This window comes from Lissotriton helveticus, chromosome 7 (genome assembly GCF_964261635.1).
Source record: "Lissotriton helveticus chromosome 7, aLisHel1.1, whole genome shotgun sequence".
NCBI classification, from domain to species: domain Eukaryota; kingdom Metazoa; phylum Chordata; class Amphibia; order Caudata; family Salamandridae; genus Lissotriton; species Lissotriton helveticus.
The window spans coordinates 1,650,238,245-1,650,360,311 of NC_136068.1; the positions used below are offsets into that span (position 1 = coordinate 1,650,238,245).

The following is a 122,067-nucleotide window of genomic DNA, read 5'->3' on the forward strand; positions in this document are numbered from 1 at the left end:
GCACCTTGGTCCTTGGTCCAAATTTCTATAAGGGCCTTGGGCCTCAGCAACTGAACACACACTCGCTGCATTTCCAAGGAATTAAGGTGGCCGCAAGATAGCAGGCAGCGCAAACCGGAAAAGGGGAGAATAGCACACTGGTCACCCCCTCCTGCTCGGCCACCATCTTGCCTAGACACCACTGATACCGGGCAGAGTTTGTGGCCTGAGAGTGCGCGCAAAAATGTTGTGCAAATGCAAAGCATTATCTTCCGATTTTAAAGTTGATTTTGCAAAGAAAACTCATCGCTTGACATACATTCAGTGATGTCGGCTTGTCTGAGTCACAGACATATGAGCTTCACAGTAAATCAGCAGGATTGCGTGCCGAGAGGTCGCCTGCGTTATCAAGCTGCCCAGATGTGAGAAGGTAGGGAATGCGAAAAGGGGGGACGTGGGGCGGGGCAGAAGCAGGTAAACTTGGACAACACGAGGGGGGAAAAACTGTTCAGTACATATGCCATATCTTGGGATGAATGAGTGCGGTGGACGTAAAGCATGGAAAAACATAAAGAAGAAAAGTAGTCCCAAACGGAGAAATAAACCTGTATAGCGCAATGACGTAGTACTTGGTCAGTGCTTCACGGACAAAAACCGGAAATGAGAAGGAGGGACAAAGAAGGCAGATTGTCCGATGGAAAGAAAGTATTTTTAAAGGACACCAACCAAGACAAATAAATGCAATCGGCAAGGAATGGGTGGAGTTCAACTCCCAAAGCATACACAATAGGTCGCTAAGCTACAGCGCAAGCGCTGTACGCTCGACCTAAAAAGGAGTAAGCCTCACAAGCAAGTATTCAGCCTCAGAGAGAGTGTGCACACTGCAGTTAACAAATGCTTATTTGTGCAATCACAATATGCTACATCCATTCTGAAACACACTCTTATGGCAGGAAAGCAAAGTGTCAAACTGGCAATTCGAAAACTCCTAGTGCAATGCTTTCGACGGGGCTGAAGTACTGACACCTTGAGTGAGTAATCCGAACCAAAGTAGGAACGTCCCGCTTCCCTTGTGTAATGGTGCACAAATTGTTGGGCACTAGGACCAGCGCGGTAGAGCAAATGGGACGGGGGCGGGATAAGGGGAAGAGGAGGAGTTACGCCCGGTAGTGGGCAGTAGTAGCCAGAGGCGAGAGAAGGCAGACATCAAACCTCACTCCTGAGTCTGTGTCCTCTGTGGCCCACAGGATACAACAGCTGGCGATGAGGGTGTGCATGACTCATGCGATGCGTGTGCATTGAGTGGAGCTGCCCCGTTTGGTGTCCGGCGAGTCGGGAGCTGCCGTATGTGTGCGCGTGGAGTGACGGCTGGGCATCTGCATAACTCGGTTCGGGAGCCTACCCCGGCCGTGTTCATATCAGCATATCGCGGTCCGGGTACCTGCCGCGTCTGCCTTGCTGAAGAAGTGTGGGGTTTGAGAGCCGACGTCGGAGAGCATGGAGGACCTGCGTCTTGCTGTGCGTTGCCGCGAGCTGGGAGCCCACCCCAGTCGCGTGTGCACAGGACTTCATTACCTGCGAGTGAGCGCCGTTCTTATTCCTGGCTGCTGGGGAGGTCCCGGTGCTTGAGAAGCATCTGCAACTGTGTGGCGGGCCAAGTCTCGCGAGAGTCCGTGGCAGCCATCTTAAGGTCAGGCCCCTACACCAATCCCCTGTGAGGAAGTCCCGGCTGCCATTTTGGAGTCAGGGGAAGTGCCTCAAATACATCAAGCATTGGGAAAGTCAACTGAAAAGCCTGAAATTCATCAAGCACTGGTAAATTTAACTGGAACAGTCGGTAATACATCAAGCATTGGCAAAGTCAATTGGAACTGCCTGTAATACATCAAGCATTGGTAAATTCAACTGAAATACATTTCCAAATGCAGTTGGAGTGTGTTTTCCTTTGCAGTGGTTAAATCAAGCCCTGGCAAATTCAAGTCATTTACGTCCAGTGGTGATTTGGAGTGTGCTTCGTCCAGATCAACAGAGTGAACTGTCTTCTCTGTCGGTGGTCATATTTGGCAGAAGGCCGCCTCATCAGCATGTCCACTACGCCACATCCTCAAGCGGGTCTGGCGCAAGCCAATGCCGGACATATGGGGGTGCTTGGTGTATAGTTTCTGGGTCCACCTGAGCCTTTGATCCTCAAAACAGGAGGAGGTATGGGTCTTCGATGGAAAGAGTGGCTTGAAGAGATTGAAGACTTCATGAAGGGTTCAAATGTGACGGAAGCAGGTCAACAGCCGATAGCGTTAATTAATAGGAAAAGACGTTGGCCAAATCATAAAGTAATTACCCGCGGCAGACGTGTCATCATATGCCGATTGTGTGTGAGGCACTGAACTGGAAATTCCTGCACAAAAGGAACATTGATTATAAACGTTATACGTTTAACCTGGCGGCTCAAGAAAAGGATGAGCCCATGTGCAGTTTCATCACATGCCTTAGACGGTTGGCTCGGTACTGCGATTTTGACTCGTTCTCGACAGAAGATGCTCTTCATCTGAGAGTTAATGAAGGCTGTCAGTCCGAGTCACTGCAGCGGAAGATATTGAAGAAAAGTTATTCTCTGGACAAAATCCAAGAAATGACACGGATGCATGATCAGGCTGAAGAACATGCCAAAAAGATGGAAGCTGGGAGAAGTGAAAAGCGTGAACAAGCCTTCAGGCTTCAATCTCGGAACACACGCAGATATTCTCCGGTGAAGCCAAGGTCATCCCGGTCCAAAATGCAACAGCAACCTGCAAGCCGAAGACGTCGCAGCTCCAGGCGAAACAGACTGCGTGAACGTCGTCTTAAATGTTATCGTTGTGGCTATGATTTCCGCCACACGGATGGGTGCCAGACGCTGGGTCAAAAATGCAGAAGTGTGGGGGGGGGGGAGAATCACTTCGAGAATGTTTGTTTGTGGAACTTCCAGGAAAGATAAACGGATAGATCGGGAAAGGCCATCTCGACCGTCGAGCACGCGCCATCATGCTAAGGCGGTACGGGATCACAGAGACTCATCGACGGGATCGTCCCTCTCCAGCTGCCAGTCTCACTGAAGCTACCGATCACGACGCTCGTCGTCACAAGAATCAAGGTCACGGTCACCCATCTCGTCGGACAGTGATGAATACATATGTATGGCCGCTGACCCCGACAGACTAAAGAAAAATCCTCGGCTCAATATCCGAATCGGCACGCACTGGACTAAATTTGTGATGGACAGTGGAGCCTCTCTCAACTATATACCAGTGGCAGAATATCAGAGGAAGTCAACACCTCGACTAAGTCCCGCTCACTTCATGTATCAAGATTGCACAATACCTACCTACATCCATGTCATTTAAGGACCAGAGGCTGACTGCCTTCTGAGTCTTCCGACTGCTGAGCGGCTGAGACTAGTGGATATCTTGTACAAGGTTGATGACTAACTTGATGTGGTCCAGAAATTTCGGAAATTATTCGCTGGCCTGGGAAAGATGACGCATTATCAGATTCGGCTACACATCAATGAACAAATAGCTCCAGTAGCGCAACACCACAGACAAATCCCTTTTCACCTCCAACAAGCCGTAGAACAGGAACTACAGGATCTGCTCAAAGCTGACATCATAGAAAGGACAGATGGACCTACACGCTGGGTTTCTCCAGGAGTCGTCGTGCCGAAGAAAGGTGAACCTGACAAAGTCCGTCTGTGTGTTGATATGAGGGCGCCCAACACCGCCATTGAAAGAGAAAGACACCCCTTATCAGTGATATGATTGTGTCACTCAACGGAGCAAAGATATTCTCCAAACTGGATCTCAATAAAGGTTACCATCAACTAGAATTACATGAGCAGTCACGTTCCATTACAACTTTCTCAACCCACATCGGTCTCTGCAGGTATAAAAGACTCAGTTTCGGAGTGTCTTCTTCTGCTGAAATCTTTCAAGAAGCCATTAGGAAAACCCTTCATCACATCCCCAATGCCCTGAACTACAGTGATACAAAAGGGGGTGGGAGTGATGGACTGAGCATCTGAACCAATCAAACACTCACACCCAGTCAACAGATCTGGGTTTAATCCATCACCGTTCTTTAGCCCACTCTGCCACCCCAGTTCAGACATGGCCATATGCAAATAAGTCTGACCCTGTGCCTTATGGGAACAGTCCAGCCCGAACTGCCAATCCATGCCTTCCCTGGACCAGACTCCAGCTTCCTAGGACCGGTTTCTGGCGTTACAGTAGTCTTCAGCCAGTCCATCATCCCCTTTTGTATCGCTGAACTACAGTGATAACATCCTAGGTTATGGGTCTACGACACAAGAACACGCCACCGTCTTCGAACGAGTTTGCCATGCACTAATGGAAGCCAACCTCACGTTTAACAAAGCAAAGTGTGAGTTTCAGGAATCCGCATTGAAGTTCTTTGGCCATATCTTATCCAACGCGGGAATGAGACCAGATCCAGACAAAGTTGCTGCCCTAAATGACACTCCTAGCCCTCGTGATGCTGGAGATGTTCACTCCTTTTTAGGGATGGCCAGCTACTGTGCCCGATATATCCAGGACTATGCAACCATCAGCTATCCTCTGAGAACTCACAAAACAAGGGCACCCTTTCCAGTGGTCTGTGGAATGCGAGCAAGCATTTAAAGAAATTAAAGCGGCCGTGGAATCGGCAGACAACATGGCTTATTTTGATCCGAAGAAAGACAGAAATCACCGTTGATGCCAGTCCCGTGGGGTTGGGAGCCATTTTTGCTCAATATGACACGGAGAGTGACCAATTATATATAATTGCAGGAGCCTGACTGATACGGAGAAAGCATATTCACAGCTGGAGAAAGAAAGCTTGGCTGCCGTCTGGGCCTGTGAACATTTCCACATCTTCATATATGGAAAACATTTCACACTGATCACCGATCAGTAAGCATGAGCGCAAAATCCGCTCCGCTCGCGGATTTTGCGGATTTTCGGTAAATCCGCGAACTCTCGCGAATTTACCGAAAATTCGCAATTCGCGAGCGGCGGATTCCTCGGTCAAAAGTTCAAGCCTTGCTGGTCTGTAACTAATTTACGATGGCGCCGGCAAACTGCCAGCGCCATCCTAAAGTTACTTAATTAGCTTCAACAGGAAGCTCTAATAGATAAGATAAAGCAGGGGCTCGAGCGCCTGCTTTATTTTACCAATTAGAGCTTCCTGTTGAAGCTAATTTAGTAACTATTTTAGGATGGCGCTGGCAGCTTGCCGGCGCCATCATAAATTAGTTACAACAGGCACAAAACGGTGGTGTCTTCTTGAATAAATATGAAGGGCAGGGTTCATTCTGGCACGACGGTCCTGGCACAAAAATTAAACCTCATCCGCAAGCACTTACAGATATCAGTTAAGCATGTGCCCTAGTTGAAGCTTAAATTCAGTGACTCATTCATCGGCCCCAAAAACAATCGTGAGCGTTGTCAAGGCTGGGCAGATGTGCCTTCTTCCCAGATATACCATCGAAAATCAGCTGTGATGCTGGACATAGGCCTTTGCATCCTTGACTTTCACGAGCGCAATCCTCGTGCTGTTCCTGTGGCCAGGAGCTTCTGTATCTGTATCTGCTGCTCTGATCGGTCTCTGACCTTTTATACACACAAGAGGCATGTGCACTCGCATGGAAGCCCCGTCCGTTTGGCCCCGCCCACACACTCGAGGTGTGCACCGTCTTCCCGCCATTTACCCACTATGATAGCTCACTCACGGGACCCCTGCGCCCTTCGGCGCGATTGCATAGTAACACACACCTGGTCGCTGTAGACAACTCTCTGGCACTTTAGGCAGCTGTAGTCTAGTAAAAGCACTATACATTTACCCAACGAGGTAGCAGCACTTACTGATTATCCAGTAGAGAGTACTCCAGTTGAGTAGAGGTATGGCACAAAACGGTGGCGTCTTCTTGAATAAATATGAAGGGCAGGGTTCAATCTGGCACGATGGTCCTGGCATGGAAGCCCCGCCCCCAAATCCGCCGATGCACAAATCCGCCGATCCGCGGATTTTGCGGATCCACGATCCGTGAATACGCAAATTCGTGAATCGTGGATCCGCAAAATCCGCCCATGCCTACCGATCAGGCCCTCATGACCATCTTTGGCAATCCTCGAACTAAGAGGCCACCGAGAATAGAACGCTGGGGTCTTCGCGGGCAAGAATACACTTCTACAATTGTGCACAAGCCAGGAAAAGCAGCAAACCCTGCTGACTATATGTCAAGGCACCCGAAAGAGACAACCAAGTGCAGACAGTCAGTGGCCGAGGAATATGTATGCTTTGTGGTAGATCAGGCCAGACCACCGGCCGTCCCACTAGAAGCAATCCGTGATGCCACGTATGCAGATGTTACTCTGCAAGACGTAAAGCGTTGCATACAAAACAATGACTGGAGACGCCTAGATGACAACAATCCAAATAGCCCAATCGACACACATGAACTTGCCGCTTTCAAGCATGTGAAGGAGGAGCTGTCAGTAGCCACCAATGGCCTACTCTTACGAGACAATAGAATAGTTATCCTGAAACACTTATGGCAAGGTGTCATCAATCTAGCGCATGAAGGCCATCGAGGCATTGTGGCCACCAAGAGAGCACTGAGGGAACAAGTCTGGTTCCCATTGCTGGACCAAATGGTAGAACTCACGCTGAAGGACTGTCCCCAATGCCAACTGGTCAGTCGACCTGATCCTCCTGCACCACTGCAAATGTCCCAGCTGCTGGAGGGTGTCTGGCAACATGTTTCCGTAGACTTCTTTGGGCCATTTAAATCTGGACAATATATCCTGGTCATTATGGATGAGTACTCACGTTTTCCCATCGCACAACTTGTCGCATCAACGAAAGCATCCAGCACAATACCTGTGCTGGATGAAGTGTTCGCTGCGTGGGGTACTTCTAAAATAGTGAAAACTGATAATGGGCCTCCATGCAACAGTCAAGACTTCACGGAATTCGCCAAGCATCTCAACTTCAATCATCGCAAAATTACACCATTGTTGCCACAGGCCAATGGAATGGTTGAAAGATTTATGTCTACGTTAAAGAAAGCCATTCAACAAGCTGAACTGTCTAGGAAGGACACTCAGATGGCTTTAAATGAAGTCTTGCAAGCTTATAGAAACACGCCTCATTCTACCACCGGCAAGTGCCCCGTGACTCTAATGTTGGGCCGGCCGGTGGGCACCAGAATACCCATGATTGATTGGAATGATGGAACAGTATCTCAAGATTATGAACAAGATGACATTGCTGCCACTGATTAACTCAAGAAGGAGAAAATGAAAACTTACTCGGATCACCGTCGGAGAGCTGCACCCTCTTTGTTTCAGGAAGGCCATTGGGTGCTAGTTAAACAGGAACAGCACAAGAAAACAGACTGTCGGTATCATGAAACTCCGCTGGTATTTACCAGACAAAAGAGAACTATGATAACTGCTAATTCGGATGATAAGAGAATTACTAGGAATGTGGCACACTTTCAAAAATGCAGCCCCAAGGTCAAAGAACTGTTAACTGATCCTGTCAATGGAGAAACAGGACCTGTTGGGATAGAAACCAGTGACCAGCTGTCAAGGGGGATCCCCTGATAGAAGAGAACCTGACTGTCAAGACGTCCATCTACGTCCCCGCCGAACCATTAAAAGACTGAGTCGTCTGAAGAACTTTAACTATGTGACAATTTTCTTTGTGGTTATATGTTGAAGGGTAATTAAACTAGCTCAGTTTGTTAAGAAAAGGGAAATGTAATGTAGCACAAATTGTTGGGCTGTAGGACCAGCGTGGTAGAGGAAATGGGACGGGGGCAGGATAAGGGAAGGAGGGGGAGTAACGCCCGGTAGTGGCCAGTGGTAGCCAGGAGGCGAGAGAAGGCAGACGTGAAATAAAGAAGAGTCAAACCTCACTCCTGAGTCCGTGTCCTCTGTGGCCCACAGGACACTACACCTTGAGTTGTTTTTCCTTTCCTCTGGGAAGTGCGCAGTCTGGGATTGACTGACCGCCTACTGCAACGCCCCCATTGCTTCTATTGAGAAATGTGACCGGCTTCAAACCCACCCATCGCTTCCCTCGATCTGCCACCATCTAAGAAATTGCTAGTGTGCAGAACATTTTCAGTTCTATTTTTTTCTACAGTTTATTTCTTGTATTAAGTATTGTCTTCCCCTGTGAATCGTAAACAAACTGAGTTTTGCGGGTTCATTTTGAGTAAATAGGAGCAGAGTGATCCTGCCGGAGGACAGTGTGCTGAGAGGAGGAGTGGGCAGCAGCGGTGCGTCCATTGGGGCGTAGGGGCGTAGCCCCACTAAGCCCTGGACGCACCTCGCAAGTCACAAGAGCAGCAGCATTTAATATAATTGTATATGCAGCCCTTCAATCCGGGTTGCGGGACGCACCCGATTGAATAGGGAGTGCGCAGGGGGTGGGGCTGGCTGGCTGGTCTGCTGAGTGACAGTCTGCACTCTGCAGACGTCCGCACAGCAGCAGGCCTGGAAGGAATTTCGGGCTGCACCTAGCCCGAGCATGCGCGTCAGGGTAGATGCTCAGAGGGAATGAAGGGGCTGGGGAGGGGTGCTGCTGTAGCCGGGCCCCGTGGAATAGAAAGGCGCCAGGGTGAGGAGTCAGTGGGCCCCCCCAGCCAATCCTGGCCCTGCATGCAGCGCCAGGATTGGCTGGTCAACCCACGCAGCAGGGCAGGCAATCCATTATTGGATGCCGCCCGTGGGTGGTGCGACACACTGCCACAGCCGCACTGCAATGGCCAATCACTGTGTGACTTCATGTGAAGCCATGCAGTGATTGGCCATGGCGCTGTGAGCCTGCCTGTAGTGACTCGCCTCGTGCGCAGATCGTGACTCCTGCAGCTGCCTGAGGCGCCACGACTTCCTGAAAGTTTCTGTGCTGAGTGTGCCTGCCTGCTGCCTGTCACTGTTATCGTGACTCGTCACGTGCTCTGTCTGCGACTGCGCCTACTACTACACTACCAGGTAAGGCCACAGCACAGATCACAAATTTTTACAGTTTTTTTGTTAAGATTTTCAATTCTTCCTGATTTGCTATTGTATAATGTGTATTCAGATCGACTGTATTTGTATAACTATAAAAAGGAATGAAATAAATTAAGAAAATCGCTTCTACCAATGAGTTGATGTCTTAATGTCTTTTTTGTCTCAGTGAGCCCAACACTGCGTATTTAAATAAAGGACTCTGGTTGAGCCTTGAGATATATTAGAAAGGGGCAGACTGTTTTTTCTGTTCTATTTAGGTTCACATACCTTGTGCATCTGCCCATTCATATTATAGTGCTCTGATGCCCACAGGGGCCTCTTTTACGCTACATAAAACTACTTTAAAAATACATTCAAAATATGTACAGTTGCATATTATACTCTCCGTCTGTATGCAGACCCACCACTTCCTCCAGCACTTTCTCACGCTGCAGCCAAATATCTTAAATAAAAATGTCATTTGCCACCAGCTGATAGCCAAGGCTGCCGTATAGCTTGAAGTTTCAAGAGTGCAACGCTCCATTCCTCGGTGCTTTGGTAACAAACCATAGTTTTTAAGTGTCCAAGTTTTAATTAAACAAATGAATAAAGTTCAACAGACCAATACACAATAATCATATCACTGCTAAGGATATACTGTTCGAAATCTCCTCGCCAAAATAGGGTTTGAGTTCCATTGGATCAACTGCAGGGTACCAGGACTGCATCTCCAGCAGAATGCACTGGGATGTGAAATAAAAACCAAGAACGACTAGAGCGCAGCATCCTCGTGAAAGACTGGCCAGGTAACCTGATTACAGGCCATGTACTAGAGGCTAGTAAGACCTCTCTGCAGTTTGCATATTGTATTGTAATTGCATTTATATAGCGCTTACTACCCTTGACGAGGTGTCAAAGCGCTTTTTTGGCAAGTAGCATGCTACTCTGGAACCCATAAAGAATTAGTGTTGAATTAGTATAGTGAAATAGGAAAGAAATTTGAGTTGTGGATAGGTTAGTCAGTAATTTGGATTCAGAAGGATAGCGGTGAGATAGATAGAAGAGGGAAAAAGGTTTGCATTTATATAGTGCTTGTTACCCCTGATGGGGTGTTAAAGCGCTTTTTTCGGCGAGTAGCACGCTACTCCGGGACCCATAGAGGATTAGTTGTAAATTAGTATAGTGAAACATGAAAGTAATTTGAGTGCTGGATATTATGCATATGGTTCAACGCTGAGCACAGAGGCAGGTTTTGAAGTATAAAACTGCGTGGGAGGATTTTGAATCGGTTATATCTGTGGCTCTGACTCCTATCAGTGCATTTAAAAACATCATCAGTCTTTGTAGGCGGCGGCCCGGGCCTACTATTACATACAAGGTTCTGCACAATGGTTTGCGCTTGTTAGTCACAAAATGTATAAAAAGTCTCCACCATGTCTCTTCAGCAGTTCTTACCGTGTCGTTCTTAACACTGACTTACTACAAGAACTATGAATTTGTCAGTCATTTTTATTTCCACGTTTTAAATGTTTGGTTGGGTGTGGTGTGTGGGTTTATTAAAATGTTCGTGTGTGTGTGTGTTTTTAAACTTTCTGTCATGGCCATTTTCTCCACGACCTACTTGCATCTCATTTTAGTAAACTTGGAAACTGGTGAGTTTGTACCTCTCTGCCACAAGTTTCACCAATTAAGCACAACTCCATTCCCACCTCCCGTAAGGAGAGGATGTTGCCACCTCACCCGCATATACTGTCACATGCTATGGTAGGTTCACCTTAATAATGCAGGAGTTATTTTAGTGGGAATATAAAGTGACTTTACTACTAATGGAATGTAGAATGAGGTACACTATCAAAGAGACATACATTCCTGGGACACACTGCGCCTAACTTTCACATTAAAGATAAAGTGAATAAATCACAGAAGTGGGCTAAAATTACATTTTGGTAGGATTGGTTATTATGTATTGGGGTGTTCTGGTGGTGAACTAAAACATTTGGGGAGTCTTTTAACTTCACTGGTGATAGACACGTTTCAGCCTTCTACGTGAAACACCTACTGAGGATCCATGACACTTGTTGGTCATAGAGGATCAACCCACCTCTTGTGGGCCCCTTCCATGAGTGCGGGCTCACCACCACGACTACAGGGTCTTCATCATCCAGAGTGCGGAGGCTCTACGAATTGGGCACTCAGTTTTTAGTACCAGTGCAGTCCAGGTTAAGCTAATTTACCAAGAATCTAGCATCTTTCATAGAGAAGACTGATCAGGGAGTCTCCTTACTCTTGACAAAGGGGCATCGAAAAGGCAAAGAAAGGGTGCAGTGCTTCTGTCTATGATGGCTTACAGTGGACACATAGGGATCCTCGGCTTAAAGGATTTATCTTTGACTGTACAGAGATTAACTAGACGAGTTACATATTTAGATGATTGTTCCGCAATTATTTCATACTATGAACGGCTACTACTGCCCTGGCTTGTACCATTGATTTAGCTCTCTGGCTCCTTCATAGCCCGGCCTCATTTCAGTGTAGATCTGGGTTGCCGTCATCTGCTGCGCCTGCTGTGCCTGCTCAGCCGAGGTTGTTTCAACTGCTAGGAATGAGCATGTAGGTTGATGTGCGGGTGTTGTGTGTGTACCCCCTTACTTTGCATTTCCCGTTGTGCAGCGTGACAGCGGGGGGCGTACGAGAGGCGCGTTCAGATGCTATAGCTACTTTAACATGTGTATTTGTAAAGAGCACACTTACCCAAGGGTATCTTGGCGCTGGATAACAGATGTTTTTTGCTACCCAATTCAATTATACATGTTTTATCGACCTCTGAAGAATGAAAGGCTCAGTGGACCTGCCGGGATTTTAAACAGTGGTCTAACACATACCTCTACAGTGGGCGAATTAGTCATTTAAGCCACCAGACCTGGCAAAAGAAAACGCATGCCACCAGTGCCAGATACGCACACATAGTGCTGTTTACCCTGGAAGTTGGTCTGGCACAGGCTGACCCGCCACTGCAGAAAAACTGTGAAAAGTGCTATTCGTATTTATAACACGTTACACTTGGTTTAAAGAGTGAAGGGCAACAAAAACATGCTCAAAACCAAAAATGTTTTAACACCCCTCTAGAAAGATAATAGATCCAGGAGGGCTCGGTTCACAAAATGTATTAAAATGATGGACGGGGTGTTTCGCCTCCAACTTAATGTACATTTCCAGACATGTGCTTGGAAGGCCGCCCCAGGCATACTCCTGGGAAGGTCATGGGACTTTTCCTGCGAGACCCTATTTCTGTTGCGTGGAGTTCTACAGAGCTGAGAGAGGCCCACAGAGGGGGGGAGAGACTTTCTCTGTACAACTACATACTGGCATTTCTCTGTGTGGGAAATAGTGTTAACTGTGCAGAAATGTCTTCTCAAACCCACCCACCGAATCTGAGGGTGATCCCTTCTCTTACCACTCCGTAAGGGAAGTTACTCCTGCCCTGTGCTGAAGTAAATTTACAACCCTTGTGGATATGTTGTTCTGTAGAAATGCAATGACATTCAATACATACTTGTGAGGGTTGATTTTTATGTTACTTCAGAAAAATTCAGGATGATAGGGCGGGTCTCCTTTATTTGGATAATTGGGTCACTAAGGTAGTTCGTAATATCACGAGAAGCGCAGGAGGGGGTATTCTGGGATGTGTAGGACATATTTAAGTCCGTTGTTCAGTAGAATCTTGCAATCAAAACTCGTGACACACCATCTGGCTGTAGGAAGGGAGGAGTAACCCAAAGGTTAAATAGCATGGGACAGTTGTTTAAAGGGTTTACAAGTAACCATATGCAAGCTGCGGCCATGAGAACATTTTGACGTGCCAGAAAGAATGGGTGCTTGTGAAAAACGAGTCAGCACGTTAAAAGCTCGGGTTGTGTAAGAATGGATACAGATTACATGTCACGGTAAGGGGATACGATAGATTACGCATTCCACAGGATTTCAGAGGAACGTTTAAATGAAGCAGGGAACAGGGTGGTATTGTAAAGTGATGTGCGCGTTTCGTAGAGTGGATTACGATTGTTCATGAAATGCATAATTAGTGTTTAAGAGACTATTGGCAATAATAGCAACATGGCTAACTCTTGCATGGTAAATACTTTGCGTCTTCATAAATGGTGCTAATTTTTATTGAATTGCACACTTAAAGAGTAAACAACTGTGATGATGGTCTCATACATGGATTGTTTTATTTGTATTATAGACACCCCCGAGGAAGGGTCAATCCCGAAATGCATCGGGTGTTTTTCAAATAAAAGACGTGACCTGTGGAAACCTTCGTGTCTCCTGTGTTTGCATGAAACATCTTTACGTTGGATTCGAATGGATAAAATGAATTGAAATAATTAAAATGAAAGAGATGAAGAGTATATTGAAATAATTAACAAACTGAAAGTTTAACAAAGGTTTTGATTGATTGGATTCATTCAAGAAAAGTTGGCTGTGCTGCTCGAAGGGGAACCGATCCTCAGTTCCCCTAGTGTTTTTGTCATATTGTAAAAATGAGCGCGATGGGACGGAGCGCGTAGCGGGCATGCACGCCTTACAGTTCAAAAATAAGTTTAAAACTAATTAAATTTCAGGAGAAGAGTGGGATTACTTCGGTGTGCATCTCACCCCCTTTTGATGTACTGTAGAAGGGCCAGAATTGTGAGGATACTGCTACCCCAGCAGAACATTAGGTGAGTTTATTTAGCTTACTTTCTTCACCTACACCGGCTACCATGCGTGGGCTTAGTCTGCCACTTTCGCCAAGTCACATAAACATTCTTTCTGTGACTGAGCTACTCACCCTTTTTTTCGTGGTACCTATTGTACTGGCATGGCCAAAGCAGCGCCTGATGGGCTCCTGACCATCATGTGGTTCCATTGTAGTAGAAGGTGGCTCCATGGTCTTGTTGTCTGCCAGTGTTTCCTTTGATGGTCAGCCTACTTCTCCGTCCTAGTCACTTTAGTTCAATCTATGAACACATGACATTGCTCGTCTTACCCCCCCCCCCCCCCCACCAAGTCACCAACTCTGGATCTGTGGTTAATATTAGTTACTGCTTCTAGACTCCAGTGTCCACTTTTCCTAAGGTGGTGCAGTGTCCCAAAATGCCATGATTATTCTATTTTCACACACTAAACCGACAGCAATTTAACACCCACCTCAGTACTATAACCCCCAGTAGGTGCTAATGACCACATAAACGGAGAAGGTGGTTCCAAAGTAGTGTCCCTCTATGCCCAGATCTCTCTATGATCCCTCTCTGACATTTGGGCAAGTGACGTCTTACATTAATGTGGTAGCAGTACCCCTCTGAGACTGTCAATACTTGCATCCCTACCTTCTGCTCTCTGATGGGCTTTCAGTATTCTACAGCGACAACCTATTCTAAGGCGGACACACTGTCCCTCATAGACTCATCGCATCCCTTGCCTCTCAGAAAGCCACACCACCTGATATAAGTCAGATTTGTCTGTGTGTTTCTATGATATGTGATTTGTCCTGGTGTCCCACACTTTCTATGCACTTTGTCACCAGGGAGGCTGCAATTATCCAGTTCTCGTCAATCAGGATGTATGTAGGGCTAGAATAGAATGACTTGGAGCTAGAAATGTTCTTATGGTTGTGAGAAACGGTGCATAGTAGAGACAGAGCCCATTGGTAGAGTGTAGAGGCACTTACCTCAGATACCCACACTGTCTATATTGAACAGCCATAATACTGGGAGAGAGACTGCATAATGAGGGCAAGGTGACTGGGTGTGCAAGACAATCTTCAAAGTGCTTAGTAACCAATCCTTGGCATTAGGTTAAAATTGTCTGGTTACAGATGACTCTCTTAATCCCCTCTGATCCTGTATATCAGCACCACACACTGTTTTGATTTATGGGCACACTATATGACTATTAAGCAACCAGTGGTAGAAAATAGAACTTTCCATTAGCACTACCAGCACTTTTCAGTTTTTGTTCCAGAAGAAGCCATCTGTTCACAGATACCCCTTGTTTACCATGTCGGAATGGTTACTTGTGACTTTATGCCCATGGTAAAGCCATTCTGAATCACGATCAGAGTAGCAGAATGCGAGGTGGCTAGTGTTCACTTGGTCAAAGGCTTTGGAGGTTACAATCTGGAATGTGAGTCCACCCCCACCCGTACCTACTCGGGAAAGATACAGGAAGAAACGTACACTCAAACCACACCACATTTGTTTACTGTGCAGGGAAACCTAGAGGATTTTAGCAGCGAATAGTTACCACAGAGAAGTAACCTCACCCCTTTCAAAAGTTATGTTCATCAGCCAGACATAAGACCGAGCTTGTAATATAGACCAGGATCCTCCAAAGTCAGTCCTGGGAGGTCGGATCCATGCCAGATTTTGTAGCATATCCCCATTTAGATAAATGTAGTTATCTTTCAAATCTGGCATGGATCCAGCCCTCAAGGACCAACTTTGAAGAACCTTGGTATAGACCGCTGACTTCAAACTGGTGGCCGAGTTAACAAAATTTACTATCTGCATATTATCGTTATCATGAGGATCTCTTTACCTACCGCCCAGAAGCCAGGATCACGGAGCTGTTTGCACACCAGATGTGCGTAAATGACATGTTTTACTAGTGGGAATTTGTGAATCACAAACCACACATTTGCACTGGTAAATGTTTTCACACATGTGCACAGTAAATATCAGTATAATGTTCTCAATGTAAGTGAATTTCTTCACAGGGTTGAGTAGTGAACGGTTTTACAGGGGTGGAGGTCCTTGCAAAATGAGGTAAATTACTAAACACAAGTTTGCGGCCATTCAGAACCCATTTGCAGGTAGTTTCCCACCTTGATAATAGAATCAGATGCACTCCTGTCAAGGAGTGCAGTAAATTGGAGTAAAAACGTTTTCTGGGTGAGAAAGGGGAGGAACATGTTGAAATTGCTAGAAGTGGTATTAAATAAATGGTTTTCATGTGGGCTAGATGTAAAATAAAATAGCAATTACATTGATGCAATTTATCGTAAGCATTTAGACAAATGCATGTTATATTACGGAATGTGTAAATATTTATGCATGTGAGTACTCCGCTTCTGGGCCTTACACCTGGAATTCTTTGTGAGTTCCAAGAAAGTCAGGAATATGTCACAAACTTAAGAGTAACGTTGCAGGGGTGATACTTTGTGAATCAGCAAAAACCTCTATGGTCAGCAATAGCAATCTGCTTTAATATATGTCACACAACATTATAGATGATTAACTGGTAATAATGGGGATACAGCATGCAGCAGAATTTGTGGAACAATTGAATCACAGCTATTTCTTATAAGGTGGAAAACATTGAAAAAGCCGGTCCTTCAGGGGTAATGTTATAAGTCCAAAGATGCATGCCAGCATTTTTCATACCTTCCTGTTCTGACGTTGCATCAATATTGACCAACCGGCAGAAATGTTGTTTTTGCACTGGTCGGTCTGTGGAAATGGTGGTTTTCACGTTCCGGACAATGTTGGGGCAAATTACCCCAGCATGGATTTTAAGGTTTATTCTAAGGTTTATTTAGGCATTAATGGTAATGTAACGAAACTGGTGCTCAAGTAAAGCGCTCTGATACCCGATGTCTCGGGTCAAGTTCGCTATATAAAACAAAAAATAGAAACATCAGTTGTTGGCCTATATATGTAGGTGCGTTGGCAGTCTGGCAGAGCTAGCCTATGTTTGTGGTCCCAGTAGTGAAATAGCAGCAGGCGGCAGCACAGAAGGTTAATGTGTCTGCTGCAAAAAACATGTACCTGATGCAACTTCTTCTACTCTTAGAGCTGAGATTTTCATGAAAGTCTTACAGTCTGAATTCAGCACCTGAGCGTAATAGGACGGAATGCATGAAGCTCTGTGGTTATACTGAATAAGCAGCTACCTATGTTATGCCATCTATTAATGTAATAACTGCACTTTCACAATTGATTTATTAACCTTCCTGCTTTCTCAAATTTGCTTGAAAATGCACGATTTTTCTTCTTTTTTTTCAAAATTTTCTTGGGGGGAGGGTTATCCCCCCAAACCCCCCTTTTGGTTTTCGGGATCGCTCGCGGCGCTCGCTTGCTACGGTGCTGTATGCAAATCACTTTGCGCCCCACCACTTTCAAATGTCACCCACCGCCCCTGGGAGTGGGTGAGACTTTTGGCAGCTGCTGTCCTCACACTGGAGATTGGAGATCGGAAATCAGCTTGGGTGTAAGCTTGTGTCCTATTGTTTCATATAAAAATATAATTTAATAAACAAAAAAACATGCATCCAGAAAAGGGAGAGGAGGAAGTAGGTCGGAGGTTGTGGACACGGACAACCGGAGGGGGCAGGAGCACTGGCGCATGAGCAACGTGTAGTGCTCGGTGATGGGAACATATCATAAATATGCATAATAGGAACGAGTGCGGCCGCAGGCAACTAAGAAGTAGTGCAGTGCCATTCAAAGCAAAAAAAAATGCACCATACAAATGATACATTAAATTGTAAAGGCACTTGTGACGGGGGCAGTCGCCACTAAAGAGCAAAAACACACAAAGGTGGGACAGAGTAGCGTTTCACCAATAGAAAGAAACAAATTTGGCAAAGGCACAGGAAGCAACAAATGGGAAGCGTGGGCAAGGATTACAGCATGCCTCGCAGAGCAACGCATGCTCGCTGCCTTTAACTTCGACTTAACCCCTTGCACGCTGATGACGAGCTGGGCTCGTCATGAGGTAGCCTCCTGCTACGCTGATGACGAGCCCAGCTCGTCACGTAACATGCGGTTTCGCAAAAGTCAGCGTACGAGCGGAATTCCGCCCGCACGCATGCGGTTAAAGAGGCTCCGTAAAACAAAATATTTGCCTGGAATAACACAATTTACTCAAATGAGTAAGCTGTGATTGTTTCCAGTTTTACTGGTTTCGCTTTGCCGAATTCAGCCATTAGATCGCTATCATTTTCTCGCCTTTTCATCATCAACAGTTTATGCTTTATTTGAATTTTTTTGTAGTTCTGGGCAAAATTGTAAATATGCCGGAGTAATTTGAGTACTCTCAGTAATTATACCTTACTCATGTGATTTGGCATTATGCCAGTTTGAGTATTTTGATGCACACATCCTATTACAGCAACAAATATTTAGGAGAGACCGAGCAGCTGCTGGCTACTGCTGTTTGTGTCCTGTAGCATTTAGTACTTTTTTCGTAAAACAAAGACCACCTTCTGGAGGTCTTTGACACACAGGTGCATTTTGCACTAAGAAAATTGCACTAAATGCTAGATTACATGTCTCACTTAATTACGCATAATTATTTTGCAGAAATTTTGAGTAATTGCGCTAGAGAGAATTACGCCAGGTACACCTGCCACTAATTATTAGTGCATGATTTTAGAGGTTGTTGGCAGGCACAAGCTACAAGCCACATGTGAGTTCAGCTTGTGTTGGGCTGGAGGGTACAAAAGGACCTCGAGGTGAGCCAGAGTCGGTCCATTGTTTCAAGCCTACAGTGGGTTGCCCACATCTAGTCATAGGGGCACACTTTATTGGACTGTGCAGGCCTGAAGGGTTTATGCACTGAAAAATGGCTAAAGGTCCTCCAGAGATGTTATGCTTTGACATAGCATAAAAAGAGTTGGCTTTGAGCATAACTCTGTTAATGATGCAATCCACCTTGCACAGCATTTTAGACCTGAGTAACTATTAAACACTTGTAACGTTTGCTCCTGGTAACCATACGGAAAACTGGCTGTGAGGTGCACGTTTGCAAGACATTTAGGAGTGAAGTACCATAATTAAGCCTTAACAGAACAATGTTTAATGTCTTCCTCCAGCATGAACTTCCCGATTCCTCACAATAGATTCAATGGGAAGCAAGCAGTCCTAGCAATGGCCTTAGCCTGATACTGGAGCATGTGTCTGTTGACGCAAATTAAACCTAATGAGTTTGTGCCTGGATTACAATCAAGGATGTTGCATGTCTGATCCTCGAGCACATAGATAAGCTAGACTCAGTGGGAGATATTAATAGAAACTCGTATGCGCTGAGTTTCATGTTGTCGTTTGCTCTTGCTCTTTCCAAAGGCCTTGTAAGAGGTGAACAGTAACATTCAATGATATTATTAGGTAAAGCTGTGTATCATCAGAATGTTAATAGTTTAAGGTCCATGAATTGTTATGGATGATCTTAAAAGATTGTAGATAAAGACTAGAGTTGGGGCCAAATTGGCATCTTGCGGTACTCTTGCAGTACTCCTAGCTGAAGGAACTCCATGTGAGCCAGCTGTGAAAGATTAGTCCAATGAAATGTAAACCAATGGTGGGCTTTTTGATTCAAAGTGGGGCAATTTTAGTGTGATCTGGATTAGAAGGAAATGTTCTGATCTTCAGGAGCTCGAGCCTAGTCGGGTTGTGGAATTGAGGGCTGTTTTCAAAGTAGCTAAGTTAACTCTGGAAATGCCAGTCAATAAGGCCTTCAGAGGACTCGCGATTGCGGAACTATTCTGTAGTTGGGATAAGAGGCCTGATTCTTCTGAGAAATCTAAGCTGGTATTGAGGTCCCTTCACTACAGCCTCCTTGTGGGCTTGGAGTACATTTAGGTGGTTTTCTAGAGTAAATGCTATTGTTGTGCTGCTGTCTCCAAAGATGTTTTGCAATTGAGCATGTTTCAGGCATCCACCCAAGCTTGCACCAGAGTGGTGACAGCTGAAGAAACTCAGTGGATGTCCGGGCTCGTGTAGTCTGGTTTACAGCAGTGCTCACTTGGACAGCACTGAGCAAGGAATCGCTTTCTCTACTTTTTTTGGTTAAAATAAATAATTTGAGAAGTAGTTTCACTAGTTGGCAGAGGGTAAAGTTGCTGTTGACTATTAGGACTTGTGTGTGTATACGTATGTAAATATGTATATGTCTGTGTATATATATTTGTGTGTATGTATATGTGTGCGTGTGTGTATGTGTATATCTATATTTATTTATTTTTTCACTGAAAAAAACAGGTTTCAGGGACGTTATAGTTGGGCATTTCACTCGTACAAAAACCAGAGAAATTCGTCCGTTATAGTTAGTTCAGCTAACTACAACTTGCGCCCCCGCAATGCACTGCTGATTACGTCACATATTACATCATTCATGACTTGGTCAGTGACATCACTCATGCCATCATTCATGTGATAATCTGATGCACCTCCTCATACCCTAATGAAACATTTGATACACCCACTCTAAAATACAGACTACCATTTTTGAAACCATAGACACACCAATACCAGTTAGTACATACCCATGCACTAATTCCTAGGTCTATACACACATCCACTCATTCGCCCATACAGTCACTCATACATGCAGTCAACCATCAATACGGCATTATCATATGCAGTCACATATCTATACAGACTCACACACCGCTACTCATCCATAGTTACTCGCACACCTAGTCACTCATGCAAACAATCAATCACACTCCCATTTACTCACATAGACAGTTATATACACCCACCACCTCACGTATTCAATCAATCAAATTATCTTTATTTCGATTGTTAAAAGCAATCATAAAAGTACAGATAAGAAATACATTGATTACATTATTAAAAATACATAATTATAATACAGAAATTCATCAATAAGTTCGAAGAATTGAGGCTCAGAAATAAAAGTTTAAAATGTAAAGTGTTTTTACAGTGCATTTAAATGTCCATGCTTTTCCTGGTGCGCATCACATCTTTTAAGTATAATGTTATTGTTGCTACACATAGGTGGTTGTCAAGACATTGAATATTAAGCATCGCCAAACGACACTGTCGGTGTCCTAATTCTCTTAATAATGGGAGTAAAAAATGTTTCCTTATTGCATCATAAAATTTACAAAACAGGAGGACATGGATAGTACTCTGAGGTGAAATATAATCACAGGGGCAGGGAGGTAGATCATGCGTCCAATTATTAATCATAGGAAAACTAACCAGCCTGTGGAAAATACCAAATCTAAAGTGTGAAAGGAAAAAACGCTCATATTTATTCGAGACATAGATTAAATAGGGCTGAATATTAAATGTTGTTAAAATCATTTGATGCTGCAAGACAGAAGGTTTTAAGACCTCCGTTGCAATTCTATTTGAGTCCAGAAAAGCTAGACCCTCCCTCTTCAAATCTTTCCGTGAGATAGCTGAGATACTAGTAAGGTACAAGAAATAATCTTCTCTACCAATATCCTTTAATTCACCCATGGTATTTTTGTAGCTCCCTCTAATTTTAAAATGTCTGTCAGAACATCTCCATTTAACTGCGTTGCATCTTGTGTCCAGAGCCTGTGCCATAGTAGTACAGGCTCTAGTGGAGAAGCGTGGCTCAGTGGTTAGAGGCGGCAGACCCGGAAGCTGAGATCGGCCGTGGACCAGGGTTCGATTTCCCGCCTCGGCGGGTCTGGGGCTCAAAAAATTCCACGAACTCGACAATTCTCGCTCCGGTGCCTACTCGACTCACGGGGTCACACTCTGCGACTCTGGGCAATAGCTTGCTTAATCTCCACTACGGCCCCTCGCGGCGGGATGCCTGGCTTTCACCTTGTGGATACCCTGCCGGGGTATCTCACAGGGGAATACCAGGACGGGTTCCCTAAGCAAGCGCTTAGATACCGGGTCGGTGATTTGCGCTACATAAATGCATGTACATTTACAGTATAATTATGTCTGATATAAAAGAGAGACCCAGTTTTGAGTGACAGTTATAGTTAGGAGAGCTTTTGGGAAGTGCCAAAATATATTTTAAAAATGAGTTGTCAGCCATCTGAATAGGTGCGGGGTTTGCAAATCCCCAGACCCCACTACCATAGGTAGCGCCAGCCACACACTTAGCTTTATAAATTTTAATTAGTTCTACAGGTGGTCTGGTCCCTAGTTTATTCGAAAAGATTTTAAGTGCAGCGGTCGAGCGTAACAGTTCAAGTTGTTCTGCAGACACAGCTTAGGTCCACGCCTCATTTTGAGCGAAGAGTATCCCAAGGTATGAGAACTGCTTGGCAAAGTCCAGTTTCTGTCCTGCTATAAAAATAGGCCTCTTGGGTTTGCTTTGCCTACCACAGTACATAGTGAAAGTTTTTGTTGTATTGACTTTCAGGCCCAGCTCATTCATAAAACGGGAAAAACTATTGACCACACGTTGTAGGCCCACTTGAGTATGTGACATAAGTACAGCATCGTCAGCGTAAAGTAGTGCTGATATTGGGTGGCCACCTACATATGGAGGATCCGAGCTATCATTGCACAGAACTTCTTCCAATCCATTTATATACAAGTTAAAAAGGAAGGGGCCAGGACACAGCCCTGTCTGACCTTACTCCTGAGTGGAATTTTATTAGTGCGTTCTCCCTAGAGGGCCAAAGCGAACGCGGGCTGAAGCGTCGCTATAAAAACGCTTAAGATAATAAATAATATTCGATTCAACCCCAAGTTGTTCTAGTAGTAACCACAGCTTAGCGTGGATCACACAATCAAAGGCGGCCGAGAGATCAACGAAGGCCAAAAACAGGTTACCCTGTTTTGCCCTCGTATACTTCCCGACCAACATTAAAATGTTCAAACCCTGCTCTACTGTCCCCAGCCCGGAACGAAAGCCATACTGGAGATCAGACAGAACAGATTTTTCCTCTGCCCATTCCAAGAGCCGGTCCAGAATGATTCTCCCTGCTATTTTTGTAAAGGAATCCAGAAGGGAAATGGGCCTGTAACAGGCCGGATCATGTCTATTCCCCTTCTTATATATCGGAACTATTACGGATTCCACCCAGGTGGGCAGGAAATCAGCAACACAACTGGCATTCAGCACCTGGACCAGAAGGGGCGCCCACAGAAAATAAGTGGTCTTCAATATATCTATGGGGACCCCGTCTGGGCCAGACGCTTTAGCGCCCTTGCTTTTACTCAGAGCTTTTTCAACCTCCTCGAGAGTAAAATGCAAACTTCTATTGGGAGTTTAGTCAAGAGCAAGATTCAAAAACCCTACTTGTACTTGTTCCTCTCCCTCATATACTCTCGAGAAGTGACTAACCCAGTCTGAATCAGGGATTGCTATTTCTATTGTAGGGCCGACCTCTTCTCTAAGAAAGGGAGTTCTCACGAGTTTCCAAAAACTCGCACTATCATTCCTTGTAGAAGCGGAATGGAGAGCCTCCCAAGCTTCAGTCCTCAAAGTGTTCTTCCGGTCTTTAATTGCCATGTTATACTCTTTCCTACGTCTGCTAACCTCCTCATTAGATCTGGGTTTTTTATGCAACGCCTTCTTCAGGAGCGCATAGGCCCTAGTGCACCTAGAGTCAAACCAACTGCCCCTTTTTTTTTTTTGATTCTTAAATTGCCCAGTAAGGGAGCTTTTAATTTCATTTGATATTGAAAGGAAGGATGTGAGGCAGACTTCAGGTGGTGAATCTACCCCTAGACACGTCATTATTTCCAAGAAGCATTTGTCAACTACTCGTTTCATTATCTCTGCCTCATTTACCATAGCCCATTTTAGAGTATACCCATTGACGCTACCAATGGCTAGATTTGCGTCCAAACTGTTGCTTTCTTCCTCATTAATCCGCGTGGATACAGTAGGTAACCGCATGGTCATACAAAGTGGGAACTGGTTGCTCAATACTCTATCAGAGACACCAAAAGAGTGAATTCTATTACCACATTTGTTGGAGATAATATCATAGTCTATGGTTGTAGAGCAGCCCCTACCAATAAATGTTGGAGCTGGTACAGAGGGTAAGTTACATAATTAGTTTGCAGACCCTAGGTCAAAGTCAGCTAACAGACTGTTAAACTGTTCCTCTGGAGAGGTATGTTTAAAATGCAAACGACCCTCACCATCATCCTGTGCTAAACCACACCTATTGTCCTGTGTCAATTCACACAAATTACAATTAAAATCCCCTAACAAAATTATGATCAATTTATGCTTTAAGATTTTTTCCTGTGTAGGGCGAGGCTTTATTCAATTTCCTTAAAACGATCATTACATCACCAGAGGGAATATTATTATATAAGTTAACAATGACAATTGAGGTGTCACAAACCAAAACAAGTACCAGGATTTGAAAGTAAGTGTCTTTAACAGGTTCAATAACTTTTGCAAGCACCAATGTATTAGACAAATAGACACTCAAACCACCCTTTGGTCTTCCATAGAGAGCAACAAGGGCCGGTGTATGGAAAGTCCTATAACCATTCAAATGTACTGGTTCAAGGCTCCATGTTTCCTGAAGACAGAGCAGATCCTGCGCTTGGATAAAGTCCCGCCAAATTGGGTTTTCAATTTTTGTTCTAATTCCCGCTATATTCCAAGATTAGATTTTAAACACTGATGTATCTGTCAGGGGAATAGGCAGGACAGCAGGAGTCATAATGATCGAGCCAGTATGTAAGAAGGGGGCTACTTGTTCAGTCCCCCCCCAGTGCCCTCATGTGGTATCACCCCCCATAAATTCATCCCCCTCCAATAGTGCTGGGACTACACATAATACATTTTCCCCACTTGCACCTGTATATTTTCTTGTGTGGGAATCGGGAATAAGATCTGCCTCTATGCCAGATAAAATCGAGCTAATGATATCTGGCTGTAGTCAATCATTTTCCAGACCGCTAAGAGTATCGTAATAATTAAATGTTGGAACACCATATCTTCTACCCCATGGTTCTTTCGGGTTCAAAGGCGGACAGAGAAGGGGAGGGCACCTAGGTCGAGGCGGGGAAAAAAGTAACCAAGGGGGAAAATGTTAACAAAATGTGGATCATGTGTCCCCATGCCTGCTCTCTCCAACACTGTGTTAACTAGTTGTGGAGACCGAAATGATAAAACTACACAATCACCCCTCATCGTTTTATTGGAGGTGCCTACCCATCTCACTCTTCTAGCCATTTTGAACTCCGAAAAGAGGTGATTTTTAAGACCAATCCTGGAGGATAGGAAATAAAGAGATTTATTTCTCAAGGTCGACCAATTTTCGAAGGTATTAGGGGGAAGTGGAGGAACATTTGTTAAAACCACAGTATGTGGTGTTGCTTCTGGCGGTAGATTTAAATTAACCAGGTTAGATGTTACCCCTGTCTCAAAATCATCCTCTGCTCTTCCATGATGAGGTGGTACATAGGAAGGTGCATTCAGAGCTGCTGTAACTGGGGCAGCTGGTCCATTACCATTAGTTAGTGTCTCTTCTTAAATCTTTAAACTTGGGTCGATCAGTAGGCTTTGGGTTTGGATTTTTATGTTTAGCTGATGCTTTAACTGGGGCTGGTACTTTAGCTGGGATTGGCACTTTGGCTGAAGCTGGGGTAACAGTTTTAGAGCAAGTGGCAGTATGCTGAGGTAATCTAAGAGAGAGATTACCCTCACTTGAGCTCAGTTTCTTGTCTATCTTTCCCTCGATGATAGTCAGCCTTAATTCTATGTTCTTGACTTGTAAAGTATGAGGTTCTAAAAAAGTAATTAAAAGTTTCCATTCTTTCCCAGAATAAATCATCTTTTGTAGGGTCCTCAATAATAGTTAGTGCGGGGACAGTTTCAATTTGAACATTCTCCTCACTCACTCTACTCCCATTTGACTTTTCAACTCCAAGGTTTTGTTTGTTTACTATTCCTTTTGGTATTTTTAGTAATTTTTATTGGTTGCCTTTCCCTAGAAATGTTTCTGCTTACATCTAGCCTTCTGCCCTCTAGTCCTCACACAGGGGCTATCGCTAATATTTAGGCCTGGAATTGGGCTCCCCGAGGTATTTGACTCCATCTTTATCTGAGACATCCTCGTTTAGAGGAGGGATGGGGTCACTCATTTGATTACCATTAGTTAATAAAGGGGTCATAGATAACCTTGTGGTCGGGGGCAATAACTCACTTATATCAGGTGTTGCCCTAAACAATGTCTCGTTTGTCGGGGTAGTAGCATTTGACCTAGGCAAAGCTACAAAAGAGGGGGCTAACATAGAATCCTGTGAGTTAGTAGTTAACAATGAAATATTTATATTAGGTAGAGGCGGGATGGTGCCCGGTGGGAGTGAAAAACGTCTTTCTGTACTTTCAATTGCAGAAGCGACCACGTCTATCGTTTTCTGCAGCATTCGGTCTATTGCTGTCAAACTGGGTAAGGGGGTGTTAGTAACTGCCCTTTTTTCCCGATTATTGGCTGATTGATTGGGAGTATTCTTCCCCATTTTTAACACTAAGTGTAAATATAATTAGGTGATACTACTATAAGACAATAAACAATAAAAATATACACCTCCAAATAGGCAAGATAATACTTCACCGTATCTAAAAACTACTATGCATATGTTAAAATATAATGATTGCTTCACAAATAAAAACTACAATACATATAGTACATCTATGTCTATGTAGTACTGTGCAATATTTACTAAAAGGCAGACCTCAACTTGAAAGAAAATGCCAAGAGCGATGGCCCAGCCCGTCCTCCTTCGGCCACTGAGGGCCCCCCCTTTGTCCGGGCTTAGTCCGCGCGCGATCCCGCGATGCGGGTGGGTATCTGGAATTTAAAGCGCCTCCTGGCGCGGGTGAAGGCGGCTTCCGGCCGCGAAGCAAGCTGGGACTAGTATTCCCTGTGTTCCCAGGCAGGCAGGTCTTTCCCCCCCCCCCCCCCCCCCCCCCCCACTGCGGCCGCGCTCGGATGTTGTAGAGCTGCGGTGGCGGGAGGAGACCTCAGACAGCAATGCGGGCAGCGGTGGCGATGCGGGCGCAGGGTACGGGCTCCAGACAATGCCCCAACAACAAGCAGGGCGCGAGTTCACAAAAGGTAATGTCCCCCGCTCCACCGGGGGTATCCGGAATTTAAAGCGCCTCCTGGCGCGGGTGAAGGCGGCTTCCGGCCGTGAAGCAAGCTGGGACTGATAGTCCCTGTGTCCCCAGGCAGGCAGGTCTTCCCACCCCTCCCCCCCCCCCTACTGCGGCTGCGCTCGGATGTTGTAGAGCTGCGGCGGGAGGAGACCTCAGACAGCAATGCGGGCAGTGGTGGCGATGCGGGCGCAGGGTACGGCTCCAGACAATGCCCCAACAACAAGCAGGGCGCGAGTTCACAAAAGGTAATGTCCCCCGCTCCACCGGGGGTATCCGGAATTTAAAGCGCCTCCTGGCGCGGGTGAAGGCGGCTTCCGGCCGTGAAGCAAGCTGGGACTGGTAGTCCCTGTGTCCCCAGGCAGGCTGGTCTCTTTCCCCCCCCCCCCCCTACTGCGGCTGCGCTCGGATGTTGTAGAGCTGCTGCGGGAGGAGACCTCAGACAGCAATGCGGGCAGTGGTGGCGATGCGGGCGCAGGGTACGGCTCCAGACAATGCCCCAACAACAAGCAGGGCGCGAGTTCACAAAAGGTAATGTCACGTATTCAAACATATACTAACGCATACATTCCCATCTTTTACAATAACACACTGATCCATACAGCCACTCTCACAATCGCTCACTCGCATATAGTCATTTATACACTACAACACTCGGATACTACCTTTCACATATGCAGTTACTCACACATGTACCACTGAGGAATCCATCCCCCCACCAACACACCCATACACACACTCACCCACCCATGCAGCCCTTCACAGATGCACTCTTGAACCCATATACCCAGTGAATCGTCCACTCACACATCTATGCACAGTCACACACACCACACCCACACAGATTCTCAGGCACTCTTACAGATACTCAGACAACCAATCAACAACCCATATAGATCCTCATTTAGCTACTCGCCAACCCATGCAACCGTTTACATACCAACTGCCAAACTAAACTGTGTATCTGTTACGGTCACTAACCCATACATTCAATAAGACCCGTTTAATCACTCACTTATACAGTCAGTCACGCACCTACTAAATCATCCATCCAGACACTTCTACACCCACTCATTTTTCAATACACCTTGGCATATATATAAAACGTATTTCAACTTTATAGAAATACAGTCACTGGATGATGTCATCAGTGACATCAATGACCATGTAATCCGTGATGTCATCAGCAGTGGATTTTGGGGTGCGAGTTATAGTTAGCTGAACTAACTATATCGGCCACATTTTTCTGGCTTTGTACAAGTGCAATGTCCAACTAACTATAACATCCCTGAAACCTGTGGTTTTTTTCAGTGACGTTCTAAGGTTTTTTTAAATGCTAGTTTCGAACTATAAAGTCCCTGAAACCTATGTTTTATTCAGTGAATATATGTGTGTATATACACACACACACACACACACAAATACCTTTATGTAGTCCTCTGGGTACTAATGAAGCTACAAGATATGGAACATTGGATTCAAGCAAATATGGCCTAATGCACAGGTAGGTGGATTCCTCAAAGCTCCGATTGGTAGATTGGTGACACAAGTGTTTGGTTTTCCCACTTTCCATATTCCTTCCTGCTATTCAATCTATACTGTACCTTCACTTATACAGTGGATGTCTGCGGTCTGAGAAGCCAACATCAAGTCTCTCTGACACCAATATCCATGCTTGCCTGCACCTTTGCTCAAATACAACCCTCTGCTTCTACTAAATCTGCTACCTGTTTCTTAATCTTTAACACAGTGACGTGGTACTTGCTAGGCTGTACTACAGGATTGATCACACACACTGATATATAAAAATGTGTCCTTCATTGGTCTTCTGCAAGTCAGGGGATGTGTGTGTATTTCTGAGGTCAGAGGTGAATTATACCAAACTGGCCATTTGAAAATATGCTGTATGTAATAGGTCATTGGAGTTTAAGTCTGCACAAACATCAAGTTGCTGATTCTTGTTATGTAAAATGACCATAGCCCACTGGAGTGGATTCTAGGGTGAAGAACCGGGTTATTTAGAACCCAGCGGCGCCAGGGGCACGCCCAAAGTCTTCGGGTTCACCTGTCTTAGACTACAGAGACACAGGACTCTTCGTGGTGACGTCAAAGATCGATTTTATTGACTGCAGCTAGTAACAGAAGTCCTAGAAATCATCACGGTATGCGTTCTCAGGAGACTGCTCAATTTTACAAAGCAAGTCATCCCCTTTTTAGGCCAAAAATCACATTCCAGACAAACACCTAACATTTACGAACTGTCCAACCACATGTATTCACATCAAAGGTATCGCATGACAGTAAAACCCACTTTTCAATTGTCCAGCCCATGATCAATCATCGGACAAACCCAACATTCTTCTTTAGACAGGTCGAACGAACCCATAATAAAAGAGCCACGACCCATATCATAAATAGACCATAAAGAAGGAAACAGAAACAGGTAAGAGTAGGATAAGGCATATTTGTGTGTAGTAAAACTTTACGATGTCCTGCGCTCTGATCTTAGTCTTGATCAGCTAGCGGCCAAGAACTGGCTCATCAAGGTCGGCTTCAGGCAACGAGGTCAGTTCACTTTGGGTCATGTAAAAGTCAGCGCAAACCCCAGCAAAAGGGCACGGGTCTTAAAGACTCATTCAGCCGCAGTCATCGGCCTATGTGAGGGCAACCACAAAATGGCTGTCTTGCACAAAATGGAAACTATGGTTCAGAACGGAATCTTCAAATACACTGTGAATCCTTGTGTGTAACAAGGCGAAAACACTCGTACTTGCCGAACTCATTAGTTACGGTTCATTGTTACCAAAATCGTAACGGAACCATAACATTTAAAACACGGGTTCAGAATTCACGGAACCTCAAGGGTTACACCCATGGGACTATTCCAGGCACTGGAATATTAAGTAATGTCTTGTTTACTATAATCTTTGCTCTAGGATTTGTTTCATATATTTTAAAATCCATGGTCTTATCTGTTGCTGTGGTTACTGTCTATTTGTAGAGTATTAATTCTCATATTTTCACAAAAGGAATGATGGTGGAGCCTTAGGACTCAGTGAGGTGTGACGCTAGTTTTTCAAGTGACAGAAAAGTCCCAGACAGTCATGGAGTTCACATCAAATGTAACTTTAAAGGCTGCTCTTGAACTTTAGGATATCGTCGTCGTGCAATAGCCTCCCCTAGCCACCAGCAATATGATATTTGGAGTGACTGACAGGGGTTCACAGCTACATAACCACATCCACAAAGTTCAGGATCTCAAGTTACCAGTTTCCTGAAATGCATTTGGAGTTTGATCAAATCAGAATTTAAAACCTCAGCCTACTGTGGGCATGACCATGAGGCCCCTGGTGTTAGGCTCTGGCACCCCTATGTGCCACGCTGAGGTACACCTCTGTACCCATCTGCTTCCAGATCGCCCTGTAACTCCGCCACAGCCCAGGCGGCGGCCCCCCACTACCCTGCTCTTGTCCTTTACCTGCAACCCCTCAGCTGTACAGCTCCTGCAAGTCTAACGGGAACAAGTCCATCCCTACCAGCGAGAGGTGAACCCCATCAGCTTCAAAGTAACCTTTAACCCTTTCCTGGATCATCTTGTGCTCAATGAACCCCAGGCCCCTCTGTTCCGTGAATTTGTGCCTGGAGCTTTTGGCGCGTCTCCTGGAGCGCTCGACCGCCTCACAGGAATTCGCCCCATGCCTCACCCTATGCGGCACTATCTCTGACCACCAGACCTCGCATTGCCCCATCCGCTTGCTGACCTCCCCCGAATCACATTTCATCATGTGCACCAGGAGAGTCCTTCCGGAAGTAGTGAGGTCGTTGCCCCACAGCTGTATAACCAAGCAATTTGGGGGGGGCACCCGGCGAAGCTAGCGCGTGTTCGAGTCTGTTCGTGAGGCTGTTCCAACGCATTCCGGGGTAACCCACCCACTCAAACTATGTTTGTGAGAATTCCCGTATCCAGTTCCTGGTCGATGCCCAATGACCCACACTCTGGACCCTGATAAAACAAGGACACGTTTCGAGACTGCTTTTATTAACCTTCATTATGCATCTTGTACAACACTGCCAACACATAGCAAACACTGCAAAGCCTTGTGTCATAGCACTCCACTGCAAAACGCCACACCATATTAGCACGCCCCACTGCAAAGCTACTGTCTACCCCACAGCCGCCTTCACTGGCGAAATAACGTTATGGCCAGCCCTGGGCAAGAGTGGGCAAATGCTGGGGGGAGGGGGTGGAGGGGAACGGGGTACTGATAAAACATGCATGAGAGGATCCCCTGGGTGGAGCCCATCCTGCCTGTGTATTCACCTGGGGGTCCCATCTCTGCTGGGCCCGAGCCCCCGTGTGGTCCTTCCATAGCTGGACCTCTTTTTGGTCCCAACCCATCCCCGGACACTGTGACATCATCCTCCTGTACTCCCTATCATAGTTCTGCCAACCATCTCCCCCCGACTTCATGGCCTCATTGAGTATAGACATAGAATACTGCATTAGCCCAGGGCCCTGTTCTGGAAATTTTCCATTGTTACCGAAGCTAAGCTGGAAAAAGCCTCGAGCCAATTTGCGATGTTCCTAGCTGGCCACTGCTGGTGTATTGCTTCCCCATCGTATGCTCCTATCGTACTGGCGTCCAGGCCCTCATGGCCCAACGTGAGCAGGCTGAAAATGTCTATGAAATCCCTCCTCCAAATACCCTCTTTGACTGGTTGGGGCACCTGCCAGGCCAGGGACCTTAGTTGGACCAAGGAGGGTGGGGGGCGGGTACCGTTGTAGGCATTGCTGAAGTGACCCCCGCACTACTGTTCATGTGGGATGGGTCTTGCGGGGATGGACGGGGGGGGAGCGAGACGGGTGTGTACACAATGATTTTCCCCCCTGAAGTAGTAGTTGCCGGGATACCCCCAGCCGCAGTAGCCCCCAACTGTCCCACTGCCTTTCCAGCGGCCCCTACCTTCTCTGCTGATAACATGGCCCCTCCTATTCCCTTTATGCCGTCGCCCAACTGCTCTGGGCTGGGGCCAACCATGCCCGCTTGTAACTGACATGGAATTGTTCATAGCGTCTAAAAGTTTAACCAGATAGTCCACTGTGGCGTGGTTGCCTAGGGCAGCAAGACCATCGGTAGGGGGGGTGGTCCCTTGGGCGCGGGACCCACAGACGGTACCGTGACCTCCTTGGGGATCAGCACTGTTGGTCCGTTTGTTGTTGTCCGCCGTGGGTCATGCGAGAAATCCCTGAACGTGGGCTTGCTGACCCGCCTGGGCGTAGAGGGGCCCCCCTCTGCGCTGGGCTGCAGTTCTGGGGTGGATGAACCGCTGGTGGTCCCGGAGTCATCCTGTTCAGGGGCGTTCATGATACTGCTAGCCAAATCCAGGTTTCGAACGTTGGCAATTGCAAGAAAATTTGCCCATTGCGCCCTTTGTGAAGTGGCCGGCATAGAGTCCTCCACCTGAGGCGTCTCTGGGAAGAGGGAGGGGGTGCACTGGCCGTCCATGCTGACGTCTGCCATCACACGTAACACCAATCTGTGGAGAAAATGTTTGTATCAGCATGATGGATTCACCGTGTTGTTCAGCTGGGGACAACCTCTAAGTCTCCTGCTGTTGCGGCAGCTCAGCGTCCCCCCCCCCCTTCCCTTATACTTACAAAACACGTGGGACCGAGAGTGGACGTAGAGTGCAACGTGTGCGAAAGTTGGTGCGGTTGATCCTCTGCGCGCAAGGCAAATGCGTGGGAAGTCAAGCCGGGGCCTGTGGGAGCGCCGGGATGGGCCACTGCGCCAGGCAGATGGCGGCCCACTCCCTTAGGCGAAGGTGCCTGAGAGCATTGGAGATTGTGAATTTGGATGAATTGGGGTGCCATGTGTTTTTTCTGAAGAGTAACCACTAAAAGATAACACTCTCACATTCTTAAGCTGTCTTTTAGTGACATGACGACGTGATATGACGTTGCTAGCTCCCAAATAACTTACCACCTGTTTCAAAGCATTTAAAGAACAGGGGCTGATGAATAAAATGCATAGGCTTAAATAGAAAACAAAGTGCATAACCCTCATGATACACTCTTCGGCCTGGTACATAGAGATGTCTGTGATGGGACAACCCAACGGAAATGTGTGCGCTCCTGGGTAAATGGATGTACATCCATTTCCTCCACGTGCCCTAGCTATGAATGTGTATATTGCACATGTGTGGAAACAAGCTAGATGGTGTGGAGTGTCCCCTGCAAGCCCCAGTCCCCAGTTGCATGGAGTAAAAGTTCTGCCTCACCCAACCCATGCAAGCCACACTATTCTAAGTGCAGCACTTTATGTTGAGGTGCTTCTGCTGCAATAAAAATACCTGTGATATCGGTAATGTAGTGTGAATTTATATAGCGCTTACTACCCTGATGAGACATTAAGGTGCAGATTTTAAAAAAATACTTGCAAATCAGTGCAGCACCCAAAATAGGGTGTGCTGCGTGGCACAACAGGGAGGGAGCAGGAGAGCCCCATATTCAGAGGTATGGCTCTCTCATCATCATCATCATGTCCATTTATAAAGCGCAATGGTTACACTAATGCCAGTGTGTCCCCGCTCTGCGGTAAAGTTGACCGGAGAGCAAAACCCAAGCCATAAGCCACCTATCCTCGAGGAAAGAGGAATGTTTTTAGTTTTTTTCTAAAACATCTCTCCTGGGACTCCATCCAGAGTTCCATCGGGAGGGCATTCCATTGTTTAGCCACCAGTAGTCGGAAGGACCGTCCGCCCATCCTGGCCTTTTTAGTAGTGGGAACACATACCAGGCCTACTCCCCCTGACCTCAGCTGGCGTGCAGGAATGTACGGAGTCACAAGATAAGCTAGGTACAGAGGGGCTTTTCTCAGTAAAATCCTGTGACAGATACAGAGTGCTTTAAAGGTGACTCTTTCTCTAATCGGGAGCCAGTGAAGCACTGCTCGTGCTGCTCTAGCAGAAGACCGTCTCGGACGCCTCAAAATGAGGCAGACGGCTGCGTTCTGCACTCCCTGCAAACGTGTCCGGCATCTGGCTGGTGCGCCTAGATACAGGATGTTGCAATAGTCTAGGCGCGATGTCACCAGCACATGGACCAACGTCTGGCTAGCTGCCATAGGTAGTAGGTCCAAGGTTTTCCGCAGGACCCTCAGAATCCCGAAGCAAGTCCCTGCCACCCGCCTAGTTTGGTAGTCGAAAGAGAGGCTAGAGTCTAACCAGACTCCCAGGTTTTTTGCCTGAGCACATGGTGTAGGTGTCACCCCCAGATCTTGAGGCCACCATGTCGACGACCACACACCTGGGGCCCGCACCAGCACCTCCGTCTTATCGCCATTCAGCCTCAGGCAGTAGTCAGCCATCCATGCCGCCAATTCTTGCATGCATGTCCTGAAGCTGATGGCAGCCGACTCCGGCACCTGGGTTAGGGAGACCACCAGCTGTGTGTCATCTGCATAGGATACGACCCTGATCCCAAACCCCTCAGCAATTTCTGCCATGGGAGCAACATAGATATTAAACAGGGTAGGGCTCAGGGTCGATCCCTGCGGCACTCCCTGGTTCAATTTGATGACCCTGGAGTAGTGTTCGCCATGTCTCACCTGAAAGCAACGCCCTGACAGAAAAGATTTTAACCAGTCCTCCTCCCTAGCAACCGAGCTGATTTCAGCTGCTGAGCACCATGCACCCACCATAGCACTAGGGTGTGAGCGTGAGTCTAGCATAGATTTTGTACTATAAAATATTATGCCTATACATGTTTAAAAGCTTTTCCCACTATATGTGTTGCACAGTGCAGCACGCATGAAAATTAAGAAAAGAATGGAGAAATAAAGATTTCTCCCGTTAGCGCCTCCTTTGAAGTGGCATTAACTTTTGGCGCTAAACTCGGTCTAAAATTAGGGTTTTACGCCAAAAGGCATAGGTGGTTTTATGGGAACGCCCATGCAATGCCCCCTTGGCCCAAAGTAAGGCAAGGCAAGGACGATGCTTGGAAATCCGGGATGCGTCGGCGACCGTTGCAGCGAGCGGCGCTGTGCCAACCTTTTCAGCCGCGATCCCTTGCGGTGTCGATCCTTGGTGCAGCGACAATCGCTGCGTTGATTTCGGCAGCGGCGTGACGATGCTGGGAGATTCTGCTCACACCACGGCATTGCACTGGAAAAACTGTTGCAATAAGAGCGATGAGTTTATTTCCTTGTTGTTGCATTGCTTTTCCAGCTCTCCACAGCAGACACAACCTCCAGAGGCCCAAGACAGTCACAGGCACTTCTTGGCAGGTCAGAACTCCCAGCAAGGAAGTTCAGGGGAGCTGGGAGTGAAGTCTATGAGTTCCTGAGTCTTCAGAACAGTAGGCAAGATCTACTCTAGTCCGTGGAGGCTTTCCTCAAGCAGGGGACACAGCACTCAGCAAAGTTCTTTACTTGGTAGAAACAGCAACTGCAGCCCAACCATAGACACGCAGCCAGGGCAGTAATTCTCCTTTGTTTCTCCATCTCTTTTCCTTGGCAAAGGTTCCTCTTGATTCCAGAAGTAGTCTAAAGTTCAGGTGTTTTGGGTCTAATACTTATACCCCAAATTGCCTTTGTTCTTTTTGTGCAAGGGTCTCTGAGCCCAGTCCAAACCAGTTCTGTTCGCTCTTGTGCAGGAGGAGAAGACCGCAATGTGTAACACACAGGCCCTATTCCAGTGCCAGGGAAATCTCCTCCCACCACTCAAAATGCAGACTGGGCCTGTTAAGGTGCTAGTGAGAATTCCTCCCCCCTACTCTGAATGCAGCCCATGTCGATTCAGCCCAGCCCTGACTCATTCAGGAAAGGCAGGACACACCTCAAACCCGGTGGCTGTCTGAGAGCCTGCACCTCCCCAGCCGTGTCACTCCAAAACCAGACAGTCAATGCACAAATTAGGATTGTCTTGTTGCTGCAGGGAGAAATTGTATCTGGATGTTGCCTATTTTTAAATCGTCGTAATGCTTTGCAAAACTTTTAAAAATTGACTTGTGTTAAAAAGGTGACTCGTTGTGTTATATTGTTTAATACTCACTGCCCTTGCTCCCCACACGTCCGCACTACCTGCACCATAATTTTGTTAAAAACAGCATCACTCACCACTTAGGTGAATCCCCAGCCGCCTACTCCTGACCGCCATCTTAGGTGTGGGTGCTCTGAGACGCTCCCTGGACGTCTCGGGGGGGGGGTGGGTGCCGGGGGTAGCGCTCTAGTGTTGCCGTGCTCCCCTCGCCACACACTATTTAGGGGACCAATATGCAGGCGCGCGCAGCGGAGCGCCGGAGGAGCGCCAGAGGAAAGCCCGTCCTGGCATCGGACGGGCCAAGGGCCATGAATGCTGCTGTACTAAAGTACTCTAAGGAAGAGTTATTGAATATAGGAAAGAGGACGGGGGATACCTCTAATAGCTCAACCATCAAATATCATAACTCTATATTGCGGGATGATTAACAGCAGATCCCTGGTTAAACATCACCAGGAGGTGTCAAGTTTGTTAAATGATATGGATCTAGATGCCCTTTTTATCACGGAAACGTGGACCTCTGCAGACACCTCGGTAGAGCTGGGTTTTGCATGCCCGGAAGGGTATAATCTGTTCCATAAACCTAGGCCGCAAGGAAGAGGTGGGGAACTTGGGGTGATTTATAAGAATAAATGGGATTTTTCCCCCCTACAGATTGATGGAATAGTGGGGATAGAAATACTGGGGTTCTCTCTGCAAGAACCCAAAGGAAGAATTCTGACTGGTATAATCTGCTATAGGCCGCCTGGCGCGGATACACAATATTTGGCGCTGTTCGATACCATTGCTGCCCTTGCTTTGACCCATTCCAGATTGATGATTCTGGGGGATTTTAATCTTTGGGACAACGGGTCCCTGGGGAATCATCTGAAGGATCTACATGATATCTGTGGCAATTGGGGCCTTGATCAGCTGGTACACAAACCCACTCATTTAGGTGGTAATATTCTGGACCTGATCTTTGCTAACCAGACTGAGACTAAGATGATTGATATCTTACCTCAGTGCTGGACTGATCATTCCCTGCTTCACTTCCAGATCTCCGCACCCATTGAAGGGAACGGAATTAAGGGCCCCGTAACTTACAGGAAGGGGAGAAACTGGGCTAAACTTCTAACTGACAAATCAAAGCCTATATTTACAAGTGAGATATCCCACGACCCAGAGGGGCCAATAGATCTAAACTATCGGGAATACTGTAATTTTATCACAAATACCCTGGATAGACTTGCCCCTTTGAAAAATGTAAGGAACAAAAGGAAACCATCAGCCCCCTGGTTCAATGAGGAGCTGAAATCCCTCGTAACCAATGCCGTCAGACGGAAAGAAAATGGCGAAGACGTTATTTAGAGTCAGACAAACAACTGCTGAAAGTGGAGCAGGCAAAATACAAAGGGGCCATTGCTAAAACTAAGGCACTCTTCTATGCCACCACTATCCTCCAATCATCCAACAGTATCAAAACCCTTTTTAAAGTCATAAGGGACCTCTCACACCCCACCTGCATGAGGAATAAGGAGGTCGCAACCCAAGAACTGTGTAATGAGATCGCCATTTATTTTGAGGAAAAAATTGCAAAAATTGGGGCGGGTTGGAGGAGGATAGAGCTAGTAGTAATGACCTGGCAGATCTGCTAGCGGAGGAGGAACCACCAATAGTTTTATCATTGGAAAGTTTTACCCCTTTGACAGAGGAGCTCTTCCTTAGCCTGGCACATAGGGTGTCATTAGGGTCCCATTTAGACCCCCTTCCACATAAGATCTGGAAGGAATACGGGCCAGAGCTGTTCCCCTGGATGCATCAGATCTGTCGTCAGTCCCTTGAGGAAGGCGTAATACCGGAGGCATGAAAGCAGGCGGTGGTTACTCCCCTGCTAAAAAAGCCTTCACTAGATCCCACCATCCCGGCACACTTTAGACCCATACCTCTCTTGCCCTACCCGATAAAGATCGTGGAAAAACTAGTCGGTAGGTCCTTGTCAAGCTACCTGGAAGACAACTGCCTATTGGACAAGGACCAATTTGGCTTCCGCCCAGGACACGGAACAGAAACTGCATTGGCAACTATGTTGGACACTCTTCGAATGTGAGCCGACAGTGGCAACTCCTCAGTACTTGTGCTGTTGGATATGTCGGCCGCATTCGACACGGTTAGCCATGCAGTTCTGTTAAGCAGGCTGGAGAAACTGGGCGTGAAAGGCAAAGCTCTAAAGTGGCTACAATCCTACCTGATGGGTAGACAGCAGGCCGTGACCCTGGCCCCCTTTACTTCACCAAAGTCTTTGGTCTGTCATGGAGTACCGCAAGGTTCTTCAATTAGTCCGATTCTTTTTAATTTATATCTGCAGCGCTTGATCCCTATGATAAAATCATATGGGATCGATTTAATAAACTACGCCGACGATACCCAATTGGTGTTCTCCTTAGAAGGAAAGCAGGCAGTAAACATGGAGACCTTTCAGAATTGCATGAGTGAGGTCTCTAGATGGCTGAAAATAAATTCCCTCCAATTCAATGAGGGGAAGATGGAAGAAGTTTACTGCCCGTCAGTCAAACTGAGCCAGCAACCGTCCTGTGAGATCAGGCTTGCGCCGGGAGCTGAGCCCTGCATCCCAGTTAAGACCGCGCGCAATTTAGGAGTAATGTTTGATGCCAATCTCCAAATGACCTCGCAGACCAATAAAACCATCAGTGTCCGCTACGGGTTGTTGAAAGCGCTCAGACAGATCCTGCCCCTTCTGCCAGATGAGACTAGACCGCTAGTGGTCAGAAGTGTGATCCTGGCTAGACTGGACTATTGTAATTCCTTATACCTGGTAGCCCCCCTTTACATCTTACAGGGGCTCCAGAGAGTCCAGTCTATAGCGGCCAAGTTGGCTCTTAACAGACCCCGTAGCTCTTCTACCACGCTGGCGCTCAGACTTACACTGGCTGCCAATTGGTAGCAGAGTGGCATTCAAGTCTCTATGTATCGTCTATAGGGCATTGCACCGTATGGGACCAATCCCACTGCAGGAAAGGCTCACTTGGTATAAACCTACCAGGTCCCTGCGCTCCTCCAGCCTGGGGCTGGTAGCAACCACCAGGATTAGGAGGTCAAGGATGGGAGGTAGAGCCTTCTGTACTTCGGCATCAAGGCTGTGGAATGAGCTACCCCAGAATATTCGGCAAATCGACACCTTGCTAGGTTTCAGAAAGAGTCTAAAAACATGGCTCTTTGCCAAAGTTTAATTCCCAGGCTCCATCAAATAGTGTTCGTTTGTCTTTTTCATCTGACATAATTACCCCTGTATCGTTGCTTCATCCAACCACATCCTTATCAGGCGCCAGGATACCCGTAGGGTGGCAGTTGCGCGGTATAAGAAATAAATACAATACAATACAAATGGGCACACAGAGTGGTTGAACAAGAAAATGCCTACTGTGTAAAAGTCACCCGAAATGCAATGGAATTATATGACCCATGCTTGACATATATCATGGACATTTGAATGGAACAACAGTTTTGGAAAAATTCATTTCTGAATAAATTCAAATCCTATGCAGCAACGGATTGATGGTGTCCCAGAGTATCGTTTTGGACATTTCGGATTCATTATTTTATTATTTTGTTGCTTGTGATGGAGGTAAAAAATGTTGTATGAATTGGTATAATCTATGTTTAACATGTGTGGGACACTCATTTACATGCAGGAAGTAGTGCACTTTCTGTCTAAGGCTGTTGTCCTAGTTATTCTCTTCTGCTTTCTAAAAGTGGCGTTTTCAAACACACAGCTTAAAAACCATCTTTAGTGAAAGGTGTGTTAAGTTCTGAGACCCTATACTTCATTTTCACATCTTATCCCTATGGGAAGATATGCTTGTAAAATGTTACAAAGTCTTACCCATTCTGTCCTATGGGGGAAGACAGCCTTTCAATAGTGAGAAACAAAATTGACAGTTTCCCACTGTCAGGACATGTTACACACATCAGTACATGTCCTACCTTTCACATACACTGCACCCTGCCCATTGGGGTACCTTGGGTCTAAAATAGGGGTGTCCTTTATGTAGGAAAGGGAAGGTTAGGGCCTGGCAAGTGGGTGGACTTGCCAAGTCGACATGGCAGTTGGCAAACTGCGCACAGGCACTGCAGTGGCAGGACTGAGACCTTTTTTCTGGGCTACTCACGTGGGTGGCACAATCGGTGCTGCCGTCCCACTAGTAGTATTAGCAGCCCAGCACACCCAGTGCACTTTACTAAGGACTGACCAGTAAATCAAAATATGACAATTGGGGAGAACCAATCATAATGACTTGCACAGAGAGCATATGCATTTTAGCACTGATTAGCTGTGGTAAAGGGCTTGGAGTCCTAAAACCAACAACCGGTCAGGAAAAAATAGGAGTAAGCAAAAAGTTTTGGGTTAACCCTGCAAAAAGTGCCAAGTCCAACAGTCCTCTATGATCTGGGACCAGCCTACATTAACCATTGCCTAAATCTCCACCAACACATCTGACACCTGCGCTTTGCTTTCCTCGCCCACATCTGTCGTAGCTACAGTGGATGCCGTTCATTCTCCTACCTCGCCCCAACTCTTGATACAACATTCTCTCCATCTGCGAACGTTACCCTCTCTCGCAGACCTCAGAAAGAACTCAAGACCAGGTGTTTTGACTGAGATCATAGACAACAGCACCTGGATACTCTCGAGTGAGTATTCGCGCTGTATAAATAGTAATGGATTGAAGCAACCAACACTGTGAAAATTAGCATCTGAGACCCCCCAAGTGTGGTGAGACAATTCTCACTTGCCCCCACACCCTTATTTTGCGCTTTATGCGCAACAGACTAAAAAGATTGGTGGCAGTGGATACCATGCCCAGGGGATCCCATGAATGGCTTCCCTGGTGCTATGCACATCAGTTAAGAAATCCTCCCTATTCCCATGTTGAAGAAGCGCAGTAAGAAAAAAGGTAGATTCTCTTCACCCACCTTGGAGCAGAAGGTACCAGGTAGAGAGGAGTCGAGCAGGACTGCATGCCATACTAGAGCCTGCTGCTCAGACCCTTTGTCCAACAATAGGTGGAAAATAGCGGATATCGTAGGTTTCATGAAAGCATTCAAAGAGCGGTTTGCTACATCAACAACCTATGCATGTCATTGTAATGTACCTTAATGGAAATTACATTTAATTAGCATTTGATAAGCATTATAAAAATGTCTTATGTTATGTTGCAACAATGTTGAAAACCACCTACGCGCGCACACTAATCGTTGTTTAGTCAGCAAGCAGTGCATTTTCATGGATGTTTTAAAGAAACGACACTGCCATCTACTGGGTACTTTATTGTAAATACAATGTCATCCTTTAATGTAGCATTCTAGAATGGTAATTTTTGTATGTTCCAAGACTGGACAATATTCTTTTTATTCATGACTTAGTTCTATTTTATAATTGAAAAGCAATGTATTACACATTATTTTACTACTATCCTTTGTACCTGTATCACTATTATTAAACATTCACACATCAAATGATTTAATAAACCATGTACATAACATTTAAAGTACATTGTTAAAAAAAATGTTGAAATGCAATATATTTAATGTACTCCATTTTAATAACTGCCCACCCCGGCACCTGTATCACTTAAGCAACTGGTTCCTAAATAGAATGACATTTGCTACGATATATTTAAGAAATGAAATTAATGTGAAATAAAATGTGACTTTTTGAATTTTATTATGCTTGCTTTTGTTTTATACCCTTTGCTCATTATCCACTCCATTACCTGTTAAAATGCTTGATATTAAACTATGATATGCGTTGAGCACATTATTTATAATAATGTGACAAATTGCAAATATTTGATGAGGTTTGGGGTTCTTTTCTTAATGAATAAAGTGTCGAGCTCAACTATTCATTGACGAGGTCTACGTCGAACACGTCATGCTTCATATTTCATACAGACCCCTATTTTCCCTTCCTTGACCACTTCCTCTGGAGTTATCGACCCCCCCCCCCCCTCCACCGCCCCACATTGTTGAATCTGCTGGGGCTTTTTGTATTAGAAGAGAAAGAAGTGGCTAGAATACCATCTTTTCTTGTTTCTTCCCATGTAGGTGTTAACCAATATCATCTTTCCTCCCCACTACGGGTGCATTTTTCCTTTTCTTCCTTGTTTGATGTGTTCGTCTTGTTTCCTCATTTTATTTGATTTCAGTCATCCATTATACATTGCTTTAAAGAAGATATGATCTATAGTTGGACTTTGGATCAGCATTTTCTCAGATTTTTCTTGCCCCGCGTTGACTTGTTTGTGATTTTTTTTATTTTTATTGTACTACTTTTATTGTACTACCCTTAGTAATATTTTATTTATTGCGTGATTTAAAAAAACATTGCAAATACAAAGCTTTAAAAAAGAGATATCAAGATTTCATTTAAAATGTCATACTTCATAAAAACCAGTAGGGGTGGCAGTAACACCATAAAACCAGTAGGGGTAGCAATAACAAGTGAGGGTTATCAAACATTATGCCAATGGAGAATCGAAAGCTGTCTGCGCCTCACTGAGTTTTTTAGCAGCGTGCTCCATAAATTTTACTAGGGCACAGTTTAATTTAGTGTTCCTAGGATCAAAACAGGCCAGAACTGCTGCTCTGCAGCTTCTGATCATTTTTATGTTCCAATGAGGCTTGAGCAGGCCCCTTCTCTCTGTCAGCAGTTTTGGGCACAAGCAGACGATGTGTGTAATGTATTCTTTATGATTCCCACACAGTCGGCATAGATCGTGTCCGAGCTCTCTTTTTCATTTTGGCCAGTGAGTCCCAGTCTCAACTTTAAGAAACTTAATTTGATTCGTACACTAAAAGATATGGTGAGGTACGGCTGTGGGATTAGCAAGGCATAGGATTGAAGGGTCATCCACCCATGACTTCTTTTTGCAAGTGTAGCTTTATCTTCCACTATTGATAGATGTTTGGTACTAATTTTCGCTAGCCTTTTAAATTCCTTTTGACTAGCGTGCAAGTTCCAGAGGTCATTTAGGCATAAGGTTGTTAGGCCTTTTGACCAGTAGTCATGTCCTGCTCGCCATGAGTTATTGACAATACTGGCCCACAGGTGGTGTCCTAGACTTCCCTCCTTTGATAGCCTCAATTTGTGACAGCACACTACAAAGTACATCGCTCTAGCCAGTGATTGCTTGCAGATGCCTAGTTCTAACCTAATTTGTGCTGGTGATGTGTGGGTCGGTAATTTGAACACTGATCTGTAGATCTTGGAAATGATTGTGTCCAGTTGGCCACTGTCCAATCCTTTTAGAGCTTCACTACCGTAGGTTAGGGTGGGAATGATTTTTGCCTGAGCGGCCTGTAGTATAGGTGCGAGAGTTGGGCCTTGTAACTTCTTTTGAATTAATTCCATTGCAAACGAAAGTGCCGCACTCTTCCTTTTTTGATCTTCAAGGTGGGATTTATATTTTTCATTATTGTTAAAAGTGACTCCGAGGTACCTCTGGCAGGTTGATTCGACGATGGTTTCATTGTTAAAGGTCCAGGACTGTTTCTTTGCTTTCCTTGGATGGACTGCTAGAATTTTCGTCTTCCTGTTAATTCGAAGTTCGTTGTTTGAATATTCCAAGATAGCATCCAGGAGCCTTTGCATTCCGATCTTTGTTTTAGTTAGCAGGACCACATCCTCAGCGTATAGCCGATTTGTCAACAACAGACCAGATAGTTTGGGAGCGTGGGAATTGACCTTGTTGAGGACTTCCGGCAGGTCAGCTAGAAATAGATTAAAGAGTGTGGGGGCCAAGACACAGCCCTGTTTGAAGCCTTTCTTCGTCAAAATTGGGCGGGATAGTCTTGAGCCGTCCCCGATCTTAATCTTAACCCATGTGTCCTGGTTAAGAAGTTGTATGGCTCTTAGGAGGTCCGCTGGAATGTTAAAACTCGACAACTTCTGCCAGAGTTTGCTTCTGTTGACGTTGTCGAAGGCCGCTTGAAAGTCAATGAATCCCATATAGAGTGGGCAAGAACAGAACTTCCCTTGGTCAATCAGGCAAGAGAGGGTCATAAGATTGACGGAAGTCCCGGTCTTTATTGTGAAGCCTGTTTGGTTCAGAGGAATTATCGAATTGTCATCCGCCCATGCCCTAAGTGCGATGAGCAACACTCCAACAAAGTACTTTGCTTCATTGTCAATGAGTGCGATGAGGCGATAGTTCCCTGGGGATTTTTTATCCCCTCCTTTGAAGATCGGTGCGATCTTCTTGTTATAGTAATAGGAAACTCAAAGAATTGAAATTCTATTCAACTAAATAGCCATTTAATTACCTGATTTAAAAATAGAATGATCCTCTAGTAAATATCACATACATTTACTAAATTTAACTTGCATTTTGCTAATTAAATAACTTGCCACCTTTGCCTCCTAATAATTCGACCCATTGTAACACACTTGTGAAGAAAAACAATTGCAATTTCTAAATGTCTTTGCACACTTTGCCCCCCTATCATTTTAAATATTCCATATTAAATTAAATCAAATTCGAATTTAGGCAGATGATAGATAATTAATTAGAAATACTTAAATTACTTCCTCCTTTTGACCAGTTCACTTTTCTAGCATGATTCTAAAATTAACAATGTTCTACAATAAATAATTTAAATGAGACCTAAATAGAACACATTCCTCCCTTAAGTAGAAACCAAACTTGCTCTTGAAAAGTACAGTGAAAGCACACAATAGAAAAAAAAAATGAAATTGCAATACAATGTAAAACATGAGATGTAAAAGTTAGCCCTGGACCTGAGACCTCTGCAACAACTGCTCTCTTTCTATAGTAGGATCTTTATCCTGAAACACTGGAGCTCTCCCACATATGGCAACCACCGTCACCCCAACCAAACCCACCCTGAAACATCTTAGCTGCCCCCTGCTCAACTCACAATCTCTCTGCAAACATACCATTGAGATCTGGTACACCGCCTCCCTCATCCCTAACTTGAGCTTCCTCACTGAGACCTGACTGAACCCAGCATCAGCAACCGAGATTGCCACAGCAATGCCTGATGGCGACAAGAAAACTCATTGAGACCAGGTCAACTCACAAGGAGGTGTAATCACTGTCATCTGCAAGGAAACCATCCACTGCACAACCATTGAAGATGATGCCACCCCGATCATGGAACATCTCAACTTCCAACTCCACAACAACTGCAAGACCACCATCAGAGAAACATTCATTTACAGACCTCCAGGGCCTATCCCTAGCTTTTGCAAAGCCATACTCCGTTTCATCACCCTATTTCCCATTTAATCGGGGCAACCAATCCGGGGTTTGTAAAGCCAGCTGCTCATCAGTGCGGGTCTCAAGGCAGTGGGTGGGGAGGGGGTTTAATCCATCTGGGTGCTGGTGTTCAGTCGAAGAGCTAGGTATTGTAATACTTCCTGAATTGCCAGCGATTGGTATTGCCCATTGACTCTAAGCACTACATCTTCCTCGGAGACCTCAATTTCCACCTCCTACACCAACCACACGGGCCTCCTAAAAAGCATAAAAATCCTCGGCCTCACATAACTAGTCACTAACACCACAAACCTCGCAGGAACCACTCGACCCCTATCTTCTCGGCCAGAGACAGTAAATTACACCCAGGTTACCAAACTCATCTGGACAGACCACGTCATCACACACATCACTGTCGCAGGTCCCACCAGCACCACCACCAAACCCCAAAGCATCTCTCACTGAAGCTGGAACAATGTATTAGAGAGACAATGGGTTGACGTCCTCCCACCCGGACACCTCAACCAACCTGGTACAGACTGTCAAGAACTTCTTCGCCTGGATCACTGATTGCGCTGACAGTTGCACCCATCGAGCAGACTAAACCAATGAGACCTGCCAAACAGGCAGGCTGGTACACCACGTAACAAAGACCTTCTAAATGCAACTGCAAGCAACTTGAAAGAAGGTGGCATACAACAAGGACACCGCAGACCAAACTTCCTTCAAAACATCGCTAAACCGATGAAATGAAATGAAACGTAGACTTATAGAGCGTGATTGCTGCCCTGAGGCGTCCAAGCGCTATCTGGAGAGTGGGGCCACTTGTCAAGGCAATCAGCTAGGAGATTAGTTATGAGCGTTAAAAAGAAAGGTCTTTAATTGCTTGCGGAAGGAGGGCAGATCAGGGTTGGACCTAAGTTGGAGGGGAAGGGAGTTCCACGGTTTGGCGGCATTATAGGAGAACATCCTGCCACCAGCTCTCGTTCTTTTAATTCTGGGAACTGTGGCTAAAAAGGCCTGGCTAGAGCGGAGGTGTTTTCTAGGGTGGTACTGTGTGATTAGTTGGCGGCTAATTGCCGGTCCTTTGTGCCAAAAGCTTGATGGGATATGCACATTGCTTTAAAGGCAATTCTTTGCCGGACCGGGAGCCAATGCAGGTTGCTCAGCCCAGGTTTGGCAGACAGTCTGCGTGGCAACTGGAGCAATGTGCGAGCCGCGCAGTTTTGGACAATCTGCAACTTGCACAGTGTGTAGTCGGGCGCACCGAGGTACAGGACGTTGCTAAAGTCCAGCCGAGACTGGATCAGGCCTTGGACAGCAACTTGCTTGGCCTCCATAGGTAGGAGTGGAAGTACTTTTTTCAGCATCCTAAGGAGGCCAAAACACGTTGCGGAAAGCTTCGTGGCCTGGATGTTAAAGGTTAAGGCTTTATCCAGCCATACCCCCAAGCTTTTTATGTTGTCCTTGGGTACAGGGGGAGTACCTAGGCATGGAGGCCAGAGTGAGTCAAAGTGTGTTGGAACAGCGGGGCCCAGGAGCATCAGCTCAGTTTTATCCCCGTTAAGCTTAAGGGAGGATGTTGTCATCCGTCTTTTTACTTCCTCCAAGCATTTCATTAACCCCATTTGTGCTGATTGGCCGTCCTTCTGCGCCAGGGAGACCACTAGCTGAGTGTTGTCCGCGTATGAAATTATCTTAATACCAAACGGACGGATGACCTCAGCCAATGGTCTCATATAGATGTTAAATAACGCAGGGCTCAAGAAGGAGCCCTGCGGTACCCCGCAGCTCAGAGGTTTTCTGGAGGAGACAGTATCTCCCTCAAAGATCTGAAAGGACCTGTAGCTCAAAGGATTTGAGCCAGAGTATTGCGCTGCCTGAGATTCCAACATCTGAGAGGCGGCGGAGCAGCATATCGTGATTAACTGTCGAATGCTGCGCTCAAATAGAGGAGGACCACTGCCACTGATCCCCCCCCCCCCCCCCCCGATCTAAAATCCTTCTGGTTTCCTCGGTGACTGCTAATAAGGCAGTCTCCGTCCCATGTCTAGGCCGAAAGCCCGTTTGGGTAGCGTCCAGCAGCTGGTTATTCTCGAGAGTCCATCAGATGAATATTGATGTGCTTCTCAAGAATTTTGCTCACCCAGGGAAGCAGAGAAATGGGGCGGTAGCTGCTAAAGTCGCCAGGGTCCAGAGTCGGTTTCTTCAGCAGTGCACGTACTATAGCCTGCTTCCAGGGCAGCGAGACAATGCAAGAGGTGATAGAGGCATTGAGGAGATTCATGATAGTGGGAAGGACGGCCTGAATTACCGAGATCATTGCCTCTGGTGGAGCTTGGATCGCATGGAGACCCTGATTTCACTTGCCGAGCTAGAGATTCCAGGGATTCCTGTTCCAACAATGGAAAATATTCCAAAGTTGCAGGGGATTGAGGGGGAGCTTCCCCCGGACTCTACCACGCCTGGGCAGCGGGGTCAAGATCCATGGCAGGAAAGGAGGAGTAGATTTGCTGAACTTTTTGATAAAAGTATTCTGCCAGGTCATTACAATGGGCTATTGTTTTACACGGCACCATAGAGGGTAGGGGAGGTTTAGTGAGGCTTTTTACTATATAAAAGATTTCTTTAGGTTTAGATTTTGCCCGCATGATTTGTGTAGCGAAATAGGTTGGTTGGGCAGCTTTTACCTCATCTTTGTAGGCTCTAATTGCCTCTCTATATTGGGTTTTAACGTCCAAGGAGTAATCCAAGCGCCACCGTCGTTCTAGTTTCCTGCAACGCCGTTTTTTCCCCCGGAGTTCCTCGGAAAACCAGGGGGTAGTTTTTTGTGAGCGCTTCGTAGTGGTTTTACGGAGGGGGAGGGGGGCCTCAAGGGACTTGGAGATCCACTCTTCAAGGTCCTGATTGGCGACACAAGGATCCCCATTACAGAGGGATGGGAAGCAATGAGGCTATTGGACCAGGATTCCACTGGAAGTTAGCCCAGTTTCTAGCGTTCCTCACAATGGGGGTTGAATGGGGTGGCCTGTGTGTAGACCATGTGAGGGGGACAAGTAAATGGTCGGTCCAAGGAAGACAAATAGGTTGCCCAGCCTTGAGCTCAATACAGTTGCTGAATACTGGGTCCAAAAGATGGCCCTTAATGTGGGTAGGTGAATCGACTAGCTGGTCCAATTGTAGAGCTGCTAAGTCATCCGCCAGCTCAGTGGCGGTATGGTCGTAGGCGGCATCAAAATGAAAATTTAAGATCGCCTAGCAGTGTATAGTTGGAGGAAGTTGTAACTGGCTTGGCCAGAGTCAGTGGGAGGACCTTATGAAACTGCTTTGGGGGGCCCGGCGGCCGATATATAAGAGTGCCTGAGAAACAATTATTGGGGGAGAATTCAATGCTGAATGGGAGGCTTTCGCAGTCTGGAATTGAATCGAAGGTGCATCGACAAGGATACTGTTCTTTATATATTATTGCCAGGCCACCTCCTCCCCTACAGCCCGGTCCTTCCGCATAATTTGGAAACCCGGGGGCATGGCTGATACAATGTCTGGATCGGAGTCTGGCGACAGCCAGGTTTCAGTTAAAAAGACTATATCTGGCATACGCTCCTCCAGCATAAGAGCAATTTCCGTCCTATGTTTAGGTAGGGATCTGCAGTTTAGGAGTAGCATGTTGTAGTCCTGCTTCCTATCATAATGCTGGGTAGTATTCAGATTCTGTTTACACGTAGGGCAGACCGCGGTCAATTCCAGCGCTTGGAATGAGTGTAAACAGTCTATTTCCCCAGTAGTCCTCATACTGAGTAGGGACTCAGAACTGTAATACCTTATCTGTCGAAGGGAAGATACAGGGTGTGTGGCCCCTGGTCCCGAACGGTCGCGGACGGGTGCAGACGGGCTTGCCTTTGGCACGCCGCTGGCGCGCCCGCTGCGCTTCCTAGGTGGGGGATCCATTTTATATCCTACAAGGGCGGGAGGGGCCGAGCACTAGTCTGCTCACCCTAGTCCTCACCCAAGATGGTGGCCGCTAAAGAACAAGCCCCCAGGCAGCACCTGGTCAATTGCAATGGGGAAAAAGACCGAGTATCAGGTCGAAAGTAGACCGGTTGGTGCTGCGCTTTAATTGTTAATAATGTTAACGATCTACCGAATATTTAAAAACCGGGTCTGTGCAAACTAGCAAGAAGTGCAAATATTTTAAAAAACAATCTGAATTAAGCACACGCACACAAGTCCCGGCTTTTCGCCTCAGGACAATCACGGGCACACACTCAAACAGTGCACGCGTGAATAACGGTGATTTTGATATCCTACAAGAACGGGAGGGGCCAAGCACTAGCTCGCCCTAGTCCTCACCCAAGATGGTGGCCGCTAAAGAACAAGCCCCCAGGTAGCACCTGGTCGATTGCAATGGGGGGAAAAGACCGAGTATCAGGTCGAAAGTAGCCCAATACCACCAACTTCTGAAGAAGACTAAAATTAGCTCCCTTTTCAACTGCATCAAGGCCAGTCCCAACTGCAGTAAAGAACTAGTCTTCAAGTTCTCCAACCCCTCAGCCACTGAAAACGTCATCACCCCATACCAGGAACTCTGACACCCTGGTAGATTTCTTTGGCAAAGAGATTTCCAACATATACAGAAACTTCAAGTCCCAACGCATCACTGGCAACATCCTCTGCCTCATCGTGCCCATAGATGTAAACCCAGACCACCTGCTAACCATCTGAGACCACTTCACCACACAACACCACTGGCATCATGAACTCTGGCCACTATGGACAGTCCATGGAGCCCTGTCCCAACCACATCTTCAACCTCCAGAGCAAGTCGATTAGCAAAGAACTTGCCACCATCTTCAACACATTACTCTCCACAGCCACCTTTCCCGATGAATAGCAACACGCCCCCCCAGCAATCTCAAGAACGTCCGCCCCATCTTCCCCCCCCCCCCCCCCCCCCTTCCTGCCATGATCCTCCATGACCATCAATTACTAACTCACAAAGCATCTGTAGAGCACTCTTCTGGATGTCTCCCAGTTAGGATTCCGCACGATCCACAGCACCAAAATGTCCCTCATCTTTGCCACTGTTTACATCCGATTCCCTCCTTGACTGAGGAGAAACCATGGCCCTGATCCTCCTTGACCTCTCAAAAGCATTCTACACTGTCCCCCACCACACCCTTCTCAGCATTTTTTGCTGTTGCCTCTTGTGTTTATGCTGTGTTGGGCTCTGTTTTTCTGGTCTAGATGCATTGGGCACTTCACCCCTGCTGTTCAGTCACAAAGTGCAAGTGCTCCCTCTGTAAATTGTTATTGATTGGTGTTTCAATGATTGGCTGATTTGATTTACTAGTCAGTCCCTAGTCCAGAGCACTGTGTGAGCCCCGGGCCTGTAAATCAAATGCTGCTAGTGGGCTGCGGCATCAATTGTGCCACCCACATAACTAGCCTGTAAATGTAATGCTGCCATGTCGACTTGGCAAGTGTACCCACTTGCCAGTCCCTAACCTTCCCCTTTCTTGCATGTCAGTCACTCCTAAGGTAGGCCCAAGGTACCCCTGTGGGCAGGGTGCAGTGTATGTGAGAGGTAGATCATACCCTGGTGTGTGTGGTACATCCTGACAGTGAATTCCTGCCAATTTCTTTTTTCACTATTACAAGGCTACATGTTCCTATAGGACAGAATAGGGAGTTTGTTTATAACCTCCTATAAACATAACTACACCTGGGAACAAGGTAGAAAAGTAAAGTTTAGTATGCCTGAACACAAAGTTAACATCCATCTTTTAGTGCAGGTGATTTTTACATTTCTGAAAACTAGACACCTGGAGGAGTTCAGCGAGGTATGGTTTGTGTGGGTCCTCCAACGTTTTCCTACCCAGAATGCCCTGCAAACCTCACGTTATTTAGGTGAAAAAAAATCCCTTTTTCTGTGTGGGAAAGTTCTGGAATCTACGTGGATCCACAAATTTCCTACCTCCCAGCATTCCCCCAGGTCTCCCAATAAAAATGATACCTCACTCGTGTGGACGGGTCAAGTACCCGCGAAAGGCAAGGGCCCGAAATGTATTGAGGAGACATGAAAATGACCTATCACAAAACAACCTGGTTTTGCAAGAGGGTCACCTGGGGTTTTTGGCCCCGGGTTCGGTGGCCACCTTGGAAAACTATCAATCCCACACATTTCTGGAAAAAATAAACATTTCCCACATTTTTACGTGGAATCATAGTGCCGTCACAAATGACCCCCACAGCATTCCCCTCAGTCTCCCAAGTGAAATTATACCTCACTTGTGTGGGTGGGGCAAGGACCTGTGACTGAGAAGACCCCAAAACATGGGGAATAAGGATATAGCACCAAGAATTCTAAGCCCTACTTTTTTTTTAAACTGCGTTTTTAGCCAATTCTGCATTGGACACCCACAAAAGTGAGGTATCATATTACTTGGTACACTAAAGAGACCGCTGTAGGCTAGGACATTTGTGCCGCTACATGATTCCACACAAACATATTAGGAAAATGTGGTGTTTTTCAGATAAATTTGAGGTTTTCCGTGGATTCTGGGTAGGGAAACGATGGGGGATCCACGCAAGTCATTCCTCATTTGACTCCCAAGGTGTCTAGTTTTCAGAAATGTGTAGATTTGGTAGGTTTTCCTAGATGGTGACGAGCCCAGGGTTCAAACCCCAGGTACCCCCCCAAACCAGGTAGTTTTGCTATAGGTAATTTTGAAGTCTCAATAGTACGCACTGGGCTATTTCCTGTAGCAGCCACTATGCCTACCCACACAAGTAAATGTAAATGTAAATGTTTGTATTTTATATAGCGCACTTCTACCCGGAGGCCTCGTAGCGCTGTATTCATACCGCTGCGGAACCCATCCTGGCTTTCCTGTGAAATGTCCACTCCTGGGCACCCCCAAGGTGAAGCCAGGCATCCACAGCGCAGCTGGGGCTGTTGTGGAGATTAGGCAAGCTATTGCCCAGAGTCACAGAGTGGGACCCATGATTAGACTAGGCACCGAGGCGAGAATTATCAGGTCCGGGAAAATTGAGCCCAAGACCCGCCGAGGCGGGAATCGAACCCTGGTCCCGGGCCAGACCTCTGCATCAGGGTCTGCCGCTCTAACCATTGAGCCACTACCATTTTTATTGGGAGGTCTCTGGGAATGCTGGGTGGTAGGAAAATTGAGGATCCATGCAGATTCCAGAACTTTCCCACACAGACATTTGAGAAGCCTTTTTTTTCTCTCAGCAAAATTTGAAGTTTGCAGGGGAATCTGGGTATGAAATTGTTGGGGGACCCATGCAAGCCATACATCGCAGGACTCCCCCCGAGTGTCTAGTTTCCAGACATGTGTGGGTTTTGTAGGTTTCCCTTGATGGCCGACGAGCCCCGGGCCAAAAACTCATGGGACCCCCCTTGCAAAACCAGGTTGGTTTGTGATTGGTAATTTTGATGTCGCCTCAATAGGTTTCGTCCCTTGCCTGTCGCGGGTACTTGACCCATACACACAAGTAAGGTACCATTTTCCTCAGAAGACTTTGGGAAACGTGGGGTGGGTGGAATGTTGTGGATTCACGCAGATTCCAGAACTTTCCACCACAGAAATGTGAGGAAAATGTGAGTTTTTTTTTCTGTAAATCTTTTAGGTTTGCAAGTGATTCTGGGTAACAGAACCTGGTTAGAGTCAGTCAAGTCACCCCATCCTGGATTCCCCAGGGTGTCTAGATTCAAAAAATTTATAGGTTTGCTAGGTTTCCCTAGGTGCCGGCAGAGCTAGGGTTCAAAAACAGATGGGCACTTTGCAAAAATCCAATTTTTCACTGTGAAATTGTGGTGTGTCCACGTTGCGTTTTGAGCGGTTTCCTGTCGTGGGCACTAGGCCTAACCATTTTTATCGGGAGACTTAAAGTAATTCAGATTTGTAGAGCAACTGTTCTTACATCTTGACTTTCGATGCATTTCTGCCTTCCAAATGAAAGACCATGTGTACCATGTGTACAAAAAGTCATTTTGAGAAATGACCTAGAATTCTCATGCTAGTATGGGTACTCCCACTTTCAAAAATGTGCAAATATCTACTGTTTATAAACTCTATCTTTTGTTCCCATTTCAGAAATTCATAGGTGTCTTTCATACCAATTTTTCCATGTATAAATTTTCCCAGAATAATTGCTATATACCCGGTACATATTAAAAAAAATTGCAAGACGATGCTCAGTTATTGGCTCTGGGTTCGTCGGGTTCTTGGTGAACCTACAAGTCCTATATTTTGCCACAACCAGAAAGGTCCAGCAGATGTAACATTATATTGCTTTCAAATAGCTGTCATAATTAGAAGAAGCTACAGGTAAAAATGTTGACACACATGGCTGTTTTTTATTCAACAAATTTTCAATTTATCCTATATTTAACTGTTTGTTTCTATATAGCAACCTTGAAGGATCTACACAAATGACCCCTTGCTGACTTCAGAATTGTATCTACTTTTCAAAAAAATATAGCTTTCCAGGATCCATTATTGCTTTCATACCGATTTCTACCATTAACTGGAAGGAGGTTCAAAGCACACGAAGTAGCAAAAATATGTATTTCCCAGAAAAATGCCAAAACTGTGTAAAAGATTTTGTTTTTCTGACCAAAGACTGTCATTCCCTAAAAGCTGTGAAAATTGTGATTTCGGGGATGACAGGCGGGGTGACACTAAGCACTACCAGAGTGAGGACGGACGTTTCCTTAGAGTCACGGTGCACATGGGAAGGCGCCAGTTTATCCTATGTAACAGCTATGCACCCAACCAGTCGCAGGACAGATATCTACAGGCGCTTTTGCGGTACCGGATCCCGTGTGCGGACCCGAATATGATATTGGGAGGAGACTTGATTCTCGTTTGGGACCCGAACTGGGATCGTAGCGATGCCACCTTTAATGGCACTGGGGCAATGTCCTCCGCGCTGCGCAAGCAGATCGCGGACTTAGGGCTCATAGACGCGTGGCGCTACCACAGCCCGGAGCTACGGGACTATTCATTTTACTCACACGCCCACAGATCTTACTCTCGCATAGACTTTTTATTTGCGTCCCTGGATTTGATACGGGATTCGTTGGGAGCCTGCATCTCGGACATTTCCGTGTCGGATCACGCTCATGTCGAGCTGCTTCTCCAGGATCCAACCACTGGCCCCCCTCGGGAGGCCCGTTGGTCTTTGCCGCCGAGCATCCTTAGGGACGCATCTGATGTTGACAACATTCGAGAGGCCATAGACTCCTACTTCGTCACTAACGACACCCCGGAGGTGTCCTTCTCAGTGGTGTGGGACGCCTTTAGGGCCACGATACGGGGCCACATCACTTCATTGGTGATTGCCCGACGACGTGCAGCTGGCAAGTTGGAGGCTGAGCTGGCGGGGGACATCAAGAGGGCTGAGGAACGTGATCGGGAACACTCCTCATTGGAAACTAGGAGACAATTAGCCAACCTCAGGGGGCAGCATCGGCTTCTACGTACCAACAAAGCGGAGCACTCCTTTCTCGCACTGAAGCAAACATACTTTGAAGGGGGTGATAAGGTGGGGCGACTGCTGGCGGGGAGACTGAGCGCGGGCGGCCAAGGCCCACGTCGCAAGTATCCGATTGCCAAATGGGTCGCAAGCAGTCTCGGAGACAGCTAAGAAGGAGGCCTTTGTAGCCTACTATACCACCTTGTACGGGAGGGAGACCACCTGGGCGGATGCAAGCGCAGCCGTCCTAGACGGCTGCGAGTGGACGCAGCTGGCTCCGGGGAGTGCGGTGGCGCTGGAAAGCTCCATCACTGAGGACGAGATCACGGCGGCCATCAAAGACCTTCCCCTAGGGAAAACGCCAGGACCGGACGGTCTTCCCTTATCTTTCTTTTGCACATTCCAGGCTCAGCTTCGGCCTCACCGCCTGAGACTATTTAACTCCTTTACTGATGATATAGGGCCGTCCCCAGACATGGGCATGGCGGAAATTGCACTGATTCCGAAACCCGGAAAGGACCCCACGTTGTGTGCGTCCTATCGCCCTATCGCTCTCTTAAACACCAACCTTAAAATATATACCAAGTTATTGGCTAAGCGTATGGATCCGCACATGCCGGGGTTAGTGGACCCTGACCAAACTGGGTTCATACGAGACAGACAGGGGGCGGACAATGTTCATAAGCTGGCCCACCTCGTGGGAAAGGTACATCACTGGAAAATTCTGGCCTGCCTCCTCTCCTTGGACGCAGAGATGGCTTTTGACCGGGTGGACTGGGCCTTTCTTCGGGCGGTCCTCCACAAATACGGTCATGGCCCAAAAATGATAGTGCGGATTATGGCTCCGTATATAGGACCGCAGGCCAGAATACGGGTCAATGGCGTCCTGTCATCGCCCCTCACAATACACAGGGGAACTAGGCAGGGATGTCTGCTATCGCCCCTGTTGTTTGCCCTCGCGGTGGAACCCCTGGCGGAGCAGATTCGCCGCGCTCCAGACAATAATGGCATAGCCCACGGGGGACGGGACAACAAGGTGGCACTGTTCGATGACGACCTGCTACTCACTATCACACACCCGCGGGAGTCCTTGCCGGCCATTCATAGAGTGCTCTGCCTATACGAGAAAGCCTCTGGTCTTAAGATCAACCACGATAAGTCGTGGGTCCTCAATCTTACCATCCTGGCAGATGAGATCCCCCCCTCTGACGAAGGCCGTGCCCTATTAGTGGGCAGAGCGTCATATCCGATATTTAGGCCTCACCCTGACTCCCTCTTTGGACGATTGGTCCTCTGTGAACTGCGGGACTGTCGCAAAGCGGTACTAGAAGATCTGCGAAGGTGAAGGCCCCTGATGTTATCGTGGTTAGGCCGTCTCAATGCAGTTAAAATGCCGATACTGCCTAAGATTTTATATGTGTTTCAATGCCTTCCAACCCCAATTCCGCTTCATTGCATCCGAGGCTTGCAACGCAAGCTTACGTCCTTTGTGTGGGGCGGGCGGCGATCTTGTTTTTCACAGAAGGTCCTCATGGCACCGCGGGACAGAGGGGGCCTAGCTTGCTCTAATCTAGTGCACTACTATTGGGCCACGCACCTCCGTTTTGTGGTGGAGTGGGGGGTACTGGAAAGTTAAAAAGGATGGCTACACATGGACCGGGACGCACAATTTGGGATGTCCCGTGGCTCCATCGGGCAGCCTGCTCCAAGAGCGCGTACATGGCGGTGCCCACAAAGATGGTGCTTGACATCTGGGACCACGTTGCGGTGTCTAGAGGGCTCACCACGTTCCCGTCCCCTCACACTCCCATAGCTGCGAACCCGCATTTCCCACCGGCACATCACTCTCGAGCATTTGAGAGATGGATGACCGGTGATTGCAGGGTGATATGCGACCTCTTTGAGGGGGAGTGCTCAAAACATTTGATCAATGCCGGGAGGACTTCCGCCTGCCGTTGGAGACGCGGCTGCAATACGCACAGTTGCGCCATTGGGTCTCTACCGAAGAAATGAGCCGGGCAGCCACGCATGCGTTCACTCCTTTCGAAAAGATGGCGAGCTCCCTGGGGGGGACAGAAAAGGCTGGTTACGCAGATCTATCACATACTGCAACATCCGCCGCTTGTACCTGTCCACCCGTATCAGCGTCAAGTGCAGGCAACACTTGATACAGACATCGAACCTTTGCAGTGGGCCAGAGTGTGGCGCGACATCCCGCAGAGGGAAAATGCCTACAAGCTTTTAACACAATGGTACTATACTCCCCTGAGGCTACATAGGATGTTCCCCTCAACCTCCCCACTATGCTGGAGATGTCAGACTGCGACAGGGGACTTTGTGCATATATGGCGGGCATGCCCGCTCTTAACTGTTTTTTGGAAAGAGGTCCTCAGTCACATTAAAGGGGTGTTGGGGTTTCCTTTGTCTGAGGCGATCAGCGCAATACTATTAGGCATACGGCCTCACGGTCTCAAAGGTCTTACCCGCAGTGACTGGATTCTGACACTCCAAATGCTAAGAGCGGCCAAGCAGCTTATAACCCTGTACTGGAAAAGTAATGACGCGCCCCCCATAGCATCCTGGTTTGCTCGTCTCTGGCACACTGTAGCAATGGAGCTCCTTACAGCGCGATTACAAGGCCATGATGCGTGATACGAGAAGGTCTGGAAGCCCCTAGTGCAATACCTTTGCTCCATAGATCATGTGCGACACATGCCCCCTAGGCTCCGGACCCTCTATCTTTTTGAAGACCCTGTCATACCCACGGACCCCAATAGACTGCTCCCATAAATGACCCGCAGGCGGCTGAGACTCCCTTCCACCTGGCTGCCACCCTCCCCCCCCCCTGTTAAATACCAGATACACCCTAGTCCCACGACACTCTGTCTCTTTCTGTTTACTCTCTTCTCACGCGTTTCTTGTCTCTTTTCCTATCTCTGGCCTTTTCCTGTATTTGTTGGCCCCTGTTGGGCTACTTCGTAGTATTGGGCTGGGTGCCCGTTCACCCTTTCCTATTGGCCTGATGCTTAGGCCTTGTACACCTTGGATAGACAGGACAGCTGTTGTTAAGCCACGCGGCCGGCCCTTTGAGGGTTGTAGGCAAGGCACTGTGCTAACCTATTCTCATGTATCCACATTTGAAGAAAGAGGAGGACGATGGGTAGTACGGCTCCTCTTTAATTGTTATGGATAGCCAGCCGGCACGTGTTTCGTCGCCAAGCAATTACAATACTTTGGCGACTCCTCAGGGCTGTAGTAGATGAGTGTTTAACCACAGGTCGCTGTGCCGGTGATAATTCCAACCCGGCCCCGCTCGAGACCAGGTAAAATGGTTAAAACGGTCAAGACGCGCAGTCCAGTAAAAATCTTTCCTTAATATGAATTGAGAACTTGAGAATATGGTATATGGTAGTTTCAGTCGACTTCTGTGGCGAATTGACTTGGGAAGGTAGGAGCATCCACTTTTGCCAATAAGTAAGATTTGTGAAGGCTCATCAATAGGATTCCCGATTCGCGGGGAAAAGCAAACAGGACGAGTGCTCCTGCAGTGGTTCCGGGTGCAACAGGTTTTTCTTCATGTACCTAATGTGTGTCTCGGCACACAATTTTGGAGGGGTTTAGGGCCTTTATCCCCTCACCTGCATGCACCCTTACCTATCTGTACTTTTGTTACTACCTTGAGCAGTGCGCCCAGTATTTCCCTCACCTAAAAACCCTGGTCTCAATTGTCTCACTAACCTATTCTCATGCTTGTAGCTTACGCCTCTATTGCTATTTCTTACGCGGCCGGCCTCGACGAGAGGTTGTAGGCTTACCGCTGTGTTTATGTGCTCTACTATGGGTATTGTTTTAAAATAAAACAGACTTGAAACAAAAATCATTCATTCTATATAAAGAAGTTAATTATTTCTACTCTCCCCACTGCTGTGGCTTTTAGATGTGCTGTAAATACCACACTGACCAACGAATGCATCTATAGCTTCTATTGGGCAACTCATTTGAACAAATCATTGGTCATTTCCTTTTTCTACTCTATACCATTTTTTAAAGTTCATTTAATGTATTTGTGTCAATGTGACCAGTACCAAACGACTAATTTTAAGGACTGTGAAATGGTTTGCAATAAAGTTAACATTTGGATTTGTGCCTGGACCCTAATCGGCGAAATTTTATTTTGTTTCTCTACAGGACATTGTGTTCTTTACCGTCCAACCGAAGGGCTGTTGGTGAATGTATTTGCTCACTTTGGTGCAGTCGTCCTAAAGCGTGAGGACTAGTTGAAGCACCACATCTTGTTAAGCGCCGGCTCCAGAGGCTCGCTACTCAATCACCAGTATGGCAGAATGTATGGATTCTGGCATTGCACAAGCTCGGCTATTCATTCCAAGCCCAGAGGCCTTCTTGGCAAAGACCACCACGGCAAAAGAGGCTTTCAGTTTGACCAAGAAGTCAATGGGTCACAAACATAGCCACAGTAAGCATGGCAAGTCTGATACATTTCAGAACGACCAGAACTTCAACGCAATGCCACAAGCGTTCAAGGAATGGGTGGACGGTGACCCGAAGATTCACGCCGCGTTTGAAGACCTTGACAAAACAAAGGAGGAGAATGCAAAGCAACTGCGAAGGGTGAAAGCCACCCAAGAAAATGTACAAAAGCTCGAGACTTTAAAAAAACGCGAAAAACTGTTCTTATGGCACGCCTTTTTCCTCTCAGAATATTATAAAACGAAAACGATACCCAGAGGGTTCCGAGTCCTACAAAGTGGTGTAGAACATTTACAATCCCGCCCTGAGATCAACAAGCAGTTGTGCGAAGTGACCAATAAGTGTTCCTTCGAACTTATGCTGCTCACACTCAAACAGGCTGTAAGGGAGGTGGAGAAGCTTGAGGCACTAATCGCAATCTTGGAGGAAGCGCTGGAGAAGCTTGTTCCTCCAGATCTCTGCATCCAAATAAAAGGCGAAATTGAAGCTAAAGCCGGTACCTTTGAAGATAGCCTCACAGAAGCTCTGAAAAAGAAGTACCAGAGAGACCTGGGTGACTATCTAGCCAACAGTGTCTATAGCTGGAAACAGGAGGAAGAATGTCGGTATGTTTTCCCCCTGTCTACTTCAGATCTCGGTGGTGCAACAAAAGACCATGCGAGCTCCAGTGGACCTGAACCCACACCTGCCTCTCAGAGGATGCCGGGAGTCAAACCTCACAGGAAGACTAGGCGTGGGGGAAGAGGCAAGAAGAAGGCTGCCAACTGACCATCACAATTGCACGTAAGTTGATTGGAGCAGTTACTTGTAGGCTTCTATTTTGTATGGTTAAGGGAACAGAGTAAACTATTTTGCAGCAGGTCTACTTAGAGGTCAGTCGATATAAAGAAATATTTCATTGTGAGATCAGTTGATGAAGCAGCATGCAGGAGGTTTGTATGGGGAGGGCAGGAAGATGGATTGATATAGCGGATGGTGAATGGATGGGACTGACTGCAGGGTGAAGAACTGGTGAAGAAACACTGATGTGATGGTTATGGTTATGTCCCCTGACTTAAAATGTGGCCAAAAAGGGACAATCTCAAAATGACCTAAAATGGGGGCCTGGGAAGATTGGTAACTATTGGAGGGTGAGGATTAGTTGACTAAGGCAAGGCAGGAGAGGGGTGTAATATGGGGGAGGGGCGAGGGACGAACTGTTAGTGGCCCAAGCCAGGAGTAAATCACTCTGTACTAGCACGAGAGAAGAGCACCAATCTGCAGTAAATGGACGAGGCGTGTACATAAGTTTCCTCATGCAGAGTTTTTGTCTGAAATATATATGAAAACACTCTCTTGCTCTACCTGTAGAAGCCTACGGGAATCTTTTATAATGCCTTTGCTCCAAATATTTAACGGATAGACTGGAGAAGAACTACAAGGCTGCAGAGGAGCGGGACAAACTAAAAAAAGACTGTTCTTAGAGTGGTTATTGCTGAAAAAAGCCAAGTTTTTAAACCCTTGCGAAACCTGACCAGATCAGTTTCCAACTTCAGCCCAACAGCTAGAGCATTCCAAGATTTGGTGGCCAGGTCGCCCACCCATCTTCACCAACCTAAATCTAGGAACCACAAAATCTCCTTTGCCCGCAGATCTGAGAGTACGGCTAGGTGTATAAACGTGAATAAGACTTTGAAGGTACCTAGGGGCAGAGCCCGGTTTTATTTTAAAGATATAGCATAAAGCTTTAAATTTGATTCTGTTTTTAATTTCTAACCAATGCAAGTCCCGAAGGGCTAAGGATGCGGATGTTTTCCGGGGAACATTGAGTAGTAGTCGTGCGGCCGCATTTTGGACAATCTGAAGTTTTTTCACAGTTGTCACGTCGGCACCAAGATACAATACATTTCCGTAGTCCAGGCGAGATGTTATCAAAGCCTGGACCACCGTCCGTTGTGTAGGGACAGGAAGCATCCACAAGCTCTTTTGGAGCCATTTTAGTGTAGCAAAGCAAGTGGCAGCTACTTTTACGGCCTGTTGTCGCATAGTAAGCTTTTCATCGATTAAAAATCCGAGATTGCGAACCTGGGCCACAGGCTTCGGGGTAGGACCCATGCTCTCGGGCCAATGTTGGGGGCCCCAGAGATCTTTGTCCTTACCCAGGATCACAATCTCGGTTTTATCGCCATTTAATTTGAGGACATTTTCCTGCATCCATCTTGCTACTTGGGACAAACCCAATTTGAGAGCCGAACTATCATTGCCTTCTCTTTTAGATAAAGAGAAGATAATTTGTGTATCGTCGGCGTATGAAAATAAAGTTAAACCGGCTTCTTCCACAATGGTGGCCAGGGGTCTAATATAAATGTTAAAAAGTAATGGACTGAGTATAGACCCCTGGGGAACGCCGTACGCCGATGCACAAACTTTGGAAGATGCTTTGGCCGAAAAAACCTGAAAGGTACGGCCACTTAGAAAGGAGGTTATCCAGGTTAGGGCAGAGCCCCCAACTCCCAAAGATTGGAGGGCTGTGAGAAGAATAGAATGAGACACAGTATCGAACGCAGAGCTCAAATCCAGCAGGATAAGCGCTGATGTCTCCCCGCGATCGATACTGTGTCTCAAATTCTCAGTCACCCCCAAGAGAGTAGTTTCAGTGGAATGGTGGGCCCTGAAACCAGATTGTGATGGGTGCAGATAGCCCACACTTTCCACCAAGTGAGATAGTTGGAAATTAATGTGCCTCTCTAAGATTTGTGAAAAAATCGGTAACAACGAAATGGGCCTATAATTGGATAGGTTTGAGGCATCCGCTCCTGCTTTTTTCAGCAAGGGAACTACCATCGCGTGTTTCCACTTCTGTGGAACACATGATTCTGACCATGAGGTGTTCAAGAGTTTCATCAGTACACGATGGGAGTTTAAATCAAGCTGTTTCAAGATTTTTGTCGGAAGAGGGTCACAAGGAGAGCCAGATTTGATGCTCTTAAGACAATTGGCAAAGGAGACATCGTCAAAAGGCAACCATTCCGAAAGTTTGATTGTCATAGGAAATTGGCAGTCTTTGACTCAGGAGTAGAGGATAAATCGGCACTCGGAGGACAGATACCCAGCGAGTCTTAGATCTGTTCTACCTTGGTGATAAAAAACTCAGCAATTGAGTTACACTGTTCCTCTTTCAGAGCTGGAGGAGCAGGAATAGAATCTGCTCCTGTTAGTTTTTTCACCACAGAAAATAATGTGCGCGGGCTATTCTGGGCATGGTAGATGGTATTGGTGATATGAGTAGCTCGTGCGATCTTGCATTGTTTATGGTAGTCTCTAAGAGCTACCTTATATGCCATCTTGCGGGAGGGAGAATAGGAACGCCTCCATTGTCTCTCAAGTACCTTGCATTTGGATTTCGTAGTTTTAAGATTCTCTGAAAACCAGGCTGCGGGATGGCGATGGGACAAGACGTGTAGGGGAGCAAAAGGAACGAGTTTATTTACAGCAGTAGTCAGCCAATCGGAGACTGCTGCTTCTGAAACCAATAGAGATGAAATATTTGTGGTTAGATGTGCCGTGATTGGTAGGCTTTACCACCCAACTCAACAGTACTTTATTAATGATGAGGATTAATGAAAAGATGTATTGCGACAGTCACCCTTGACGATCTTGCTGGCAAGATTACCACATCCCAGGGCTCTCTAAATACACATAGGTAGCCATGATCTGGAACAATATCCCTGTACCCATGAGGACTGCCTAAACACTGCTCTAGTTAAGCACAGAGCTTCAAATTCAGTTTTTCCTTTTCACGATCCAACGAAGTACACATTCTCACCAATCACTGAATAAAGTGCTCCCGAGTCTATGTAAGTCGTAACACGCCCGTCCCGTAGAGGGACAGGAAGACCCCAATGATGAAGCATGCCACTGAATCAGGTTTCAGTGTGTGAGGGGTATTTTACAATTTTTTAAAACATTGCCTTTCCCACAAAATGAGGAGCTCTGATCCTTTTGCACCATTTTTCACGAATGACTAAATACTTCAAATAAAAATACAAATAGCAGCACACACATGGGTGCATATATATTCATATAATACATGGTAGAATCCCTATGTTGGATAACAGTGCACCCACTTGCCATGTCCAACCTTCCCTTTTCTTACATATGAGTAACCCCTAAGGTAGGCCTATGTGGTACCCCTATCGGCAGGGTGCAGTGTATGTGAAAGATCAGACATGTCCTGATGGATGTGGCAAGTCCTGATAGTGAAATACTGCCAACTTCGTGTTTTCTCTATTGGAGGGCTATCTGTCCCATATGATAGACTGGGAGTTTATTTATAACATATTATAAATGTAACTTCCCACTGGGACAAAATAGGAAGATAAGGTTTAGTATGCCTGAACTCTGAATATAAAGACGTATCTTTTAGCAAGGATGATTTTTACATTGTGTTTGAAAATACCACTTTTAGAAAGTAGGTATTTTTTTGCTTAGCCACCTTGTGTGCCTCGGCTAGCTTTGTGTATTGACTGTCGTGCTTTGGAGGGACTGGGAGAGACAGGGGCTGGGGATGTGCATTCTATATAGACGGCCACTTTGAGGGGTGGGGAATGAGGTATGTCCTGCTTTTCCAGGGGTAGCCTGGCTGAGCTTAATAGACCTGGGAGGCATTCAGAGTAGGGGAGGAGATTTCTTTCACACCGGGATGGGCTTGGTCTACCTTTGACAATGCGGTCTCCACCTCCTTGCAGTAAGCATCACCAGGGAAGACAGAACTGGTTGAGCACAGAGCTTCTCTGCCACCAGAGAACAAATTATATTGTGCTATAAAAAGTAGGGCCTAGACTTTTAGATTACTTCTGGGATTCTAGAGGAAGCTTTTAAACCGCGACTCCCGTGGCGGCGGTATCGCAGTTATTTATAAAAAACACTATAGCTGCTCGTTCACCAAAGAAACTCTCCTTGACTGTGAATGCGCCCAATTTAAAATTGGCATTGGTCCTCAATTCACAATATCAGGTCTGTACATCTACCGCCCACCCAGCCCTTCCTCCCGGTTCATTGAGGCCCTCCTCGAAACCTCTACCGCGCTCATAACTAAATCTGCCAACTTTACTATTTTGGGAGACCTCAACCTGCATTTCGATTTAACTAATGATCACACCATCACCAATCTCCTCGCCGATCTCTCGGCTTTGCAGCTGAACTCTCTCATCCAGGCTCCCACCCACTCAGCTGGTCACACTCTGAACCCAGTCTTTACCAACATTCAAGAGGCAGTCACTGAAGTCCCTATACCTGGACGGACCACTACCTCATTAAATTAACCGTCCCAGTTCCAGGACGTCAGTATAAAACTGAATCTTACCGTCGCCTCACAAGACCATGGCACAAACTCTCCACCTCTATGCTCCAGGAAACCTTGGGAGTATTTCATCGGAAAATCGATCAAGATATTGACACGACATACTCCTCCTTCAATAACTGGATCACTGGCGGACTAGACACTCTCATCCCAGCCAAATTAACCAAAGGTCGATCCACACCTTCTAATCCTTGGTATAATGAGACTCTCAAAGCCTTGCGTAAGGACTGTAAAAGAGCCGAGCGGCAATGGAGAAAAAACTTTGATTGTCAGGATAAAGCAAACTATCTATCCAAACTTAAAACATATCACAAAACCATTAGCACTGTCCGCGCAGCCTTTTATGCTGACAAAATCAGCTCCAACTCGAATCCATCTAAAATGATTTTCAAACTGGTCAAAGAACTTCAAAGTCCCAGATCTCCCCTTCCAAAAATTGCTTCTAATGAACAATGTGAACAGCTGGCTACATACTTTGTAGAGAAAGTCCAGAATATATATAAAACTTTCTTGCAAAACTCTCCACATTCTGGGGAATCCAAGAACTCACCCACCATTATCACCCCTCTTACCCAAATCCCTGCCATCACAGCTACCGACTTGATCAAACTCTGCAAAAAAGTGAAATCTGGCTCCCCTGGAGATCCTATGAGCCCTTCCCATTTTCTGGACTCGCTCGACTTCTTCCTACCTTCCATGATCGATATTCTCAATCTTTCTTTTGCATCCGCCACTGTACCTATAGCTTGGAAGCAAGCCTGGGTATCACCCATAATCAAAAAACCTACCCTGGACCCCTCAAAACCAGAAAACTTTCGTCCCATATCCCTTCTCCCCTGGATATCTAAAATAGCAGAAGCCCACGTCAACGGCGTGCTATCCAAACATGTGGACCTAAATGGGATTCTGGACCCATCCCAAAATGGCTTCAGACCGGGCCACAGCACCGAATCTGCCTTGTTAGCCACCACCGAATATCTCCGGACGATTCTAGATTCCGGTCAAAGTGCTGCGCTGATTCTTCTCGATCTCAGCGCAGCCTTTGACACGGTGTCTCACAACATACTTCTGAAACGTCTGGAGATGGCAGGTGTGTCGGGCCTCGCCCTTACCTGGTTCAGCTCCTTTCTTAAAGACAGATCTTTCCGGGTGTCAGCCCCCCCCCTTTCCTCTCAAAACCCTACCCGATAGCACAGGGAGTCCCCCAGGGCTCAGCGCTGAGCCCCTCTCTTTTCAATCTATACGTTCAGCCCCTCACGGAAGTGGCCAAAGAGTGGGGGCTCACGCTGGTATCTTACGCTGATGACACGCAGTTGGTCGTCACCCTCGCTGAAAGCCCTTCCAGTACTGCGTCCAGGTTCAGAAATGGTCTGGCAGCTGTGTCTCAATGGATGACTGACAATTATCTCCAACTAAACACCGGGAAAACCGAGGTGCTCCTTCTCGGCAGAAACACCAGCCAATGGAACGCTCACTGGTGGCCATCATCCCTTGGCACCACCCCACTCCCTAAATCTAGCGTCAAAAATCTGGGAGTCTGGATAGATGCCAACCTCAGCCTCCAGACACACACCAAAAAGATGGCAGCCACATGTATGGGTCTTCTGAGAAACCTCAGACCCATACTTGGTTTTTTCGATTCGAAGGTTCGCCAGCTGATCATCCAGGCAACCATCCTATCTCGCCTGGACTACGCTAACGTCCTCCTCCTAGGTGCTAATAAAGCAGAAACGACTAGGTTTCAATGAGTCCAAAATGCGGCGGCTAGAACGCTGGTCGGTCTGCCCCGTAGATGTTCAGCCAGAGCTCCCATCCGCAAACTCCACTGGCTGCCTGTGGAAAACAGAGTTAAATTTAAAGCTCTCATTACGATTTTTAAAATCGTCAAACAGGAAAATCCCCCTATACTACAAAACCTGATCTGCCCCTATGTTCCTAACCGTGAGCTACGATCCTCCAACCAACTTCTTCTGAAAGTTCCCCGAATAAAACTTTGTCGCACTGGAGGCCGCTCCTTTAAGGTCCTGGGACCCAAGATCTGGAACGCTCTCCCTCCTCACATTCGCGCCCTAGATTGCCTCTCGACCTTTCGTAAGGCAATTAAGACCCTCTTATTTCCCGCTCTCTAGAGCTGCTCCTAGTCTCCCCTCCGGGTAAGCTGTGTGTTGTTTCTTAGCGCCGGGACGCCCCTTTGCTGGGGTAGCTGTCGCGCTTTACCAAACCCAGAATAGAATAGAATAGAATAATGAGACAAGCTGGAGAAACTGTGAAGTGCTGCCTCTTTGCTGTGTGCTGTTTGAGGTTGGCCTGCAGTGGTTGTTTCTGCCAAGGAAAGGACAAGGAGTGTGCTGTGTCCCCTGTTTGGGGAAGATCTCAAAGGGCTTCAAGTAGAGTTTGCCTTCTGTTCTGAAGTCTCGGGGACACGCAGACTTGCTAAGAGTTCTGACCTGCCAAGGGGTGCCTGTTGCTGTTATGGGCCTCTGCAGGGTGTTCCTGTGTTGGAAGCTGGTAAAGTAATGCAACAGAGAGAAGCGCTACGCATCCGCACCCGTTTCTGACTCAGCACCTGTCTGCAGCTGGAGGAATCACTGCATCGAGTACATCGATCTATGAAGGCCGAGATCGATGCACCAATTCCGATGCAGGACCAGCTGTACGGCTGCAAGAACCAATGCAATGTGGTCACTGGTGATGCTAGAGCTCGCTACTTTTCCCACACCATTCCTAGTAGGGGGAGGTGTTGCCTTAACACTAAAAGATCAACTCTTGCAAGCCTTGTTGAACAAGATATTTTTAGGTGGAACCCAGGGAAAAACTCAGTGTATTTTAGAAGTTCTTTGGACTAGTGAATGTGTAAAGAGTGGCTCAAGCAAATCTTTGGTGTACATTTTGCTAAAGTGTAGCTGCAATCAGTAACACTGACCGTTTTTGGCCTCGGCCGCCTTCAATGTTCAATTTACTCTTATCAGTTATCTCCCCATTCTCCCATACATGCAGTGTGTAAAGTCTGAGTTGTTGCCCCTCTTGCCTGTGTTTGGACACCACATTTGGGGAGCCAATATGTCTTTTGAGGTCTGTGCCTACTCGAGTGAAGGTTTCCAAGTATGCAATCTCTGACTTGTTAAACAAGGAATGCATTCATGGTCTAAAGTGTTACTTTTATATATCGCGTTTAACCCCTTCACTGCTAGGCCTCCCCCAGTGCTAAGCCTTTTTTTTTTTTTTGCTATTTGGGGTACTTTGCGCTTAGGTCCCTGTAACTGTTTGACCACAAAGTATCCATGCCAAATTTCCGTACTTTTTTCCAACATCAAAGGGATCCTAAAGGTACCCAGAGCTTGTGGATTCCCTTAGAGGGGACCCAGAAATTAGTCAAAAATAAGCAGCAAAATATTGTTTGGGGGGAAAAAGGGCTACAGATGAAAGTGTTTTTTTCCAAGCAAATGGTATCAACAAAGTGGTTGTGGTGGTGAAATCACAATCTTCCCAGCTTTCAGGGACAAGCAGACTTTTGTCAGAAAACTAACATTTTTTACAGTTGTCATTTTTCTGGGACATATCCTATTTTTTGCTTTTTTTTTGTGCATTCAACCTCCTTCCAGTTAATGGTAAAAATGGGTATGAAAGGAATAATGGATCCGGGAAAACTATACATTTCTGAAAGGTAAAAGACAACATTTTGAATTCAGCAAGGGGTCATTTGTGTAGATCCTTCAAGGTTTTCGTTTACAAATTAACAGTTGAAAATTGAAAAGCAGTTGAAGAAAAACAGCAGTTTGTGCCAACATTTTCACCTGCAACTTCATCCAAGTAGGACAGATGTTTCAAAGCACTATACCGTTACATCCGCTGGACCCTTATGGTTGTGGGGATATATAGGACTTGTAGGTTCACCAAGAACGGGAGGAACCCAGAGCCATTAACTGAGCAGCGTCTTGCAATGGTTTTTATTGTGTACCTGGTATATAGCAATTCATTTGGAAAAATATAAACCGGGAAAAATCGGTATGGAAGTCACCTATGGGTTTCTGAAATGGGAACAAAATATAGAGTTTAGAAACAGTAGCTATTTGCACATCTCCAAAATTGTGGGTACCCATACCAGCATGTGAATTATAGGTCATTTTTCAAAGTGGCTTCTTTTTTACACATTGTCTTACATTTGGAAGGCAGAAATGCATTGAAAGTCAATAACAGTTGCACCACAATTTGTTGTTCCTCTAGGTCTCCCAATAGAAATGATACCTCATTTGTGTGGGTAGTTATAGTGGCCACAACCGGAAACGGCCCTAAACACAACGTGGACACACCACATTTTCACAGTGAAAACTGACTCTTTTTTTGCAAACTGCCTAGCTGTTGTTTTTCAACCCTTGCTCTGCTGGCACCTAGGGAAGCCTTGCAAACTATACATTTTTAGAAACTAGACACCCAGGAGAATCCAGGATGAGGTGACTTGTCTGGCTCTCACCAGGTTCTGTTACCCAGAAGCCCTTGCCAACCTCAAATTGTAAAAAAAAAAAAAATTAAAAACATTCTTCACATTTTTGTGGTGGAAAGTTCTGGAAGCTGCGTTGATCCACGACATTTCACCCACTCCGCATTCCCCAAAGTTTTTCGAGAAAAATTGAACCTCACTTGTGTGGGTAGGCCTAGTGCCTGTGACAGTAAACTGCTCAAAACGCAGCGTGGACACACCACATTTTCGCGGTGAAAACTGACCCTTTTTTTGCAAACTGCCTTGCTGTAGATTTTGAACCCTAGCTCTGCCGGCACCTGGGTAAAATTAGCAAACCTATACATTTTTTAAAACTAGACACCCAGGTGAATTCAGGATGGGGTGAATTGTCTGGACTGATGCCTATCGGTCTTTCTGCCCCCACCAGGGGGAAGCTAGGGGGCTTTTGCCCCTATCCACCTCCCGGGGGGGCAGAAAGACTGGCATTTTTTGGTGATTGAGGGCATTGGCATGCCCATTCTGGGCAGCCTTCATTTCAAACTTTGAGGGAAAAAAATCCCTGGTGCCTAGTGGGCTTTCTGCCTCCCGAGGGCAGATAAGGAGCTATTGCTCCATCTGGCTCCCGGGGGGCAGAAAGACTACAATTTTTTGGGGGGTGAGGCATTGCCATGTCCCTTCTGGGCAGCCCCCACCCCAACGTATATATAAAATAAAAATAAAAACTGGGTGCTTGTAAGCTTTCTGCCCCCCCCCCGGTGGACAGATCAGGGGCTATTGCCCCCATCTGCCTCTGGGGGGCAGAAGGGCTTGTGCCTTCTTTGGGTGGCTAGTGTGGGGGCATTGGCATGCCACTTCTAGGCAGCCCCCATCCCAGGCATATAAAAGCAAATCCCTGGTGCTGAGGGTGCTTTCTGCCCCTCTGATGGGGCAGAAAGGCTGTCTGACATAATTATATAGGGGGGAATCCCCAAGCAGGGATCCACTAGGGAAGGGTGCCATTGGAAAGTGGATATTCTCCCCTTTTCAACGATACCCCTCCCATGTTTTTCGGTGCTCTGGGGCTGAGATAGCCCCAAAAGCACCGAAATTGTAAAACAAACTAAGTTTCAATTTCTTTTTCATTGTAATGACTATTGCGCGCAATGACAGTGCGCCATGCGCGATCATCATTACAATCAAAACACACTATGCTTTGGGAGGTTGGAGCAGCTCTTCCCCCACCTCCCAAAGCAAAAGAGGGAATTCCCTCTGCTGTTTACAGCAGAGGTATTTTTTTAATGTTTGCTCATGACGACATGGTTCCGTCATGAGCGCACTGGCACTTATGCTCATGATAGAACCATTCGGTCATGAGCATAGAAGGGGTTAATAAGTATGTGAAGGAACAATAGCAATGAAAGCTATTAGAGGAGAAATGCAGGCAAAGGATGAGTTAGCAGCACCTCTGAGCTTAAAGGTAAACACTGGCAGGAAGTGTTGCCAATATTATATGTACAGGAGAAGTGTTGAAGTTCCCAAAAAACGTACTTGACAATATTTATTGGATGCTAAATATGAATGGTAGATCCTCACTATTTAGGAGGAACCTATTGCACAATTTGTAGATGTAAGAGTTGTTGGTTGACTGGTGTGTAAGATCTAGTCAAGCAGCAATCACCAATCATGTCAGGGTGAGGTGGAAGCCAACCCTAAATTAACCTGTGCTCAATCCTCTGGTGGCTTGGTATGGAGCAGTCAGGCTTAACTTGGAGGCAATGTGTAAAGTATTTGTGCAAAATTTTAAGAGTGAAAACACTACACAATAAGAATCCCACACCAAGTTAGAAAAATGGGTTTCATGAACACATCCAATTATACCAAAACAGCAACAATCCTATTAATACAACTAGAGATCTGCAATTTTTAAAAAAAGCACACAGCCTCAACTGTAGAGATCATGTTGCTCTACACTGGGACAAAGTCACAAGTGCAGGCCGACAGCAATGAAGTGTGTGCTAGCAACAGGGTCTTAGTTCAGCTCTCTGAACAGAGTACCTTAAATTCTGGTTTGCAGAGCGTTTTGAGTATCTGTGTCGGAGGCGTCACGCAGCTGAAGCAATGCTATGGTTACAAAATGGAGTGAGGCTGTGGTGCGACAGCCTGCATCGTCATAGAGGATACAATCAATGCAGCGATGTGTCAGTACCAAAGAGCTGCAATGCTTTGTCCAATGGCATCCTGCAGGCTGCCATCGAATTAGAATGCAAAGGCCTGAGCCAAGGATGCATAATGCACTGGTGGTTCCGATGGGATACCCGGTGATGCAGGTCTTTGCAATGGATCCAATCCACGCACCGGCTAAGATGCGTTAATTCTGATCTGGTTTGCGCAGCAAAAGTTAAGCATCAGTTCCACTGGATCCAAAGAGGTTGGCAAAGCAACTTAAGCCCACTTTTGAAGGTCCATGACTAGGGTGGTGCCACTTGGCAGGATAGACTCTCGGATGGCAGAGTCTGGTGCACAGTTGTTGGAAACCAGTTGTATCCCTGAGGCTGCACATCAAGGGCTAAGTGGCTGGCCTACTGGAGTGGATATGGGTGCAAGAGATGCATGTCCAGTCGTTCTCACCTAGGCAAGAAGGCAGTAGGTCAGCACATTAGGGCAGCCATTCTTCAGATCAGCAGTCATGCAGGAAGACCGCCCTTTCAGCAGCTCAGTTGTCCTACCTGGCACAAGCAAACTCCACATTACCTCCCCATAAGTCCTCCTCACCACATGACTAACAAAGTGAGCTTTAGCTCCCCACCAGAACCCTCCAAAGCAAAAGTTGCCTCCCATGCCTCCATCCCTTCCCAACATGGCCCACCCATATCACCCTTGACCTCTGTAAGAGGAGGGCCGGCCCAACCCTCAGCCTGTTTTTTTGGTTGTGTGCACGATTACTCTCCAGATGCGCCTTCGGGTAAGTGGTTCCTTGGGTCCTTGGTTGGTAGTCCTGCGCTAGCGGACTTTGGTATATTGGACCTCCCCCTTCCTTCCCCACTCTCTTTCAGGACCAGTTAGGCTCTGCCTTAACTGGGGTCTGCTACGCGGCGGTGCCGCCTACTCCTGCGTTCAACTTTTTCCCGGCCTCCGCGGGGTGGGGCAGGGCTGGTGGCATTCACAGGCTCCTCGTTGCGGCCTACTTCTTCCTCCAGGGCAGGGGCGTACTCGTCCTGCTACACTTGCAGCTGCCCGGCCATGCTTACGGCTGTCATTGTCCAGCATGGGTCTCCCTTGGACTACAACCATTATTGTGCACTTGCTATTTCAGCTTCGTGTTTCATGGTATGAAAGCACAAACTCTAATTTGTAGGTTGATTATGATGGCTTTCTCTCCTCACAATATCGATATACCAATTAGGTGGCCTATGCTGTTTCCTGTCCTACGAGCCTGGCAGCGGGCACGTTCTTCTCAGCGGGCAAGCATGACTGCTTGGTTTAGGGCTGGCAGTGTTAGTGTGCGAGGACTGTTTGGAGCTCTCGTACTGATTGGCTTTTCTACTTCTGCCCTGTTTCAGGCTCTTGCAAATCATTGTTTTTGGGTTGTGGTTGCCCTGTGCTGTACAGCGGGTACACCATACTCTGGGTGAGTGTTATTTTTTTCATCTTTGCATATGTTTTACAATTCCGGGAGGGTCTCTGGCACTTGTTGCTGTGGTGGGTCTGTGTTTACCTCGCAGCTTTCATTAGATGATATACATATTTATCTTCCTTACAGGTTGGTCATTGTTGAAGTGCAAATTAGTGTTTTGTTTGATGCAGCATCATGGAGCCGTAGGTACCCTGTAGCGTGCAGGGCGTGGGGCCCTTCTATGTGTTTTCGCAGTCTTTTCTTTAATATGGGTTTGCTAGGAGGGGTTCCATGGGTGAATCACTATTCATTATAGAGCTTTGTGTTTTGCCGTTACTGTATGTCGGCTTCATGTTTCTGTTTTGTGGTTATCAGGCTGAGGGTTGGGCTGGCCCTCCTCTTATAGAGGTCAAGGGTGATATAGGTCGGCCATGTTTGGAAGGGATGGTCAGCATCGGAGGCTAACTTTTGCTTTGGAGGGTTCTGTTGTGGAGCTGAGGCTCACTAAGTCATGTGGCGAGGAAGACTATACTCTGACTTGGGGACAAAGTGTAAAGTATTTGCGAAATACTTCAAACAGTAAATCTGTTAAAACACCACACAATTAGATCTAACACCAGGTTAAAAAAAACTCAGTTTTAATAACTAAAACTATACCAGAAATACAAACATTTAATCAGAACCTGAGTTATGAATATTTAAAGGATACACTGTGTAATGGTATCTCAAAACATAAAGCTCCCACTGCTGCTATCTTTTCACGCTGGGTCGGGTCACTGTCCAATAATTCAGGCCAACTGCAATGGAGCATGGGTTGGATACAGTCCCAAATTAGTCCCACTTGAGATTTACCTTGAGTTTTGTGCCAAGAGTCTTGTTCGCGTTGAAGAGGATCGCAGGGAACAAAGAGCACCGCAGGTGGTGGTAGGTGAGGCGCAAAGAGCAGGTCCAGCATTGTGGGCGGCTGGGCTGATGCTTCCTGGTGGCAGTCCTTCACGGACAATCTATGCTTGTGGTGCGAAGAGATTGGCTGGCAGCAGCTCATGCTGAACTCTAGTGCGAGTGGCATAGTACTGGAGCAGACATTCCTGTCTGAAACCTCTGAAGAACCCAAAATCTTGATTCATAGCACCCGCGAGCCACACCAAAAGTCCAGGACCTGAGGCACCATTTGGGGGGGGGGGGGGAGAAGTTGGTCATGAACTAAATGAAGACAGGTCCTGAAGTTGTTGGAGTCTCGTGTCCCTAAGGCTCCGATTAGGAGGCCAGCAGACTAGCTTTTGGAGTCACTCTGGGGACCTGGGTTTGAGATGAAGTTACAGGTCCAGTTCTTCCACAGGCAAGAGGGCAGCAGTTTCTTTAGAGCACCAGTCCAGCTGAGTTGCTGCCCTTGTATCAGCACAGCATTAATTCGTCCTGGCAGACTATCCACCAGACCAGAAGTGTACTGAAGTTGTTGGGTCCTAATATCTAGATCTATCCATCCCCAGTTGTGACTTCTGGAGTCATGCCTTTGAAGTGCACAGATCCCCTGCCACCTGGGCTGTGGGATAGCTACAGGAGGTATGCAATCCTTAGTGTGAATACTTTCCACAGGTCCGATCAGTGTAGTCCTATCCTGTCACAACCAAGTTTTCCTTATGTGTGGCTGTCTAGGAGGAATGTACAAAGTCCAACTGCTTACTACACCCAGTCATTTGACCAGAGCCAGGCTGCAGGCAGCAAATGGCTAGGGCAGGAAAAATGCTAACTTTCTAAAAGTGGCTTTTTCAGAATTGTAATGTAAAGTACGACTTCACTATGATTTAGTATTTTAGATTTTGATTTGAGACACAAACTTGAACCAATATATCTTCCATTTTAGAAATACACTTGTAAAAGATAATCCAGTATTCCCACTGTGATCCTGTGGGTGATATAAGGCGTGGAGTAGTGAAAAAAAATTTAAACGTTTTTCACGACCAGGACATGTAAAACGTTAAAGTACATAGCCAACTTCTTAAGTACACTGAACCTTGCCCATGGGGCTGTGTAAGGCCTCCCTTAGGGGTGATATTAAATGCATTAGAAGATTGTTTGGGCTTGGCAAAGGGTTTATCATGTCAGGTCATTATGGCTGTTTAAACTGCACACACAGGCTCTGCAGTGGCAGGCCTGAGTTTAAAGGCTACTTAATTGGATGGGACACTAGTAGCATTTAATTTACAGGCCCTGGGCAAATGTAGTGCACTTTACTAGGGACCTATTATTAAATTAAAACATGGCAATCGTGGATAAGCCTATGGCTCTATGTTTTGGAGAAAGAGCACAAGCACTTTATCACTGGTGTGCAGAATCCAAGATACAGCAGAATCTAAGTGATCAAAAACAGTAGGTCTGAGAGCAAAATGTTTTGAGGGGAATCACGCCAAGGATGCCAGATCTGACAGTAGGTATCTGTGGTCCAGCGTTAAGATGGTTACAGATGGATTGTGACAGAGCAATCTGTGTGGATCTCTACTTTCTCATTGGGTAGCAAGCCACTTATGTATGTGGTACCTCAAGGATCTTAGCATGGCCCTACACTGTTTAATGCCTCTATGGCCCCTGTGGCCTCCAAGTCCATCCTTTGGCATCAGTGGCTTATCTGTGGACGACACACAACTGTTCTTCTCAATAGAGAAAACCCTCCTATTGCAAAGGACACATTCAAAGCCTAGCTTACCAGGGTGATTGATGGGATGAAACTAAGCAATTTGAAAAGCAATAATTAAAAAACGCTGAACTTTTTAGCTTCTAGGAAGTGCGCAGAATAGCTAGCCCAATGTAAGATGGCTGTCAAGCCTTGCCTTTTCCCCACTTCAGGCATTAACAGTGGTCAGAAAGGTGAGAGTGAAGTTCAGCAATGATTTATCTCTCCATTTACAGATTTTCTATTGCGAGTTCATGTTTTGTTCTTCTTTTTTCACTTAAGAAATATCTGGACATTTTGACATTTGCAAAATGTTGGTCCATCCACTGATCATGGTGAGATTGGTTTTTGCTAATAATAAATACTTTGGCCTACTGGGCTCTTTGGTTTTTCACCTACAGACTTCAGGAAACTGCTGTCCGCCTAATACATACGATATCTCTTTGTGTCTGTATCTCACCAACTTACACACCTCCACTGGTTGCCAGTTCAAAAGCAGATTTTTAAAGATCTGTTGCTGGTTCACATAGCGTTCTATTTCTCTAATCCGGGATATTTTAAAGACCGGTTTCAGGACTATACTCCTCTTAGATCCTTTATCATCTGAAGCTCCTTTGTTTCAGACATTTATAGTCGTACTTTCTAGGATGGGAGGTCTTCCCTTTTCTTTCCTAGTGGCCGGCGCCTGGAACAATACACATCCTGTTCTCCGTCATACAAGTAATGAGATGTATTTCAGAAATCGTCTGTTTGACTCTTTAATTTGTTAGATTGTGCTTTGTTCTGTTAGAGCCTGGAAACTCCTTAAAGCAGCTGTCACGCTTTAGAAATCCTTTCTGTCATTAAACTGTAAAGCTCTGTAGCCAGAAGAATAGACACTTGGGCTGTATTGTGACTATAACCAGAACAATTCATACCGTGAGCAGAGATTGCCTCTGTTTCTTACTAGTTATTTCTACCATTCATGCATTAACTCTGGGTAATTTAATGTTCTATGTTTGAACTTTAAATGTTCTATGTTTGAACTTTAGATACCTCTAATGCAAAAAACAGGAACTTTTCTCCACCCAAGACTATCAGGCTATGGCTTCTGTAAAGGAAATCAAATTTCACCTTACCAGAACCCATGGGAAACTAGAAGAAAACTTGGATATCTGAAAAGATCCGGCTAGAAAGTTGATACATCCAGAAGACCACTGTGGAAATATTCTATTGATTCCCAAGATAACATTGCATGCTTTGTTGAACAGTATAATTTATCATGTATAATTATAATGTGTGGATCACTGAAAAGAGAGGCGTGCGCTTGTCCATCTACACATCATGTGTGCTGCCGAATGGAATTAAACCAAATTTGGCAGAAAGCTATATCTTATCCAGTATTAGGGTATCTTTCATAGATTCACATGCCTGAATCACTCCCCGTTGTCGGGATGGGAGTCCCCGGTACATAAATCAAGTAATGTCCCATTCAACATACAGAGTAATAGGCCAAAGGCCTTACATTAGTAACATATCCATGTCGTTTTGTAAAAAGAACCAAACTCTAGAGAAGAGCAAAATCAGCTAACAACACCCTCTGGAACCTTCCTGGAAGGAGCTCTAGTCCGTCAGATTTTCTACCGCACGTCGTGCTAAGGGAGTCTCCTCTGAGCTCTGCTCAGTTTTCCTCGTTTCTAGATTTCCAGAGTTTCTTCCTGCATAATTCCATCTTCAGGGTGAAGTTCTTCAGTTCTTCAGTTCTTCATGGCAGACACATCTAAGAAAGGCCTTTTCAGGCCCTTTGGTATAAAGAGACTTCATGTTGATGACCAACACAAAGATTGTCTCTACTGCCTTTACCCGGATCACTCTTCAAAGGTCTGCAAGGTATGTTGTATTTTTTCTTCAAAGACCCTCAAAGATCGGAAGGGGCACCTCTTAATTTGGCTGCAGAGGCTTAAAGACCAAGACCAACCAGAGTCTTCTGAGGAGAAAGGGCTCTTCCATATCTTCCAAGTCCTCTCAAAAAAAGACCAAGGGTGGCTTCTCCAGGCCCTTCGTCGCAGCCACCTCAAAAGAAGACACACAAAAAATCTTCAGAGGTACATCCCAAGGCTCTAACAGCAAAGTTTCTCCGGTGGAGATTGTTCACACCTTTAAAAAGCCTTCTTCCACTCGGTCTACGATTACCTCGTCGACGGTGGCTGCAAAGATTAGGAAATCTACGTCTACAGCCTTGTGTGTAACCTCATTGACAACTGCGGTTTCCACTTCTGTGGCTTCTTCTTTACTGTCTACGTCGATGACGACTCCATTGTCGACAGCCGGTAGGTCTATGTAGTTGAATACGACTATTTCATCGAGGACTGTCCCGTCGACATCCACTCCATCGTCCACGAAAGCTCCATTGACGACAACAACACAGTCGACGAGATCTCCATCGACTACGACAACATCGTCGACAACAGCTCCGACGGGAACTCCATCGACCATGGTGCCAGTCGGCGGTTCACCGTAGACTACACTGTCGACGGGCTCGTTGACGACTACAGATTCCAATCTGAAGAGCACGTACGTCCATCTCAAAATCACAAAACGTACGTTGACACTGGCCCTGACTTCCCCTAGTAGGGTCCAGCCATTGCCTCCAGCTCACCTCTTAGACAAAGAGGATTCAGATGAGGGCCGTATGTTTAGGACAGCGATAAGTCCATCTGAACTTAACGTGAAGTATCAAGACAGTTCGGACTATGAAGACCAAGATCAGGAGGATAAGACCGTTTATCTTGAAGAATACTATCCGCCTCCACCTCCCATGGTTTGCCTACCAGCATCTTTAGTTTCTGACCTGCAATTCCTCATTACGGACTATAAGCAGAGATTCCCTACCTCTGCAAAGTGTCCACCTCCAGCTGTATCTCCACCGCCAATACCGCAGCTTTCACTATTAAATCTACAGGCCTGTCAATTCACCACCTCTGCCTTCCACAGATGAGGAGGAGGATCCACATGAAGAAGGGCAACTTCATCATTCCCAGTCTACTCATGATGAGGACGACTAGGTCATACCCTGTCCTGCTTCTCCCGTGCCTAGACAAGCTGATTCTCTTCCTGAAGACATTGAGGGATTTCACAACATCGTGGAAAGAGCGGTGCAACGTTTCCAAATACCTATGTCGTCACACCAGCAAGATTGCTTCCTATACGATTTTAAGGAACCTTTTAAGAAATCTGTCAGATCTATACCCATTATTTATTACATATGGGATCAGGGTATGAAAATAATGCATAACCCTTTCTCGGTGCCCCCAGTATTGCCTCATCTGGATAAAAAATACAGAGCTCCAGATACTGTTCCAGCTTGCCTGAAAAGACATCCCAAACCAGACTGTCATCACGCAGGCTTCTCAACGAAAATCGAAAAATCCTTCTGCCCCACTAGCCACTTCTCCGGACAAGGAAGGCCGAAAGCTTGATAACATTGGGAAATGTTTCTCATCAATGTCTGCATTAACAGTGCATGCATCCAATTCCTTGGCACTGTTGGGGCATTTTAACACGCAGTTGTGGGCAAACATCGCTCCATATCTTGCGGCCTTGCCAGACAATTCAAAAGAGGAAGCAAAAAAGATCTTGCTTGAAGGCAAACAATCTGCATCCGAGATCTTAGATTGCCCGATGGATATTTCCTCCACTGGATTTCTCCAACTAGCTGGCGCAGCTGTATTATGACGCCAGGGTTGGTTGAAGGCAACTTCATTCCAACCGGAAGTGCAAACAAAGATTTTGGACTTGCCCTACGATGGCCAGCTTCTTTTTGGATCGCACATTTATGAAGCTCTTTAAAGTATAAAAAAGGATACCGATGGCCAGAGCTTTGGGTACCCTGCAATTCAAGAACCCGCCTTTTCGTGGCTCAAGAGGAAGAGAGCAATCCTCTACAAGGGGTGATTACCAAAGCCGATCTTCCTACTCTTCTAGTCAACAGTATCTGCCACAATACCAGCAGCGTCGCAGCAACAGTCTTCCTATACTAAATCCTCCTTTCGTGGCAAAGGTGGTCAACAGAAGGGCGCTGCTCGGTGACAATGACCTTTCACTACCTCCAGTCTCCATTTCATCTCCACCCTCAACAGTTGGAGGAAGAATTTCCCATTTCCTAAAAAGCGGAAACAAATCACAACGGACCGTTGGGTTCTGCAATTAGTTCAATTTGGTCTTTCACTGGAGTTCACTCAAATTCCTCCCCAAACGCCTCCCCGACCTATGCTTCACAAAAATCTACGTATTCTGTAGTGTAGTTCCTATCATCCCAATAGGCTCTGCGCATTGGAATAATACCTTCAATAGTATAGGCCTAGACCAGACGTTAACTAGGTCTACTACTGTCGATATTAGACTTAAAGTTTTGGGTTTGCCAGCTAGCTCAGAGTTCACTAGAAACTTTCTCGAATAGGCAAGGAGGAGTTGAACCTCCCTGGATAGACAAGAAGGGATTTAGTTTCTGACAACCATAGAACATGACAACTTTGCTCTCCCCTAATCAAGAGTGTATCTCTAGAGTCGTGTGAAAACAAAAGGCAATTTATTTTACTCAGTCAGTACGTGCATTCTTAGTCTCACCAGGTTGTAGAGAAAAGGAAGAGACGGGCGTGTTCAATAAAAGATGGTATTTATTGATCAGTCTCTTTTCTCGTACAAGAGAAATGGATCGATATTATTGCAATACTTATGGTTAAGTAAAGTGCATACATTAAAAGCAGAAGTATAAAATAATACTGTAAAAACATTGATAGGGTTTCTAAGCCATATGAAGGTTTAAAATTAATAAAATGAATACATACACATATACATTTGACTAATCGTACTCAACTGGTGTTTCTAACTACGCCTACCCCGTGTACCTGACCTAAGCCTAATACGTGGGCGGGGATAGAAAGTTACAGTTTAAGTTAAGTTTGTTTGCCAAGTGACTGACTAAAGAATTCTCTGCGAGGGGTTATTCAGTTCTGTACCTGGAATCTAGGATGGTTGAGGGATGGTATCTCTCGTCTCTGGTCTCGATATTCCAGGCTGCCTGCGAGGGCTACCCGGAAGCGCCGGAGCTGGATTTCTCGGCAGGAGAAAAGGCAGCGTGTCGTTCTCAGCGCGTCAGGAAGGCGGGGCTGCGCCAGCGGGGTCTGCTCTGCTCTGGGCTTCAGCAAGTCTGGCTGCTCCGATCTCGTCACCACCGCGTGTGTTTGCATAGGGCAATATCGGTAATATTTATACCTTTAAGGTGCCGAGATTGACGTAAGGATGGACATAGATACGTCAATAAGGATGTCATACGACTTGGTCGTTAGCACATTCTTTTGCTGAAGTTCTCGATGAAATCAAAACAATGGGCGCAGGGTTTTTCCCAGGTTGTCATAGGTTTGATTTGTTTTGAGAACTCCGTATGCCTTATCAGGGGCTGGAGGAATATCGCTTGTCTAATTAGATGGCAAGCGTTATGACCTAATCAGATAACACGTTCCTGTGCCGTAGTGTGGCTTTATCAGATAACGGTTCCTGCATCGTGGGGGTTTTCTGCATCATGGGATGGCTGCTAGTTAACTTGTTAACCAGAATAGGGTCAGGAATAGGGGGATCGATACAGAACCTATAGGAATACATCACACCCACTCCACGCTAACTATGGACATATTTACTAATCTAGGCATAGTAAAACATACTGTAGAGTATAGTGTATACCTTACCACCCCAAAATACATAAATGCATTTTGAAATTATCAAATATACGGAAAAATGCAGTCACATGTATTATATGCACTCAAGCTGTAGAATAATGCTAAAGTAATCGCGCATATGTATACATTATTGCTAAATGGTATATGAGAATTTACACATGAAATGGCTCTTATTACAGAAAAAAAGTTCGAGACCATTTCATCACAGAATAAAATAATAATGAACATACCAGCGGGCAGCTAATGTATAGAAACTATCTAAAATTAGAAATTTTAGTTCTCTAAGAATAGTTCTTACTTTAAGCAGAAGATAAGTGTCCCGAAAAAATATGGAAAAATATTTTGGGGCTGCTGAAAAAATTGCTGTCCGTGAACTGGAGGGAAAATTGTTCATGTGACTTTATTATTAAAGTTGAAGGCCAAATTCGGGGAACGCCGTGTGCGAGCTTGCTCAAAAGTCTCTATTTCTGCTCTGGTGAGAACATCATATCATTTAGACTCTCGAAAAAGCTGTCAACAGCTTCCTGTGAGAGTTCCACTAACTCGGAAAAAGGTGTAACCATGCATTCGTGCGCATGATTGTCTCCATTGACGTTCTGATTTGGATTGCTGACAGAAGGTCGTACCTGATCGATGCTGCTTTCATCTTGAACTTCACTACCCCTTAATCGTAGTGGTGAAGCTTCCACGAATGCCGTCATCAAGATTGGTAGCCGTTGAGGGCAGCACAAAGCATGAGCCTTTATTGGACTCAACAATGTTTCTGCATCCATTGGCGCATCCGATTGTAGCGTCAGACAGGTGTCTAACACGCATTCTTCTCCGCATAGCAGGCACCTTAATACAGGTAAAACACATCGATGCCACATTGGTCGAAATGATAGAAACCAAGTCATGTTCAGGTCTCTAAGCCGGGATAGTCCCAGGATTTTTGATATCCGGTCCCGGTATCCAATGGCTCGGATTGTTTCTTCCCTTGTCGCAGGTGTTTTGTCTGTGACACGGTTTGCCATAACGAAATATTAGGACCAAGAATAGGATTCCTGCAATTAGTCCCAAAATGAGGGGAAGTCCGCCAAAAATCGAATGGACGAAATCTGGAAAAATACCCAGTATGGCTTTGAATGGTGTTAATGCCATCGAAAATACTGTCTTAAATACCTTTGAGACTCCACTGGTATCAGAAATATTTAAGACTTCATTCAGGATTTCTGCGAAATGTATGGGGGAATTAGTTGATAACAAAGAGTGAATCTCTGCAGTCGTCCTTGCGATTAGGAGATCATACGTTTCTTTTGATGACGCGAGTCTGGTTGGCGTCTGAAGAAGCACTGTTTTCATTCTGCTTAAAGTATCTATTCGAATAGAAGTAATTTTCAAGTTGGGCCATGCCCTTGCCTCCCTGTCTGGAAAGGAGCTGGGGAACAATGAGTGTCCACAGCACTTGACCTTCGCAGTCGTAGTTACGAGATAAGGAGTCCCGGGCATAAGACTACAACATCTGCGATCTACAATTAGAATGTAACTCCCATTATAGAGTCTTTGAAAGAATGGTTCTATCTCTGTTGCAGGTGCGCCTTGCTGGTGACATGAAAGGTTATTTGAGTTCCCTTCACAGGCTCCATGCAAACTAATTCCATTACACAGAAGTGTACCGCTTAGTGACATTGCACAATTATTGCCACTAAGAAACACTTTCTGTCCTTTATTACTGACACATGCATGTGAATAGGGCAAGTTCCATGTTGTTTTAATGTACCCCTTTCCCAGCTTTTCGTACATGCCAGCCTGTATATATTTTTGGCAGTATTGAAACCTGAATTTGTAATATAATTTGTAATTTAAAACATTTGTAAAGCGCGGCGTACACCTGTCGGTTTCTTGGCGCTGAAGGAGGGTATTAACTACTGAGACAAAGTGGGAACCGGTAGTAGAGCCGGGAAGTAGAAGGGTTACGCAGGGAAGGCCTGTTTAAAAAGAAACGTTTTAAGTTCCTTGCGAAAGGATACATAATCGGTAGAAGCACGAAGGTGGTCGGGGAGGGAGTTCCAAAAAGTGGGGGCTAAGGTGGAAAAATTGGACCCACCCCACTTTTTACGCCTGAAGCGTGGAATTTGAAGAAGGGACTTGGTGGAGGATCGAAGATCTCTAGGGGGAGCGTAATCTTTTATGAGTGAAGAAATGAAGGCAGGGGCGGTGCCTTGACGGGCCTGGAAAACCATACATGCGGTCTTGAACGGGGAACGTTCCTTAACAGGTAGCCAATGAAGCTCCCTGAGGAGGGGTGTGGAGTGATGGAAGCGTGGAAGACCAAAAACCAGCCGGGCAGCTTGGTTTTGAACCAACTGTAGCCTCCTTAAGCTGTATGCTGGTATGCCATTATAGACGGTGTTGGCATAGTCCAGCCGTGATATCACAAGCGCGGCCATGATCATTTTGAGTGCCTGGGGAGTGAAGAAACGGGAGACAGTGCAAATAGTGCGGAGGGTAAGGAAGCAAGAAGAAACTACAGAACTGATTTGAGAGTGAAGGGTAAGCTGATTATTCATTTTAACCCCTAGTGTTTTCACCGTGGTTGAAGGAGTGGGGGCAGGACCAAGGGTTTGGGGCCAGAAGAGGGGGTTCCAGGGACTGGAAGAACCACCGGTAAGAACCAACTCGGTCTTGTCCGGGTTCAGCTTGAGGTGGTTGTGGTTCATCCAGTCCCTGATGAATGTCCTAGTGTGCTGAAAGCTGGAGACAGAGTGAGGGGAAGAAGATAGATCAAAGATGAGCTGGAGGTCATCCGCGTAATTATACACGGTGACCTCCAGCTGCTGAAGAGCGAAGATAAGAGGAGAGATGTAAAGATTGAATAGTAGGGGAGACAAGGAGGAACCCTGGGGGACACCACACGTGACGGGGAGTGGAGTGGTTGTGAAATCTCCTAGCCGGACCGCCTGGGTGCGATCCCTCAGGAAGGAGGAAAGCCATACCAGGGCGGATCCCTCGATTCCAGCCGCCTTGACACGGGACAGTAGGATGGTATGGTCAACCGTGTCAAAAGCGGCGGAAAGGTCGAGGAGAACCAGCGCCTGGTGTTTGTTATCATCCATACCCTTCCTGAGGTTGTCCAGGACTGATACCACGACTGATTCTGTCGAGTGCCTCGGTCGAAAGCCTGCCTGGCGGGAAGCCAGCCCCCCATTTGCCTCAACATGGGTGCTGAGAGTTGCGGTGACATGGCGCTCCAGCACCTTGCCCAGAAAGGTCAGCAGGGAAATGGGGCGGTAGTTGGCTGAGATGGATGGGTCAGCGCCAGGCTTCTTTAGAATGGGCACTATGGTGGCTGATTTGAGCATAGGGGTCACTACTCCCTGCGCTAGGGAGCTATTAAGGAAGGCAATCGGGGGTTCAGGACAAGAGGAGTAAATTTGTTGGAGGATTCGTGCCGGACAGGTATCTGCCGGAGACCCTGATTTCACTCTGGGGAGAATCTCCAAAAATGCCTCTTCAGTGAGGGGAGGGATAAAGGTAAGGAGGTTTCGAATGGCCGGAGGAGAAGGGTCAATAAAGGCAGGCGAGGGGAGGGGGATGTTGGCCTTAATAGTGGTAATCTTGTCGAGGAAGTAAGTGTTTAGTTGGTTGCAGAGGGACTGAGATGGAGGGATCTGAGGTGAGGCTCTATCAGAGTAAGCCAAGTCCTGCACTATGCCGAAGATCTCCCTAGGTTTATTATCGGCAGATATTATTTTTGTTGAGAAGTAAGAGGATTTGGCGGCAAGGATTGCGGTCTTGTAGTCGGTGAGTGATGACAGAGTTTTTAGTAAAGGACAGTAATTTTTCCTCCAGCGCCTTTCAGCTTGTCGGGTGGCCACTTTTAATTCTTTTAGGTGGTCATTAAACCACCTATTGGATTCCTTGGGACGCCGAACGGAAATGCGACGCAGGGGAGCCACTGAGTCGCACCCTCTAGCCAGCCAGGTGTTGATCCTGTTGGCTTGGGAGTCGGATGAAAGACCGGAAAGGGACGGAGAGAAGTTCCGTAGGTGAGACATCAAGGTAGGAAAGTCGACTCTGTTCCAATTCCGCGCCCAGGTATTTTTGGCGCGGGGGGCTTTGGGTACCTGGTAGAGAGAAATGGAAAAAGAAATAAGGGCGTGATCAGACCAAGGGCAGGGGGAGACCGATACCGGGGAGACTGAAAGATTAAGGGACCAGACCTGGTCAAGTATATGACCCCGGGAGTGAGTGGGGACAGAGATGTGTGACTCAAAATTTAAAGATGTGAGAGACTCAGTAAATTCTCTAGAGGCTGTACACTCAGATGGGTCTGAGGGCCAGTAATTGAAATCCCCGAGTACCAGGACCGATGAGTAGTTGACCACCATGTTGGCCAGAAGATCTTGAAAAGCCGGCAAGAACAGAGGCAGGGACTGGGGAGGACGGTACATTAGGAGGCAGGTAATGGGGGGGGGGAAAGGCGAGGGAACGAACTATAAGGAATTCGGTGGAAGGGATGGGGGGAGAGGGAATGGTTTGAAACTTTAGTTCCGACCGAGCTATCATCGCCACTCCACCACCAACCCTACCCGCCGAACGATCGGCACGTAAAGCCACGTAGGAAGGGGGGAGGATAGCCAGGAGGACGGGAAGGGAAGAGTCGCAGAACCAGGTTTCGGTCAGGAGCAATAAGTCGGGCTTCTCAGAATCGAGCAAGACAAAGAGCTCATGATGGTGCTTGACCGCTGACCTGGTGTTCAGTAAGAGAATAGATAGCGAAGGGATGGGAGGGATAGGGTCGGGTAGGAAAGGGCGTTGAGGGGGGAGAGAGGACGGGAGGAACGGCAAGGTAGGGGCAGATGAGGGTTCGAGCCCTAATGAAAGGATGTGACTCCGGACGAGATTCGAGAGAGGCCAGTGCCCTTGGAGGGTAGTAAGTTCTTCCGAGGAGTAAGAAATAAAATTGGCATGGAGTCGTGCCCCTAGCCCCGTCCGGCCGCGGACGGACGCAGACGGGCTTGCCTTAGGCGCGCCTTCGGCGCGCAAACTGCGCTCCCGCTGCGCTCGTCCGCTGCGCGTTCTATAGATGCACATTGATATAGGGGGCCGTAGGGCGGGGAGGGGGCATGGCCTAGTGGTGGGCGTGGCCAGCGGCGCAGGAAGCCGGTGTGTAGGGTCACGTGAGCGCTAGATCCGCTCAGTGATCCCAAAGTGCCAAGGTGCAATATAAGTCACAATACACAGTTAAAAACAGATTTTAAAAATGAGCAGGTCTGAAAAATGCGCGCAACAGCGTCTACTCCCGGCTATTTTGCCTCAGGAGTTTACCCAACAGAGCGCTCGTGAACTCAGCTCTTATGAAGGGTGGAGTGGGGGCGTGGCCTAGCGGTGGGCGTGGCCAGCGGCGCAGGACGCCGGTGTGTAGGGTCACGTGAGCGCTAGATCCGCTCCGTGATCCCAAAGTGCCAAGGTGCAATATAAGTCACAATACACAGTTAAAAACAGATTTTAAAAATGAGCAGGTCTGAAAAATGCGTGCAACAGCGTCTACTCCCGGCTATTTTGCCTCAGGAGTTTACCCAGGTTGATACAAGGTTGATATTGGAATATTAATTATCCCATGTATTATCCATTCACTGACAGGTCGTTCTGACATTGTCACTGGTAATCTCTCGAGTTTCTCAATGCTCAGGATTGTATAATCAGCACCCTTCTGTGCCATACTGATTTGTTTATCAGTAAGGTTAAAGATATTGAATAGTGACGTTGTGTTGATTAAACGCCAAGGCACATAGCCTGAACGCAGATTTTGTAACGTCCAGCCAAGCTGTACAATAGAACGCAATTGAGACTGACCGTGTTGTAACAACAGTAAGTCTTGCGATATTATGTCGATTGCTGAAGACACAATGCTGTCCAGAGAAAAAATTCTGAAGGACAGAGTCATTAACCCATTGTCCACTACAGAAAGTGATTTTTCCAAAATAATACGGTCAATTTCCCGTATTCTTTCTGCTGTTTCAATTTGAGTCACCTTCCAGGCCTCGTTGTATGCTGCATATACAGAGGCTGCTATGAAACGCTTTTGACGCTGTTTGCGTGGTCCCATAATGAAATCACGCAAGTCAGCACCATCAGTAAGTAAAGTTAGGTGTTGCTTAATTTCTGCCAGTGTTGAAGTTTGTAGCCATTGAAGGCATAATTTGCCCACACTGTAGGTGGTTATTATCCCTGGGTGTTGTCTTTGGGGATATCTAGGGTCTGGCCTGGTCAATTTGAACCCCTGTGTTTTGTTCAGGAATCTGTCTTGACAGTTATTAGTATCTGTGGGCCAGATCAACCACTGTTTCCAATCAGGATGTGTTCTGTTTTGGTTTAATACAAAGTTTACGTCTATCTCCTCATCTGTAGAGCTATTGCTGCTCCTTGTTGGTTTTGGAATAGACGGTTTATTTAAGTCTTTGATATTGGCTAGGCCAAGACAGGTGGTTTGTTGAACAGTGTCATTTAAAAATATAATTTGTTATGGGATCATGCAGGCTCTAAACAAAGATTCTATACCTTGTACTTGCCATTCTTTTGTACCCCAAACACTTTTCAATTCAACATTTTTGTCCCAATAATCAAAACCAAAAGTATTAATTTGTTCAAAGAATGAGTCTGAATATATCAATTTCGTGTTTATCATGGTCTTTGTCCCTGTCTTATTTGACAATTTAAAATAAAATGTTTCAGCGTTACTTGTGTTAAAACCTGAAAAGTATGAATATTTGTCATAAAAGGTTCTTGAGCTTCCTTTTGGAGGGGTTGCACAATGTTCCCATTGATTATAATTTAAAACATTTCTAGGTTGTGCAGATTTATGTAGAAAATGGTTACCATAGTGGTTATAACAGTACATACTATCATAATTTGTAGAACCCTGCAAATAATCATGTTTGGTAAATTTAGCAGACATCACTAGGTCAGACATCATATTATTTATACTTTCAAAGTCCCAATCATCAGCAAATGAGCTTGGTTTTACAAAGTCACTCAATGAGATCTTAATTTGGTGTGGATATTTCAGGATTTCAACTGGACCATAGATTTCGTAGTCAGTGTTGTCCCATGCTACCCCACCCGGTATAGGATTGGCTGTGAAGTTGACTGAAGAAAGTTCTCTTTTCTCGACGTGTGAAGATGTGTGTGGTTTGAGGATCAAGTTGATTTTCTGACTTGCTGTGTCCATTTTAGCATATTTTCCCTCAATGAAGCGTCCCAAAGTAAGTACCATGATGAGCCAAAGTATGAGGATAAATGCACCAAAACCCACCCAAAATTCAATCCATGGAGAAATCAGATAGGTTTCTTTGTTGTTTCAAAAGTTCTTTAGCTTTATCTTTAAAGGTTTTTGTTGATGGCTGTGCTTTTGATTCACTGAAGCCTTCAGAGGAATCATCGAAGTTTATGAAGTAGCCGGATGCAGTTCTGTCAATTGTTCCAATTGCTTCAGGATTACTGTTTTTTGCATATTCGTTTGTTACTTCATTGTAGATTGGTGTGTCTCTGCTAAATGTTTTTATTCGGGTTTACAGAGGTTTAAGTTCCATTGCATTGTTGCATAGTCCTTGTTGTTGTTCTGTAGGCGTTTCGCATGTGATTAGCCTCTTAGTTAGGACCTCTGTGTTGGTAGCAAACCTTGGTGTTCTGCTACTTATGGGGAGTCCACTTGGCCTACTGTTTATCGGCCACATGATTGTGGTTTTACCAGGTCGATTGATACAACTCGGTTCTCCTTTTTACCAGCAAGCGGCGGTAGTACAACTGATCTTGTCCCGTTGATAGACAAGACAGGAACTGCTTTTCTGTAAGAAGGCCCAAATTCCTTCTTTACCGCGATCTTTTCTCTGACTAGATCCCCCGACTTTTGGAATCCAGACAGGTCTTGCTGGGACAGGTGGTGGTTCTTCAGTGGTTGTTGGCTGTTGTTTCAACTTTATGTTGCTCAGGTCTTTTCTTGTTTCGTTTAAGTCCTGCAAAATAGCCAAACGGTCTTTGATATCAAAGCTTTTTTCCTTCACCACTGAAGTCTGACTGTCGAGGTCAAAGATTAACATCCTAGTTCCAAATAATAATTCGTACGGACTGAATCCCTTCAGAGAATTTCTTGGCAGGTTATTTAGACTACGTTGGACACTTATTAGATGTTTGACCCACCCAGCTCCCGAACCTAATACCCTTTCCGTTATAGATTGCTTTCTGCCTTGGTTTTTTCTTTACACCATCCCGTATCCCTCAGGAAGGAAGTGAGAAGAATCCCGCTGTGCTATGCTCATTTGGCCATGTTTCCTCACAGGCTTGAGGGCTAATGTGAAAACATTGGTCAAACGTAGCATGTTCCTAGCGTATATGCCATTTAGACTCGCTAATCTTTATATAACAGTCTGGACGTCAGCCGAGTGCTGAGGATCTACATTATAAGTGGAAGCTAGCATGTATATGTTAATCGGACGCTTTGCTTTTTACTGTTTTCTGGAGTGAAACGCCATGGTAGTATACTGTTTCTCTCGCCACTGCGATCTCTGTTGCAGTTTGGGCATTTTTTTACAAAAAGATGATGCTGCAGGTTCATGCCTGGCCACCAGTACCTTGATTGTAATTCTTCCTGAGAATCTTTTAGTTTGAGGTGTCCGAGACCCTCACCCATATGTGCGTCTGCAATTAACAAAGTTCTCCTGTCCATGTTTGGAATCACTCTATCCCCCACTCCAGGGATTCGAGCAAAAGGGACGGAGTTTGCATCAATTATGTATGTATAATTGAGTGGATAGTTGATCGGTAACGCTGAGCAGTCGCCTTTTGATGACGTTTTCACCGCCAGCACTGTTTCACCGTCAATGTATTTTAATGTACGCTTTTTTCTAGCTACGGAAGCCGATTTAGTTGCTACCGCTGTGGCTGTCTCAGCCAATGAATTCCCTGCAACGTGAACGCCATCACGCTGATGACTCAGTGAGTGTGTCACGTGAGTATTTGGTAGTTCTTTTTGTAACAGAACTATTTGTTCCCAAAGCAGTTTTTGCTTTATTGTTGCACCTGTGTCACCTTTGTAACCGTTTTGAATCCATGTCTGCAAATCCTTGTTATATGATTTGACGCAGTAATATGAATCTGACACTATAAGTGTCGGAAATTCGCGATCCGCATTATCTAGCGCCATTTTCAATGCTAATATTTCAGTCTGTTGTTCTGAATTAGTTTCTACTGAGTGTGTTTTTGTTAATAGAGATCTTAGTTTACCTCCGCGCCACACTTCTTTTGAAATCTCACATGTGGGGTTGTATGCTTGTTCTCCCCAAACGGAGGGTTGAGCATGTCCGTCTGTATAGATTACACAAGCGTAGTGTCGTAAGGGCAGAATGTCGATTGGCTGAGGGAATGTTCTTTCATATTCTAGATTTTTTAATTCTTCTAGTTCTGGATCAAAGTAGTAGTATACTTTGTCCGTTGTAATTGAATTCACCCATTGTATCCATTCCGGATTCAATGTTGTTGTTGGTAAATTACACGGTGTTGTTAGTGTCTCAAAGGCTGATTCTGCTGTTCTGACTGTGATACGTCTACCGTCAGCTTTATCTTTTTCTCTAGCTATTGCGGTTTGAACTGCATGAACAATGTTTTCTTTAAAACTGAACTTCTTTTCAGCCTCTGTGTACAAGTGTGATTTGAATGCAATTGGTACCTTTTCTCCCTCATTAGAGGTCAGGTATGTGAATCCTCATCTTCCTGGGATGACTCGAATCACAAGATTGCGTGTGTTATCACGTGTTTCTAATTTTGTTTTAATTAACATGTCTGTTTGTAAGGATCTCAGAATTTCTGTGTGTATTTGAGTCCAATTGGTTCTTTTAAAATCTGGTTTTATTAGATCATAAAGGGGTTTGACCCTTTCTGCGTAATTTGCAATGTATGTTCTTCCGAAATTTAGGAAGCCTAGAATTGACTGTAGGTTTTTTAGTGTTCTAGGTGCTTGGAGTACGGCACATTTCTCTAGGAAATTGTCAGCCAATCTTTTGCCTTCACTTGATAATTCATATCCTAAGAACAGGACTGTCAGATGGCAATTCTGGATTTTTTAAAGTTGAATTTGTAACCCTCTGCTGCGAACCCAAGTATTATGGTGTTCACTCTCTTCAAGTGAGTATCCAAGTCATCATCTGTTAAGTAAATGTCATCGACATAAGATAATGCTTCGTCATCATATGTTTGTAGTAATTCTGTTACTCTCGCTGAGAATACCCCTGGGCTGTTCTTGTACCCCTGGGCTAACCGACAGAATTGTTTTTGAGTGCCATTTATTGAGAACGCAGACAAATATCTGCTCTCTGGTGCTATGTTTTGACAAAAGAATCCATTAGAGATGTCTAATGTTGTTTTGTATTTTTTGCGCACTATGTTATTCATTAGTGCAGCACTATGCGAGTTTTGCACTGCAAAAGTTTTGCAACATGAGTTAAGGTGTCGGTAATCCAAAACTAGACGATATGAATTGTCTGGTTTGGAGACCGGAAACAAAGGGTTGTTCATTTGTGAGGTGCAAGTTTCAATCACCCCCTGGTATTCTAGTTGATCTAGGATTTCTTTTACCTGTTTTTTAGCTTCTTGCTTAATTGGGTACTGCCTTTGTGCAGTAGGTTGTGATTTTAACTGGATTTTGTGAGGAGGAGAGTCCTCATCCCATCCTACATGATTTTTATATAAAGCAGGAGCTTGAGCTACTGCCCACTTTCTAGCAAGTGTGTATTTTTTATGAATTGGGATATGATTTGAGAAGGCAGGCATAATTATTTCTTTGCCATGAGGGCAGTCCCTGACAAACTCTGGTGGCCAGTCTTTTTCAGCTAGAAGGATGTCATAGCCCTTGGAGACATTATCCCAAAATAGTCCCCTTATTTTTCTAGTCTTATCCCCCTCTATACGTAATGTTATTTCATATATTTTGTGAGGTTTGCTAACTCTGGTGTCTGCAGTTTCCACTTGAAGATATTCATTCGTGTCCACTGTCTCCAGATGATTCATAAGGACTTTGCGAGCTATGCTCACTTCTGCTGCGCTGTCTAGCATTGTCTGAGCCCATTCTCCGTTTTTCAGTTGTGTCCTCAGAATTCTCGGCATTGTTAACTACTTTAATGCTGGCTACCTTCTTTTTTGGAAATTGTAATTTCTTTTTTAGATGAGCAGGTTCCTTGTCTTTGGACTTGGCATGCTCTTCGCTTTGTTCTGATCGTCCTCTTCTTTCCGATTTCTGCGAGGAAGTCTGAAAAGATTGAGAGGGACGTGTATCAATGTCTTGATATCTATCAGGCTTCTTTATATTATCCCTATTTCTAAGGTTATATCTTTTCTCAGATGGGTCACTTTGGGGTGACCTGTGTCTTTGGTTCGGAGATTTTTCTCTTCGCCGAGGAGACCTTCCTCTGGACTGGAATTTCTTTTCTTTAGGATTGGATTGTTTGTTTCCATCCCAGCTCTTTTTTTGTGATGTTGAATTATTATTAAAAAATATTTTTTCAGGACTTTCAATCAGTTGTGGTTTTACTGGTATTCCACCTAAACTATCTCTACCTAGTTCCTCATAGGATTTTTCTATGATTCTGGCAATTTCAGCTGGCTGGCCTGCTATATCTGTCTCTTTTAACCTCTGGCGGATCGCCACGTTTGCTGCTTCTCCCTTTATGTTGGCTAATAATATAGCCGAGACCTGCTTGAAGTCTTTTAGTAATTTCATACCAAGAGTTAAAGCGGGTTCTGGACCATATTAGTCTTGAATTTGTTTTAGCACATCTGGTATTACCGAGATGGACGGAACACCAGGTGTTTTTGTGTAAATGGAAGCAAAGACTGTACCCCAAGTGTCACAGTCCTCCACGTGTGTCAAGTCAAGTCAGGAAATTTGTATAGCGCGCTACATACCCATAGGGTCTCAAGGCGCTTGAGGAAGGATGGGGAATTATTTGTCGAATATCCAAGTTATAAATTGCTTTCTGAATGCTAGGTGGTTCTGAGTAAGTCGAAGGTGAGTGGGAAGTGAGTTTCAGGTTTTAGCTGCCAGGTAGGAGAAGGATCTGCCTCCCATGGTGGTTTTGTTGATGCGAGGTACAGTGGCAAGGGCTTGGTTGGAGGATCGTAGCTGACGGGAGGGGGTGTAGAAGGACAGTCGTGTGTTGAGGCATTCGGGTCCAAGTTCGTAAAGTGCTTTGTGTGCGTGGGTTAGGAGGCGGAAAGTAATCCTCTTATTTACGGGGAGCCAGTGGAGGTTTTTCAAGTGACCAGAGATGTGTTCTTTATGCGGGATGTCTAGTATGAGCCTGGCTGAAGCGTTCTGGATGCGTTTTCTGGAGTTTTGCGGTGGTACCGGCGTATAGGGTGTTTCCGTAGTCCAGGCGGCTCGTGATCAGTGCGTGGGTGACCGTTTTTCTAGTTTCAGTGGGGATCAGCGAAATGTTTTTTTGAGCATGCGGAGAATGTTGAAGCAGGATGATGAGACGGCGTTGACTTGTCTGGTCATCGAGAGTGAGGAGTCCAGGATGACGCCCAGGTTCCGTGCGTGGTCCGTCGGGATGGGTGCTTTTCCAAGGGCCTCTGGCCACCAAGAGTCATCCCAGGCCGAGGAGGAGGTGCCTAAGATGAGGACTTCTGTTTTGTCTGAATTCAGTTTCAGACGGCTGTGCTTCATCCACTCGGCTACTTCTTTCATTCCTTCGTGTAAGTTGGTTTTGGCAGTGTTAGGGTCTTTGGTGAGTGAGAGGATCAGTTGAGTGTCGTCAGCGTAGGAGATGATGTTGAGATTGTGTTGGCGGGCGATGGCCGCAAGGGGGCACATGTATACGTTGAAGAGGGTGGGGCTGAGTGACGATCCTTGTGGCACACCGCCGATGACTTCAGAGGACTCAGACTTGAATGGTGGGAGGCGGACTCTCTGGGTTCTTCCGGTAAGGAACGAGGTGATCCATTCCAGTGCTTTTCCTTGGATTCCGATGTTTTTGAGGCGCTGTAGAAGGGTGCTATGACAGACTGTGTCGAAGGCAGCGGAGAGGTCGAGGAGGATGAGGGCGACTGTGTCCCCATTGTCCAGAAGAGTTCGAATGTCGTCTGTTGCTGCGATAAGTGCGGTCTCAGTGCTGTGTTTGGCTCGGAAGCCGGACTGTGAGGGGTCGAGGGATTTGTTGGTTTCGAGGAAGGTGGCGAGCTGGTTGTTGACAGCTTTCTTGATGACTTTGGCCGGGAATGGAAGAAGCGAGATGGGGCGGTAGTTTTTGAGTTCGGTGGGGTCAGCTGTGGGTTTTTTCAGAAGGGCGCTGAGTTCTGCGTGTTTCCAGCTTTCAGGGAAGGTGGCGGTGTTGAGGGAGCAGTTGATGACATCTCGGAGGTGTGGTGCTATGATGGAGTCTGCTTTGTTGAAGATGTGGTGAGGGCATGGGTCAGTTGGGGATCCTGAGTGGATGGAGTTCATCAGGCGGATGGTGTCCTCAGTGGAGATTGGGTTCCAGTCGTGAAGGATGTTCAAGGGGGGTGAAGGTCCTGCAGAAGGTTGGGTGGGTTGGTCTCCGGGTCGGTTGTCGAAGCTGTTGTGGATGTCTGCGATTTTGTTGTGGAAGAAGGAAGCTAGGGAGTCGCAGAGGGCTTGGGAGGGGGTGATGTCGTTGGAATTGGCTGATGGGTTGGTAAATTCTTTGACGATGTTGAATAATTCCTTGCTGTTGTGGGCGTGTTATCTAGCCGGTCTTTGAATGCGGCTTTCTTGGCGGACCGGATTAGTTGGTGGTGTATGCGGGTGGCGTTTTTGAAGGCGTCCCTGGTGCTGGTGTTTGGGTCTTTTTTCCAGGCCTTCTCGAGGGAGCGACAGAGTTTCTTGGATTTCTTAAGATCTTCGTTGAACCAGGAAGCGTTTTTGCTGGTAAGTTTGCTTTGACGTTTTTTCAATGGTGCTAGGATGTCGGCGCTGTTGGAAAGCCATTGGGTGAGGTTAATGGCTGCTTGGTCGGAGTTTGAGGAGTGGGCGGGGGGGTTTAGAAGAAGCGATGAGGAGATCTGGTCGATGGTGATTTTGTTCCAGTTTCTTCGCAGGGTGGGTTGAGGATGGTTGTGGATTGTGGTCTTATTGTAGGTAAAGTGAACGCAGCTGTGGTCCGTCCAATGAAGAGCTGTGGTGTGGCTGAATGAGACATGTTTGCTGGATGAGAAGATGGGGTCGAGTGTGTGACCTGCGATGTGGGTGGGGGCAGTGACAAGTTGTTCGAGTCTGAGGTTGGCAAGATTGTCCAGAAGGGTGGTGGTGCTGCTGTCGTTGCTCTTTTCCAGGTGGAAATTGAGGTCTCCCAATAGAATGTAGTCCTCGGAGGGGAGGGCGTGTGGGGTGATAAAAAGTCAGTGATGTCATCACTGAATTGTGTACGGGGTCCTGGAGGCCGGTAGAGGAGGGTGCCTCTGAGTGTGGTCTTGGGGTCGGTGTGGATCTGGAAGTGGAGGTGTTCGGCGCTGGCAAGGTTGGCGTCAGAGCTGGTAGAGATGCGGATGGAATTCTTATGGACGATAGCGATGCCTCCTCCTGTTTGCTTGATACGGTCCTTGCGGATGATCTTGTATCCTTCCGGGATGGCAATAGTGATGTCTGGGGCTGAAGTGGCATTCATCCATGTTTCTGTTAGGAAGGCGACGTCCGGTGAGATGGTGTCTAGTAGATTCCAGAGGTCGATGGCGTGTCTGTGGACCGAGCGGGTGTTGAGCAGAATGCATTGTAGGTGGTAGGTGTCCGGTGTTTGTTTCGTGTTGGTGGTTGAGGAGTTGGTTTTGGTGCCGTCAAACTTGCAGGAGTAGCAAGAGAAGGGTCCATGGGTGTGTAAGTGATGCGAGTGGGCTGGTCATTGCGGGAACCAGGGGGTCTGGCGCTGGGCGCGGTCCTGGCGTGGACGGGCGAAGACGGGCTTACCTTTGGCGTGGACGCAGCGCGTGGACGCTGCGCGTTGGGACGTCAGTCTTAAGTGGAGAGTGGGGGGGGGCGGGGCGTGGGAGGGTCAGCCGGGAGGCGGGAGCGAGGTGGGGGAAGGGCTAGGGGATGCACCCAAAATGGCAGCAACAACAACAAGCTTTTTGTAACAACAACAAGCTTTGCAGCAGGGGAAACGGAGGCGCTTTTGAATAACCAAGTAATTCTAATAAGTACAGCCAAGAAGTGCGCGCTAGCGATATGAAGTACTAACAATGCAGGCACAATGGTTGAAACTGAGACAGTGCAGTCAAGCGCTAATAAATGGGAGATGGTCTGCACAAAAGCGCTACGATGTTAAATGCAGAGGTAGAGTCAGGCGCTACAATCACAAGTTAGCAGACAGCGCTACGATGAGATTTCTGCTGAGTTAGGCTCTACGATACCAGGTCTTCGCAGGAGGAGGCAGGGGAGCGGCCGTTCGTGTCCAGGACAGGACGGTCACCGTTCGTGTCCAGGACAGGACAGGTGTGGTGCGATTCCCATTGGAAGACAGATAGTCAGAATCCTGTGTTTTTCTAACGGGGTGGTGTCTGGAAACACCGCCTCTATTTGGGTGATTTTTTGTGCTAGCCAGAATGGTACTTGTTCCCGTTTAGCCGGTACTTTACCTAGGCAGGACTGTATGTTCTGTGGTGTAATTTTATTTGTGTTCCCCTGGTGAGGGGTCAGCTGTGGAATTTTAATTGCTGGTTGAATTGTTGAAGTCCGCATCACATATTGGACTAATTGTCTATGTATTTTTATTAATTGTTTTAGTTGTACTAAAAGATTTGCTGCAGACATTCTTTCGAAGTCTGGATGTGGTGTGTATCCGGCTAGGACTGGCCACGTTGCTCCTTGTCTACCTAAAGGACAGAGCCTAGTGATGTGATTATTGTGTTTTAGGGCGCCATTAAATAAGAGCAGGTGCTCTTGAAATTTAAGTGGTACTTCCACCTCCTCGAAGGGAGTGTACGTATCAGGAGGTTCCTCTGTTTTGTAATAGTGGAAGTACTTTGTTACAGCATTTGCTGCTGGAAAATGTATCCATCAATAGTATACCTCTGTCTGCCGATATTCGTGTGCCTCAATTACGAATATGACTGTGCCACCTCTAGGTGTCAGTCCATTTTCTATAAGTTTTAAGGTTATAGATTTTCTTTTGATGACCGGGATGATTATTATATCCGGCTCTGCTTCTTGCAGTGCAGTATCAGCTGCTGCGAGTTCAGTTGCTATTCTAACTGTCTCTCTTTCATCATCACTGTCTACCATTGTTCCTGCAGGAAGATTATTTTGTTTGTTTGCACATCAGGTTCTTATGGAAACAAAGATTAGATGCACAATATTTTGGAACAGTGTATCCTTCAACGTTGACTAAACCAAGAACCATACATAGGAGTTTCCTCCTGCGAGGTCTGGCGGATATTACCTTTCACCCACTCCAGACGTCTTTGGAGTATTATGGGAAAAAAGGGGTCTGAGTGAGAAAGCACGACTGAGTTACTCTAAATGTCTTGTGTTAGTTTTATCGCCTTATCCAAATACGTTGGGCGCCATGTAGTGTAGTTCCTATCATCCCAATAGGCTCTGCGCATTGGAATAATACCTTCAATAGTATAGGCCTAGACCAGACGTTAACTAGGTCTACTACTGTCGATATTAGACTTAAAGTTTTGGGTTTGCCAGCTAGCTCAGAGTTCACTAGAAACTTTCTCGAATAGGCAAGGAGGAGTTGAACCTCCCTGGATAGACAAGAAGGGATTTAGTTTCTGACAACCATAGAACATGACAACTTTGCTCTCCCCTAATCAAGAGTGCATCTCTAGAGTCGTGTGAAAACAAAAGGCAATTTATTTTACTCAGTCAGTACGTGCATTCTTAGTCTCACCAGGTTGTAGAGAAAAGGAAGAGACGGGCGTGTTCAATAAAAGATGGTATTTATTGATCAGTCTCTTTTCTCGTACAAGAGAAATGGATCGATATTATTGCTATACTTATGGTTAAGTAAAGTGCATACATTAAAAGCAGAAGTATAAAATAATACTGTAAAAACATTGATATGGTTTCTAAGCCATATGAAGGTTTAAAATGAATAAAATGAATACATACACATATACATTTGACTAATCGTACTCAACTGGTGTTTCTAACTACGCCTACCCCGTGTACCTGACCTAAGCCTAATACGTGGGCGGGGATAGAAAGTTACAGTTTTAAGTTAAGTTTGTTTTGCCAAGTGACTGACTAAAGAATTCTCAGCGAGGGGTTATTCAGTTATGTACCTGGAATCTAGGATGGTTGAGGGATGGTATCTCTCGTCTCGATATTCCAGGCTGCCTGCGAGGGCTACCCGGAAGCGCCGGATCTGGATTTCTCGGCAGGAGAAAAGGCAGCGTGTCGTTCTCAGCGCGTCAGGAAGGCGGGGCTGCGCCAGCGGGGTCTGCTCTGCTCTGGGCTTCAGCAAGTCTGGCTGCTCCGATCTCGTCACCACCGCGTGTGTTTGCATAGGGCAATATCGGTAATATTTATACCTTTAAGGTGCCGAGATTGACGTAAGGATGGACATAGATACGTCAATAAGGATGTCATACGACTTGGTCGTTAGCACATTCTTTTGCTGAAGTTCTCGATGAAATCAAAACAATGGGCGCAGGGTTTTTCCCAGGTTGTCATAGGTTTGATTTGTTTTGAGAACTCCGTATGCCTTATCAGGGGCTGGAGGAATATCGCTTGTCTAATTAGATGGCAAGCGTTATGACCTAATCAGATAACACGTTCCTGTGCCGTAGTGTGGCTTTATCAGATAACGGTTCCTGCATCATGGGGGTTTTCTGCATCATGGGATGGCTGCTAGTTAACTTGTTAACCAGAATAGGGTCAGGAATAGGGGGATCGATACAGAACCTATAGGAATACATCACAATTCTAATCTGGGAGATTTCACTTATGAGGGAGCTATATAAAGGGTTCCTTTTTGTCAATGTGGGAAAGGATTTTAGTCCTGTTTTTTCCTAGTACGCAAAAAAGAGAAGAAATGGAGACCGATCTTAGACCTCAGAAGCCTCAACAAATTCTTTAAAAAGCAGTTTTGTACGGTTAGCATCCAGAAGTACTGCAACTTCTCAATGCGGATGACTACATGGTGTCTCTGGGTCTTCAGGTTGCCTATTTTCACATCCCTATCCACTGGAATCACAAGAATTTTTTGAGATTTACAGTAGAGACCGTTCGGACTCAAATCGGTGCCACGCATTTTTACAAAATGCCTCAAGTAGCCGCATATCTCGGACAACAACACCATCAGATTTTCCATATCTGGATGACTGGCTGGTCAAAGGAGTCAGAAGACCTAGACTCGTTTTCTAGAGATGGTGCTGTGTACAGCTCTTCGATCGCTTGGGGCTCTCTCTCAATCAGGACAAGTCCTCCAGCCTTCTCAGTGTATAACTTTCCTAGGTGCTACTATCGACACGGCCCAGAAGAAAGCGTTTTCCATCACATGAGTGAAAAGACAAGCTTCTTTCCTTGGCAATTTTCGTACGTTCCAAGAAGTCTTTAACCGTGCGCCTTTTCGAAACCCTACTCTGGATGATGTCTTAATGCATTCTACTAGTCCCACACTGTTGTCTTCACATGCGCCCTCTTTGACTCAATGGGTCCAATGTACAGTTTAATTTGACGGGGTCATCCGAGTGACCCCTCAAATGGTCAAGGCTCTAAGGTGGTGGATTTGCCCTCTGAACCTTTCTCAAGGCTTGCCTTTCTTGCTTCAAGCTTCACTGCATACCATCACCACAGATGCGTCCCTGGAAGATTGGGGAGCTTTCCTCCAAGAACTACAGATCAGCAGAAAGTGGTCCCCTTACCAAAGAAAACTCCACATAAATCTCCTCGAACTGCAAGCTGTCTATCTCGCTGCTGGCCTTCCTACCAAGAATCAGAAATTCTCTAGTGCTTGTGTGTATCTAAACAAGCAAGGAGGAACTCACTCTCTAACACTCTCTCACGAGTCGTAAAAGATCTGGAACTGGTTGCTCCTTCACAAAATTTCACATGGAGTACGTTCAAGGAACGGACAATGTTCTGGGCAATTCTCTGAGCAAACAGGAGGCATGTCACGAATGGGAATTGAATCAGCGGACTCTCAACCGCATATTCTCTCAATGGGACACTACTCTCCTAGACCTGTTCACTACAAGGCAGAATGCCAAATGCCAACACTTCGCAAGCTGGCGTCCCCAGAAGGGATCTCTAGGGAATACATTTTCGATCGCATGGTGCAACGTCTTTGCATAGGCTTTTCCACCGTTCCCCCCTGATTCCCAGAGTTCTCAGGAAATTGAAAGCGGAGCCTTGCAAGTTCATTCTGATAGCCCCAGCTAGGCCACATCAACATTAGTTCACAGAGCTTCATCTTCTCACCCTGGAACTGCCGATCTAGTTGAAACCGCTTCCCTCTCTTCTCACAATGAACCACCAACAAGTCCAGCATCCGGATCTGGTATCTCTCAGATTATATGCTTGGCTCCTGAGTTCAGGGAATTCCAGGGCCTAGACATACCTCTGGATTGTAGAGCAGTTCTGGCTCGGCTCGTGCGGAAGTACTAATAAAACATACTCCTTAAAATGGAAGAGGTTCTGCATCTGGTGCAAGTCAAAGATACGCCCTCTTTCATCTTCTCCAGTACAAATATTGCCTTACCTTCTCCATCTGGCAAATTCAGGTCTTGCTCACGCTTCCATTAAAGTTCACTTGGCAGCAATATTCCGTTTCAGAATATCTACTACTGGCCATTCTCTTTGGTCTAACAGGTCGATCAATCAGTTTCTTAAAGGCTTGTTCAGGACATTTCCTCCTGTAAAGACTTTACCTCCCACTTGGCAACTCAACACAGTTCTTGCTCAGCTCATGAAACATCCTTTTGAACCTATACACAGAGCTGATCCTAAGTATCTTTCCTGGAAAATGGTGCTCCTTCTTGCCTTTACCTCAGCAAGGCGAGTAAGTGAGCTTCAGGCATTTTCAATTCAAGATCCTTTCCTTCAGTTCAAATGCGACAGGGTTATACTACGAACAAATCCTAAGTTTGTTCCTAAGGTCCCGTCAGACTTCCATCTCAATGAACCTATAGTCTTACATTCCTTTTTTCCAAATCCTCACACAATGGCAGGAAGAACTCTGCATTCTCTAGATCTTAAACGCTGCCTAAAGTTTTACATTGACAAGACAAAGACCTTCCGCAAGTCCAACCAACTCTTTGTGGCCTAAAGTCAACCTAGACTAGGTCTCCTGCTCACTAAACAAAGTATCTCTCGCTGGATCTCTGCAGCTATTACTTTCTGTCACTAGCAAGTGGGGCAACCCCTACGTTCCAAGGTCCGAGCCCACTCCACTAGGGCGATGTCTACCTCCGTGGCACTCTTTACTGCTTGCATACGGAACTCATGAAGGATGCTGCAGTGAGTCAGTTAGTACTACGTCATCTATTTCGATAGAGGTGAGCCTTCCTTTTCACCCTGTCATCCTTACTTTTATACGCACATTCTCTATTGTGTGCTTTAATGGTTTCCTTAATTGCAATTTGGTACTTTCTATGTTTCACATTGATGTTATCTGATGAATTTGTATATGCTGTAACATCCGAAATGTGCTCATCGTTGCTTACTACTCTGATTCAGGCATGTGTATCTATAAAAGATACCCTAATATAGGATAGGAAAAGTGTTACTTCCCTGTAACTGCATTTATCTACTATTGGTATCTTTCATAGATTCACATGCAACCCACCCACCTCTTCTGGAAGGGCTCATCTAGTTCTCTCAGTGACACACCTATTTAGCACTGTGATTACGAAAATCTGAGGGAATAGAGCTCCTTCCAGGAAGGTTCCAGAGGGTGGTGATAGCGGATTGGCTCTTCTCTAGAGTTTGGTCCTTTTTACAAAAGGACACGGATATGTTACTAATGTAAGGCCTTTGGCCTATTACTCTATGTCTAATGGGACATTACTTTTTTTTAATGTACTGGGGACTCCCATCCCAACGACTGGGAATGATTCAGGCATGTGATTCTATGAAAGATACCAATACTGGATAACTGCAGTTACAGGTAAGTAACGCATTTCTTGTTCCTTAAAGTGTGCTTGTTGTAAATCCGTTCTGTAATTTTTGAGCAATGAAGACACACACTTTGTACATTATGCCACGGATTATCCCTGGACCAGACGATCTCAAGCTACAACAGCGAGTCACTAGTCCTACAAATAAATTAATCTAAGGGGTCAGTATAAGTATACCATGCCCCCTAGGCTTGGTGTAGGAGATACGGGGGGGGGAATGTTTTTCTGCAGTAAAATTGCAGGCTGCTCTCGCAGCTCCAGTCTGTGAGGCCGCAATGATGATTTGGGATTGTGAGCGCAGGTTATCCTCACTAGTTGCTTCTATGCGATTTTACCAGTCATTCCTAACGGATCCTCTGCTGGCAGTCAAAATCACAGTCCCCCGACGGGGGACAAATTAAGATTAATGCGCCCGATAAGAGGAGCTGGGGATCACGCCGCCATCTTCTTGATTAATGAATGTTGTCATGTTTATGATACATGCCTAAATATATTCACTGTTTTAGCACCATGGTAGAACTCTACCTTTTATTTACTTTGTTAGTGCTTGCAATCATTTACGTTTTACGTATCTTAAGTTTGCTTCTGTCTAATGATTGTCGCAGCAAACCTGTTTTATACTAGAAAGACGCTGGTTCAATAAATACTTATTGAAAACATCCCAAATGTATCTCTCTGAGACTAAGTAAGCACGATTGACAAAGCAAAAAGTACTGTACTGTTGCCACGATCCCTGAAGGGTCAAGGGTTGTCATGTTTGATGGTTGCCAGAAACTATTCGCTCCTTGTTAAGGTTAGGGGGCTTATAGTGGCCCTGTGAGCTAGCCAGTCTATAGGCTGATCTAGCCTTTGGGGGTGTCCGGAATCAGTCTAGTAAATTATAACAGGAGGGTGACCTATAAACCGCGTCGGGAACGTGGTAGAACGATACAACAAGAAAACAATGTCCCAACCGGTATTATTCTAAAGACAGTTAAACATGTATGCGGCAAGCATTACAGGTACAGGAAAAAGGAGACTTTTAATCAATTTAAGGTTTGTTATTCATCATATACTTTTTATGGTAGAAACAAGGAGGAAAATTATACAGTTATAGCAGCACTGTACAGGAAAAAACATTAACAACCCAATTGCACTTGGTGCTAGGTGATGTGCAGGTGACATAAATGGCGATGCAAGTGACAAAGTGGACAGCGTGAACGGCGCAGGGTGAACAATAGTGTAAATTATATACAGTGAGTGAACATGTGGCTTAAAGCTAGTTTCATAACAAGGTTGGCTGATTCGGATGGTTAGTAATTTTTAATGAGCCATTATAGGGTGTGCCCCAAGTTTTGCGCTGTGTTGATGACATTTCGATCCTTGTCAATTGGGATCATCTTCAGGACAGGGTTGTATGGTTTTGGAAGGTGCTGCGGGAGGGAAATGAGAGGTCAGGGAGGCAGACGGTTGGTAAGGTACAAGGTCTGACAAAAAAGGTGATGCCGGGCTTAGGGTATAAAGGTAGGTAGCCTAGGAGGTGAACTGGTCTACAAGTATAGTCGCAGTGAGCATGGAACCGGATTAGGGCCGCTCATGTCCTGCTCTAATCAGAGTACTCTGGCGGCGGAATCAGTCTAAACACCAATCCCTTAGTTTGTTACCCACAAACTCACAGATTCTATGTATTATTAGGAGCTACAAGACGTGACTCGGCAAACGTTGGTTCCTATTGATCGGTCAGGTCTGAATAGTTCAGTCTTGCTCCCTCCGACTCCTACTCGCATTTAACCAGAGTCGTCTGGAGTAGAAAGGGAAATCCACCGCAGCTGAATAGGTTTATAGGCTGTAGATTTGTTAAGCTTGAAGGACAGCAGTTGACTACACTGTGCAAAAACTTCTCTTTTCCTTACTACTTCCTCCCACAATGTCTGTCAGTGGAAACTGCGTTGTGAATGCAGGGGAAGAAGAGCATGAAGGTGCTCTTAACATTGCAGAAAATTGCAGACATGTAGTTACTATGAAATTGATGGAATACTCCCTCCCGGCAATGGGTGGTAATGTTACCTTCATGATGCAGCGACTTGGCCAGTCCTAGCTACTTACACACCACATCCAGAGATTGATGCACTGAAAGCAGCAGAATTATGAACACTTTACAGAGATGTAGTAAAACTATACAGAAACCTTACACAGTTCGTAATGCAAAAACGTACAATTCAATCTGCAAGGATTTCTCAAGCTGGTCAACCTCAAATGACTGCGACAAATATCAGCCCACAAACGCGAAACACGATTATGTAAAGAATGCCCACTAAATGTGAGCAAATGCCATTCTAGATAGCAAAGCTGGCAGCAGTATTTCCCCATATGGGCCCGCAGGAAAAACACAAAATACTAATAAGACTATGGTCTAAACCATAGTAGGATAGATTACGTCATCTGCAGCCTTAGTCTGTGGCAGTGGGTAAGGGACATGAAAGTTGAGGGCAGATTGGAAAGTGATCACAATCCCCTCTGTGTGACCCACAACTGGTGGTTAATCATCTCTGGTAGCCAGCAATTGAATGATGATTTAATGCCCATAATGACCAATGATAGGCGTAGACTTAATTGGCCAAGCGTTTTGGCGAACGCAGATTCAATGGACTTTATAAGTTCGGAGTAGGATGCTGCAATCGCTGCAATGGAATCCGAAAATTCCGTTAACCCAGGGTCTAGGGAAATAACGGATATACATAACAAATTCTTTACCCTTATAAGACCTCATTTTTTGAGAGCATGTAAGCCAAATGGGAAACATCCACCTAAACCAGTTAGGTGGTTTAACCAGCAGTGCAGGGTAGCCAGGTTAGCCTTAGGCAACGCTATTAGGAATAGGGTCAGGGAAGCCACTAGTAAGGCCAGGAAGCACTATAAGGCTAGCATATTACTAGCGAAAAAAACATGGGATGAAGAGTACTGGGCAGAATTGAAGGAAGCATCAGGGGCCAAGGACTTCAGGTTGTTCTGGAGATTATTAAAGTGGGGAAGAGGTGGGACTCTGAACAAACCTTATAATAATGTCGCCGAGGGTGCCTGGGTAGAATATTTCAAACCCCAATATGCAGAGTCCAAGGAGGTTGGGTTTGCGAAAACTATTTCAGCTGTATTTGCAATGGGAAATTTATTTTCCTTTAAAGAAACAGAAGCTGCAATATGTGCTGCCCAAGGGGGAAGGGCCCCGGGTCTTGACGGGATACCATCTGACTTATTTAAAAATGACATGGCTCGGTGGGTTAGATATGTTTCCCTTTTGGGAAACTCTATCGCCAAAGGAGCTGAAGTCCCGGAAGTATGGAAGGGGGCTATCATCATACCCATATAAAAAAGGGGATAGGTCCCTCCCGGCCAACTATAGGCCGATAAGCTTGATTGCCACCATTCAAAAAGTGGTAGGGAGAATGGTGGTAAACAAGCTAATGGATTGGGTGGAGGAGAATAGTGCATTGTCCCCTTACCAGGCAGGTTTTAGGCGGGCCACAAGCACGGTAGACCAGGTGTTTCGGTTTGCTCTACTCCAATGGGGAACGGTGGTGTTAGGCGAGGGCAGCCTGTATGTCGCTTTTGTCGACTTGCGGGCTGCCTTCGACCTGGTCCCAAGGGGAAAGCTTTGGGCAGTCCTGAGCGAAATTGGCCTTCCGGCTGAGTTACTCACCCTGATCATGAGGCTGCATGAGGCTAATTTTGCCAGGGTCCAATGGGGCACAAACGGTGAGTCCTCCACCGACTTCCCCGTTGAACGTGGTGTTCGCCAGGGATGCGCAATGGCACCCTTGCTCTTTTCGTTATTTATTAACGGAATTGTGGCTCGGATGTTGAATGCCTGTGTCGCTGCACCCTCGTTGGTGGGCCTCAGGGTCCCGATCCTGATATTCGCCGACAACACATTAATTTTGTCCAAGACACCGGGTGGCCTGCAGCGTGCTCTACACATCTTTGACCGTTTTTGCGGAGAACACGGCTTGGAAGTGAATGTGGGCAAGACCAAGCTGATGATTTTCTCGCCTAAGCGTAGAGCCAGCCCAAAAATACTTCTGAATAATAGTGAGTTAGAGGTAGTTACTGTATTCACCTACCTTGGGGTTCAGATTTCTAACGATTTAAAGTGGTCTTACCGTATAGAAAAGGCGGTCCTGAAACATCAACAAATCGCGGGAGCGTTAAGGGTAGAACACAAAAAATCAAAATCTAAACCCATTAAACCAGTCCTGGCAGTTTGACGCAAAGGCCATAGGGTCTGCCCTATATGGGGCGGAACAATGGGGCTTCGACAAGGTCCTCTCCCTGCAGACATCAGAGAATAGGTTCATTCGGGGCATAACGGGACTCCCCCAGAGCACCCCACTAATCCCGCTAGGTCTTGATTTAGGGAGAAGATCGGTCAGTGACTGAGTAAGATTGCGTCCTATCCTTTATTGGCGTTGCCTCTGGACCACCCCGGAGATACGGCATTATGCTGATGGGTTCCTTGCAGTAATTAAAGTGGATGTTTTCCATAAAATATTGTGGCTTAAACACCTCAGGGCTGCTTTAGGTGACCTTGGCCTTTCCAATCTCTGGAATAATCCCTCTGGAAAAGTTTTTCCCAGTAAAAATACCATCAAAAATTTATATTGGGGTAGGATTGATGGTAGACTCTGGAGTAGAACGAGATCTGACACGATGGGGGGGGGGGGGGCGCTTCCTGGAAATTAAACGGTGTCCATTGTTAGAACTTTACTGGGACACTATCACCGTCCCAGGAGACAGGAAACTAATGTTCCAGTTAAGATCTGGTTCCCTCCCTCTGAGATCCCTGACGGGCAGGTGGAGGAGTGCGACCACCTCGTGCTGCCCGGTGTGTGGAGCAGCCAAGGAAACCATAGGCCACTTTCTATTTCTCTGCAAGGCATACGCAATCCCTCGAAGAGTATGGTTAGTACCCATCTGTAGGAATTTAGGGACATTTAGTGGAGTTGAGGCGCTAAGAATTATCTGTACCTCTACTGATTTGCCAATTGTTCTGGGAACAGCAAAATACCTGGGGTGGGCATGGTCCATTAGACGGAGGGCGATTTCTCTTAATGTAAATTGATTTTTTTGTGTAAATGTGTATTTAACTGTTTTTATTCCATTTGTCAAAGCTGTCACAACGGTTTTTATTATTGAATGTATAAAAGGATTAATTTTAAGTCATGTATCTTTTAAATGTATGTTGTGCTTTTATGAGTACGTTGCTCGAATAAAGCTTTGAAACCGTAAAACCTAATAATTTGCTTGCCAATGGGAATAGCTGCCCCAATAGAGGATTGTACCACTTGGGGTGGTACAGTCTTTGCAGCTGTTTATACCAGAACTTGTGGTACTTCCTTGATAGCAGTTATACCAGATGTTTTGAACATGGGCGGCTCCTCCATTAGGGCAGAGGAGCGTTGCCCCACTGCTTTCTCGCAGTTCGAAAAGCAGAAACATAAAATGGAATTTTAAATACCATTTTAAGTTTCTGCTTCTCGCGATGCAAGAAAGCAGAACAGTATGCCTGGTTGTGGGCGGAGGGTGGGCAGGTCGGGGAGGAGTGGCTTGCCCACTTGTCCTTCAGTCAGGAGCTCATAAGGCTATTAGAACCTCTGATCGACAGACCTAATATCACCCTGTCAGAGGACTTTAACTTTCATCTAGAGAACCTGACTTCCATTGATTATCTGTCCCTGGTAGAAACCCTAAGTGCTTGTGGCCTGACTCAACTTGTGGATAATCCCACTCATCTAGCAGGCCATACACTTGATGGTGTTTTTTCAAATGATCCTAGACTGAAGATTGGCGTCCCTATTCCTCTGGCCTGGTCAGATCATTCTGCGGTGCCTATTGAGCTCAAAATCCTTCACACTGCCCCCCCCCCCCCTTTGGATCCCAAGAAATGGGAACTCAGAAGAAATTTCAGGGATATTAACAATGAAACACTTGCTCCATTTATGTATAGACTTAGCCGGTCTAAGCAGGATCCCGATGCTGCGGCAGTGGATCTCTTCAATACCATTACAGAGGCGGTAGACATATTAGCTCCTGCTAAGCAGTACTATTCTGCCAGAAAGAGTCCCTCTGCACCCTGGTTCTCTGATAGACTTAGACGGCTGAGGAAGGGATGTAGAAAGCAGGAGAGGCACTGGCGCGCCGACCTGGAGTCTACTGAAAAGAAACAACAACATAAACATCTGTTAAAAGAATACAAATTAGCGATTATTGAAGAAAAAAGGGCTTACTACGTTGATTTGACCATCTCCGTGAAATCTTCTAGAGATCTTTTTAAGATCATTGATTCCCTCCCTGCTCCCCGATGGTGGATTCCATAGTGGAAACTCAGGAGCTCTGTAATGAGATCTCAAATTTCTTCCACTCTAAAATCGCGGACATTTATAGTTCCTTGGAACTACTTAATCGGGACTTAGATCCTTCTCCTTTTCCTTCCCCGGCCGCGTCTGGGCGTCAGATAGTTGATCCCGGGCCTATCTTTTGTGCCTTCCCTCCTCTCTCCCTGGACGATAGCTACCGCCTCCTTGAGAACATCAAGTCTGGTTCCCCGCTAGACCCCTGTCCGCTGAAAATTCTGAAGGCTTGTAAGGAGGTGGTCCTGCCGCCTCTTCTAGAGGTGATGAACCTGGCAATTACCGAGGGGATTTTTCCCATCTCTTGGAAATTGGCGGTCGTCAAACCTCTTTTGAAGAAAGCCTCCCTAGACACGGGAGTCCTGAAAAACTTCCGACCAATTTCCTTGCTACCCGCTCCTGCTAAAATACTGGAAACCCATCTCAACCATCATCTTTCCACCTTGCTGGATGACTCGCACTTGCTGGATGTCTCGCAACATGGTTTTCGAAAAGCTCATAGCACTGAATCTGCCCTTACTGTGGTGACAAATAACATCCGCCTGAAGGTTGACAAGGGCCATACCACTCTCTTGGTTCTACTCGATCTCACGGCAGCCTTCGACACCTTGTCACCCCTGGTCCTGGTTTCTAGGCTCAGGGAGATAGGTGTCGGAGACACAGCCCTGAATCTATTAGCCTCCTTTCTCCACCATAGGGAGCAGAGAGTGAAGGTGGGTGACATTTTGTCCCCTTCTACGCCAGTGCAGTGTGGGGTTCCTCAGGGATCCTCCCTGAGCCCAACCTTTTTAATAGCTATGTGGCTCCACTTGCCAGGGTAGTGAGATCCTATGGGTTTGAGGTGTTGTCGTATGCCGACGACACACAAATTATGGTCTCCCACACTCTGTGAATGATTCTGCGTGCGACTTCAGATCTTGCATTGAGGCAATATCCCGCTGGATGATTCAGAATTTCCTAAAACTTAATGGAGAGAAGACTGAGGTCCTGATCTTCGGGGGTAGTCATGACATCTGGTCAAAGGACTGGTGGCCGGACTCCCTTGGGGATTGTCCTCTCCCTTCCTACTCGGCCAGGAAACTGGGGGTCCTGATAGATGCCTCTCTTGTCTTTGACCGGCAGGTCAGCAGGACGGTGTCCACCTGCTGTGGCATTATAAGGATCCTCAGAAAGATCGGATCTATCTCTCCCCTGATGCTAGGAAACAGGCCACAGTGGCTCTTGTCTCCTCGAGACTGGACTATTGTAATGCACTGTATGTGGGCATGAACAAAAGCCTGGTTCATCGACTGCAGATGGTCCAGAACACCGCAGCCAGGTTGGTCCTTAACCTCCCTATGCGTTCGTCAGTCTCCTCGGCCAGGAGAGAGCTTCACTGGCTACCCGTACAGTCCAGGATCTCCTTCAAGCACCTTTGCCTCGCCCATGGGGCTGTCTATGGCTATGGATCAGAAGGCATTATGTCTCTCCTATTTCCCTACCTGCTTAGCAGAGCTCTTCGGTCCTCATTCAAAAATCTCCTTGTGGTCCCCAGATTTGTAAGAGCAAGATGGGGAGGCAGGGCTTTTTCCACTTTATTTCCTAAGCTTTGGAACTCTCTCCCCCCTGTCCTGCTGGGACAGCCCTCTTTGGCATGCTTTCGAAAAGAACTCAAAACCTGGCTTTTTTGAGAGGCATATCCTTAGTCATGGATTTGGTGATTTGAGACCTGTTTAGCCTGATTGTTATTTTTGTCTGGCGCCTTGATGCCCTTGGGCTAAGTTGCGCGGTACGAAGTCTCCCTTCATTCATTAATTCACTGTTATGGGCCCTGACTGGTTGGTCGGCCCTCTGGCGCCGGCCAAAGCAGTCATACGCACGCTCCCTTTTCTCTATGTAGGCTTATTTTCTATTTTTAAATCCCCCCCCCCCCCCCCCCCCAGACAGCCCCTCCTCCCACAGGCCCCCCAAAGTAATTCTGAAAAAGATAATTTGAAGCAACCACCCAATTCTTCTAAAAAGAAATGGGATAACAAACAGTCAAAAAATAAGCAGAATGCATCCTGATCACGGGGTGGGTCTCCTCAACAGGAGCCCTCTGATAAAAAAGAATAACTTGGGAACCGTGATATTAAACCTTACTGGTATCAGGATACTGATGCACATGCTTCTCTTTCCTTTGAGTTCATTAAAACACTTGGTGAGTGAAGGAAAGTCAGACCACAGATCAGAAGCCAAAATACACCACACACTTGGGAGTACATTATCACACAAGAAAATAATCCCAAAATTAAACCTCAATTTAAAAAGAAGGTAGCTGGTCTCTGCATCTGAACGGGGAGTGGGCTCTGACTATGTTAGATGGCGCAACAGAAGTGTCAATAGCTGGCCAGAACCTGATGGAATTTCTGGTGACCAGCAGCGTTGAATGAACATATCAGTGTGGAGACACCGGATACTAGGGTAAGTGTCCCACATAGTTTATATGAAATTACACTCCAAATGGAGGGGTACATACCCAGGAAAGTGAAAGGTATTTTTTGGGAGAGCCAGGTATATGTATTTGACCTCCTTTTGGCTGAAAGAGATGGGCCGCCTGGGTTTGTTATGGAGTGTCCTAAGGGGGAAGATGTAATTTTACCGGCTTCCTCCAACCTTGTTCTAGAGTCACTTAAACATTTCATACTCGCAAGGGTGGGCATTAGCGCTAGCTCCCGCACTTAGGGTGAGTTGCTGAGTCGCCTCACCATAAAATCCTATTAAAATCCACTCATACTCTATAGAGGCAGTACCCAAAAAAAGTGAAGCAAAGAAACAAGTCAGGGAGATCTTAGATCAACTTGAGTACCAAGGTGTGATTGAAAACTGCACCTTTTCCATGAATTTTCCTTTGTTACCCGTAATGACACCTGATTGTTCATGCCATCTAGTTTTAGACTAAATGCATTTGAACACATGCACAGAAATATTTGAAGTACAAAATGCACACAGTGCCGCATTAAGGAATAAAATTGGGTGGCTCAACGCCTATTCTGTATACTGCCCCAAAGGTATAAGAACAGCCCAGGGTGGTTCTCTGCAAGAGTAACAGAGTCCCTTCAAAATTGTGGTGAGGAGGCCTTGTCCTACGTAGATATTTGTCCGACGGATGATAAATTATTGGCAGTGGTGTTGACCACAGCGCAAAAACGAAAAATTAAATGACAATACATATTGTTTGTCCTGTTGCATGCAGTCAGCAGCCTGTATGGGGGAAGAGGTTGCCCAGCTCAGGGGAGGAAATGTTCACTCCCAAAGTGTGCAGCGTTGTGATTGGCTCAGGGGAGCCTGTGTGCCAGGTGCTTCCTGCTGCCACGGCACTGCAGAAACGAAGGAGGTTGCTGTTCTGAGGTAAGGTTTCTTTTGTTAATTGACTTCCTCCGCCACACCATCCCCGTCTGGTAGCTGCTGCCACTGGTTATTGAAACACTCGAACAGGGTGAACAACATAATTGTGGGGTTCGCAATGTGGGCTACAAATTTGACTTTAAAAAATCTAAAATTGGCTACCTCAATGTCGCACCTTTGGGATTTGAGCTATGAAGTAAAGGAAAAAGCCTGGAAGCTTTTCTTTTGAAAAATGTACGGTGCCCCAATCTCCAAAGTTTTGCAATCCAATATAGGATTCCTAAATTTTGGCAGAACATATATTTCTATAACCTAATCAGACCGGATTTTTCAGTCCAACATTAGACACACGAACACACATTATTTTTCTTTACAAGCCGACATGATAGCTTTCAATGACTTACACACACGTGTAAAAACTACTAATTGGTGAGCTGTGTAGTAGCATGTCAATCAGGTGAAATGAGGGTGAATGAAGGCAAAACAGTACCCATAGCATATAAATATAATATCTACACATATGCTGAAATGCGTTTTGCAGCCTCGGTAAAGATACTGACAGCAGTACAAACTGCTGTAGTGGGAGAGAGTACTAGCACATGGGAAACGTATACCAACCTTAGAGGCGGTTACCAAAGCAAGTGTTCCAAATGCGAAAGCACTGCATTTGTGATGCATGCAATAGGCCAATTTTCTCATTGCAACAAATGTAACTACTAATTTGACTCTAAAATAAAAACACAAGCATTTCTGCAGTACAAATAAGAACTTCCTCTCCTGAATTAAATCATGCCTCTAGATAAGTAGGAATACATAATTTATACTGACGGATCTGCCCAGCCTGCCATAAGAAGTAAATGGCAATACAATGCAGGAAGTGTGATTGTGATGGGATGTATGTGGTACTACAAGTTCCATCCTAGCAATACACAGAAGCAGTCTCTAGGAGATTGCACAGCTGGCAGAATTAGAAACCCTCATACTGGCACTAAAAAATATGTAGCGGGAATTTCCCACAGTCATTGTGTGTGATTCATTTTATTGTCCAGTCATACAATGAATATCTTCACTATTTTGTCCAGAATTGGTTTATAGATTCCGAAAGTTGCACAATAAAACAGAAGCTGCTTTGGGAACAAGTGGAAAAGCTGAAAATATGCTTGACACAGGCTCATGTAATTCACACATTGAGTCAACAGCATGTTGGCGCGAACTGTTGAAGGGCATTCAGTGGCTGATGAAGCCGCCAAGGCAACAGTCCGACCTGATGCTGTTGCTGCAATCACTCGTTCCAGAACGAGAATAGACGGACAGATGATAGCTGTATATGCCACATGTAACAGCTCAGCCTTGCAAAAAGGCTTTCCACTCAAGTACTCCTACAAGTTACGTGAGCCAAGTATTCCATATGCTCAAATTCCAAGAGTGGGGAATAGAGTAATACCAAAAATGGAACGTAGATTAGGATTAATTCTAGCTGCATGAGGGTCTGGGTTTAGCACATGCAGGTATCGGTGAGCAGGTCTTGCTAAACAGACCAAGGGCTTTGTCTCCAGTGCAACATCTGTCAGCAGATGAAAGGTTTCACCATAGCACGTCGTCCACAAACCCTGCTACTGATACACAGACCACTCGCATGTCTATGTGGACCACTGCACCCCCTTACTATCTGATGGGGCTTACAAGTATATCTTGTTGGCAGAGGATTTATGCTCTAGATTCCTGTGGGTTTGGCCTCCGATCTCGGCTGACACCCTAAATGTTATAAAGGATTTGTGAGTCTTCATAGGGACATAGGCAATTGGTACATTACATTCTAACAGTGGGCCTTCGTTGGGCTTAGATAGAAGCAATGTGAAGTTTGAGTGTAGCATTGTGGTACTCGTCCCCGTATCATCCCAAGAGAAATTCTATTGTGGCAAGGAAGAACATGATGGCAGTTTAGTCAGTCACCTAAATGGGGTCCAGAGGGCACTTAACAGCGCCAGGATGTTCCTCTCGGAGCGACAGTTGCGCTCTACAAATACCAATTACGATTACGATTAACATGCCAAGAAGTTCCCTGGTGGGCGGTACTCCATATGAAGTCGTCTTTTTGGATAAGAATGTGGGTATCAGAGCTAGACTGTGGCAGCACAGTGGGGAATGTAAAACCATTTGACATCCATGATCATTTGGCTGTTTTATGGGAACTCCATGAATTCCGGGCATTACAAAGCAGCGTCCAAGTAAAACTCACCACCACTAGAAGAGTGAAAGTTGTTCCGGCAAGACCTGCATGGGTCCCAAAGATTGGGGACCGGGTCTGAAAAAAGATAGTGGACCAAAAAGAATTTGGAACATCTTGCAGAATTGTACCTGCCAGGTTGACGAAGGAACAAGAACAGTATTCTTCTGCCCCTTGCCAGCTGCAAAGACAAGAGATGTGTCTTAATTGATCTGATCAAACCACACCATGTGGCCAATACTCCACAGTAGGCTACATGGGCTCCTGGGTGGGTACTGATCTCCTCTCGCTACCATACTGGGGGTTTTAGATGGCAAGATTATTAACTTTTGAATACCACTTCAAGAAGTGGAGACTTACCAACAATGGGATGCAACTTGTACCGTTGAAAATGAACAACATAAAACTACAAATGAAACAGATCTCAATTTGGTCTAACACCCAAGTCCATGTGACTGTCTCAGACAGAGGAATGTGCCAGTTCCAAAAAACCTGCTGAGCTACCAAAGCTAGATCAAACTGCATCTTGCCACTCGATTTTGATGATTTCTCATCGGATTCTAGTGAACGTAAGTTACCGCCACCACCCGTTCCACCACACACAACAAATTTATGATTTATACCTTTGGCTAAAAAAAGACTTACTTTGTTTTTCCCTGGCTACAGCTCTGGATTGCAATTGGTCTGCTGTTCGTTTTACTCTGGACTGGCATAGTGACTGTCTATTTCTTGCTCCTGAATGGTCATTACCTCCCAGAACACTCTGCAGTACAACAAGTGAACATGGTCCTGAAACTGCATGCATCATCACATTATGAACAGAAGGACCAGTCCATAATGAAAATTGCAGCAGTGCCAGTTCCTGAAGGAAACATTTGTGACAGTTTCCTATGATATATATGATCCGGCTGAACTTTTGAGAATACCACATTTGTTTAAAATCTTAGTGATATCCTCACCTCTAGTACTCTTTCTGATGATTGGGACATTGAAACCGTGCATGCTATGCTATCTGATTTATAACAATCTGCTGCATTTTCAAATCATGAATTGTATTGTTGCATCTAATTTTGACACTTTTTTTGCACAAAGCAAGTAACCCATGTGATGTTTTCACTTACCATCAATGGGAACATTGCCCAACACCGCCGAAAGGTAGTTCAACAACATTTTCCCAAAAGTTTACTTATTTTTCTGGGTTGAACACTTGAGACCTGACCTCTTATAACTATAAGCTTGCCCCTACACAGAAAAATATGCTCACTAACACTAAGCTGATCTACTCTGCTATTCTATTGCCCAGCTGTCTTCACAGGGTTTTGATTTTTGGAGGAACCCTAGGGACACAAAATATGTTTGGGGGACTAAAGATTGGCAAGTACAGCGAACTGAGGCATTATTTAGAGCATGCCTCATACCACATTAAATAATTTTCCTGAACAAAACGGTGCAACTGACTTCCTGTCTTGAACTAGCCAAGATCAAGGATTTGAACACGCCTCTGATTCCCTCACTTACATACTTTGAGGGCTGGCAAACTTATACTCTACACAGTGAGGATACATTAGATGCAGTTCTACACAATGGTACTTAAAATTCATCAGAACCCAATCTGAAGGGATGGTTGGGTTAGCCTAGTGACACAAATAGGTGTCAGTCAAGACTCCGGGGTACCTCCGAAGGTTTTAGTATCCACAGGCCTGATCAGCGCTATGTACAATCGAAATACTCTGGAGTAGTGACATCTCGCAGTGTTGGGAAGTTATGCCTAGAGTGGCTAAAGACTTTGACACTGACCCAAGTAAAACACGTATTTCTTCTATCAGATGACATGTATCTTAGGGATTTTGTGTTGCGTTTCTTGTATGCTATTTACAGCAAGCTATGGAAAAATCTGTCAACAGGGGGCTGCTGAGAGACTATGGGAAATTGATGGGGTTAACCTAGTAAAGGCTTTTAGCAGTGGTCGACAATGGTATGACCACACTATCCTTCAGGATTTATTCACTGGACAATGTTGTGTCTTCTACTATAGAAATGATGGAACAGGATTTGTCTATTCTACAACCTGGACAATCACAATTGCCGTCCATTCTACGTTTAAGATGGACGCTACAAGCATTGCATTCTGGCCATATGCCCTAGCGTTAAATCCGCGGCACAACTGTTCTGTGCATACAATCTAATCGAAAGAGAGATGGTTCTGGCACACAGAAATGCAAAATATACCATGTTGCACATTGAAAAAGTGGACCAAACGCCTTTCACTGTGGCTGAGTCCCCACCGTGGAATAGTTATTCCATGGCTCTATTACACTGCCAGTCACAACATTTTGATTTCAATACTGTCTCCAGTATCACCAGGTACACAGATAACAAGTGCTAGGAGAAGGCTACATACACAAGTACTAGGAATTACGTACAGATTTTGATGTAGGAATGGGGACACTGAAGTTTTTCTCAGCGATTAAAACTGTGAAAATAACATAAGTGGGGCTCTAGTTTGCAAAGACATTTCGCTTCTCGGGGCCTGTAATTTTTCATTTTCTAACTTGACATGTCACTTGACTGATTCCCCAGCCGCTTTGATTTATCCAGCTTTTGAGCTGCTCTCGAATGGGAGCTGTTTGATGCTGAATGATCAAGGCTGTTGTGGGATGGTACCGGGCATCGCATATCTGGTCACAGTAAGCTCCAGGGTTACTTGTTGTTTGCAAGTATTGTTTCCACCGACTTGCACAGTTACGGAGACCTTCATTGAATTTTTCCTTTATATGGCTTTATTCTCTGAGCAGACTGTATGCTATGCTTTTTCAGAAAGATGTGTCCTTCACCTCAGCCCGAGAGACTTTTGATCTCCAGGTTGCAAGGTCTTCATCTAAGATACAGGCAAACCTAGTGGCTTGTGAATTGAATACGCCTGTGCTGCTGGGACAGCAAAGGAAAGAATGCTATGGTGAAAACCTACATATTAGAGTGGTGCCTCAGCCTGATTAAGTGGGTGATGCTCCAAGAACTGAAGGTAGGACGCCTGGAGTGATTAGATACTATTTAAAAGGGTATGGTACTTAAAAGGTTGCAGTAAAGGTGATGTAATAAATCTAAAATCTACCTTTGTATTCCATTTAGCGGGTGGGTCCATTTTGTGACACTGAGAACCTTTTTAAATGAATACTTGAGCTCCGCCCAATAGACCGGATTTTGATAACTGAACCAACTGCATACTAAAGGCTATCACTTTTGTTTGGTGAGTCAAGTAAATTCCAATATGATCACTGTATATGCGAGTGGTTTGGAGTCAAAGGTTATTATAATTAAGACGATTGCCATAAGGAAAATGGCAGTGATTGCAAGATACATGTGATGGATGGAGTTAATGCGGTGACCGAAAGACTTCTTGGTTTAGTCTCTATATTATGGTTGTGCTGATTTAAGATTGTTTTTAGAAAATTAAATGTAATTGTTTAAAAAGCATAACTCCATTGTTATGTGAATATTTATTGTGGGTTCTATGTTTTTATGCAGGTATACTTTAACACTAGGCACCTGCATATAAGAGATATCATGTTGTTCTGCAGAAGGTGGTCAAGATCTGTTGAGCACCAAAATGCATCAAAGTTTGTGTTGGGCTAAATCTGAGGAACATGAGGATACAATAGATGCTGGTTTTATGGACAATCATGTGTCCTATTTGTAGATACATTAGAAAGACCGATATAACCGTCTTGTGTGTTCTCCCCAGCTGTGAAAATCTTTCTATTGCATATGAATTTTGGTGTGTTCTGCATATATTATATATACGTTTTAATTGAAGATTTTATAGTGAATTGATTCAATGTGCATATTTTAGATATTGCTTTGGTTGTATTGTATAAAGATTTTGCAAAATATTCTGATCTTTAATGCCATTTTGTAACAGATGACTTCTCTAGATTTGAGGGAGTTACTGAAAAATGTATGATATTATGGTGGTGAATGCTAGATTGAATGGTTGAAGAAAAATAGTTGTCGCTGACTGAGATTCCAAAGGGATTTTTTTTAATTATTAGTCATACTCTGAGCCCCATCCCTTTAGTTGAGGGGCCCCTCTCATTTTGCCTTTCCTCTCGGTCTAAAGACCTAGATCAATGTTCTTTTTCAAGAATCTATCTTTATTGAAGGTACATTGCCTTATGCATGTTATATTATTAGCTGAGGTAATACTTGAAATCACATGATTACAGACTTTAGTTGATCTCCAATTGATTTCAGTCTCTAACAAGTGTTTATATTCTCTTGTATATTTCAGCGGAGCACTAGGTGGCGGTGAAAAAACAACTGCAAAGATGCTTTTGAGGAAGAAATGAAGTCTGTGTATTGAAGAAACCTTTCACACGCTGAAGACACATTGTTGTGAACAACAAATGCAGATGGCTGAATCTCCACAAGTTGGTCTCCATGTCTTGACATGGTGCATTAGAGAACTTCTGAACTAGTTTATTTTGTGAATATATTATGAGCACTGTTTAAAAGTTTGCAAACTAAATTGCACATTATATTATTATGGCACGAAGGGCAATTCTTATTTTATGCACTCAGAAATGTAATCTATAATTCATGTATAGTAGTTGTATTATTTACAGTCATGTTTGTCAGCTGGGACAATGTGTATATAATTTGAAAAGTGGTCCTGCAGTAAATGTTAGCTGGTAAGGGTAGCACATGTTAATTTTCTTTTGTGTTGTTTGCTATTCTAGATCAAGTGTAGCCGGTGTATTAAGAATCCACCTGAATGTATGCTGCACACAATTGGACTCCACATGTTTTGCACTTTAATGCAGTATAATTGCAAATATTACACAATAAAGAAAAGGCAATCCTTCAGTAAGAGCAGAAAACAGTGTGCCTGACTTTATTTACTTTTTCAATTGTTGAATGCAACAATGAAAATCAACATGCCCTACTTTCTGCTTGGCATTACCCTAACTACTTACTGTGAAAAGCTCCTCACTAGCCTGAAGGCATCTTCATCTCTGTGTGAGTAAGGGTCATGTGGCCATATATAAATATGGACAGTATATGGGCTGAACTGTGAGAAAGCTTGTTGTGCTGTGAAGACTTTGTTGATTAGAAAATTGCCCTTTCATACTAAGTTGAGTGTTCAATGACTAAGTCTGTCTGAGCTGTAGGAAACCGTGCTAGAGGAAAGGGGGTAAAGCCATCTGCCCACAGTGGCTAAAGTGCCATACAGGTAGTGATTACTTTAAAGAAGTCACATTAGCAGTGTAGAAAATTAGGTCCCATTTTCTTTTTATCGATTTGCTATATAAAAAAGCAAAAATATGCTCTTGCACTCTGCCTCAATTACAAAAAAACAAATGCACAATGTGACCCAAATTATGGTGCTAAGGTGCCACATGTTGTAATAAATATTTATTCATTTTTTTAAGTGTAACTTTAATAAAGACAATTAAACAATCATTATATAACCTAAAAAACATAGGTTTTCCAAGCATTATAAGTGTGCAAGAAACTATAACATTAAACTTAAACATTTTACAAAGAAGAAAAAGGATAGTTAATAAAATGTAAATATCTGAACTTTGAACACAATGCTTTAATTGAACAATGAAAACCTGTAGAAAACCACAAGCTTTTTAACAATTTTATCAAAACAGAAGGAAAAGACAAGAGAAAAAAAGGAGAAGAGGGGAGACTATAGAAATAAATTGTATAAAAAATGTTGGTACTAGAACAAAAACTGAAAGTATACGAAGAACCTTAGCAACCTAGTAACAAATGTGAAATACATTGTATAAAAAATGTTGGTATTAGAACAAAAACTGAAAGTATAGGAAGAACCTTAGCAACCTAGTAACAAATGTGAAATGAGCAGCTTGTCTGGATAATTAACCACTTCCACGCTAGCGGTTTTCCCGCTGTGCGCTGGAATTTCAAAAACATGTTGAGTGACGAGTTCACCTTGTCATCCGCACAGGGAAGGTAAGGCTGATGACGAGCTGAACTCGTCATCAGCATGGAAGGGGTTAAGATGTAAGAGGCAACCATAACCAATATTTCTTATTCTCTAAAGGGAGAGAAGTGGCAACAGCTCTATCCAGTCTATTATGATGACAGAGCAAGTTCTACCAGTCAGTAAATATAATTTGACTGCTATGTTTCCAATTTGATGTGATCATTTGTAAAGCAAGTCCAATTATCAAATCATTTTCCCAACCAAACATTGGGATTGCCGTTATGGGGAGGAGCTTACTAAAAATGATTTTGAGTGTTTAAAGGTATATTCTTGGACACAATTTTGTTCACTTTATCCCATATGAATAACCAAAATATTTGAACTAAAAGACAATCAGAAAATGCATGGAAAAGGTCGCTGTTAACGTGGGAACATGACCAGCAATTGGTCTCTTAAAGTTCAAATTTATGGAGACACTTGGGAGTAAAGTACAATCTATTGTAAAAATATTATAATGTTTAGGTTTTGCTCGCTGAACGTGAAGTAGTGTGCATCTTGATCGATACAGATTTGCAGGTTTGAAAAGAAAATTGTTGACAAGTTATCCCACTGTAGTTCTATAGTAGATTCTTCTCTTTGTATAGCGGAAGACTTAAGTATTATATATGCAGGATGCTTTCATTTTTGTGGAAAAGTATGGGATGAAAGAGAAAAGGTGTGTTTGGGATATAGGCATTGAAGATTGGGAGAGCAATTGAAGAGGAGTCTTAAGATGCTGATATTGAGTGCCATATTAGAAATTACATATTTTTGTTGAATTTTATAAAACTCTAGAGGGAAACCGTCAGAGTGTATGATATATGGTAGTAATTCCTTTATATAACCATTCCTTCCATGAGAGAACTTTTTTTTTAGTTTAATGCGCTTGTTGCACCAAATAGGAGTTTGTGCATTATTTTCTGAATGGGAATTGGAGTTAGTAATTAGAGGTGTATCGATGGAAATAGAATAAGTAAGTATGGGTGATAAGAAAGCCTTCGGGGGTTGAGAAATATAGACTCGTTCCCTGAATGAAGATGGTGTAAACGGAGCCTGCTCCAATTGGTCTGGGATAGTTGATGAATAGGGAGGAGTAGCCAAAAGGGAGGTCCAAATTTGCTAACGTGTGAAAGCAAATGGTATTGCCTAAGATTAATAAAGTTGCTCCTTCTAGTAAGCTACTACAAGCATTGTCCCAGGATGGTTATATTACCTTGTCCAAATTTATAAATGCTAAAATGTATCTGTTTTATTTTAAGAGAAATACTTTTGTTATAAACATTTGTTTTAAGAGTTGTGAAGATTCTTTGCGAGCTTATTTAAAATATTTTTTTGCAACAGTCTAATATGAAACCCCCTAGCATCCCAAACAAAATCCATCTTTGTTTAATTGGAGGGATTGCTTTTAAATAAAAAAAAAGAATTTATGAAAAAAATGCAAATGGTTTATTAAGCAAGAGGGCATTGTTAAATCTCCACCTGTAAGAGTGAGGTAAATGAGTTGAGGTAACCCTATGACAGCAGCGTGATCTGAAACAAGGCTAGAGCCGATCTCATTGTGTATTATAAATTGGAGGACAGTCTGAGAGTAAATATATAATCTATTCTGGAGTGTGAATTGTGAACATGGAAAAAAAGTAAATTCTACACATCAGGCTGGGAGGCTCTCGTAGCATCAACTGACCTTCTAGATAAAGTTGCTTTTTAAAAGGTTTTGTGCATTTTATTGGGAATTAAATTTGTCTGAGAAAGACAATTGAGAGAGGTATCCGTAAACTGCTTGCAATCACCACCAACTAAAAGATTTTCTGACAAACATGAGAATACTAGATTAGAAAAGTGATTCCAAAACAAGAGATCAACTCCATTGGGGCCATAGACATTGAACAAAGAAAACTGGGTATCGTTAATCTTAATATTTTCTAAGAACCATCTTCCAACACTGTCTTTAATTTCATTCAACAATTTAATACATGAAGGTTTGTGGAACAGTATTTTAACACAATTTGTGCGGTTTGTAGCG

The 122,067-nt window shown here is 45.5% G+C and overlaps 1 protein-coding gene across 2 annotated transcripts; it reads left to right on the forward strand.

The window, feature by feature from the left end:
* The first annotated feature begins 58,886 nt into the window (after window positions 1-58,886).
* Window positions 58,887-118,943, forward strand: LOC144767590 (uncharacterized). Of its 2 annotated transcripts, XR_013598272.1 has the most exons (3): window positions 58,887-59,965; window positions 118,338-118,476; window positions 118,786-118,941. XR_013598272.1 is itself a non-coding variant. In XM_078651000.1 (2 exons), the coding sequence occupies exon 1, from the start codon at window positions 59,030-59,032 to the stop codon at window positions 59,948-59,950; it is 921 nt and encodes a 306-aa protein (XP_078507126.1). In that variant the 5' UTR covers window positions 58,887-59,029; the 3' UTR covers window positions 59,951-59,965; window positions 118,338-118,943. The 2 variants fall into 2 exon arrangements, 1 of the variants encoding a protein (XP_078507126.1); XM_078651000.1 differs by having other exon boundaries at window positions 118,338-118,943.
* Window positions 118,944-122,067: the final 3,124 nt, after the last annotated feature.

What these genes read in the sequence shown, in the direction of transcription:
- LOC144767590 (XM_078651000.1), top strand. Translation starts at nt 59,030, where the DNA reads ATGGCAGAATGTATGGATTCTGGCATTGCACAAGCTCGGCTATTCATT.